We start from the raw sequence: 121028 nt of genomic DNA on the forward strand, positions 1-121028 counted from the left end.
TTATTTTACTTAACAAGAAGTCCGCTTCTTGCGGTTGACAAAATGCAAGTGTTAATTTATGCAAGTGTTAATTTATTTTAAATTACTAGATCATCAAAACCAACGATGATATGTTTTTCTACCTGACTTCAATTTCAATTGTACATTCCAATGTATTGATATACATAACTATGTACGTACGTTCTCTTGTACTTTATGTAAAAAGATCAGTTAGGTTTAGTTTAATAATTTAGTAAACAAATTATGAGTTAAAAGAAAATAAAGAATTTGATACATTTTTGTGTAGACTTTTTTTGTAGGGTTCACAGCGCAGCTTATTATTTTTAAACAAATAATAGTTTGGGTAAAAATCCCAAACATTCTCCCCCACAATGAACGGTCGTTCTTAGATAGTAGAAACTTTCTCGTCGTTATGCATATCATTAGATGGTAGAAAGCAAATTTTTGATATAGGACGCTTTATGTGCTTGCCGTTGCAATATAGTGTAACTACTCGTACCAATCCATCTGAACCAGGGTGCAATTCTTCAACTTTGGCAAGTGGCCATTGACCTGCAGTACTTCGTTCATGTAGAAGAAGAACAATATCACCAACTTTTATGTTTCTTTCGACCTTATTCCACTTTGGTCGAGCTTGAAGTCGACATAAATATTCTTTATTCCAGCGATCCCAGAAATTTTGTTTGAGATGTTCAATTAATTTCCAACGGCTCAAACGATCAATATTAGCATCAAGTAAGTCATCATCGGGGATGCAAATTGAAGGTTCTCCAATGAGAAAATGTGCTGGTGTAAGGACATCGGCGTCTGTAGGATCGGTAGATAATGGACACAATGGCCTGGAGTTTAAGCAGCTTTCAATCTGTGCCAAGAGGGTACTGAGTTCTTCATATGTTAGTATACGATCTTTCATAATGCGGCGCAAATGGTGCTTAGTGGATTTCACGCCGGCTTCCCATAGTCCGCCAAAATGGGGTGAAGCAGGAGGGATGAAGTGCCACTTTGTACCTTGATTCGCAAGAGTTTCTGCGAGATGCTCAGGAAGTGATGCCTTGTTTCGGTGATACAGGACTTGAAGTTCTTTGTTGGCACCTACAAAATTTGTACCACAGTCGGAGTATAAATCAGTGCATAAGCCTCTACGTGCGGTAAAGCGTCGGAATGCAGCCAAGAAAGCATCCACGTTTAGACTAGTGACTGCTTCTAAATGTATAGCCTTCGTACACATACAGATAAACAAGGATATGTAGCCCTTAGATGTAGATGCTGTTCGTAACGAAGAGGTTTTTATATTAATGGGTCCAGCATAATCTAATCCGCTATGCTTGAAAGCTCGAGTAGGTTGCAGACGCACAGATGGCAGGTTGCCCATAAGTTGTTGGCAGGATTGCGCTTTGTACTTAAAGCATACTGTACATCTACGTTGTACGCGTTTTGCTATGTTTCGGGCTGAAACTATCCAGTAGTAACGAGAAACGTAGGACTGCATAAGCTGGAGACTTCCATGAAATGTTTTTACATGAGCATCTAAAAATATAAGAAAAGACAGTGGATTTTGTTTTGATAACAAAATGGGATGTTTAGCGTTGTAGGAAATAGTAGAATTTGAGATTCTACCACCAACTCGAAGAATTCCTTTTTCGTCAAGAAATGGGGATAATTTTACAATATTACTTTGATTGGGAACCCTATTTCCCAATTTCAGTGTTTTGATTTCGTCATGAAATGACACCGCTTGTGTTAGTTTGATGAGTAAGTGCAGCGCTTGTTTTAGTTCATATGTTTTGAGAAATCCAACTTCTCTGTTGTTTTGATTTAATTTAATGTTGTTGTAAAATCGAAGTATATAAGACGTCACACGTACCAATGAAGATAGCTTTGAAAATCTTTGTGTTATTTCTGGATAAGTTGCAATTGTTGTCTTTGTTTTAGTTAAGTGAACAGCAAGGTTGTTACATATAATTTCTTCGCGAAATATTTGATTAGGGGAAGTAGGCCATGAATCAGATGTATTCTGGAGCCATGATGGACCTTTCCACCACAGATAATGGTGAATCAATTGTTCAGGCATTAAGCCTCTAGACGCGCAGTCTGCAGGGTTGTCCTTTGTTGGAACGTACCTCCAATCATGAACATTTGATAAGCGTTGAATTTTCGCGACTCGATTTGCCACGTAGACTTCCAACCGTGTTGAGTTATTTTTCAGCCACGCAAGAACGATAGTGCTATCTGTCCAATAAATGACGTTGCCGATATTTAAATCTACGCTGGCTTTTATTTTAGCAACTAATTCAGCCATTAGTGTTGCTGCATTTAATTCTAACCGTGGAATTGTTTCACCTTTCAAAGGGACCACTTTTGTTTTAGCTTGCAGTAAGTTTACTAATATCTCACCAGATTCGGTTGTGACGCGAGCATAGACGACTGCAGCATAGGCTACTTTCGAAGCATCGCTGAAGGCGTGGAGATCAATTGGAGCTTTATGAGGCCTGTAACCAATCCATCGTGGAATTTTTACCTCTTCAAGAGACTTTAATTTGTTCCGAAAATTAACCCATTGATTTCGAACATGATCTGGTAGAGTATCATTCCAATCTAGTTTCAGTTTCCATAGTTGTTGGAATATTATTTTCGCTATTATGGTGGTAGCGGATAGCCATCCTAAAGGATCAAATAATTTAGATGCCTCTGAAAGTAAACTGCTTTTAGTTATTTGTTCAGAAAATCTAAAATTTATAGAAAAATAGAAATAATCGTTATTCGTATTCCAATTTATACCAAGTGCTTTTGACATTTTGGGTTGATAAATAGAAAATGATTGTTGAATTTCTCGATCTTCTTCAGGAATGTTCTTCATGAGCTCAAACGAATTAGAATTCCATTTCCTTAAATGAAATCCGCCAGATTTTAAAAGATTAGACAGTTGTTGTTGTAGTTCTAAAGACTCTTCTAGGGTATCCGCTCCTGATATGACATCATCCACATAAGTGTCTGTTCGAAGAATATGACTAGCTTCTGGAAAGTTAGTTTCTTCATCCTCTGATAGTTGCTGTAGTACTCTAATTGCAAGATAAGGAGCAGAAGTTGTGCCATATGTCACTGTACGAAGTGCATATACACATATTTTGTTTGTGGCATTTCTCCAAAGAATGCATTGATAGGGTTGGTGTTCAGGGGACACATTTATTTGCCTAAACATTTTTTCCAGGTCTGCAGTAAAACCAATATAGTGTTTTCTCCAGCGAGTGATGATTGTTGACAAATCATTTTGTAACGCAGGACCTGCTGATAATTCTTCGTTTATAGAAGTTTGAGGGGGTCTACGGTTTCCACCATCAAAAACAACACGTAGTTTTGTTGTTGAACTGTTCTCTTTTAGTACACCATGGTGAGGAAAAAAGTACGCATTTTGAGGTATAGCATGAGGGTACTCACCAAGGTTACTCATATGATTAAGCAATTCATATTCTATCATAAACTTTTTGTATGCATTAGCAAATTGTGGCTTTTGCTTAAAAGACAATTCTAATTGTTTTAATCTTTTAATCGCATTGTAGTCCGTGTGGGAGAACGATGGTAGCTCTTTACCTTGAAGGAGTCTTTTGAATGGCAGATGGACACTGTATCGTCCATTTTCATCACGAATATGAGTTTCGTTAAACAACTTTTCGCAAAGTTCATCTTCAGTGGACCATGATTTCTTGTCTAGCAATTCCTCTTGTTCCCAAAACATTCGAAGTTGTTCATCCAAAGAACAGAGATTTGCAGAAATTGTATTTGTTGTCATATGGGTTCTCGGAGAACCTGATATCATCCAGCCCAAATGAGTTTCTTGCAGAAGAAGACTATTTTCAAACTTTTTCATTCTAGGGAGTAGTAAATCACCATAGACATCGTTTCCAAGTAGGAGGTCAATCTTTTGTGGGGTTAGAAAATCTGGATCTGCAAGAAAGAATGCTGAGAGGTCTGGAATAAAATTAGAAGTAATTTTGTTGGGAACGTATGATGTGACGTTAGGGACTACAAGGGCAGTAATAGGGAGTGCAAATTCTTGTTCGTATCTAGAATGAATAGTAAATCGTATAGATTTTTTAACAGTAACTGCCTGATTTCCTCCAATACCAGAAACATTAACTCGAGTTTTGTATTTTTCCACAGGTAATATTTGAGAAAGTTCTTCCGAAATAAATGAAAGTTGTGATCCTTGATCAACTAAAGCTTTTAAGCAGTAGGTTTTATTTAGCGTTTTTATTAAAACTTTTACGGTGGGCAATAAAGCAGGGTTTAGATTTTTCGCACTTAGATTGGAGACATTAGTACTTACAGTAGCAGAGTTAGGTGTTGACGTAGTAGCAGGTGGCTGGAAAGTCTGGTTTTCAATAGGGATGTTAGGCAGAGGTGAAGTTGTTTGATCAGCATTGTTTCTGCCGAATTCGTTATGAATAATAGTATGATGAGGTTCACGACAGATGTGGCATCTGGTATTCAGTCTACAAGACGATTGTAAATGCCCAGTGTTCAGGCAGTTTCGACAAAGGCGATGTTGATTTACGAAACTTTTCTTCTCCGCTGAAGACAAGGTTGTAAATCGAAAACATTTGTAAAGAGGATGACGTTTGTTGCAGCAAAGGCAGTTGTTATCATTTACAGTTGACGCAGTGTGAGCTCGTATAACTCTAGTAGGTTTCTTACGATTTTCCTTACCGTAGACATGTGTTGTTGAAACAGCTTCTTCCTCTAAAGATTCCATAGTGCGGAAGGTAGTTTCAAGAAAATTAAGCATATCCGACATGGGTGGAATGGATGTACTAGCTTTAAGTGATTGTTCCCATTCTTTGCGAGTCTGCATTTCAAGCTTTTGAGTAATTAAATACACTAGAATTGAATCCCAAGTAGAAATATCTATTTTCAATGATTTTAATTGTGAGAGACAGGTTCGCGTTGTGTCTAATAACCCTTTGATATTTTTTAGAGTTCCATCAGATGGCGGTATTGAAAACAACCTTTTCAATATTTGCTCAACAAGTTTTCGTTCATTATGAAATCTCTTCTCGAGAGCATCCCATGCTAAATCATAACTGGATTCTGCTGCCGGATATTCGTTGACCAAGCTGAGTGGTGTTCCAGTGCAAGAAGACTTCAAATAAAAATATTTTTGCACCTTTGTAAGGGAATTGTTTTGATGCACAAGTGTTTTAAACATGTCACGATATGAAATCCATTCTAGATAATCTCCAGAAAAAGTTGGCAAATCTATTTTCGGAAGTCTTGCTCCAGCGCAGAAGGATTCGTTGCGGCTAGTGGCGGCGAAGGTGCTTGCGTGGACGGTTGGAGTCTGTGGAGAATCTAATTCAAACAGCAAATCTAAAATATTAGTTTTTAAAGAAATGTAGACATCATAGCACTTATAAAAAGTGTTGGTACTTAAATATGGAACGTCTTTCTCAGCGATAGAACTTTCCCGAACCATGTCATTTAGTTGGTCATGTCCATCCTTGAAGGACTTAAAACTGGATTCCAAATCCTCCAAAATAGTTTGAAGGTATCCTCTTGAGAAGGCATCTTTGGGTTTTGCTTGAAAAGTTGTAGAAACACGTTCAATATGCTCCACGATTTTCTTTTGGTCTTCCACTGCTTGAAGAGTTGAAGTCATCTTTTCCTGAATTTAGCTCGAAATTCGTGGGGAAATAATTGTACAGCCCGTACGTAATTTTATGATACCGTAGGCACGACGGCAGTATTTAATTATATTTCAGAAATTATTGAAATATTAATAAGAACATGGACAGTGTTCCCGGGTTTCGGCACCATTTAAATGTAGGAGAATTTTATTGTTTATTAAATTATCAGAACATGTAGAAAAAAAAACGTTTATTTTAATTTTAATAATTTTATTTTACTTAACAAGAAGTCCGCTTCTTGCGGTTGACAAAATGCAAGTGTTAATTTATGCAAGTGTTAATTTATTTTAAATTACTAGATCATCAAAACCAACGATGATATGTTTTTCTACCTGACTTCAATTTCAATTGTACATTCCAATGTATTGATATACATAACTATGTACGTACGTTCTCTTGTACTTTATGTAAAAAGATCAGTTAGGTTTAGTTTAATAATTTAGTAAACAAATTATGAGTTAAAAGAAAATAAAGAATTTGATACATTTTTGTGTAGACTTTTTTTGTAGGGTTCACAGCGCAGCTTATTATTTTTAAACAAATAATAGTTTGGGTAAAAATCCCAAACAGCCCCCTATTATAACATTGTGTCTGTCTTTAATATCTAGGCCTTACAATAAGTAATTAAATCTTATAACTAAAATAATTATTTTAGTAAGAATTGTGCTAAATTGCCAATTACACTCTGCTACAAAATGGCACTTTTTGTCAGAACTTGAAAAGAGACCTAATGGGGGTTATAGGCCTAGGTGAGGACATACTAAAACCGTTTTCAAAGATTTTGAAACACCCTCAGAATTTTGAGATATTTTGAAAAAACTGTTTTAGGGTAGGTCGTAGTACTTTAGTACCTCTAACTCACACATTTTTAGACCGATTTCAAAATTTTAAACAATTATGAATAGACAAAGAATTAAAAAATGTATGCATAAAATGTTTATCGAAAAAATTGCGTAAGTTTTTATAAAAAGTTTCGCTTTATTTTTTTTTATAATTTTTCAAATTCAACAATAGTTATTTTAATTTTTTTCTATAAAAACCTATTTTTTTTGCACAGTGTTTTAAATGGGAAAAAATGAGATATTACTTGTTAAAATCAGTTTATATTTGCAATAGTTATTAAACTTTTTTGAAAAAAGTTCGAACAAATTTACCTTGTAAATTCAAAATTTTACAAATATTTTTTTTCTACAGTTTTTTGTTTTTTTTATACCCTCCACCACCATAAGTGGTGAATGAGGGTATATATAAGTTTGTCATTCCGTGTGTAACATTGAGAAATATTCATCTGAGACCCAACAAAGTATATATTAGAGTGACAGCCGATTTTTTTTTTTTAGATTTCAAAGAGTGCCGGGTGGAATATTGTGACACTAGGCCTAAATGTTAAGTGCTGAAAATTTGAGCCAAATCGGGCAACGATTTCTGGACGCGCATCGAGGTCAAAGTTCAGATATATGCAAAATTTTACTGTTAATATGGAATAAATAGGTGAAACTCGTTAACTTTCTGCATTGTTTTCTAGAAATATGTAGATTTATTTATATTAATGAATATTACATAAAAAAAAAAAATTTGGAAATTAACCCTGTATCTCCTTTGGTTCAAAATGACCCAAAAACTGTATTATCGCCAAAATTAGAGAAAAATTTAGGAAAAAAATTAAGATATTTCGAGAAAAATTAAAATAAAAACCCATTTTTACTTAAAATATGTCCAAATTTACTTGTATATGAGTTTTTGTCTTCGTAGGATACCGTTAACCTATTCGCAGGTATAGCCAAAAAAAATATTTTTTTTAACGGCTGTTTCAAAACTCCATTTTCAAATTTTTAAAAATTTTGTTAAACAAATTTCAGATTTTTGCGATCATCACATTGGGGTTTATTGAGATCAAAATAGGGAATAAAAATATGAAAAAATTATGTCAATACCTCTTACAGTTTTTCCGTACCTGCGATTTAAATTTTGCGTTTTTCAAGAAAAACTAATTTTTTGTCCATATTTAGGCGAATGAGTCCAATTTCCTTACTGTTATAAATTTTAACTAAAACCTATTCATAATATTATAGTCCTTGTAATTTTAAATATGTTCTGAAAGTTTTACTAAAATCGGAAAACGATAACCTTTGAATCGTGAAGGTCAAAGGTCAAATTTTTCAATATTTGGAATTTCTAATGAAAATATAGCGAAATGTTATATATTTTTGTGCCGATTTTCATGAAACTTGAGAAAAATATATATTGGGGTCTAGCATTTACAACAACAGTGAAAAAATGGATTTTAACCTTTAAGAGGACTTGGGGTCAAAATGGTTGTGTTTTTCGTGATTTTAAAAGTTGAGGGTAATTTGGACCCCAAGTGCTGCTAAGGGTTAATTTCCATTTTTGTGCTGTTATTTTAAATTTTGGACTTTATGTTATATTTTCCTTAAGTTGCATTAAAATCGTCCCAAAAATATATAACATTTCGCTATCTTTTCATTAGAAATTCCAAATATTGAAAAATTTGACCTTTGACCTTCACGATTCAAAGGTTATCGTTTTCCGATTTTAGTAAAACTTTCAGAACATATTTAAAATTACAAGGACTATAATATTATGAATAGGTTTTAGTTAAAATTTATAACAGTAAGGAAATTGGACTCATTCGCCTAAATATGGACAAAAAATTAGTTTTTCTTGAAAAACGCAAAATTTAAATCGCAGGTACGGAAAAACTGTAAGAGGTATTGACATAATTTTTTCATATTTTTATTCCCTATTTTGATCTCAATAAACCCCAATGTGATGATCGCAAAAATCTGAAATTTGTTTAACAAAATTTTTAAAAATTTGAAAATGGAGTTTTGAAACAGCCGTTAAAAAAAAAATATTTTTTTTGGCCATACCTGCGAATAGGTTAACGGTATCCTACGAAGACAAAAACTCATATACAAGTAAATTTGGACATATTTTAAGTAAAAATGGGTTTTTATTTTAATTTTTCTCGAAATATCTTAATTTTTTTCCTAAATTTTTTGTTCAAGTGGCCTGAAACACGTTAATGGTCTGGCAAATTTGTAATAACTTTAAAATTTTTTAATCAAATTTTGTCATTTATATCTCATTACAACGATAATTACGTACATATTTCGATTCTTTTGCATTCAATTGCAAAAGTATTTATTTAGTAGTAAAATTTTTTCAAAAACTGAAAAATTTGCATTTTTCTCTAATTTTGGCGATAATACAGTTTTTGGGTCATTTTGAACCAAAGGAGATACAGGGTTAATTTCCAAAATTTTTTTTTAATGTAATATTCATTAATATAAATAAATCTACATATTTCTAGAAAAAAAAGCAGAAAGTTAACGAGTTTCACCTATTTATTCCATATTAACAGTAAAATTTTGCATATATCTGAACTTTGACCTCGATGCGCGTCCAGAATTCGTTGCCCGATTTGGCTGAAATTTTCAGCACTTAACATTTAGGCCTAGTGTCACAATATTCCACCCGGCACTCTTCAAAATTTTAACAAAAAATTTTTTCCATACAACTGATTGTCACTCTAGTATATATATTATTGATCCTTATGAAATTCTAAGTCGATTGAGCCATGTCCGTCTGTATGTGAAAACACGCTCACGTCCAAAATAGGCAAACAAAATTGGTAGACTTGCAAAAAAATGTTTATTGTTCTCCTAAGCAGTTTGGTATTGAAAATCAGCAAAATCGGTTCAGTGGAACCAGAGTTATGAACCAAAATGTGACACAACCTAAAAAAAACTTGATAATTTTAACATAGTTTTCCTTATTTGTGCAAATATATTGCAGATAATACCATAAAATTGCATACACGTTATTTTTATGTTAAAGGGACTAACTCTGGCGAAAATTATAAGAATCGGTCCATGATTTCTCCTAGCCCCCATACAAATTTCTTCCCGAAATATGGTTATTAGGTCTATAAATGCCTACAAAATTGCAGTATCCACACAAAATTCAGGAGAAATAAGTTTTGTGCTTAAAAAAATTACAACCCCAAATTTTTTGTGGATCGGCCCATATTTGACCGTAGCCCTCATATAAAGTTCATTTCCGAAAATCACTTAAATAAGCATAAATGTCTTATAAATATCGCTATTAAGTTGAAATTAGTCATAAATAGTCCCCATATATACCAAAATCGCTGTACCTAATTCTATGAAGATCGGCCGATAATTGGTTATAGCTCCCATATAAGGACCACTTCCGAAAAACACAATAATTTATGTAAAATATCTAAAAAATATCAATATCAAAACAAAATTTTACATAGATCCATAATTTATACTTAGAAATCATACTACAGGATTTTGTGAATATCGGTCCATATTTGACCTAGCTCCCATATAAGGTCCACTTCCGAAAATCAGTTAAGTACTCATAAATCTCTTATAAATATCTTTATTATGCTAAAATTCAACAAAAATAATACTCATATACATAGAGATCACTGTACTAAATTGAGGGTATTTGAGATTCGGCACGGCCGAATATAGTACTCTTACTTGTTTAAAAATTTTCCAAAAAATTAAAAAAACAATTTTGTAAAAAAAATAAATTTTGTTTACCTAAAAACATTTAAAATTTGTATTTTGAAGTATAATTTGGTGAAGGATATATAAGATTCGGCACAGCCGAATATAGCTCTCTTACTTGTTTGATATCAGAGGGTCCAAATATTTCCCGAATTTCTCCATTTTTATTTTATTAGACCAGAATGCCAGTAGAGCATACTGGTCTTCACTTGTTATCGAAAAGTGTACAAAGATGATATGCTCAGGCTGTAACAACACTTTTTGTTCCAAGTGTTTTGGAACATTCCACAAATTAAATCCCTAATTACGTTTATAAAATAATATTGTGATGTTTTATTAATTTTTCAATTTCGAATCACCCATCAAGAACACTGATTGGGATTATATGTCCAACGAAAAATGCTTATTGGGATTATATGTCCCAGGATATAAGCATGATTTCAGGATTTCTGAGTATGCAGAACATAATATTTTTTCATCTTTTAGAATATGAAAAATTTCTACTATATATATTTTGGTTCTCAAAATAAAACTCCGTCCCGAAAGGGTTAAGATTGTCTGTTTTGATTTTCTGACCATTGACATTGATAGTACAAATAGCAAGCTGAAATAATACTTTAATTCTGGTCATCTTCTTAAATGATATCTCAAGTTTTGTACAGTTTAATTCAACTGTTTTGCTATTCTAAATTCATTGCCATTTAATTAGCTTTTTTATAAACGAAACGACAAACATTTCGATTTATAAAATTAGCTTATAAGGAAATTTTTCAATAACAAAATTTTCCGTCGGTAAATTCCATTTTAAAGAATCTATCTTGTGAATTGATTTTGCTTTAAAATACAAAAGTACAACACACTTTTGTATTCTTATTAAATTCCCCTTTTCCGATTGTGTTAAAGAATTGACAACACTTGAAAGAAATGTGTATATTTTTCAGTTGTTATTGTTGTTTTGCTATTCCTATTTATTGTTCTATTCCTTTGCTCTCTCTCTCATTTTGCTAGGATTAAAGGAAAATTCTTTAACACAAATGTTGGAATAAATTTTACAAAATCACTTTCACTTTTGTAGGTAAAATATGTCTGCACTAGTTTGCTGTTGTTGTTGTTGTTTTTGTGGCTGATAAATTATATATGGATGTATATGTAAATATTTAGGTCAATATTTTGTATTTTATAGCAGAAAGAATGAAAGAAAACTTAAAAATATTAAATTTATTTCAATTTATTAAAGGATTAAAAGCCTACTTTTATTAACATTATTGATAAATTTCACATTTTATTAGCACTTTTATTAAGGTTTTACTAGTTTGAGTAAAACTCATAATTTTGAATAAATTTTAGACACTGTTTTGTTGTTGCTTGTTTTTTTTAATGAAATTAACAAAGATGGCAGTTTATTTATTATTATTATTATTTTAGTTTAAAAAAAAATAGTCTTAGAGATTTTATTAATAATTTAGACCGTTAGACCGTTTAGTTATTAACTGAGCGAGTTTTAAATATAAACTAAAAATTTTTGTAAAAACTTGATACATCCTTTGAAAAAAATCAAACCATTTCAACGCAGGCGTAGGAGTAACTTTTATTTACCAACAAACAGTTATTAAGAGCTAGTTTAAATTCATGCTCTTTAAAAACTCAGCATCTTTTGTATGCTCTTTTATAAACTCTCAATTTATTGGCTCTTTGCTTTTTCTTTTTTTGTTTTTCGTTTGTTTATTTATATGCCAGAGTATTTGCCAAGTCCACGTGTTTTAAATTCAACCTTAGTTTCTTCTTTATTGACTTTTCGTCTTTATTTGCGTTACAAATATTTCTGTGAGTATGAGTGCTAAAGTTTTGTTTTTTTTTGTCAATTTTGTTGAAAATCCCACGCACTCTCTAGCTGCATAGTTGTCCTTAATACAACAAACACGTGTACAAAATCACTCGTTTCTCGGAAATGAAAACCACTAACCAAAATATCATAAACAAATTAGAAACATTTTCTTTATTTTGTAGGTATTTTCACTCGTATGCTGCTGCTTGTGATAAAAATATTATTGTAATTTGAAACTATTTTGTTGAAATGCACAAAATGTTTGTAATAAATCGTCATATATTTTGAAAATAATCAAATTTATCAAAATTAATAACTAATTTTTATACATGTCTGCAGGTTTTTGTCCATCTTTAGGAAAAGTGACCAACTGTTATAAAGATTGATTTTTTAAGCCTTTAAGAGCTTATGAAAGGTTTAACTGTCAAACGAACTGTCACACTGCGCTCACTTTTTGACATTTATAACACAATCGATAAAATTTTAGAGGCTTTTTAAACCACTACACAATTTTGATGTATTGTGGTTCCAGTAGTACAAATATGGTCCAAATTTTAAATTCTATGGAGAAGTTTTTTTAAAATTTTTTTTTTCTAAAATTGTGAATTTTGTTAGATGTTTCTCCACATAATTATTGATAACTCAAAAATGATTAGACCAATATTATTGAAGTAAACATAGAAAAGTACAAATTTACACAATCTTTAATCTTTAAACAAATTGAAGCAATAAATATATTTCTTACGTGATATCAAATTTTTGTTTTTTAAAAAAACTCATGAAAAATCGAAAACCACAGAAATTGTTCAGGTATATTGCTTAATCTCAAAGCCACATTCAATAGGAATAAAATGAAATATCGATCATAAAAATCGATTGACTCTTTACGAATTTAATCACAATTAAGTGAATTCGCTCATTTTTACAAAAATTTAACTTTTTTGTTTGATATACACAAAATTGAGTAGTTAATGTTCTTCTTTCGATTGATTGAATGTTGAAAACATTTTCCCCATGCTATGTACAAATGTTCACATATATATTGCGTTTTAATCGGCTCAGTAGTTTCGGAGCTATAATAACAACTTCAGGCAAAAAAAATATTTTTTATAGGAAAATAACAAATTTTTTTGTTTTAAAAAAATCATTAAAAATCGAAATTGACATGTAATAGGAACAAAATGAGTTATCGATCATAAAAATCGATGGATTACTATCGAATTTATTTACAACTAGTTGATCGCCCCGGCTTCGCCAACCCACGCACACCAGCCAGTTCTTATTTATTTGCAAATAAAATATCTAAATTTGTACTGCATACTTTAGGGAGCTTTTTTATTACAGTTAACTGGACTCACAAAAAAAAAGGAATTTCCGAGTTTTACCCGGAATTTTTGAATTTTTTTTCTTTACAAACCATCTCCTGAAAATTTCGAATCGAATACAACATTTACATGTGTTTTGTTTTTGTTAAAATTTTTGTTACAATAACAAAACACATGTAAAATTTACATTCAAAGTACACGCTTGTACGCACATACAATTTTCTGAAAATAAGCGAATTCACTTAATTGTGAATAAATTCCAAAATAATTCATCGATTTTTATGATCGATATTTCATTTTGTTCCTATTATATGTTGCTTTGCAATAAAGCAATAAATCTAAACGATTTCTGACATTTTCGATTTTTCATGATTTTTTTAAAAAAAAAAATTAGCTATTTTCACATAAAAAATATATTTTTTGCTTGAATTTGTTATTATAATTCCGAAACTACTGAGCCGATTAAAACACAATGTATATGTGAAAATTTGCAAATAGCATGGGGAAAATGTTTTCAAAATTCCATCAATCGGAAGAAGAACATTAATACTCAATTTTATGTATATCAAACAAAAAAGTAAAATTTTGTGAAAATGAGCGAAGTCACTTAATTCTTAATAAATTCGAAAAGAATCAATCGATTTGTATGATCGATATCTCATTTTGTTGCTATTATATGCGGCTTTGCGACAAAGTAATAAACCTGAACAATTTCTGCCGCTTTCGATTTTTCATGAGTTTTTTAAAACACAAAAATTTGCTATTTTCACATAAAAAATATAGTTTTTTCTTAAATTTGGTACTATAACTCCGAAACTACTGAGCCGATTAAAATGCAATATATCAACAGATTAAAGGCTATGTAAATTTGAACTTTTCTAAGTTTACTTCAATAATATGGGACTAACCGTTTTTGAGTTATCATAAATTATGTGGAGAAACATTTGAAAAAATTCACAATTTTAGAAAAAAAAAAATTTTAAAGAAAAATCTATAGAATTAAAAAATTTTACCATTATGCATCAAATCTATATAGTGGTTAGTGAAGCCTTTTTTGCTGTTGACCTTTGTAATCAGTGTACTCAGGTAAATCATAATGAATAGATTGACGCTTGAACAACGCTACCAAACTATCCAAATTTACTTTGAAAATCAGTTTGACTGTTTTATTGCAAAATATTGTTCAGCGATGATGCTCATTTTTTGCTATGGAGTGAGACAAATTCATAACAGAGCCTACAGAATCCATTACATCCAGAAAACTTCACCGCTTGGTGCGGTTTATACGCTGGTGGCATCATCGGTCCTTATTTCTTCAAAAATGAAGCCGGAGCTCGCATTACGATCAATGGAGATCATTACCACACTATGATCCATAATTTTTTGTTTGAAAATATGGCTGACATTGATCCGAGCGAGTTGTGGTTTCAACAGGATGGTGCTACATTTCATACAGTGACCGTATGATAACTTGATTTCGAAAAATGGACCTATTAATTGGCCTCCAAGGTCGTGCGATTTGACTCTACTCGATTATTTCCTGTGGGGCCACGTAAAGTCACTAGTTTATGCTGATAAATCATCAACAATTGACGCCTTGGAGGCCGACATTGTTCGTGTTATTCGTGACATACGGCAAGCAATGCTAGAAAAAATTGGACGTCCTGAATATATCCCTCATTGTGTAAAGAGGAAATGACACTTATTTATTAACTTTAATTCAATTTTGTGTCCAAATGAATAAGAATTCACTTTAGTGTGTCGCAGCGAAGGCAGTGAAATTTGATGACGAGGAATTTTCGCTGCCTTCTTCTCTCCCAAAAATTCTTCGTAATCAAATTGTCGCTACCTTAATTTCAGAAAATGCTCTTCAATATTCCTTATAAAAATTGTCGCTGCCTTCTTCTCTGCCATTTGGGAGGAAAAAATTACTCCAAAACACGCCAGAATTCCTATAAATATACTACTGGGCTCCGTTGTCAAAAATTCCAATTCAATACTTATCTGCTACGCATATATAAATATGAATGTCAATCAGCTTTAAATCAAAACTTTTTTTAGAGCCAATGCTCTTTCTGACCTTCTATTCTAGGAAAATCTATGCTCTACCTTCTAAAATATTCACTACACATTCTAAAAAGTTGTTTTTCTCAGTCTTATACACTCTCCTAAATTTGATTTTTATCCATGACAACATTTGTCATTTCGTTTTACAAAATAAATGAACCCACATAGTATTTGGATTAAATTTTTAAAATCTATAACTTATTGTTACATTTCCATTATAACAAATGAACATATAAGTAAATATGTATTCATACATGTATATTAGGGTGAACTCAAAAAAGAAATTGTGGATATTCCCAATTAACCTGAAAATATCAGGCAATGGAAGTAATGTGTACTGTGGAATACTGCATAGCATAGCAGGAAAAACTCCGTCGGACCCGGTGATTTAAACGGGTAAAAAGTATTTACCGCCTATACTAATTTTTACCCTTAGACTATTTCTTCAATACAACTAGAAATGTGACTCAGACTCATAGGTGCAGTGTCCCCCTGATCGTCGTCCCTAAGTTTCTATGCTACTAGGAAAGAGTGTTTCCATAAGATGGGAGAGTGTATCTGAGCTAGACTACGTCCCTAAGTTGTCCTCCCTTTGAATGGGATGGTTAAGAGAGAATCGTCCACTTTTGCTTAAGATTTAATATTGTTACGTTTAAACCTTTTCAAAACGTTAGTTTATTTCCTTTAAATAAACCGGATACTTTTGATTGCAAATAAAAGCCGTTTAGTAGTTTGAAAATTGTAACAACTCTTTATTTATTTAAAATGTACAACAACAGAATTAAATAGTCACTCAATGTTTTTTTTATACACGTTTATAAATTCTCAGAAATACAGACACTTTATAATGTATACGAATTCACATGAAAAATACAGCACACTTTAAGGCACTCAGTTGATGTTTATTCAAATAGCGTCTCTGATAAACTCACTCACGACAGCAACCTCTGCCACTATTTATAACACTGCCATCTGCACTCTAGATTGCTCTTTAACTGTCTAGAGCTTTCTAATACATACGCCATCTGTGGTGTAGTTTCTACAATGTTCTTTAACTGAATATTCGAATTCGAATATACGGTCGCAGCAAACCGCGTTACCATACTTACGATCAATAGTCAACTGAAAGCTTTTATTCAATGTTAATAATGCCCACAGATATGTTACAGTTTGCTATTACAGCACTGCTATTTGAAAGCATTATGCTACTTTTAAATCAGCCGTTAAAATCGTTATATTTGATTTATAATAAGTAATAATGTTATTGTAATAATATATTATTTGTTAAAACGTTGGGTATATATTTTTTAAAGTTATAAAAAGACCCGGTATTTTGAAAATTTAGAAAAGAAATGGGAAAAATATTCTGTTCTAAATACGTTTACTATAAATTTATTAACTTGACTTATTTAGTTCTTAACAAGTAAGAGAGCTGTTTTCGGCTGTGCCGAATCTATATACCCTTCACCAAATTATACTTCAAAACACAAATTTTAAATATTTTTAGGTAAAAAAAATTTTTTCGTTTTTTAATTTTTTGGAAAAAAAAATATTTCGAATTGTTATTCAAATTTTTTTTTTTTAATTTAAAAAAAAAAATTTTTTTGGTTAAAAAAAAAATCGTATTAAAATTTTTTTCCGATTTTAACCCAGTAATCCAGATATAGGTCAAAAATTGGTTGTCCTGGTTTTTTTCCTCATATCTCAGCCTTTTGCTGATTTTAAATAGGAAAATTCTCGAAAGCATGTCTGACAGAATTATGGAAGATTTGGATCCCGAAGATATCTGGGCTCTTCAGAAAATTGATTTCAACAGACAGACAGACGGACATGGCTTAATCGACTCCGCTATCTATAAGTATCCAGATTATATATACTTTATATTGTGGAAATTACAAACGGAATGACAAACTTTATATACCCTTCTCACGAAGGTGAAGGGTATAAAACATTGGTAGGCGTTCATATTGTTGAGATTACGAACATTTTCGTGAATTTACACGTACACAACCCGACAGTAAACAAAACACACAGCAAGAGCGTAAAAAATACAAATATCTCATTTAGTTGCAAACAATAGAGCGTAAAAATACAAATATTTCATTCTGTTGCTTGATGTTGTTGCGGATTTTTTATTTTTAACCCATACATGCACACAAACTACAATTTCTCTTTTTGCGCTTCCCTGGTATAAAAATTTATACACCAAAATATTATCTCTCTTTCTTAAAATTTTAATTTTTCTACGTACCACTTTTTGGCTTCTACAACATTTTGTTAAAAGGTTTGTGTCGAAGATAAAAAACAACGTTTTAATGGTTTGTGTCCACAATACTTATAGACAGGCTGACTCATTAAAAATATTTTTTTAGGAACAGGTAAAAATGGGTAGTTAAATTAATTTTTTACTAACTACCATTACCGAAACAGATAAAACTACCTTTACCATAATAATTTTATTACCGATATAATGGAAATTAATGTTACGACATATTATCCGTACAGCTGCATATTTCCTTACAGTATCAAGTCATCGTCATCTAGGGGAAATATCCAACTCGCTACCCACTCAAGAAGAAGTTCTTAAAATCCTCAATATTCTGAAGAACGGAAAGTCCGCCGACAACAACCCCGCCGAACTATTAAAGTACGGAGCCGCGCCAATAGCACAATCCATTACACTGATAATGCGAAGGGAATGGAACACCAACACGATACCCAAGACGTGAAAAGAAGGTGGCCAAAAAAGCTAGCCTATCCCAATGTAAAAACTGGAAGGGTGTAACACTGTTAAATGTTATTTGTAAGGTTATGTCGCTATTAATACTTGAGAGGATTAACCCAGTTATTGAACCAATATTGCGTAAGGAGCAGGCCGGTTTTAGACTGAACCGTGCATGCGTTGATCACATTAACACACTGCTCATAATTATCGAACAATCCATTGAGTACAACTCGCAGCTATGTATATCTTCTCTTTGTTAATTTCGAACAAGCGAACGGTGTCTCATTGCTCTATTTTGAGAGCACTTGCTATTCAGAGTCCGTAGTCCGTTTTAATGGACATGAGAGTCAAACTGTGGTGTAATATTAAGCTGACTTCTCTCACCTATACTTTTCTTGCTTTAAAATGGAAAAATAAAAACAAATTTTGAAATTTGTTATCAAGTATTCCGCAATTCCCAAAAAAAGTCTTGAAAAATCCCAAAAATGGGATTTTTTCGTTTTTTGCCTATAATATCCATACCAGGGGCGGGGTTATCGGAACTCTTTACAAAATAATTAAGATCATATTGAGCCATCTAAAATAGGTTACTATATTTTGGTATCGACTATGCGATTAGAGAATTTTTGCCCTAAAATTGAATTTTATATAAAAAATAGGCGTTTTGTGAGTGGACCTGGTCCCTTCGATATCAATAATTATAAATTTTTTTTCATTTAAAATATTTTATGTAAAATTAGCTTTTCAAACAGTACAAATTCATTATACATCCTCTTAGAAATTTTTTAGATAACTTAAAAAGAATAAAAGTACTTTTTTCCCAAAAAAAATAGCGATAAATCGGCTTTTTTAAATTTTTTAAATTCAAATGCATGTAACTTTGGATTCAGTCATGATTTTTAAACAATCTTTTCTTTATTTGATATATACATCTGTCGTTAATCCTACAAAAGAAAATCGGTAAATATTTGGAGCCGCGGTCATCAAAAAACTGGAGTAGGGTGGTTAAAAACTTAATTTTCAAATGCGAATATATCCTAATATAAGAGATAATTGATAGCTACGACGAAGTTTTATGTAGTGTTCGGCAAAAAGATACTATATGTGTAATTATTTTGAAATCGGAACACAAACGAACAAATAGGATCATTTGTAAAATTGAACATACCCGAGGTGTCGTACTTTGGGGACCCCTGAACTAGCTCATGAGGTCCGAATTGAAAACTTAAACTCGACTATACTTCCTCTTTGCGAATGTGAAATTTCATTCAAATCGGACTAAGGGTTTAGAAGTTACAGATTTATTTCCCTCCTTTTTTTCTCATTCTACTGTGTGACGGTCTGAATGATTCATCATCGCATAACCCAAACGAATGAAGGTTCCTCCCTCCCCATATAGATCCACTAAGAAGGAATTTTTGGAAATTCTAACGTTTTAAAAAGGGTAAATACGGGTAAATTTGGTAACCTTATATCTTAGAAACTAATGCAGATACAAAAAAACTTTGGTACTTTTTCGAAATTCTAACCATTTAGGGTAAAACACGTGTAAAAACTGTACTTTGTAAAATATGCAACTTTTAAAACTTATCAAGACCTAACCGAGCGCTTTCCAAAAATATAAAAATCTTTGCAATCGGATGGGAAACAAAAAAATGGCACGTGTTTAAAAATTTTACATGTCGAAGGTATCCCACTTTGAGCTCCCATAGCACCGCCCCTGGAGCAATTGTAGTGCATATTTTAATAACTTAAACTCGAATACTCCTTGGCTACGACCACGTCAGATTTTATTCTGATCGGACCAGTCGTTTAGAAATACCAGATTTATTTCCAAAAAATTTCGATTCTGCCCAACTATGCATCGCGATGCACCGGTTCGCTACACTATAGACAGTAATAGTCCCCATAGTTTGACTCCGTTCGTCAAAAGTGTTCCTATGGAAAAGAAAAAAAAATATATACTTACTTATCCTGGATTTTTTTTTGGTCTTCAAATAAAACTACAAAAATCTATACTTTGAATTTAATTTTTATTTCATTCATCATTTTTTGGTTTTTCTCATTTAAGTTTTCAATAAATTATCAATTTTAAATTCATGATTAAATTTGTAAGTAAGTTTATGATTAATTTAAAATTTTCCATTCGTTTCATTGTAGGTGTGTTGGATATTGTGTGAGAGTAGGTGTATAAATCCCATTAACAATAAAAACTTAACTTACAGTTAGCAATAACTTTAGGTCATAATTTTAAAAATAATGAATTGAAAATTTAACTAAGATTAACTTTTGAGGTTTAATTTAACTACAACTTAGTGTTAGTAAAAATAATGTGACATATTTCAGTTAAAAACTGTCAACATTAAAGCCTATAGTTACAGCTAACTTTAAGTTAAGTTTTTATAGTTAATGGGCCTAAGTCTGTTAGTGTTTTGTATGTATGTATGTCTTTAATTGATTAAAGTTTTGTTTGTTAATTTGATATCAATATTTAATTATTGTTATTGTTATTAACATTAACATTCAATCATAATTTAATAGTTTTTTTTTATTTATTTCTTAATTCGTTTAATGCCATTTTTTGTATGATCAATCTTCATCATTTATTCATTTCTTTTTTAATGAATTTTCATTATTTTGTGTATTTGATACTAGACTAGATACAATGAGTTTGCTTTGTATTGTTTTAAACGGATTTTTTAATCGCTTTAATTTTTAATTAAGGTGAATAGTACATACATATATATATTTTAGGTCTTTTGTTGATTTTGTTTGGTTTTTGGGATTTCATATAAATTTTATGGTTATCTTTTGGTTTTATTTGTTGCCTACTTTCAATATTTCGATATTTACTCTTTGGTTTTTATTAATATGTTTGCAATTTTGCTTTTAATTTGTGTTAAAAGCTGGTATTCTAAAGTTCTAGTTGCTTAGATGAGAGTTTTAATATGTTGTTTGTGTGTAAATACGATCAAATTTGAAAGGAGAGAAAAATAATAAGAAAGAGTAGGTTAAGGTAAGCTTAAATTTAGATACTAAGTTCATCTCCGAGTTTAGTTTAAAGAAAGTTTAAACCAGTAAATAGTTTAACCATTTTTAACCCTATAAAATTTGTTACTTAAAAATATTAAATAGAAGTCGAAGTAGTCCATAATATTTCTCTTAAAGATCTTTTTAATATTATTTTTATTTCGAATATCCCGATTTGCAAAGCAACCTTTCATTTGTAAGTTATTTGCAGTTTCGGAAAGTTAATTTAAACAGACACAAAGTGGGAGAACTGCAATAAAAATTTAACTAAATCTAGAACTTCTAAAAGAACTAAATTTACCATGGCCAAGAGGTTTAGTTCGATCCGCAATTAGCAATTTATCAGACTAAGGTATGTAAAAAACAAGTAAGAGAGCTATATTCGGCTGTACCGAATCTTATATACCCTTCACCAAATTTTACTTCAAAATAGAAATTTCAAATATTCTTAGTTAAAAAAAAAATTTTTTTTCCAAAGTTGTTTTTTTTTTTCATTTTTTGGAGAAATTTTTTTTCGAATTTTTTAAATTTGAAAAAAAAATTTTTTTGTTTTTTAAATTTTTTTTTTTTGGCGAAAAAAAAATTCGGTTTAAAAAATATTTTTTACGATTTTGACCCATTGTAGGTCCAACTTCTATGGTCTTATATACGTCATTGCATAGGTCTTTGAAATATCTATCATTAGATATCCGCATTGTCTATATTAATGACTTAGTAATCCAGATATAGTTCAAAAATCGAGGCTGTCCTGGTTTTTTCATCATATCTCAGCCATTTGTGGACTGATTTTGCTGATTTTTAAATAGGAAACTTCTCGAAAGCATGTCTAACAGAATTATTGAAGATTTCTATCCCGAAGATATCTGGGTTCTTGAGAAAATTGATTTCAACAGACAGACGGGCATGGCTTAATCGACTCCGCCATCTATAAGGATCCAGAATATATATACTTTATAGGGTCGGAAAATTATATTGTGGAAATTACAAACGGAATGACAAACTTATATATACCCTTCTCACGAAGGTGAAGGGTATAAAAAGGAAATTTTATTTTTCATATGAGAATATCTCGTAAACTGTGTAGCATGCTAAATGCGATTAAATAAACTATATTAAACTGTAGTTTAAGCTTTACAACCGCAACTGATCCCTACGGTTTTAATTTGATCATTAATTAAAGCCAGATTAAACTTGGTTTAACCAAGGTTTAGGTTAAGTAAAATTATGCCAAAAACTTTAACAAATAATTTCTCTTTCATTTTAAGCACCTGGAACTTTACAACATTTTAACATTTTAAACTTTAGTTAATCATATAACTACTTTAAAATTTATAATTTTGTCTCTCTAAATTTTTAGTAGCTTTAACCAAATCTTTATATAATTTTTTTTTTTTATTTCTAAAATCTCTATCCTAATTTCTGTTTTATTTTGTTTTAGTTTATTTAAACCTGGTTTAACTATAAGTTCTCTAGAATATATTCATGTTGTTTTGTTTTGTTTAAGTGTATGTATAATTTTGTTAAAGTTAATATATCTTTCATAGTTTTTTTTAAATTAAAAAACTAAAAAGTTTTAGCTAAAATTTGTTTAAACAAATTCACAGTTTCAAACATGTGTAAAGCATATTTTAGTTAAATTTCATTTAGTTTTCCTTTACAAATTTCAAATCTTCTTAATCTAAATAAATTTTTGTTTAAAAGTTTAATTCGTTTTTGTTAAGTTTCTAAATAATTTAAGTAAATTTAATTAATAATTATAATAATATAACACAAATAAAGCTTCAAATTATAATAGAATTATATCCAGCGAGGACGGTGAAATGTTTGTAAGTAAGAAATTAGTTTTATTTAATTATATTTCTTTTTTAAAAAAAAAAAAACAACAATCTATTATAATAATTAACTACAAATATAAATATATTTAAAATTAATTTATCACAATACATACAACATAAATTTCACTTTTAAAATATTTAATTTAATAATAAATAAATAATATTTACTTAAACAATACACAATTCAATTTATCCTAAAAGTATGTTAGTATTATAAAATATTGCATATTTGTGTTTTTTGCCTACCCCTTAAAGTAGGCTAATTATTTAGTTATAAATTGAATTGTGTTTTGTTTATTACATTCATACATATTCATACATATATATTTTAGTAATAATATCTATTTATTGCTATTTTGTTTTTAAAACACATACAAATTTTAACAAATTATAGATTTGTTATATCTTTATGATGTTCTCTATGTTATTAGTTTTACAGATTTTATTACTAGTATTAAGCTGATAAGGTTTTCTTTGGTAAGTGTAATGAAATTATAATTAAACCCAGTCTATGTGAATTTTTAAATCGATCGCTAAAATGATGAAATTATATGGATGTTTTCAGCATACCGAAATATTGATCATGGAAACTATAAAGTAAATGTAAGCACTGAAAACGTTTTGCTTTCTTTTCAAAAATTCTTCCATGAATTTTCTAATTAATAAAAATGTTAAATATTTTTGAAAAGAAGATATTATTTCCTATCTTAACTTTATCACTCTTTAAATTAATGGCTTTAAAATAAGCAACTCTTAGACCCATTTTCTCATACAAAAATTATATTAATTGCTTGTATAGAGAAATAATTTTGGTAATAACATAATCGGTAATACAGTGAAACAAATGAATATAAATATTTGCGATTTTTCAAAAATAGCGGATTTCGGTGAAATTTCAAATGAATATTCCAGGAAACACTGAACACTGTTTCAAATGTTTGGAAATCGAACTAAATAATAAATTCAAAATTAATCGTGTCTATTTGGTTGCAAGTTTAATTTCCATTTATTGTCTTCCAATCTTCCAAGGCTTAACTAATCACTATATAGATTTGATGTATCATGGTTACCTAAGTACAAAAATGGTAAAATTTTTTTAATTCTATGGATAGATATTTTTTAAATTTTTTTTTTCTAAAATTGAGAATTTTGTTATATGTTTCTCCACATAATTTATGATAACTCAAAAAGGGTTAGACCAATATTATTGAAGTAAACTTAATTTCCAATTTCCATAGACTTTAATCTGTTTATATATTGCGTTTTAATCGGCTCAGTAGTTTCGGAGTTACAATAACAAATTCAAGCAAAAATAATTTTTTTACGTGAAAATAGCAAATTTTTGTGTTAAAAAACTTATGAAAAATCGAAAACGGCAAAAACGGTTCAGGTTTATTACTTTTTTGTAAAGCCACATATAATAGCAACTAAATGAGATATCGATCATAAAGATCGATTAATTATTTTCGAATTTATTCACAATAAAGTGAATTCGCTCATTTTCACAAAATTTTACTTTTTTGTTTGATATACATAAAATTGAGTAGTTAATGTTCTTCTTTCGATTGATTGAATTTTGAAAACATTTTCGACATGCTATGTTTAAATTTTCACATATATATTGCGTTTCAATCGGTTCAGAAGTTTCGGAGTTATAATAACAAATTGAAGCAAAAAATATTTTTTTTATGTAAAAATATCCAATTTTTTTGTTTTATAAAAATCATGAAAAATCGAAATCGTTAGAAATTGTTCAGATTTATTGCATTATCGAAAAGCCACATGTAATAGGAACATAGTGAGATATCCATGGATTATTTTCGAATTTATTCACAATTAAGTGAATTCGCTTATTTTCAGAAAATTGTATGTGCGTACAAGTGTGAACTTTGAGTGTACATTTTACTTGTGTTTTGTTTTTGTTAAAATTTTTTTTACAGTAAAAAAACACATGCAAAATTTACACTCAAAGAACACACTTCATGTTTCAATTTATAAAATAAGTCGATATATAAATGTTCAAGGCCTCATCATTTAATTTGTGTTTAAATAATCAAAAACATTTCCTATTCATTCTTCAACTCAAATGTTTTACAACTAGCTTCTGGGTCCAAGAAATTATTCACGTAACTACTTCTGTATTATTTTCATAACCTCTAAAAATATTAACGAAAATATAAAGGTTTATTTATAAGGTATATTAGCGAATTTCAGGGCTTTATCCACTTATGGTTAATATTTGTAACAAAACGCAAAAAGTAGTTATAAGAAACATATCGAAATTCAGAATTTCTTGCTTCTATTTTCATGGTATGAATCAAGTTTTTCATTAAACAATAGCGGTATTCGCAATGTAGAGTACTTTCTCTAGCAAAGTAGCAAAAGAGCAGTTTAGCAAAAACCAAAAACAAAATACATTAGAACTACTTTTTTACTTCTTTCTTTACACTTTTGCTTTCTAAACTATTTGAGGTCATTTTGTTTTTGATTTTTCATCACATTTTATTTTTGTTTTGGAAATAAATTCAATATTATTTCTAAATAAATTTTATAGAATAAAATATAATACAAAATAATGTGGACAAATCCGAAGAAAGAAATCGAAAAGTGCTTTACAAATGCAATCTATGGTTCGAGAATAAAATTTATCGACAGCAAATTTTAAAGGTACATTCACAATGTGTAAAATTTTGTGTCACTAATTGCCCTTTTACACTTTTACCAGGCCAAGAGCTCTTCATCATGAATACCGCTAATATTTAATTTTAATTAGAAATTTTTAAATTATTTTTATATTCATTTTTAGCCAAGGCGTATTAACAAAATCAGCTGTTTCTTAATTCGCCGTTGTTTAATAAAGGTCTTCTGTCAAACTTTGTTTATATTTACATTTGTTATTATAAATAACAATAAGTATTTCAATTCGTCTTGATTTTGACATATGTATCTTCTACATTTAAATAAAATGCGTGTTATTTTTGCATTGTTGCCTTGTTAATAAGCCTTGATTATAGCGAATTGAATTTATAAATGTCAATCAATCTACCTATATTAAATTTAAGTAGCCGGTAGTATTTATCATATTAAACATAGACTGGTTTATATAACTAAAATATAAGAATATTATAACTTAAAAACATTATGTATTGCTAAAATATTTACTGAGATTTCTTTTAGTTTATCTAGACACTAGAGGGATAAAAAGTCCTGATTAATGACTTAGTTTATGATATAAGTACATAGATACTATATTCTTAATTAGATATTTAGTGAAAGCATTTTGTTCTAGGCCCCACAATTATTTATTTTTTTTATTTTTAACAGAGTTTAATTAATTTGTATTGTATTTTTTTAAATAATATTTGTTAAATACCCTACACCATAATCAATTTAATATAAAATATGATAACAATTAAATAAAAAAAATTTATAAAAAACGTTTCTTAATATAGTGAAACGAATATCTAAAAAATAGCATAATTAAACTTATGCAGATTTTATTAGGATTTTTTAATAAATAAAACCCAGGAACATTTTTAGAACTTAATCCAAAAAATTGTTTAATAACATCCAGGGAACTACTTCCTCAACTCATTCTGAAGTACAATATTGTGATTCTTAAGAAATTTTCTAGAGTTGAATAGGAACTAGAACTAGTTACACATTGGTTCTAGACTAAGTAGCTCTATAGAATACAAACTTGTTCAGAAAGAACTTCGTGGAAACATTAAAAAATATTGAATTTTGTTTTCGAAAATATTAAAATTTATTTGTAGAATAATATTGCTAAAAAGCAACATATTACACATACCAATAAGCATTTTTACAGGAATTCAAGCTGAAAGCAAGTGTAATTCAAGCCTTGAATTATAGTCAAGCAATTGAATTACAGTTGTATTACACTTTATTTCAATAGTATTCTCCAGTAAAAACAAAACATTTGAAAAATATTTAATTATTCAAATATTTTTAAAGTTTAAAACATAATTACATTTGAATTCAAGTCAAATTCCAATAAAATGTTCAAGTGCTTGAATTTTTGGGGCTTTGGTGCTTATTGGGTTATTTATAGTGCAATGAAAGAAACTAATATTTCCTTATCTGGTTTCGAGAACTAGTTCCAAGTATTACAATTTCGAATAATAAACAATGATGGACGAACTAGTTCTAGAACAGTTCTTAAGAAGGTGTTTTAGTTATATACCGCTGCCGCAGAACTAGTAAACAATGATGGACGAGTTAGTTCTGGAACCGTTCGCTTCCATATAACTAGTTCCGAGAGTCAATATTTTAAGCAAAAATTAGAGAACCGTTTCTAGAATCGTAACAAGGAAGGCGTACTGGCTTCGCAACGATTGCAAAGAATTTGTTCCGATGGTGGCGATTTCAAACAGTACTGCATGCGTTCTAGAACTAATTGTGAAACTAATACGCCAAATTAGAAAGCATGCGTCCTAGAACTAGTTGTGGAACTAATACAGTTTTTCCTGGGAATGAAAGAATTATTTAACTAACACTTAAAATGTTTGTCAATTTCATAAGATTTTTATGGTGTAAAGTATTTAACATAAAATTGGCCATATACTTTTAATATCTTTGTTCAAAGATTTTTCTGTTTTTTTTAAATATGTATTTAATTTTAGAAATAATTTAACTTAGTTCTTAAATAATTAAAAATCAATTAGGGGTTTATACAAAAAAAAAACAAAAACACACAATTTAATGCCTTATAAAAAGTGCAATCAGTCTAACGTGTACCAGTAATTTTTTTCCATTTGATTAGAAACCACAAAACATTTATACGAAAACTATCAAGAACTTAACAAATCATTTTAAACTCCAAATCCTAAAACTATACATTTATAAGTTTAGCAACAAACTCCCAAAAGTATGCATTACATTCTTTAGATAATAAAATGATTTGTTAATTCATTTATAACTATTATTACTATTAGTTATATTGTATATATAAAATATAAACATTATAATTTGTTTGTTTCAAAAAACAAAAAATAAAAGGAGGGGTTTTAAAGTCTTTCCATTAGAGCTCAAACAGTTAAAATTTCTTTAATAAAATTTAAAGAAAATACTGTTTGCTTTAAATTTCTTTAATATTTAAATAAAAAAATTAAGAGAACAGGGATAGAGAGAGAGATATTCTGTTAGAGAGTAATTGTTTTAAATTGTTGTATGTTGTTAGTAGTTAATAAGATATTTTGTATTTCTTTAATTATATTTCCTATTATAAATCTACTATAATTATATTTAATATGTATAAAGGTTTATTTTTGTGTTCATTTTGTTTTACCCTTGATTTCATTTTAGTTACTTACGCTTGCAATTTAACATTTATTTAATTTATTAATTTAATAGATTTATTTAAAAACATTTTCTTTAAAACTTTTAGCAACAACTCTTATTAATTCTCTCTATTAACTTTGGCACCATTAACACATTCTTCTTTCTCATTTGCTATTATAAAATATTTGAATAAACAACCATTAACCATTTCTGTGGAAAACGAGTAGGTATAATTTTAGGCCAGTGTGGCCTGTTTACGCCAACAACAGAACACCATACCGGGCGTTTTTCTTGCGTCCTGATCTTCTAATTATAGATTCGTTTGTGGACCACCCCCACCGCCGGCACCGCTGCCACTAGCACCCATTGCAGTATTAGCTGTCAATTGGGCACTAGGATGTACACCGGTCATGACACCTAGTGTCATGCTGCTTAATAGTTCATGCTCGTTTTTGGCCTGCCTCAACCAGTTGCGCAAGTCTCTGGTACGCTCCACCAAACTGGTGGTGTAACTAACAGCTCGAGGATTTTGAGAGACAATAGTGTTGGCTGCTATCATGGAGTTTTGCATGCGTCCCGTAGCCAGTTGTCGATAGGTTTCCAAACGATCTGCTAAAGTTGGAATAGAATGAGCTGTATGTAGTGTGGAAGGTATATTGCTAGCCGCATTAAATTGTTGTTGCAGATTAATATGGTTGTTACCTGATGGGGGATTGTTAGCAGCTACTGGGCCAGAACTTAACATATGCGACCAATTCAATTCGGATGGAGAAATCATGGGAGCGCTTAAAGCTATTTCAAAAGAAAAGTATTAAATGTATAGTTTCATTATGTCAATTAAATCAAGAGATGGAAGGAAACAGAAATGTAAGCTTTCATAGTAAATTAGAAAATGCTGTGGTTCTGTGGTTGTAATTATACTTTGCGAATCCACTATTATCAAGTCTCCTGACCAGTCATGTCCTGAAATCTTAAATAATCTTGAATACTCATTGGTATTTGGTATTTATTCAATATTTATTCAAAACTACTCTCCTCTTCAGTCATGTCCCATAATCTTAACGTGAGGTTAAAGTGGTCTTAACACCAAAGGTCCTACATCCTAAACGATGGAGACTATTACAGGGCAGTTACATTAGGGAAGTATATCTTTCGATGAATCAAATAGATTGCTTTCAGTTGGCTTATCAACTCGATGACTGTATTTCTCCCTTACTTATTTTGGAAATGGTGGATATAAGAGTCCATTCAGACTGCCAGGTATAGAAATTTGTTAGACTTGGCATGTCTTGGGATCTTTAAGTTCGACTATAGTATTCGTCCGATTCTGGTATTGAACATAAATTATGTAGTCCTTATACACATGAGGGACGACTGGCCAGATTAAGCTTGGTGGCATGGTTCTAAATTGCTCAATGGTTCTGCAGTTTATAGGCCAACTTTCACAGGGGTAATCTTAAGGAACATCCTCATCTGTGCTGTTGAACGTTTGAGGACAACGATGAGCTTGAGGATTTTTGTGATGTCGAATAGCCTGGCTACACTTAAGGTCTTATATTTTTATTAAATAAATTCGGCAGTGGACATGGACATGGCGTTACATCTCTGAACAAACGAATCAGAAAGCGCCCGATAGTTTATCTGGGCTAAGGTAGACCAAACTAGTCAAGACTCTTTCCATAGCAAAATCTCAAAAGTCTCTATCGCTAGGTAAGTGTGACACTTACGGGACTATTTACCGAATATTTGGACTTAGATACCACCAATTTCTTCTGGACAATGTACCAACAAAACAATGCAGATTTTTTGAGGAGACCTCTGTTCTTCAAGGGATTTGTGACTGTCTAATGTTTGGGTACAGGAAAGTGACTCGAAAGGGCCCGGTTGATGCTTTTGGTCTATCAATAAATAGACTAATTGTTGCACAAAAGATCCTATCCTAAAGCACTAATTGGAGTTGACAAAAAATTTTGTTAAATTCCCTGAAAATATTCCCAAACCAATGAAAAGTGTCCTTTCACACTTTCTGATACAAATTTACAAGTTAATTTTTAAGCACATTTCAGTTTCCTTCCCCCTCTTCTTATCAACACTTACCTCCATGCTGTCCAGTTTTGCCCAACAAATCTAAAATCTCTCGTATTTCCGCATTCAAAATTTCCAAATTCTTAATGCAATCATTCGATTCCAATTGATAAAGATCTTTGCGTTTATTTAAATTCTGTGTATCACCACTGGCAAAATCAGTGCTGCTAAAACCTGAGCTCGAGTGCGATGATAAATCGCTTAAAGTAGCATCTTCTTTCGGTTCCACACCCAAAAGATCCATAGTCGGCTTTTCTTTTTCGTAAATACGCAATAAGCTCTGCTCCAAGTGGCGCAAACGTATGACTTTTTCGCCCAATAAAGCTCTTGTACGATGCAAGTTCACCTCCATTTCAGTAAGCTCTTTTTCCTCCTGTATCAATTGATCCAAACTATGGCGACTGACCATAGCCTTGTGTCTTTGTTTGATCTCTCGTTGTCTAGCTCGGAAGTTGGTTCTTTGAGTGCGCAAAGATTCTTTGGCTCGCCTTACGGAATCACGTTCGAGATGTATGCGGTGCTTGAAAAACTCCAACTCAGAGCTGGCCGCACCGGCAGCTGCATAATCGGCATTGGAAATGTCCGAGAAAGGATAACGTAAATGATAGGTAGCATCCAGAGTATTTTCGGGGAACTGATCTTCTAGATCTTCTAGTTTTTGCAATTGATGGCGTAGATTCTCGACAGGCGTGCAAGGACGTTCAGTTTTGAAGTTTTCGGAATTGTTTAGACGAGAAGTGGAGGCTGATTTTTGGCGAGAAAACTGTTTCTTACGTTGCACACCACCACCACCACCACGAGAATTATTATTGTTCTCTTGATTACTTTGAAACGCTTCGGAATCGGAATTACCATTATCACTTAATATAGGCTGCGGAGCTGGTAAGTAACGCCCTTTGGAATAGTTATTTGAAATAGTAGTATCCGATTGACTCATCGAAGTAGTATCGTCCTGAGCTTGCAAGTGTTTAATATATTTTGAGGCTATACCAGGTTTACGTGTAGCAGGAGCAGCACCCTTTTCTGTGCTACGATCACTGTGATGCTGCTGCTGCTGATGTAGCTGATCTTTGCTGGGAGGATGCAAGTGTGTTTTGGGTGGCAAAGGAGGTTTGATATTCTTGCCGGCTGTGTTGGTAGAAACACCAACACTATTTTGACAGGAAGTAGAGTAAGATAAAGAACGATTGTCACTGTTGCCTATGGAAGGCTTATTCGATATGGATCGTTCTGTTTCTGAACCCGTGGTACAAGTGTGTAAACTTTGTTGCTGTAAGGCTTGGGCTTCGCGGCGACGATTTCGTCTTTCTAGTGATAGTTTAACATCGGTCTTAAGTCTTATGTACTTCTCCTTGAGGCATCTATATTTGTCTTCCAACAGACGTTTTTCACAGCGCACTTTCTCATAGAGTCTATCTTCTCCATTGTCCCGCATACGTTGCCGCTCCAGTTCCAGTTCGTCATTGAGTTTAGCTTTCATTTCGTTTAATTTCAAGGCATGTTCCTTTTTCAATATCTCCTCTTCGCTCTTTAAGTCTCTCTCGAGATCCTCCAAAATCTCGGCATGATTCTTTTGCAAAGTACACATTTGAGCCTTGTGTTCATCTACAACGGCTTTGCGTTTGTTATCCAGTTCTTCTTCTAATTGATGGCGAATCTCCTCAAACTGCAGCTCTATAGCTTCCTCCATTTGATGGCGGTGAGAGGTTAAACGCAGATCATATTCATGGCGTATATTTTTCAGTTTCTGTTCATGTTCCTTCTTAATCAAATCAATTTCGTTTTGCAATTGTTCTTCTAAACGCTCACGTTCTTCTTTTAACCATAATTGTTTTTCATTCTCCATCTTTTCCTGTATGATGTCTGGTGTTTTTTCTGCAGGCTCATCTTTAGGTTTTTCTGAAATTTTATCATTGTCTTTCTTGAGGAAACTCACTAATTTGGAAGCTACTTTTAGGGATCTGGCACACGATTTCTCACTATTTACTGACTGCAATTTCATTTCTAATTGTTCCACTTCACGACTATGTTTACGTCCCAGCTCGTCTAGATCGAAAGGATTGTTGGATGGTCCCGCTGAATGTAAAGAGTCTTGTTCGGATTTGTTAATGATGAAACTTCTTACTGAACTACCTTTGGAATCGGAATCAGTGTCCTCGTACAGAGGTTTAACCGTGGGCGTTTCTTTCAGTTTGTCCAAATATTGTACGGCCGATGCATTGGAGGTTTGAGTATGTTCTACACTTTGGGATCTTGTCAAATCAGTCACCTTGGCTTTCTCTCGATCGGGCAAATCCATGGAAAAGCTTTGAGCTTTAAGCATTTGTATGGTTTGAGTCTTGGATACTGGTATTATCTTAACTTCTTTTAGATGTTTTTCGTCGTTGATGAGGAAAGGATTGAGACTACGTTGATAGGCGGCGCCATCTAGAGGTAGACTGCCAATTCCCACACAATCATTTAACTCCTCACCATCTTCGTCGTCATCATCCCAGGGATCATCGTCTTCGGCGTCATCATCAGAATTGGCGGAAACTTCAGGACTTTGAGTCAATTTCCTGGAACTACTAGGATCCTCCTCGGGTGAATGACGCAATTTCGAACAGTCCTCTAAATTAAAATGTACCCGCTTTTTATCCTCTACCGTGTCTTCATGATGATTATCCTTGTCCAGGCGTCTACGCATGTCAGTCAAACTGGAATCACGTAAAATACCCTTAACCCCCGGAGGAGTACCAGCTATGCCCTCTACTATAACACTGGAACTGTTGCACATGATATTGTGAGGATTGGTAATGATGGCAGAGGCCTGATTTAGGCCAACCTCCAGCTGACGGCGTGATTTCAGAAACATGGCTCCCGTGCCCGACAGCGTAAAACCTTTCTTTTCCAAGTGGTTTTGGGCTTCTGTTTCTGGTCTATTGGCAAGAGGAAACTTTTGCAAGAGATTATCATTGGCCAAACGCATATTGAAACCTAATTGTGGATTAGTTTTGGTCACTTCAAATCGGGTGTTTTTCACTGGCATAAACGTGGAACCAAAGTTTTTCGTTCTCGATTCCAAGAAACGATTAACGCCACCACTAAAGCCACTGGGTGTGGTAGAGGACGATGAAGAATTGTTTGTAGTTAAACTACCGCCTCCGCCACCACCACCACAGCCACTACCATTGCCACCCATACTGTTACTCTGTTTGGGAATGGCTCCCTGGCTCATTTGGGTTGTACTGGGCGAAGACATTTCCAAAGTGTTGGTTGTATTATCACATTCATCGGTGCCCTGTAAACTACGTATACCGGAATCTAATTGTGAGGCATCATCAGAATTATCCACCACATTCGTAGTAGGGGCTATTGAGGTTGTAGTATTTATGATGGCGCTGATGATGACATTCGTGGCGTTTGTATTTTGTGTTTGTAGAGCATTGTGATGATGCTTTTGTCTTGCTTGTTCTACTAAATTACGATAAACATCGTCGAGTGGATGTTCCCATTGTGAGGTTTTTGTTTTAAGATTATAATAATAATGACCAGATTTCTCCTCTGAATAACTAGAAATATAATGGATACATAGTTTAGTTTTTTCTGTTTTTGTTTTTTTATTATTTCTATATGAGTTGCATGTGTCCTTGCATAAAACTCACCATATTTTCCAATCGTCAGGCAGTGCCTGCATCAAACCTTCTTTGGCCAAATACAGCAAATGTGTTTCTTTAACTGGATCAATGCCAACCAATAAAGCATAATCGTTGATTTCTAAAATGAGACAAACAAACAAACACACATAAATAAATAAATATTAAATGTTAAAAGATTGTCTATCACTGAACAGATAAATATTTATAGTATCTAGAGAAAATAAGTGAAAATTGGTTGGTTTTATGGTTTTTTAGTAAATATTATTAAATTTTGTTTCTTCATTATGATAATTGCATTAAATTGTATTGAACAACTTTTTTCATACAGTTTCCTTTTTTATTTTGCAGCTAAAGGTCACCAGTAATGCTTTGAAATTGTTATTATGCTGGTAATTTTATAAATTTTAAATTGAGTTTCACATATAAACTAAAGTATTGTATTATATAATCATTAATAAAATAAAATAAAAAAAAAAAATAAACTAAAGTAGAGTAAAAAGTTTACGAATTTTTAATTTTGCAAATTGACATCATATTTTAGTCCCTATTACCTTTTCCTTTGCTCAAATTAAATTTTAAACGTTCATTGGCTTGTGCTAGGGGAGACAAGAAATAAATTTGTGGAAACTAAACGATTTTTTGTAATATTGGTCGAAAAGAAAAAATATAAAATTGCTGTGTATCTATCTATGTATGTATATAAATAAATAGAAACAATATACATACATATGAGGACAATCAATTTATTTCAGAATTTTATCTCAAATATAGCTGATATTTAAACAAATATTCGAACCACCGTACCCCAGCATATTTAAGACAAGTAAGAGAGCTATATTCGGCTGTGCCGAATCTTATATACCCGTCAACAAATTATACATCAAAATTAGAGTGGTCAAACCGGTTTTCGAATTATTCCAAATACCGGTTATTTTCCAATTTTCCGGTTTTTTTAAACCGATTTTTACAAAAGGACGGTTTTTGAGTTATTCGACAAAACGGTTTTTTTGTCTCGCATTATTCGACAAAATCGAATATTTTTTTAGTTTTTTTTAAGATTCTGCGATTACTTTTAATAATTAGCGATTACTTTAAACAACACTTTTCTTCTAAATGTGTGTTATGATTTAATGTTGAATGCCATTAACAAGTTATACATCAAGAACTAGGCGCAGTCGAGCGTCATTGTCATTACGCGTGTTTAATTTAGCTTCGTATAACGGAACAGTTGATCCGAAGAACCCTGCGTAAGTTACAAAGCGGACTAGTTAGCCCGAAGACTACTAAGGGAACAGTCAACCCGAAGACTACTGAGGCAACACTCTATCCGAAGACCCCTGCGTGATTAGCTAGTCCGAAGACTACTAAGGGAACAGTCGGTCCGAAGACCCCTGTAGGATTAGTTAGTCCGAAGACTACTAAGGGAACAGTCGGTCCGGAGACCCCTGCGGGATTAGTTAGTCCGAAGACTACTAAGGGAACAGTCGGTCCGAAGACACCTGCGGGATTAGTTAGTCCGAAGACTACTAAGGGAACAGCCGGTCCGAAGACCCCTGATTAATTAGTTAGTCCGAAGACTACTAAGGGAACAGTCGGTCCGAAGACACCTGCGGGATTAGTTAGTCCGAAGACTACTAAGGGAACAGTCGGTCCGAAAACACCTGCGGGATTAGTTAGTCCGAAGACTACTAAGGGAACAGTCGATCCAAAGACCCCTGCGGGATTAGTTAGTCCGAAGACTACTAAGGGAACAGTCGGTCCGAAGACACCTGCGGGATTAGTTAGTCCGAAGACTACTAAGGGAACAGTCGATCCAAAGACCCCTGCGGGATTAGTTAGTCCGAAGACTACTAAGGGAACAGTCGGTCCGAAAACACCTGCGGGATTAGTTAGTCCGAAGACTACTAAGGGAACAGTCGATCCAAAGACCCCTGCGGGATTAGTTAGTCCGAAGACTACTAAGGGAACAGTCGGTCCGAAGACACCTGCGGGATTAGTTAGTCCGAAGACTACTAAGGGAACAGTCGATCCAAAGACCCCTGCGGGATTAGTTAGTCCGAAGACTACTAAGGGAACAGTCGGTCCGAAGACACCTGCGGGATTAGTTAGTCCGAAGACACCTGCGGGAACGAAGACTACTTAGGGAACAGTCGATCCAAAGACCCCTGCAGGATTAGTTAGTCCGAAGACTACTAAGGGAACAGTCGGTCCGAAAACACCTGCGGGATTAGTTAGTCCGAAGACTACTAAGGGAACAGTCGATCCAAAGACCCCTGCGGGATTAGTTAGTCCGAAGACTACTAAGGGAACAGTCGGTCCGAAGACACCTGCGGGATTAGTTAGTCCGAAGACTACTAAGGGAACAGTCGGTCCGAAGACACCTGCGGGATTAGTTAGTCCGAAGACTACTAAGGGAACATTCGATCCAAAGACCCCTGCGGGATTAGTTAGTCCGAAGACTACTAAGGGAACAGTCGGTCCGAAAACCCCTGCGTAAAAATTTATTAAGGTGAAATGGTTTCACACCTACTTACGTAGATATGAATCGTAGTTTCAGTTTAACAATGTACCCGAACTTCGATAGCTGGCCAGCCTGCTTGCTTGTTCCAACTTAAATCATATATATAATAATTTGTATAGACTAGTTGAGAATTACAAAGAAGAAAATAACTTACAACGAGTAAAACAAACAATCGACATGTAATATACATGTGTGTGTGTGTGTGAGATATTAATGGGTATTTATATATTTAGAAATTTATGTATGTAGCAACAAGTAATGTTCGCTACGTTACAAATTCCCTGGAAATTTAAATTTTTTCCCGGGAAAAACGGGAAATTTAAAATTAATTAATTTATTTATTTAAATATAACATCTCTGTTTGTTGAATGGCTTGTTCCAAATATTAGTGGAGGTTTTAAACCCTATTAACGATACAGTAGAAGCATTAAGCCGAAGTGAAACCATTTTTCTGATGCTGTAATGAACACTCTTTATGAACAGCTGGTATCTAAAAATTCTACGAATTCTCAAAAAATGGTTCATGCTATTAAATTAATCCTAAAAACTTCAACATTATAAGATAAATTATAATAGTGTTACGAAATTGTACTTGAATTCAAATATAACGATTTTAACGGCTGATTTAAAAGTAGATTAATGCTTTCAAATAACAGTATTGTAATAGCAAACTGTAACATATCTGTGGGCATTATTAACATTGAAATAAAAGCTTTCAGTTGACCATTGATCGTAAGTTGGCAACGCTGTTTGCTGCGAATTCGAATATTCAGTTAAAGAACATTGTAGAAAGTACACCACAGATGGCGTATGTATTAGAAACCTCTAGACAGTTAAAGAGAAATCTAGAGTGCAGATGACAGTGTTAGAAATAGTGGCAGAGGTTGCAGTCATTAGAGAGATTATCAGAGACGCTTTTCGAATAAACATCAAGTGTGTTGTATTTTTCAAGTGAATTCGTGTACATTATAAAGTGTGTCTGTATTTCTGCGAATTTAATTAATTCTGCTGTTGTACATTTTAAATAAATAAAGAGTTGTTACAATTTTTAAACTACTAAACGGCTTTCATTTGCAATCAAAAGTATCCGGTTTATTTAAAGGAAATAAACCAACGTTTTGAAAAGGTTAAAACGTAACAATATAAAAACACAATGTTAAAAATTTATGGACAGCAAATGTTTGAACACCTATTTGACCACAATGTTCGCTCATCTGTTCAAAGCGATGATGATGAGGTTTCCTAAATACAAATGGAACAACATTTTAAAAACCAATTAGAATATTCAATCAGTATTGAAAAAGAGAATCCTAAACAATGAAAATCAAATGCTAAATGTTTTAAGCGGAAATTAGATTTATTTGAAGCAGGTAGCAATCGGAATTTGACCTATTTTTTTATCAAAATTTCAACTTTGGGTCACATGTTGGGATAAGAAAACGGAAAGCAGCGTTGGAAACCTTGATGTGTTCTCTACTGCATTGAATATTTAAAAACAAGGATTTTAGAAAGTTTTTCTCTCTCCTGTAAAATTTGCGAAAAAAGACTTATTAAGCTAACGATATGTATATTTTGAAAACTAGCACAATGTGAAAAGTCTACACCCTCAGCTATTTATTCAAATAAGTGACCTATTTATGACGTTTTGTCGGCAGTGCGTGAGAAATAAAACAAAATAATGTTTTAAATATGTAGTTATAAGGTGGTGCTAACAAGGAAGTCAAATTCTTTGATGATGAAATTTCTATGAAAAACACATAGTTTTAAAAATACAATATATTCAAATTTGTTTGACTCACTTTTCAGTTAATCTCCTAACCATACAATAATAAAAAAACTATTCATAATGGAAGTAATACTTATGATCAAAAGATTACTGGCTAGTAACTCCCAAACAACTTAACAAAGAAAATCGTAAAATAACCCAAATATTTAATAGACACTTTTCTACTTTTCAACAGGTTGGGTAAACACTTTAAAAGAAAAATGTGTATTCAGTAGACAAAGCATTTTTATACTTGTGTAAATATTCACACTTCTCCAAAACATCATCTCATCATCTAAGTAGCATAAAACTAACAAGAATTGACCGAGTTTTTACTTTTTTTTATTTTTCATTCACAAATTTGTCACTTTCCCTGCTTAAATATTAATGGACACGCAACTTATGTATGCATATGTCAATTTTAATTATCCAAAGTAACCTAGATCTAAGTTTTTTTTTGTTTCTTGTTTTTTAGATTTTACTTACAGTCACAAATACAGACCATACATTTTAGTTTTTACATATTTTCTTTTAGTTTTAATTCAAAACAACTAAGCATTTTATTAAAAATATTTAAACAGTTATTAAAAAGTTTTTTTTTTTAACTTATTACCACAAATTCTTAACAATAACTGGACAGGTATTAATGAAATTTAAAAGTTAAAACACAGACTTTCATATCGATCCTTTTTAAATGTTACCAGATGAATTTTGTTTGCTTGTTTATTTGAAACCAAAATTAAAAATTCCCAAAATGTATTAAAAATTCTTAATGTTTTTCAATATTCTGATTTCTGGCAAAAACTATACGAGAGACTAGTAATGAAAGAAACCAAGGTTGAGCTTGATGAAGTTGGGAAAGAAAGAAATAGGAAAGGAATATTAATATAAAGTCCTGAAGCTTTCGGAATTTTATTTCATCTATCACTGGAACTAAATTTCTTCTTTTATTAATCACTTCCAAGTATTAAGAAAGACTCTCTAAAAGAAAGATGGATCCTTGAAATAACAAAGTTTTATCCTTTGGACGTGCTGCTCGTGCTATCTAATAAACTGTCATCTTGTTCGCATCTTGTTTGGCAAGCTGCTGTCACACTTTTTCCATTGATTTGTCTACTCGAATTGGGCTCCTGCCTTATGTCTTAAAAGACTAATTAAAGGGGAAGGAAAATATCAGATTATACAAATTCCACTGAAATACTTGTGGACTGCAGAATGTCCTGGAAGAGTGTGGCATGACTGACAATATCGAAGGCCTTCAACAGGTCAGGTGCCACTAGGATAGACCATTCACAACACCTCTGCTGATTTAAGCCTTATGCGATCTGAGTGACTATGGCGGATAATGCTGTTATGGTGCTCTGCATCTTACGGAATCCATGCTGGTGAAGAGCTGCTGGTAGTTGATGGGTCAGCTGGAGGAGGAGAAGAGCTTCGAGTGTCTTCGCTACAGGTGACAGGAGGGAAATCGGCCTGTACGATTGTCCCTCACTCGCCAATTTCCCAGGTTTTAACTCATCCGTTTTTCCATACATTGGGTATTATTAAGCTCCTTTCTGACAGGTTAAAAACCATTGTCAGTAACTCGACTCCCCGATCGCCTAGGTGTTTTAGCATCAGCATGGATATTCCATCAGATCATATTGCCTTTGAGGGCTTAGCAATGTTGATGTCTTCTGCAACTTCAGTTGGCATGTAAAGTTGTGGTGTGTCCGAGACTGGAAGATCATGTAGTTTGCGAACAACACTTCTTTTCGCCTTGTCTCTCTCGGAGTGCTCAATAAATAGTCACCGTTTAAAGTAGGATATGGTGGTATCTGCAAATATAATCGCGATTCTATTATCCTTCTTTGTCGGGTTGGAGAGAGACCGAACTGTAGACCACAACTTGCCTACTCCAGAACTTAAGTTGCAGTTCTTCAATTGATTCAACCATTTGTTTTGATTGTCCTCATTTACCAACCTGCTGTCAGGGTTAGTACTTCGGATGTCATCACGCTCATCTGCGAGTCCCGATGCTTCTGGGAAGTGCGGTCGCACTACGGATATTCTTCCAGCGCGAATGAAGCGAGTGGCTACTGCGGTGACGGTTTCGCGAAACTTCCTATCTGCTTTGTGTACGTTGGAGGAAATCGGTAGACCATTGAAGATGCGGTCGGTAAATTCTCTGAAGCCGTGCCAGTCTGCGTTCTTTTGGTTGATGTAAGTTCGGCTATCAGAGACGATGAAATCGTTGGGTCTATCCAGACAAACGATTATAGGTAAAAAGATCCTATGGTGATATCTGACAAACTAGCGTATTTACCCATAATCCGCATCAGCATTCCGACTTCCGCCAGCTCTGTCTTCCCCAAGACTTGAGTGCCAGAGCTGATGATGAGCGTTGACGTTGGCTAATCACAAACATAAGCCAAAGTATAAACCAATCAACCAATGGCGATGATGAGTGAGGAGGCGAACGACCTCTTTTCCGGTATTTCCCTTGTTAAATGCAAGATGGCTGTTCAACAGAAACTATATGAGACTGCACAAAACAGGTGGACTAATTGGCCCGTATATGAGCCAGCAGGATGAATCTACTTATAGAATGCCGTCGTGAGCAAATAAGGCACATGCTAGAAGATTGGGCCTAAGGTACAATGATTTTTGTAGAAGCTGTCATAATGATGAAGAGGAAGAGACTGTGTATTACCTTTTCTGCCAATGCCCGGCTTTTACAAACCTGAGGGAAAGCATCCTCGGATTTACATTCCTAACGTGCTTGGACGAGCTATCAAGGATGAATCTTAGACGAATCTACTTCTTCATCCGAAAATCTGGCTGGTTTAATTTGGAGGCAACGGAAGTATTGTAAATACTCTGCTGTCTACCCCTTGGGTTAGCTGCTTGAAGAGCAGCAGCCCATGAAACCTAAGCTACCATAAACCAATCATTATCAATGTTCTAGTTAATGCTGGTATAGCCGAATATTCAGCATCCTAATCCAGAGTATTCAACATAAATGAAGAGGTACTAATTTTTGCATAAAATTTCGCCATATAATTATCAATACTAAAAAAGAAGCGGTATTTAAAGTCATTCTAAACATCATAGTAACAGGATAGACCATTTCAACGACGGCTTAATAAAACAAATTCAACAAATTAAGCTGTTTTTTTCTTACATCTACCAAAATTCCTGTCATTGAGATTCAAGGAGTTTCCATATCGAAATTTGAATGATGAAACGAATCTATAGTAAATGATGTCGGTACAAATATTTTGAGAGATTTCCAAAATAGTATTATTTGAAAACAATATAACATTGGACAAAGTATTTTGCGTCAATAAAGTCCAGTTTTTACTAAGTTTGCTTGGAAATTTTCAATAACAAAAAGTTGGAAAATACTAAACCTAGGAAACGAATACACTGAAAATTTAAATTCCTTTCCGACAAGATCTGTGTTTCCACATCGAAATCTGAATGATGAAACTAATCTATAGAAAATGATTTTCGATCAACTATGAGGTCGTCTCTGAAACAACGACTAATTTAAGAGATTTCAAAAATAGTATTATTTGAAAAGAATCAATATAACATTGGCCAAAGTGTTGCGAGTCAATAGAGCCCAGTTTTTTACTAACTTTGCTATTTTTGGAAATTTTCAATACCAAAAATTGGAAAATTTTAAAATTTTAAAACTCGAATGGAAACGAACAGACTGAAAATTTAAATTCCTTTCCCTCAACATCTGGCCACACTGTTCTTCCCCAATTTTTTTGTTAGTAGACACTTGTTATTCAAATTACATTTACAAAAAATAACAACAATGTCCACAAATATAAAGTACATGTTAGGATATGTATGTGAATATAGTATGTAAGTACCCGGCAGCTTTATAGATACGAATTGCTGACTTCGATCTGGTAATATCTCAAGTTACATTTCTAATGGAAACTTATGCAGAGGGTATCAATTGGGCTTTTTTGCATTACCTTTCACCAATCGAATCGCTAGTTCGGCATACAAAACTACAAATAGTGCAAAGTTCAAATTAGTCATCTGTAGCTAAGAGATTAAAGAGTTTGACTTCGAAACATGAGGTGTTCAGTTCGAGTCGAGCGAAATTAGAAAATATTTAAAAATCGTTCAGGCACAATATCTGTTTTAAAAATATTTTACTAGCAAATGGGCTGGGTGTCAATGACATTCCCATTTTTATAACCTTCACCTTCGTGAGAAGGGTATATATAAGTTTTTCATTCCGTTTGTAATTTCCACAATATAATTTTCCGACCCTATAAAGTATATATATTCTGGATCCTTATAGATAGCGGAGTTGATTAAGCTATGTCTGTCCGTCCGTCCGTCTGTCTGTTGAAATCAATTTTCTGAAGACCCCAGATATCTTCGGGATACAAATCTTCTATAATACTGTCAGACATGCTTTCCAGAAGTTTCCTATTTAAAATCAGCAAAATTGGTCCACAAATGGCTGAGATATGAGGAAAAAACCAGGACAACCTCGATTTTGACCTACATATATCTGGATTACTAAGTCATTAGTATAGACAATATGGATATCTAATGATAGATATTTCAAACACCTAATGAAAGATATTTCAAAGATTCGGCACAGCCAAATATAGCTCTCTTACTTGTTAACTCACCAATCAAAATCCTTGCAAGTAGTTTAGTGGTTAACTACTAATGACAAATGCCTTCGTCAATGTGGTACTAGTAGCATGATCTGCAGGGTATGTTTATTCGTTTATAGTTTAGTTTCGTGTAACTAACCACCACTTCTAATGAAACTTTAACATGCCATCAACACCAGTCAGAAGTTTTTTTATAATTTTCTTTTTTATCTTTCAATGTTTTTGCAAATATATTTACACAGAAATCTTTTGTAGTGGTTTTATAAAAAACTTTACTTTACTACTATATTATATATTTTTTTAATACAATATTACTTTGAATAGTCCTTGTTCTAATGTTATTTTATTCCAAGTACTACCAGTATAATACACATTTTAATAAGATCCCGCTACTAAAAAAAAACTGACTCATGTTTGACTGGCTAATAAATGTATGTACGTGCTGCAGTTGCCATAACAATTATTTCCCACACAACATCTGGGAAATGGGGGGTTGAATTCACATATAATGCTTTTAATATTATTTTTAAGGTTTGTCAAATAAAGTCCTTAACAGAAATAAAGGACAAAACAAGCTAAATAACAAAAATGTTACCAATTAAACATTTTGCTTAATATTTAGATAACTGTCTATCTTCATATTTTTGAGGTAAAATGGGCTTGGAGAATTATGACAGTTGGTAATACTTTTGACGTTTTAAAGCGTGAAATGTCAACTAATAGACTGTCATATGTTAAGTTTTTAAATCAAAATATGAGTTGGTATAATTTTTTGATATCTTAATATCAACCTCAGCGACATAAAGGTTGGCCGGTATCTATGATATGAAACACCCTGTATATTTTATATCTATGTCAGTAAGAGACTAGGAAATACCATCAGTCATAATGGAAACCTAGACCCAGGAATCTACTGGCGAAATGCAGAAGGCTTTTGAAAACTGGTAAAGAAAGGGAGAATAAACCTTATTAAAATCACACTTTAAATACATTCAAGAATGAAACTAGAAATCTTATGAATATTTCTGCAGAGAATATCTATTCTAACAAACGGACTGTCAAAGATTCTTCTATACCAGGTTTCCAATTAATATCAGAAGATGTCACTATTCAAAGTAACGCAGATAATTTGGAACTGTTTATGGGAACTCACTTTTCGGTCTCAATGTAAAATGCAGGATGACTCTCAGATTCTTCACGTACCGGATAGGATCAATTAAGACGTGGTAATGAAAATATGGGGATGCTGTACATTCCTGAGAAGATCAGTGGGACACACCACTCTTGATGCTCCAGGCAGAGAGTAAGCGGAGTGTCATTTCTATTATTTCCAACGGAGACATTATCCGTAACCCATGGAGTTGAGCTCCATGAGCAGTGAATTTGTTACAAGATTCCATAGTATGGGTGTTAAAACTTCACCTTGGGAAGTCCTGCGGTTTGCCATCCTGTGGATGGTAGTTGCATAGTCTCTCTATAAAGCGATAAAGAACTGATCGATGTGAAGTCCATATAGAGCATGTATTATATATATATATATACTCCCGGATTAATATTGTTGAAAGCCCCCTATATATTTGGGTGCCCCGATAGACTAGACGATTGAACGCTGGACTATCAATCTGAGGGTTGTGGATTCGATTCCCGCCAGAGATTCTGGGTGTATCTGTTAAAAAAAATAAAAATATTCAAGAAGACCAAAAATCTATATTCAGAGTCCGTGAATTACATGCGATTAAAGCAATGTCTCAACAGATTTGTCCTTCATGTTGGTATGTTGAGGAATAGGTTTAGGAATAGGGTCGGGCACTATCGATATTCTCAGATGAAAATCAGTCAGCCTTTCCAAAAGGAAGAGATGTCTTCCCATCTTGGAAATTGACGGACTGACAATCAATCATAACTATAAACTTCAGTCTGGTCAAGACAAAGAAGGTTTCCACTCTTGTTTCCACCAATATGTTCGCATAAAAATGTCGTTATGAACTCATGAAATTTGTTATAAGTAAAGTAATTAGTTGGAACAAAAAACGAATCGATGAACTTGTTTCAAACAGTTTTGCTGAGATAAATTAGTTTGAGTAACAGGAAACGAATGTAATCAACAACACTAGCATGCTAATGAGTGTACCAGAAATGTTTCATCGGTTATAACGTCAAATGTGAAGGGGAAATGGATACTTGTAGTGTGGATACAAAGATGGTACCCGATTATCACGTATAGGATGTAGATTCCTTGGACCAACATAAATGATTAACTGGACAAAGACGTTTGTGTATTGAACCTATATGGCTTCCACAATGCATCTACATCGTACATGATTTGTGGCAGTTGTTTTTGTGTGATATTGGCTGACCACGGCTTCTCGAACCTTGAGGGTTCCACTCTAGCGCCATCCTTATTATACTATCATGATTCTTTCTGTAGCATAATGTTATCGGCGCTAATGTTGTTGAATCTCATAGCTTTGATTTTCTTGATATTTATCTCAAGTCAAACATTGCTAATCTTTTCAAATCTTCTATTTTTGCTTGCATGTTGGATATCTTGTGCGAGAGTAGACAAATATAATCCGCATAATCCCAATCCTCGAGTTGACGTGAGAAGCTCCGTGTTATTCCTCTTCTCTCTGAACAGACTTCGCTCATGTTGGCATCCAGCACCATAGTGGTGATAGTAGACGTCCTTGTTTTACTCCAGCGTTTGTGTGAAATGGATGACTTATATTCCCGTTGTGATGAACTGATAGTTCTGCATCCTTGTACAGAGCTCTCATGATTCGAATTATTTTCTGGGGTACTACTTTTCTTCTCAATGCTTTCCAAATGGCAGTCCTTCTGATGGTATTGAGGGCTTTCTTCAGATCTACGGGCAGTAGGTACGGAGGAGTACGCCATTCTAGAGATTGTTCTATTATAATGCGTAGAGTGTTGGCCTGGTCTATGCTGCCCCTGTTTGGCCGGAAACATTCCTGTTCATCACGTAGAATGTTGTCTATTTTAATTTGAAGCCTTCCTGACTGCTAGTATCTTGTATATGGTATTAAGCAGAGTAATTCCTCTCCAGTTGTTGCAATATTTAAACTTATTGGGTCAATTTAATGAAGATTTGGAAAAAAAACGACCGCATTTTGCCCTAGAAAAAAATTATTTTTCACTAGGTCATTGCAAGGGTTCACATAAGTGTAATTTCTATGGCAAAAATCCATGAATAAGGCTCCCTCATACGCCATATTCTGCGGAGTTAGCGCCGTGGGACTATTTCTTGTATCCAAACCTGAAGAAATGGCTCGGCGGAAAGAGATTTTACTCTAGCGATGAAATCATCTCACAAACAAATACTTATTTTTAAGACCTTGACAAATCTTATTTTTTGAAAGGGATAAAACGATTGGAAAAACGTTGGACAAACTGTGTAGAGTTCAAACAAGACTATGTTTAAAAATTTGTTATACAAAAATCTGTGTTTCATTCATAAAGTCACGGACTTAATGACCCGCCCTGTTAACAATAATTTCGGTCTGACTAAGCTTAAAGGGTAGTTTAGGTAGCATGGCGATAACGGTTGTAACCTTGAGTAGTATTATTTTCCTATATTCATTTAAACTACTTCACCTTCGTGGGAAGGGTATATATAACTTTGTCATTCCGTTTGTAATTACCACAATATAAGTTTCCGACCCTATAAAGTATATATATACTGGATCTTATAGATAGCTGAGTCGATTAAGCCATGTCCGTCTGTTGAAATCAACTTTCCGAAGCCCCCAAATAACTTACATACACGATTCATACATCAATATCTCCGGAATTCTTCCGGCTCGGTTGCTATTTAAAATCAAGAAAATCAGTCCACAAATGCCTAAGATATGAGGAAAAAGCAGGACAACCTCGATTTTTGACCTATATCTGCATTACTAAGTTATTAATATAGACAATATGGATATCTAATGATAGATATTTCAAAGACCTTTGCAATGACGTATATAAGACCATAGTAAGTTGGACATACAATGGGTCAAAATCGGAAAAAATATTTGTTAACCTTTTAAATTTAAAAAAAAAAATAAAATTTAAAAAAAAAAAATTTAAAATTTAAAAAAAAATCAAAAAAAAAATTTTTCAAAAAAATTAAAAAACAACTTTGGAAAAAAAAATGTTTGTTTACCTAAAAATATTTAAAATTTGTATTTTGAAGTATAATTTGGTGAAGGGTATCTAAGATTCGGCACAGCCGAATTTAGCTCTCTTACTTGTTTTTAATTAAATTTAATATTATATTTAAATGTTTCAACCTAGAAATTTACTGGTAGGGTCAGCAATTTTCTTTCGAATTATGAAAAATAAAAAATTTAAGTAATTAACCTTGTTAAGCAAACAAATAATATATGCGTTTTTAATAAATTCTTCCTTGTACACATTATTTTATTGTAAATGTATAAAATTATATGCTTTTACATGCATATCCACATATCCTTATCATTCATTATACTTGGACACCATAGCAATTTGTAACCTGACACTATAATAAATATAGTCAATAACAATCCACATTAAAATAGTGTATCATTTTCAATTTTTTTTTTGTTCTATATAAATAAAACATATGTATATTTCATATGAGATGGGACAGACATACAGACAATTTAAAAATATATTTATATTTTTCCGTTTATTATTTCCCAAGCTGCCAATGCGGTTTTTTTTCTCGATACGCTATTTACTCGTCTCTATGCTGAGTACATAGGATTAAATATATTCATGTGTTTGTTTGGTTTTTTCCGATACTTTTCTTGTTTTTAAATTATTTTCCATAAAATACAAACAATATGAGATGCAAGTACCAGCCATCGTATAACATGGATTAATATGGCTTGACAACTAAAAAAGAATTATTAAATTGAAATCATGTCACAAGGAATGTAATATTTTATTTAAAAAAAAAAAAAATGAATGATAGACAACAGGAATGGAAAATTTAGTAGCATTATTCTATTTAGTAGTATTTTAAATTCAGTGTTATTTAAAATAAGTAAGAGAGCTATATTCGGCTTCACCAAATTATACTTCAAAATAAAAATTTTAAATATTTTTAGTTAAACAAATTTTATTTTTATACACTTCACCTTCGTGAGAAGGTTCTATATAAGTTTGTCATTCCGTTTGTAATTTCCACAATATAATTTTCCGACCCTATAAAGTATATATATTCTGGATCCTTATAGATAGCGGAGTCAATTAAGCCATGTCCGTCTGTCTGTTTGTTGAAATCAATTTTCTGAAAACCCCAGATATCTTCGGGATCCAAATCTTTAATAATTCTGTCAGACATGCTTTCGAGAAGTTTCCTATTTAAAATCAGCAAAATCGGTCCACAAATGGCTGAGATATGAGGAAAAAACCTGGACAACCTCAATTATATCTGGATTACTAAGTCATTAATATAGACAATATGGATATCTAATGATAGATAAAAAAAATATTTTTCAACCCGAATTTTTTTTTTAAATTAAAAAAATTATAAAATTTAAAAAAAAAAAAATTTTAAATTTAAAAAAACAAAAATTTTTTTTAAATATTTATAAAATTTAAAAAAAAAATTTTAAAATTCGAAAAAAAATTTTTCTAAAGAATGACAAAAAACAACTTTGGAAAAAAGAAATAAATTTTGTTTACCTAAAAATATTTAAAATTTGTATTTTATTTGGATTTTGAAGGTCTTATATATGACATTGCAAAGGTCTTTGAAATGTCTATCATTAGATATCCATATTGTCTATATTAATGACTTAGTAATCCAGATATAGGTCAAAAATCTAAGTTGTCCAGTTTTTTTTCCTTATATTTCAGATATTTGTGGACCGATTTTAAATAGCAACCGAGCCGGAGATATTGAGGTATGAATCGTGTATGTAAGTGTATGTATAAGGATCCAGAATATATATACTTTTTAGGGTCGGAAATGAAAAATAAAGAAATTACAAACGGAATGACAAACTCATAATCTTCTCACGAAGGTGAAGGGTATAAAAAGAAATTAACTTTTCAAACCATTAGATTCAAATTTGTTCCCCCAATGTACTTACATCTAATGTTAACTAACCCATACAATTTGTAAAACGACTACCTCAACAACAGTCTACAGCTCCATAAACAAACAACACGCAACATGATCCTTTTTATAGTTTTATTTTTTTTAAGAACAAAGCTATAGAAAAATATAAATTGTATGTCTGTGTTTCCACGCCCTCGTTCCTAACTTACATAAAATAAATATGTACTTACATTTGTTTTCTGTTTACACTATATAAATAACTATTTATTTTTACATTCATATGCGAATATATACGAGTATAAACTTATGTAATACAATCCATTACATATGTATAAATCCCAGCAGTACTGGGTGAATGCTCCGAACTAATGATTTATGGTGACCACTACTTGGAACTATTTATTTCAACATGATATTTTCCTAATTATGGGGTCAATTGACCCTACATAGATTACAAAGAGACTGTCTAATAGCTGGCCCGTAGTAGTCAATGATTTGGATTCACATACCAGCTACATACTAGCTACCTAACTGGCTATTTTAACATGTACGAGTGCTAAGCGGAAGCTAATTGACCTCAAATAGTTTAAAAAGACTATTTGACAGTCAAATAACCGGTTACTAGTAAACAAACCTTCTTCCAACTACTCTCCAATAGATTACTTCTGGTGGGTAAAATAACTATTTTCTAAAGTGCAGTGCGAAAAAAACCTTTAAAGTGACTACAATCTACATTACTTAGAGACACTTAAGTGACAATTGACTTCACGCTAGATTACCTGGGATGGAAATATACTTAATCAAAAAGAAAATAAACTGTATGAGAATTATATCAACTCAATTTGTATAAAAACACTTTTGTCTATCAAGCAGTCAATTGTCACTCAAGTCTCTCTATGTCACTTTAAACGTTTTTTTGTACTGTACTCACAAATAAGTGCAGTACAAAATAAACATTTAAAGTGACTACATTCTAGTTTACTTAGAGACACTTAAGTGGTAATTAACTTCACGCTATATTACCTGGGATGTATAAAGTAACCAGCCTACACTAGTCAAATTACCCAAAATATATAAATAAGAGACAAGCAAGTGAATAGACATAAGTGACATTTACTGTCTATAAGGGATAAATTGACTACTTGTAAAACTGCTGGGCTATAATAAGGAAAACCAAATATGTAAATTTATGTAAAAAAGTTGTTACCAACCATGAGACAACTATCATCTATTCAACATGTGTTTCTTGTTAGTTTTCCAAGGGAAATTCTTTTGAAAACTGATGAGTTAACTACGATACAGTGCAGTGAATGTTATTGTCCGAAGTATTTGTTTATCATGGGAATCGCAAGAAGACTTCCTAATCTAAACAGATTGTAGCTGAACGTTTTTGGGAATTTTTTGTTTTTGAACTTAAATGAAATGAATCAGCTAAATTCAAAAATATGCTAGTCATAGATGTGGTCCGCGATTACCACTAAAATTCTTTGATCCTCAACAATGAGAGTAACAGGACTGTTGTGGAATTTAGTATTAAATTTATTGGATGTATCAAATACCTATTCCATATATACTATTATTCAAAATGTGTAATGATGGTCGTAAACTAACAGTTAACTAACTAATAAGGACAGAAGCACATGTTCGAGAAAGCTAGATTTGAACAGTTCTTCAGACTAAGAAATGCTGAAGATATTTATAATGCTGAAAATCATTCTAACCGAGGAGACTGTTGACAGCTTTTAGTAGTATAGTCCAACAAACCTGAATAGTTAACTCACAAAACCTAACTGAACTTGGAATTGGAAACCTTCACTTCCAAGTTCAGTTAGGTTGGAAGCGGAAGGATTATTGCCAGCAGCAAAAACAGAGTTGAGTCTAAATCCTATTTAATTGAAGGCTTGGTTATAGGGCCCATACATAACACCATAATGATTGTGCAATCAAATGATTGTGCCAGCTGATTGATCGTGCATGAGCGTATGGTGTGATTGTACCAGCTGCTGGTGCTTTATCAAAAATAGTTTGATATTTTTTGATTGAACCAGCATGATTGAATCGTGTGTTGTAAAATTAGATCATAAAATTTAAATCAAGAGTCAAGACATAAACATTAAAAAATAAAAAAAAATAAATATGAATGTCAAAGAACAAAATATTTTGGGGAGAATTTTTCGAAGTTTATAAAACAATGCCTTGCATATGAATTAAAAAACCAATGCTACAATAAAATGGTAGAAAGAGGTGTGCCAAGAGCAAGAATAGTAAAAAAAATCAACGTTTTTCGAATACTGCAGGAACATATGATGTTTTGGAGTCTTCGTTGTGGTATTACGATAAACTCCATTTTTGGAAGATCAGGAATGTTCCAGAGAAGAAAAATGTACCATCTTCTTTTAGAAGTTTAGTGTGTCCTAGTTCTCCTTTATTTTCTAGCATTTTCTTCATGCAAACACGTTTTTGTTTTGATCATTTTTCGTTTTTGTTTATCATTATTCATTACAAACTTTTCCGCACAATTTTTGGTAAAAAATTAATTTTGTACCAGCATGCTGGAGTAATGTGTACTTCTAGCTTAATTGCACAATCACTTCATTGCTCAATAATGATGGTGTTGTGTATGGGCCCTATTAGTTGCTATGCTGGATGTTGTTAGTCTGAACTTGTATATTATAAAATTTCCTTTCAATTAAATTGAAAAAAAAATATCCCTTACGTTAAAGACTAAGACAATCCGAGCCCTTTAACAGTTAGCGAAGACAGATCTAAGTCTAAATCCAACCTAATTGGTGACGGAATGAAATATTTGATCGTTTTTATACCCTACACCTTCGTGAGAAGGGTATACATAAGTTTGTCATTCCGTTTGTAATTTCTACATTTTTCATTTCAGACCCTATAAAGTATATATATTCTGGATCCTTATAGATAGTGGAGTCGATTAAGCCATATCCGTCCGTCTGTTGAATTCAATTTTCTGAAGACCCCAGATATCTTCGGGACCCAAATCTTTTATAATTTTGTCAGACTTACTTTCGAGAAGTTTCCTATTTAAAATCAGCAAAATCGGTCCACAAATGGCTGAAATATGAGGAAAAAATCAGGACAACCTGGATTTTTACCAAAAAAAAATTAAATTAAAAAAAAAAAAAAATTTAAATTTAAATTTAAAAAAAAAATTTAAATTTAAACAAGTAAGAGTACTATATTCGGCCGTGCCGAATCTTAAATACCCTCCACCTAAATATGATGGTATAAAAGCTGAAATAATATAACAATTGTTAGAAAGACTAGTTTACGCAGAAGATATTTTATTTCAAATGTACAAAAAATTATATTTAATTCAGCAATTTATAACTGAAATTCCTATTAGAACGTTTGACACAGTTAATTATTGTCTTTTAATTGAGAAATTGTCGTCTAAATTTAATTGTTCTAAATCTTCGTGTAAATTATTATTTTCTTACATAGGTAACCGTAAACAGTTTGTTGGAACTGGGTTAAACGATCTACAATATCTGAGTGTCAAAGTGGCGCACAGTGGTATGAGAAAAAAAGAGGGAAATAAATCTGTAACTTCTAAACCCTTAGTCCGATTTTAATGAAATTTCACATGCGCAAAGGGGAAGTGTTGTCGAGTTTAAGTCTGGACCTCATGAAATGAAATTTAACAATTTATATACTTAATAATTAGTTAATACGTTTGGATCAACATTTTTCCCTTTTAACCTCAAGTGAAGAAACAGAGTATAAAAAAAGGGTTTACAAATATATTTAGACAAATTTCAAAATATTTGGTTGTGGGACTTTTGCGGGAGCTATGACCTATTATGATTCGATTGTCATAAAATATTTTTACGTGATTTTTATGTATTTATATGAGAGCTGTGGCCAATTATGGACCAATATTCACAAAATTCAGTATTATGATTTTTGAATACAAATTACTGATCTGTGTACAATTTTGGTTAAATATATGGATGCTATGACCTATTATGATCCTAAGTATTTAAGGGCTTTTTTTGTAGAATTTCATTTAAAAAATCTTGTAGTACGATTCTTGGATACAAATTACTGATCGGTGTAAAATTTTGGTTGAGTGTAGATTTTTATGGATATTTGTGCAGGGTAATGTGTTTTCCTGAAGTAGTTCTTATATGGAGGTTATGACCAATTATGGGCCTATCATCATAAAATTTGGTACATCGATTTTTGTATATATTGAATAAATTTGTTTTGAATTTCAACCTGATAACTATATTTGTAAGAAATTTGTGAGGATATTAGTGATTTTCGGGAGTGGACCTTATATGGGAGCTATGGTTAAATATGGACCGATATTCACAAAATTCAGAAGTATGATTACTGGATACAAATTACTGGATCTGTGCGTAATTTCATTTTGATATCGATATGTTTTTAATACTTTTTAAGGTTAATATCTTTTTTCGGAGATGGGCCTTATAGGGGAGCTATGACCAATTATCGGCCAATCTGCATAAAATTTGGAACAGTGATATCTATATATTTGAGTATAATTTGTGTGGAATTTTAGCATGATAAATGTATTTATAAGAGATTTATGAGTACTTAACTGATTTTTGGTAGTGGACCTTATATGGGGGCTATGGTCAAATATTGACCGATATTCACAAAATCCAGTAGTATGATTTCTAAATATAAACTATGGATGTGTGTGAAATTTTGTTTTGATATTGATATTTTTTAGATATTTATGTAGGTTATTGTGTTTTTCGGAAGTGGTCTTTATATGGGAGCTATAACCAATTATCGGCCGATCTTCATAGAATTAGGTACAGCGATTTTGGGATATATGGGGATTATTCATGTCGAATTTCAACTTGATAGCGATATTTATAAGACATTTATGCTTATTTAAGAGATTTTCGGAAGTGTACTTTATATGGGGGCTATGGTCAAATATGGGCCGATCCACGAAAAATTTAGTAATATAATTTCTTTTACCACGAAACTTATTTTTGCTGAATTTCATGTGGATATTCCTATTTTGTAGGCATTTATAGACCATAGAACCATATTTCGGGAAGAAATTTGTATGGGGGCTAGGAGAAATCATTGACCGATTCTTATAATTTTCACCGGAGTTACTCCTTCTATCATAAAAGTAACGAGTGCAAAATTTTATGATATTAGCTGCAATATATTTACAAAAAATGTCCAAAAATATGTGAAAATTATCAATTTTTTTTTGAGGTTGTCCCACATTTTCATTCATAACTTTGGTTCCACTGTACCGATTTCGCTGATTTTCAATACCAAACTGCTTAGGACAATAATAAACATATTTCTTGCAACTCTACTAAGTTTGTTTGCGTATTTTGGACGTGAGCGTGTTTTACACAGACGGACAGACAGACGGACATGGCTCAATCGACTTAGAATTTCATAAGGATCAATAATATATATACTTTGTTGGGTCTCAGATGAATATTTCTCAATGTTACACGCGGAATGACAAACTTATATATACCCTCATTCACCACTTATGGTGGTGGAGGGTATAAAAATAAAATTTTAAAATAACAATTTGAAAAAAAAAAATTTCCACAAAATTAAAAAAAAACACTTTGGAAAAAAAAATGTATTTTGAAGTATAATTTGGTGAAGGATATATAAAATTCGGCACAGGCGAATATAGCTCTCTTACTTGTTTTAATTATTATTGTTAACTGAATCCTTGGAAACATCAAAAGTAGGGGCTGGTCCAAGGTCCATTCATAACGTCTATGCAACAATACAAAAACAAACAAAAAAAACAGGCATTTTGATTGTTGGCTGGCTACAATACTAAGCCAAACGTACATATTGTTACGAAGTTGCATTAACGATTTGAACTTAACAGTCTGTAACGGCTGCTTCCAACATTTATCAACTTCTACTTATCAACAATGTTGATTAAACGCTGCTATTAACATTGTTTATGGGTATGGAAACATTAACTGTTAAAGCTGCTAATATTAATATTAAAGCTGCTAAAATCTCTAGTAATAGAGCATTCTAGTTTTTAGTAAAAACAAAAAAACAATTATTTGATTAGTTGCACAGACCTTGTCTAAATCTGTTTTCGGTAACCAAGAATTGCCAGAAATCTTGTTTATATTTTTGCAGTTGTCTCCATAAAATTAGCGTGAGCAGATGGGTCTGTGGTCGCAACATTCCTATTAATGAAATAAAGAGGTATTGATTTGGCCTTTCTGAGTTCCAGCAAGTTTTATATGGGCAATTCCATATCATCGTACGTAACATTTATACGCCTATAGAGTGGAATAGATTTTGCAAAAATAAGAGTATCTGAAAAATAATTCGGTCTTTATATTCCATTCAGATGGTACTATATTTAAAAAAAACAAGTAAGAGAGCTATATTCGGCTGTGCCGAATCTTATATACCTTCACTAAATTATACTTAAAAATATATATTTTTTTTTAATATTTTTATTTAAACAAAATCAAAATGTTTTTTTTAATGTTTTAACATTTTTTTAAAAAAATTTTTTTTTTTCAAATTGTTTTTTAATTTTTTTTAAAAAAAGTTTTTTCAAAATTTTTTTTTTTAAATTTCTTTAATTAATTTTTTTGGAAAACGAATTTATGACAAAAAAAAAATTTTTGATGAAAAAAAAAAATCGGGTTAAAAAATATTTTTTTCCGATTTTGACCCATTGTATGTCCAACTTACTATGGTCTTATATACGTCGTTGCAAAGGTCTTTGAAATATCTATCATTAGATATCCATATTGTCTATATTAATGACTTAGTAATCCAGATATAGATAAAAAATAGGTCAAAAATCGAGGTTGTCCTAGTTTTTTCCTTATATCTCAGCCTTTTGTGGACCGATTTTCTCGATTTTAAATAGTGACCGAGCCGGAAGAATTTCGGAAATATTGATGTATGAATCGTGTTTTTTCCTTATATCTCAGCCTTTGGTTAACCGTTTTTCTCGATTTTAAATAGCGACCGAGCCGGAAGAATTTCGGAAATATTGATGTATGAATCGTGTATGTAAGTTATTTGGGGGATTCGGAAAGATGATTTCAACACACAGACGGACATGGCTATATCGATTCCGCTATCTATAACGACCCAGAATATATATACTTTATGGGGTCGCAAATGAAAATGTGGAAATTACAAACAGAATGACAAACTTATATATACCCTTGCCACTCATGGTGAAGGGTATAATAATAAGTTCTTTCGAAACATTGTTGTCCAAAATATCGAGTGAAATAAGGGTATATCGAACGTGACATAAAACAGAAGTATGTTTGAGGTATGTTTTCTTTTAATTTCTTAAACTAAACCAAATATTTTTCCTTTACTATCCATCATATTTAAATAAAAACAATTTTTGGATGCTTTTATAATAAATAAAATTTAATATCGTACGTGACATACCGTACATGACAGATTTTTCTCTTATAGTAAAACAATATATATTCTGTAAATAGATGTACACAAAAACTAAAAACATAAATAAAAAAATATATTCGGTTTCAATAAACAATTTGATAATAGCAAAAAACAATCAGAGACAAAAGTTTCAAGGGTTTTTTTCCAGTCGTATGACAACCACGATCTATTGGAATTACGCATATGTATTCCGAAATATATATGACTTCAGTTCCTCAATTTTCTAGGTAATGACCATTAAAGCTTTTAAAAATACAAAAACTAAATCATTAGTTATTATTTAAATAGTATACAAATTAAAATTTCACAAAATTCTTTTGATTTACCGTTGCAATCTAAATTATATAGCAAATATTCTCATTAGGGTTAAAATAAAAAAGACTCTTGAAATATTTCTTATTTTTTTTTGTTTTGTTATATAGAAAATATATTTATATTTCTTTTATTTTTTTTTTGTCCCTATTGTAAATAGTTTTGAAGAGTTTTTCTTTTGTTATTCTCTGAGTTACATCAGCAAACTATCCATAAAATATGTATCTATGTATACTATTGTATGTAATAAATGTATCTGAATAGTTATATCCACTTACAAGTACTTTTACATAGTTCTTAGTTTTATTTTATTTTTTGTTTGTATTTATTTACAAAGGTATGTAAATGAGTGCTGCAAATTTAAAAAAAAAAACAAAGCAAATTGCAACTGACAGTTTTTGAGATTTGCTGCTGTTGGTTTGTAATATGCAATTAAACAATGGCACTATACAATAATGTAGATCAATAGAATTGGAATTGAGTTAAAAGGAATATTCAGAGAATTTCATAATTATACCCATCATCTTAGTGAGAAGGGTATATATAAGTTTGTCATTCCGTTTATAATTTCCACAATATAATTTTCCGACCCTATAAACTATATATATTGTGGAGTCGATTAAGCCATGTCCGTCTGTCTGTCTGTTAAAATCAATTTTCTGAAGACCCCAATTATCTTCGGGATCCAAATCTTCAAAATTCTGTTAGACATGCTTTCGAGAAGTTTCCTATTTAAAATCATCAAAATCGGTCCACAAATGGCTGAGATATGAGGACAAAACCAGGACAACCTAGATTGTTTACCTATATCTGGATTACTAAGTCATTAATTTTTTTTTTTTTTTTTAAAAACAAACACAAACTGCGAAGCGTTTTGCTTGTCTGCAGAAACACCCAGAGTCTCTGGCAGGAATCGAACACGCAACCCTTGGATTGATAGTCTAGTACACTATCGTCTAGTCTATCGGGGCACCCGATAGACAATATGGATATCTAATGATAGATATTTCAAAGACCTTTGCAACGACGTATATAAGACCATAGTAAGTTGGACCTACAAAAATTTAAAATAAGAATTCGAAATTTTTTTTTCCAAAAAATTAAAAAAACAACTTTGGAAAAAAAACATACATTTTGTTTACCTAAAAATATTTAAAATTTGTATTTTGAAGTATAATTTGGTGAAGGGTATATAAGATTCGGCATAGCCGAATATAGCAGTGATCCAGGCAGTGAAGTCAGTGGAGATCCAGGCAGTGACGACATACAACTCCAAATGGAAATTTATAGTTTTTATATTTATTTTATATTTATGTTTTATATGTATTGTATTGTATTGTATTAAAAAAATGTAAAAAATAAAGAAATTGTTATTTATATTAATTACCAAAAAAATAGAAAGGAAAAATTGTCAGGTGTCAAATCGTACACAAACGGTATCAAGTCGATAATTTTTGGTGTCAAATTGACAACGATCTGGTGTCAAATCGTGCACAAACGGTGACAAATTGTCAACGGTCTGTTATAAAATCGTACACGAACGTTGTCTAATCGACAACGGATGGTGTCAAATCGGCTACGGAATGGTGTAATTTTTTCGTTGTCAAATTGACACCGTTCGTTTACAATTTGTACACATACGGGGTTGATACACTATTGACACCGAATGGTGTCAAATTGTACACCGATGTGTTCATTTTTTCGCTGGGTGTAGCTATTTTTAAAGCCAACTGCCACGGTGGTTAGTAAACTAACCACTTCACTCTACAAAAAACCAAGGAATGTGGTGTTTTTTCATGTTATGATTTATTTTTTTTTTACTTTTTATAATAAACTAACCTTGATTAAAGTAAAAATGTAATTGTTTTGATTTTAAACTTATACACAAAAAAGCGTGGCTGAAAGACTTAACAAATCCTTCTGAGTTTAAATTTTTCTCATTTTACCATAAACTTAACAAATTCTTTATTAAATTTGATTTATTGCCTGATGCTAGGACATTGTTACTATCCACGTGTAAAAACTATTTTAACTTTATCTTTAAAATAGTATATTTTTTATACATGTTTAAATAAATCCATAAATTATAATTTTTTCATCATATATGTAGTTTAAAAATTTCTTCAAAAAACTTTGCATGCCGGAAAAACATTTACCTTTTGCAAGAATGAATCGCATGAAAAAGACCACCTCAACTAAATGATAATGACTTTGAAAAACGTAAAACCTTAATAGGGATACATATTTTACTTAAGTAAATTGTTATTATATACTAATTTCCGAGTGTACTAAGTAATTTGATAGTTTTTGTAAATGCAGGGCAACCAAGAAACTTTTGTACAGATTGAGACAATTGAACTCTTATAGGAATTAATTTGATAACATGTTGACATCGTATGAAATAACGAATTCAAACAACATCCGCATGAGAGAGTAATCGTTTGACATCATTATTTCGGGTTGAAAAAATATCAATTTTGAATGCAATCATATAGTTATATATTCATTACCCCCTGTCTATACTACGTTTGTTGTCAAGACAAAATTGTCTAAGCAAAAGCACTAACAATTTTGTCATAACGAAGCAATAACACTAATAAATGGTGGCTATACCTATCAATTTGTTATCTTGATAACCATTTTAACATTTATCATGACACAAATGTATCAAGTATAGACATAGGGTTATGGATTGCAAAAACTTGTCCAGTATTTAATTGCAAGTTATCCTCGGTTTGTTTGTTGAGAATTACATGAATCAAATTAATGTATTAAATCCAAATCCATACTCAAACTATATTTAAGTCTGAAATCTAGAGCATTTCCAGTACAACCTTCAACATTTTTAGAAATGAATTATATTCATATCCAGCAAATCTTTAACAAAACTTCAAACCCAAATATCCAAAAATTAATTTTACTCCAATTCAAATGTGGAATCTAGAGACTAGGGGATGGAAGATGTAGTCGGCAGGAATCTACAGTAGAAACACTTCTTGAATCGATTATTAATTTCACGAACTATATTAGCAACATGCTGCAAGAAAAGCTTAAAGCGTATGAACTAGAATAACCCAAACCTCAGGGACTGGAAGCTATAGTAACTCATGTGCACTTGATTAATCGTTCCACAAAATCTATTAATAATATAGAGCTTGAAATGCCTGAAGGTCATGAAGTGTTTCAAAATGTGTTTCTGGAATGTAGGCGTCATTCACCAACATAAAAACTAACGCAAATATATATACGAAATCAGCAAATCGATGTGATGCTGATATCCGAAACACACTTTAACAGAACGCAGACTTCAAGTTTTAAAGTTTATCTATTATAAATGATAATTTAAATAAAAACTCGAATTAAACACTACTTAATGTGTGATCTTTATGAAAATTGTATTGTTACGAAATTATGCTTGAAGGCTGATTTAAAAGTAACAAGGGCTGATTCAAATAACAGTGCTGTAATAGCAAACTGTAACATATCTATGGGCATTATTAAATAAAAGCTTTCAGTTGATTTGATCGTAAGTTGGAAACGCTGTATTCGAATTCGAATATTCAGTTAAAGAACATTGTAGAAAGTACACCACAGATGGCGTATGTATTAGTAAGATCTAGAATATTCGAAACGTAAAAAAAACGTTTAAAAAGGTTAAAACGTAACAGTATTTATGCTACTGCTACTTACATATATCTGCCTTGAAGATTTTTATCTAAACTTAATAATTTCATCGATATATTTATTCAATACCACAGATTCAAATCCAATATCATAGGGCATACCAAGGGAGTGTGAACATCCCTTTGCGCGAGAGTTACGTCTAGGGACGATCCGTTGGTTGTGCATTCATCAGATACTTCATTTCCCCGGATGCCCTCATGTCCTGGAACTAATATCAACTCGACGTGATATTGTGTCAGTTGTGCAAGTGATTTGATACAATTGAGAAGACATTTCGACCTAATAACGTTGGAGTTAAGAGCCTTGATTGATGCAAGGCTGTCCAAGTAGATATGTATAGTCGAATTTTCGAGATTATGTTCCTGGATTCTTCTCGCGTCTGTATCGGTGGCATAGATTTCTGGCTGGAAAACCGTGCCAGTGCATCTGAAAAAAATTCCAGAGCCCGAGCCCGAGCATCTTTCTGTCTTTGAACCATCAGTGCAGATTAAGATCATGTCGTCCCTTAGTACAGAGTTTGAGGCCCAATCATGCCTTGTCGGTATGGTTTACGTGGTAGTTCACTACGTGCGAACAATCAAGTAGAGTCGAAGGGACCCCGTTTATACCTTGTCGGTATACTGAACCTAAATGTTCTATCAAAAGTCGGTGTAGGTACTAAGTAGTTCATTTCTTGCCCCATGATTGGCCTGCCTATCTTTTGTAGGATGGTGCCGTGACCAATAGGATCATGCTTCAGTCCGCTCGACTGTTTAAGTCGTACATCAGATTTGGCAGAAATGCATTTAGCATCATCTCTAGACTGGCATGAGGAGTGGAATTTATAGAGCCAGTAATTGCAAGACATGATAGTCTTTGTACCTTGTTTAGAATAGAAAGGTGAGTCTTAATGTCCACCGCTCTCCATCAAACAAGAGCCCCATAGGTCAAAATTGGTCTTATGACCGCGGTGTACATCCAGACATGATAGTCTTTGTACCTTGTTTAGAATAGAAAGGTGAGTCGTAAAGTCCACCGCTCTCCACCAAACAAGAGCCCCATAGGTCAAAATAGGTCTTATGACCGCGGTGTACATCCAGTGTGCAATATATGGTTTAAGACCCCATCACTTCCCAAAGGATTTCTTACATATATAGAAGACACATAATGCCTTCTTCATTCGACTCTCAGCATTACGTTTCCATGAGAGCTTTGATGAAGGGGTAGATTTGTCTAAAATTCATCCTTGATAGCTCATCCAAGCATTATGACAGTTTCTACAGTAGTCGTTGTACCGTAGGCCCAGCCTTATAGCATGTATCCAAATTATACAGTGTTCTGTAATAATGGAGACTATTAGCCTTATTTGCTCTTGACGGAATTCCATACGTAGATTCGTCCTACTGGCATCATATGTATACGGGGAAAGTCGACCTCGTTGTAACATAGGAATGTTCATTGGTCCACCTATTTTGTGCAGTCTCATATAGTTTCTTGAATGATGAAAGTAGATTAAAACTTTCGCTTAATAAGGCTTATTCCTTATGACGTTGAAACGTAGGAAAGTTGAATGATTAAACAATTATCTGGACCCAACTTAGCAATCGGAGAGTTAAGCCACTATGGCTAGCCACAAAAACTGATTTGGGAAAGAAATGATACTGAATAAGGAAAGATTAACACATGAAATGAAAGAATTAAGTAGTATAGTATTTTAGAGCAGCTGAACTCCTATGTTTTGAGATTAGAGACACCTGGTATTGATAAAATCAGTAACAAGGTGCTCGAGAACTAATAACAATATGTTTTTTATTTCATTATCCTCTAGAATGGAAGGTTTCACTCGTGACTGTGGTACGAGGCCGGATAAATAAGTCCGTGACTTTTAGAATGAAAAACAGTTCTTTTTGCAAAACTAAAATTTATTTTTCAACATAATCTCCTTTTAACTCAATACACTTAGTCCAACGTTTCTCCAGTTTTTGTATCCCTTCCAAAAAATAGGACTTTTTGAGGTCCGTAATATAGGCATTTTTTCGTCAATAATTTCATAGTTGGAGCTGAATATATAATATAATATAATATATCAAAGCTATTTGAACAAGTTGTACCCGATTTTAATTGTTAGCAGAGATCAACAAAGTAACACAGGATTTAGACCAGTGAAAGGCACTCATAACCACCAGTGGTCGGAATTCAGCTATGGGGCACGGTATCAGCTGAATCAAATTTAGACAGATTTCAAAGAGTGTTTTTGAACTTCCGAATTTGGTAATTTTTGTTTCTTTGGAAGTTGTTTTTTGATGAGCTCTTCTTATAATGCCCTAAAGAGAATCATGTCCCACATAGATTCAAACTGACAAAAAACGTCATTTAACTTTAACAAATCTTAGGCGGAATTACCGCATTCGTGTTCGATATCGAAATTATAATAAAGTGTACTAAATTTCTTGTTCGATATCGAATGTCATGATCTCAAAAAATATCGAATGCGGTAGTTCGGCCCCTGATTAACAGATTTCTATAATTGCGTATAGAAATCTGAATTGTCACCTGACATTTTACATTATTTTATACTTATTAATACCATAATCTCAAATAAGATAAATACGATCAATTTCACTCGATATCATAGGCTGTGGTTCGGCAGCTGATAAACATTTCTAGAATTACGTAACTGCAAAACAGAGAATGGATTACCAACTGCCATTTTAAATTATTTAAACCGCTTTAATACCGAATGGATGGATTAAGTATCAACATAAGGAACGTTAATATGTAGTTACAATATATTCAATTATATTTAATCAATTGTGCATAAAAAGTAAGAAATTTAACCTAGTATTACACATAAAGAAACATTTTCAATAAATTTGTTTTAATATTGGTGGCCCTGGTAATAAATATTTCATAGATTCTTCTTAAAATATAAATAAATATTTTCAAATACATAACAGTCAGTAACAAATAATAATAAGAGTGAGAAAAACTTACCATCTTCAGAGGGTTGACAAGAATCATCGAATACTTCTTGACATATAACCGAAGTTGAAGGAGAAGCACTACCCAAACGACTTGATGAAGATGTTGAAGAGGATGATGTGGCCATATTGGTTTAATAAAGTTTACTTCAATGTATTTTTAGATGAGTGGGATTTATTTTGCAAATATTTTTTTTATTTTTTTTTCTTTGTTTTTCTATGATTAATTTTAAAGCATTTTATTACTTAGAATTGTAAAAAGTTTTCTTTTTGTTTTTGGTTTATTTTTACCGTAATTCGCACACACACACATACACACACTTATGAGTAGACTAAGTTGATTTAAAATGGTTGCAGAGAAAAAATTGATTTTCCCTTATTCTTGCTTTATTTTTGTATTTCTATTTTTTTTTGTTTGTATTATTTTTTGTGTATTTTCTTTTTTATTTTCTTTTCAAATTTCCTTTTTTATTTTTGTGCAATGTTGACCTAAAAATAACAACAACAAAATATTCGTATGAAAATAATTACGACAACGACTGCCATGATGATGATGATGATGAGAAGAGGAAGAGAAGAGTCAAAAACAGTAGAGAATATCTAACGGTATTTTCAATACAACTCATATGAAATTGTGGTGTATGCTGCACACAAACAACTACACACATTCATACATACAACAACAACAAAGAGAAATATTAGAAGAATAACAAAAAAAACAGGAATGAAAATAATATGATTTTATAGAAATATACAAGAACAACAAACAACTGGCAGCCAGCAGCAGCGCAAAAAAAAGCAATATTTTTTCGAAGTTATCAAAAAGGATACGACGAAAAGCTTTGCTAATGTAATGTATGTACCCGCATGTATTTACAGTGGGATGGGAGCAGGTTTTTGCTGTTAAGTATTTTTCTATCAAATGACACCCGTCCTTTTTGGATACAAACTGCAATCAATCTTTTATGATTTATTAAAATAAATATAATTTTTTTTAATTTAAAAACAATCGTGTAATATTTAAAGTTCAAGATTATTTTAAGGACATTTGCAAAAAAAAAATTTCGTGTTTTATGTTTTTACTCTTATAAATTGTACGTCATTATGCAAAGGCAATCTGAGAAGTTATTTCCAGGATTCAAACAACACGTGCAAATGATGAAATTGTTTTATCGAAAATCATCTTCAGCGATGAGACCCATTTTTTGATTAGGGTTCTATATCTGAAACAAAAAGTCGACTTTTCGACTTTTTCTCTTTTTAAAAAGTCGACTTTTCGAAAGTTCGACTTTTTAGTTATTATTTACATATATTAGCATACAGTACAAAAAATACAAGTGTACCAAATTGCAATAGTTTTAGTATAATGTTGCAATTAAATATTTTTTTTAACAATCTAAAAAGTCGACTTTTATCGACTTTTCGACTTTTATCGACTATTTTCGATTCCAATCGACTATTCGACTTTTGAGAAAACATAATCGATTGTTCGACTTTTTTCCGACCAAAAAGTCGATTTCGACTTTTCGATTTTATTCAGGAAAAAGTCGATTAATCGAACAATCGACTTATAGAACCCTACTCCACATGAGATCCCTGAGTGCGGAGTCCAATGAATCCTGCGGTGGACATTTCCACGATGTAATATTCCATACATAATGGCATCTATAGGCATTTGAAACGAATAACAAAATGGAAGTGCACATTTCACTATATACGAATAAGGGATTATAATTACGATGGTTAATGTCTTCAGATCAAATTGTGCCATTCGATTACCTATCCATTCGAACAAACTTTAATAATCCAAAATGCGAGTGCAAATTTCACTATATATAATATGGGATTATTATTACGGTAGTTGATATCCAATTGACTTCTTTTTGTATTTATTCTTCAAAATGAGATGAAACAAATCAAGTCAACTTATAGGTAATTCTGAATAAAGCTCTGGAAATAGGTATATGAATGACAAGTCCAATTTATATATATATTTTCCCATAGTTCCCTTTAGGAGCATAGGGCCTCAACAAAGGTTTTCCATCTGGGTTTGTCTTCAGCAATATATTTGATTTCGTTCCAGGATACACCAGCCTCCGCTGCTTGCATTTACACTAGGATGGACGACCTCTCCTTTGGCTTCCTTGAAGTGTCCACTCGATACCTTGTCTTGTGGTTTGCGTAAGGTATGTCCAAGCCACGACCATTTACGTCATTTAAAGAATCGGTGTCTGCCGAGTCCGTTCCCACAACTCATTGTTTGTGATGATGTTAGGCCAGTATATTCGCCGAATTCTACGCAGACAACTATTCACAAAAGTTTGGATTGTTTGCAGTTCACGGTTGTATGGGTTCCACGTTTCACATTTTGGTATCTCTGGATATAGTTGTAGATTTCCAAACAGAAGAGAGCACGCCGAATACAAATTTCTGCACGGTATTAATCACATCATACATACAAAAATAAATAATTAGTTTTAGTCGTATTTCAGCTCTGTATGGAGAAAGACTTGCGCGTCAGAGCCATTTTTCGCGTCTCACTCACGCGTTAATGTTTGGCGTAAACTAACGGTACCGTTTTACGGTTTCTCGAAGTTTACTTTAGCCTCATGCTTTCGTTTTAGTTAACCTACAACTTATACTTTGATACATATGGTGGAGTACCTAACAAAATTCGATTTGGAAATTGGTGGGGCCATAAAAGTTCTAAGTTAGATGTTACATAAGCCATAAGTCGATTGGCAGTTTTTGGACGAGGCTCTTCTTAGGCTTACGCCGTAAATGAAGATGGTGGAGGCCATACAACTTAGAAGGAAGAAGAAGAAGCTCTTCTTAGGCGTATGCTGTAATTGGTGATGGTGTTAGGAATATATCAGTGGCAAATTATTATTCTGTTAAGTTAGCAACTTAAAACTTAACGAACAAATCAATTCGTCTGAATTCGCCGTATTTATACGCCTTGATCAATGAGTAAGGTTGTCATCCTATTTAATATTTATAAACCGACCATGCAGCCATATGCTCCAGGAGGTCGTCGTCCATGAATTACAACCGATCGTCAAAACCGATAAAAATTAACCCAATTAAGATATCAGGAGATTTCAATGAAGAACTTAGTGTTCCCACTGCTAGCTGCAGATTAATTGAATCATATTTGTTAGCCAGACGCATGCAAACCATTAATACCAAAATTCAACAAAAAGAAACGAATTGACTTTACAAAGCGTTTCCTTCATTGGTCAATTGAACAATGGGCTAAGGAGCAGTGAAGTAATGAAAGCAGATTAAATTTGTTCGGCTCCGGCGGCTTAGATTCTGTTCAACGGCCACCAAATCAGAAATATTAGTTGCTACACAGAAAACAGATTAGATATAGAATATGAAGTCTACATAAACATTCATTATGTTGCTAGAATCGTAAAAATATATGAATATAATCGAATCATTCGATTAACAACTACTTTGTCTTTCACAACAAATCTGTTTTCTCTGTGCAGAAAACATATATAGAATTTTCCTTATAAAAAATGGACCTACCAACTAATCCTTTAAATGGACGGAAAGAAAACATGGTGCATGGGTTACAACTTTTCAAATCGAGAGGATTTTCCCAATAACTCACACTTAATAACACGTCAAGATTAGAAACCGATGATGAAATCAAAAAGAAACAGTTCTTGAACGTTGTTATAGCGTATAGCAGAGATTTCTGGAGTCATAAATGCACTGCGAATACCAAAGTAAGGTGCCTCTTGAACCCTAGTATGTTCTCTACTGAATAGAGAAGAATTGGGAATGAAAATTCGGCGTCAAAGTCGTGGAACGTTTAAATAGCGACTCTGTCACAGAGACCTGCGCCGAACGGCTGTAAGCCGGCTGAGCCGACCCGCCGATAAATTTTCAAAGTCGGCTGGAACATAGCCGCCGTTTATGATAAAAGTTCCTTAGTAATTTCATAAAATTTTCAGAATTTCACTTTTTCAATTTTAAATATTTTAGAATTTGAGTAGTTACTCTTTAGTCGGCTGACAGTCGAAGTGAAATAACAAAAAATCAATAGGAATGGAAACTATAAGTAGATATTTGAATCCACTAAACTAAGCCCCTAACAAAATGTTTCAATAGTTTCGGTGAACTTGACTTTTTGTACGATTTTGTACCATAAACAAGTAAGAGTGCTATTTTCGGCTGTGCCGAATCTTATATGCCCTTTACCAAATTATCATTCAAAATACAAATTTTAATATTTTTAGGTAAACAAAATTTTTTATTTTTTTCCTAAATTGTTTTTTTCCTTTTTTGGAAAAAAAAATTTGTTTGGTTAAAAAAATATTCGGTTTAAAAAATATTTTTTCCGATGTTGACCCATTGTAGGTCCAACTTACTATGGCCTTATATACGTCGTTGCAAAGGTCTTTGAAATATCTATCATTAGATATCCATATTGTCTATATTAATGACTTAGTAATCCAAAAATAGGTAAAAAAAATCGAGGTTGTCGATTTTGCTGATTTTAAATAGGAAACTTCTCGAAAGCATGCCTGACAGAATTATTGAATATTTAAATATCTGAGGTCTTCAGAAAATATATTTCAACAGACAGATAGGCGGACATGGCTTAATCGACTCCGCTATCTATAAGGATCCAGAATATATATACTTTATAGGGTCGGAAAATTATATTGTGGAAATTACAAACGGAATGACAAACTTATATATACCCTTCTCACGAAGGTGAATGGTATAATAATGGGAATGTCAACTATAAGTAGACGTGTGATTCCACTGAATCAAACCCATAATAAAATGCTTCAATCGTTCCGGTGAACTAGACCCTTTTAAGAGATGAATTATGATGGTACGAATTCAAACGATCTCAAACGCAATCGTGAATAAAAAAATTCAACAGCTAATATTAATGCATGATAGATAGACTTATTGCTTCTCGCTCATCCAAACACAAGCCAGAGGTCTTACACAGATGAGTTACGATGGTATACAACTCAAATGAAAGATTTTAGAAATATTTATTCCCAATCGTTCAGAGTTTTTGTGTCGTTTTGCAACCTTGTACCGAACATAAATCTTCCGTAATAACCCACAGCTTAAGAAGTAGAGATTTACCACAAATAATCAACATTGATGTCCTTAAAAAATCACGAAATAGGTTTCACTGATGTAGTCATCCTTAACATTTGTTTTACAGACAATTATTTTCTTCCTCCCACTGTGCAACGGGTGTAGAATTGTAAAATACTTGTGTGCGTGTGTACGTTGCTGTATGTATTTGTCTGTATGTAATAAGTATTAGAAAACACACAGCGCATTGACACCAGGATATAACACAACTACTGGTAAAAAACAGGCTACAAAGGATACAGATTTTTTCTTGTTTTTAGGAAAACTTTTTCTTTTTTTTTTTCATTTAATTTTAGAAAATTATTTCCAGTTAAGTTTTCATACGGTTTCTTTATTAAATTTGCAGTTTTTTTTTTGTATAAATTTAATTGATTATAATAATTTATTGGTGAAATTAATAGAATTTAAGGTTTTATTTAAACATTTTATTGATTTTTCCAAAAAAAATATTTCTTTTTGCTTATGACAAGTCAAAATAGTTTAATTTTCTTTAGGGTTTCTTTTAACCTTAACTTGGATGTTTAATATTTTTTTCCTTTAAAATAAACTTTTCTTAAAAAAAGAAATTTGTTTAAAATACATAATTAATTTCAATTTAATTATGCCTCACTTTTAATTTTATTATATATTTTTTCACTATGATGCATTTACTTTTGTTTTTTAATATTAATTTCCGACCAGCTGGTAGCTTTGCTAAAACCGTACTGATTTCATTTTGTGTAAGGCCTGTTTTGTTATACAGGACATTTATTATTTCGTCGTTTTCGTAATTGTGAGAAAGCTTTTTCCTGCATTGTCAGTTAGTTGTCAGTATGAAGAATAGAGCTAAAGCTTTAACGGAAGTAGTCAGATTTTCGAAAACATGTGTTTTTTGTTTATGCCTTATGATTACCTAATTTTTGTTTTTGTTTTGTTGTTTTCTTTTTCAGTTTCTCCATTAACTTAGCAACTGTTATGTGAATATACACAGACATTCAGACAATTACATATAATGAAGAATAGAATGAAAGATTTTTATTTAACACCCACACATCCGAAATCAACCCCCATTTACAAATAACGCCACAAATTGGGCAAGGGTTGTTTTAGTTGTTTCATTAAAATAATAATAATAATAATAACAATGTTGAAGCCTTTGAAAAGTAAACAAACTGTTTAACAATAATTTAATGTAATAGTTACATTGTTATAACTAATTACAACTTATTTGACCATCATTTTTTTTAATTACTTAAAATGACTCTGTCAATTTTTAGCGGTACAAAAATAACGAATTTAAATTATTCAAAAATATGGTAACATTTTATAGAAGAATAACAAACTGTTTTTTGTAATTGGTAGTACAAACAGTTTGGTTTGTTCCCATTGAATTATATTCGGCTGTGCCGAATCTTATATATCCTTCACAAAATTATACTTCAAAATACAAATTTTAAATATTTTTAGGTAAACAAAATTTTTTTTATTAAAGTAGTTCTTATCATTTTTTAGAAATTTTTTTTTTCAAATTGTAATTTTAATTTTTTTTAAAATTAAAAAAAAAAATTTTTGTTTAAAATTTTTTTTTTTTTGTAAAAAAAAAATTCTTTTTAAAAAATATTTTTTCCGATTTTGACCCATTGACATATATATGTCGTTGCAAAGTTCTTTGAAATATCTATCATTAGATATCCATATTGTCTATATTAATGAATTAGTAATCCAGATATAGGTCAAAAATCGAGGTTGTCCTGGTTTTTTCCTCTTATCTCAGCCATTTGTGGACCGATTTTGCTGATTTTAAATAGGAAACTTCTCGAAAGCATGCCTGACAGAATTATTGTAGATTTGGATCCCGAAGATATCTGGGGTCTTCAGAAAATTGATTTCAACAGAGAGACGACGGACATGGCTTAATCGACTCCGCTATCTATAAGGATCCAGAATATATGTATAACTTTATAGGGTCGGAAAATTTTATTGTGGAAATTACATACGGAATGACAAACTTATATGTATATACCCTTCTCACGAAGGTGAAGGGTATAAAAATGGGAAAAGGGAAAAAAACTCCCGGGGAATTTTTATTCATAATTGGGCTGATAGTACATAACCCACTGTCTATATTTTTATCACGGTAAACGTCGAAATGGTTATCATGTATAGCCTCCATTTATTAGTATTATTACTTCGTTACGGTAAAATTGTTAGTGCTTTTGCTTAGACAACTTTGTCTTGACAACAAATGTCATTTATTGTTATGATAAATATTTGTCAAGTATAGACAGTAGGGTTCCTAATTTCCCGGACTTTTTTCATTCCCGGGAGGAAATTAAAAAATCGTTTCATTCCCGGGAATTCCCGGGAATTTTTAAACACTAAATTAAACCTAAAAGCAGACAATTTTTTTTCGAATAAATTGACTTATAGTTTTACCAGGGTTTTAAAAGATGTATAAAATAACTGTATTTGGTTGTTGGTCCAGCCTTTATAAGGGTTTCTGATTTAATATTGACATTTGATCGGTATTGCCACAGACGTAGTTTTCATCAGTTTGAAATCAATAAATTCATTGTTTAATTAAAAAACTTAAGAATTTCGACCATGTTAAATCTACAAAACATGCGTAGTTACAGAAATTTTTCAAATCTGATTGTAGATAAAGAAATTTGAACCACTATTATTGTTATTATTTTCTCTAAATATGAATAATGATCATTGAATATCCCTAAAATATGTAGTTAATTCGTTTAAAAGCATAAACATTAAATTTGATTCATTCTTAATAACCAAATTTTTCTGCTGTGGCTTGAGTTGAGTGAACAAAATTCGGTTATTTCAATAGTAATACTTCTTTGCCATCTGACTATCTGTTGTTAGAACTGAAAAAATCTATCGATATAATAGAACAATTCAATTAGCAACAAATTTGGCCATCAAAACGTATCTGAATATAGTAACTTTTAGAAGAAAACTTATGAAGAAATTCCCGAAAATTCCCGACAAACATTTCCCGAAAATTAACAAAAAAATATTCCCGGGAATACCCGGGAAATTTTTCCCGAGTAGGAACCCTAATAGACAGGGATTAACAATTTATAATCAACAAATCATACTTCCATAATTATACACTTCACCTTCGTGAGAAGGGTATATATAAGTTTGTCATTCCGTTTGTAATTTCTACATTTTTCATTTCCGACCCTATAAAGTATATATTCTGGATCCTTATAGATAGCGGAGTCGATTAAGCCATGTCCGTCTGTCTGTTGAAATCAATTTTCTGAAGACCCCAGATATCTTCGGGATCCAAATCTTCAATAATTCTGTCAGACATGCTTTCGAGAAGTTTGCTATTTAAAATCAGCAAAATCGGTCCATAAATAACGGAGATATGAGCAAAAAACCTGGACAACCTCGATTTTTGACCTATTTTTGATCTATATCTGGATTACTAAGTCATTAATATAGACAATATGGATATCTAATGATAGATATTTCAAAGTCCATTGCAACGATGTAGATAAGGCTTACTATATATAGTAAGTTGGACCTACAATGGGTCAAAATCGGAAAAAATATTTTTTAACCCGAATTTTTTTTTCATCAAAAAATTTTTTTGTCATACATTTTTTTTCAAAAAAAAAAATTTAATAAAAAAATTTTTTAAAAAAATTTGGAAAAAACTTTTTTTAAAAAAAATTAAAAAACAATTTCAAAAAAAAAAATTAAAAAAAATTAAATTTTGTTTACTTAAAAATATTTAAAAAAATTTATTTTAAAGTATAATTTGGTAAAGGGTATATAAGATTCGGCACAGCCGAATATAGCTCTCTTACTTGTTTTATTTAAATATTACTGGCAATATTGCAAGCTCAAATTTGACATCTTAGAATAACTAGAATGGCGACCCACTCATTCACCCTCACAATCAGTAGATTTTTTTTGGTATTGAAAACATAAATGAAACCTGCCCAGCAGTTGTAGGAGAATATCCCCTACTAGGGATTTACCCTATTATTTAGGGTGACAACTAGTTACATAACTATCTACGTGACTAGTTATTTTAACACCTGCATTTTTGATTACAATGAAAGCTGCTCAGTGATTTAAAAACTTTTTTTTGGAAATAATTCGGTCTTGGGAACTATTGGAGATATTGTTACGAAATTTCACATGGTTTGAGCTGGGGTGTTTTTACGTTTGTTCAGCTTCTTAGCGCTAATGGGGGCAAGTACGTAGCCCCTCAAAGTTGGTCACCTCGGGTCAAAAATCCATTTATGATCCGAATGAACTGAAACTTTGAATATAAATAGTCCTTGAGAAGATCTACAAAAAATGCGCTTACAAGTGTAGGTTATTTCTATTAGTTGAAGAGATATTCAAGTTTATTGAATTATATTTTATATTTTGAATATATGTATATAAAAAAACTTACAAACTTGTCAAATGGGGCAAGGTTTGTGGAACTTCTGAGGAGTAAATAAAGGCTTTTTATATAAGTATTTGATATTGTTGAAAACATTATGACTTGAGGATTGATATTTTAGTAAAATTAAATAATTTTATAAAATGCTAGATTACATGGGATGTACTGCAAAGAGCACAAACATGTGAAATAAACCAAAATATATAAATTGGAGTCAGCCAATTTATATATGTCACTAATCAGAGATTAGTGACATTCACCTACTATAAGGAATACATTGACTACTTGCTAAATGCTGGGTATTTATCCTAAAAATCAGATAAATATATGGTAACACTTAGTGGTAAATACAATAATTAATGATAATACAGTGCATGTAATTCACCACGGCATCATCTAAGGCTACCAGGCATGGAAAATTGAGATTTTGAAATGGTAATTAACTTTAATCTAATGATTTTTTTATGTTGAGATTAAAAGAAAATCCAGTCGCTGATATACTCTTCAACATCTATGTTAAAAAGGGCTTGTTGAATTGCAAGAGTAGTTACATTATTGAAACCCTCTATGCCCAGGGAACCTGCATTGTGTATTGTTTAATTTCGAGATATATCTTTATAACTCTTAGATGAAAGTATAATTGGTAGGCGTGCTGGCTGCTTGAGAGCCGTGTTGTGCCTTCTAATCGTTGCCTTATATGAGTGTCGATGAGTCTTTCCAAAGTTTTAAGTTGGGAAGATGAAAGTATAATTGGACGAAAGTCCTTCGCATTCTTTTGCCAATTTTGACAAGTCATGAAGACTACTATGGCAATGAACAGGCAGACCAATTAGCCAGACTGGGATCTATTTTGTATATCTTTAATGAGGTTTCAGTTTCAATTTCACTGGGGACTATTAAAAGTATTATCTTTAGACACTTTCTTAGAAAGGCTGAGAACAGATGGCGCAACTTAGATACATGTAGGAAGTTAATATGGCCCTCTTTTAACGAAAAACTAACTATGAAACTGATAACCCGTTATAGGTTGCTGGCAGTACTGGACGCTAGGCAAGCATGCAAATCGCCTTTGACGCAATTTTTACGACCATTGTGGCAGCTGTAAGGATAGGGAAAAAGAAGAATCGATTTTCCACCTTCCTGAGTGTAAAAAGGCATAAATTTCTGGGCATCTACATACTGAACAACATTGATAAGATAGCTGGGTCTAAACTTAATGACATATTGTGATATCTCACGGCTATAGGTTGGATCTAACTATTTCAACGTTCTAATATACTGTTACGTTTTAACCTTTGCAAAACGTTGGTTTATTTCCTTTAAATAAACCGGATACTTTTGATTGCAAATAAATGCCGTTTAGTAGTTTAAAAATTGCAACAACTTTTTATTTATTTAAAATGTACAACAACAGAATTAAATAGTCACTCAATGTTGTATTTTATACACGTTTATAAATTCTCAGAAATACAGACACACTTTATAATGTACACGAATTCACTTGAAAAACACGGCACTCTTTAAGGCACTCAGTTGATGTTTATTCGAAAAGCGTCTCTGATAAACTCACTAACGACTGCAACCTCTGCCACTATTTATAACACTGCCATCTGCACTCTAGATTGCTCTTTAACTGTCAAAGTTCGAATATTCCAGATCTTACTAATACATACGCCATCTGTGGTGTACTTTCTACAATGTTCTTTAACTGAATATTCGAATTCGAATATACGGTCGCAGCTAACAGCGTTGCCAACTTACGATCAATGGTCAACTGAAAGCTTTTATTTAATAATGCCCACAGATATGTTACAGTTTGCTATTACAGCACTGTTATTTAAAAGCATTATGCTACTTTTAAATCAGCCCATAAAATCGTTATATATGAATTCAAGTTCAATTTCGTAATAATACATTACGATGTAAATGACACTACATCTGACGATTTAAAAAAACTTGAAAATAATAGCATGTTTGGAAAATGTTTGATATTGTTGTTAAAATATGCAACTCATAATTCTAGAATAAATTGCAAAAGTAACACAGTAGTGAAGTGCCAGAATTTAGCATTTTAACTCATTCCTTGGTAATGAAAGTTTTTGCAGGGTATGTAATTTCAAACTTAATTCAATTTGTAGTAGATTAAAATTTACAAAACAATTCACTGGATAAATTCTGTTATGAATTAATTCATTTACAAAAAAGCTATGGGAATGGATTTATAGAATGCAATGCTGACATTTTTAATTACGTATGTAATAAGATTTCAGTGAATAAGACTCAAATTGAATTACAAGAATTCATTCGATGATTATAGAACTAAGTTTTTATATGAAATTTGGCTATAATATTCCTAATTTACATTATCATTATTTATTTCGAGAATAGCCGGGAATTTACAAATACAATTTCCCGGGAATCAAAAATGGCCGGGAAATTAAAAACCCAGAAAATATTTTATTGTCAATAAATAATAATAAAATACCAACATATTGATTCGGCACAGTCGAATATTACACTCTTCTCAATCCCTGGTTATTTTTTATCGTGACGATATACTAACAGTTCTCATACAAAAATTATATTAATTGGAAGATTGAGAAAATGGGGCTTGGCTTTCTTGTACATTTTCTTTTTTATTTAAAATATATCCGTATTTACTTGTGTATGAGTTTTTGTCTTCGTAGGATACCGTTAACCTATTCGCAGGTATAACCAAAAAAATATATTTTTTTTAAAGGCTTTTTCGAATCTCCATTTTCAATTTTTTAAAAATTTTGTTAAACAAATTTCAGAATTTTCAAGATTTTTTTTGTCCATATATCGGCGAATGAGCCCAATTTCCTTACTGTTATAAATTTTAAGTAAAACCTATTCACAATATTATAGTCCTGGTAATTTTAAATATGGTCTGAAAGATTTACTAAAATCGGAAAACGTTAACCTTTAAATCGTGAAGGTCAAAGGTAAAATTTTTCAATATTTGGAATTTCTAATGAAAAGATAGCGAAATGTTATATATAACAGCACAAAAATGGAAATTAAAAAAATCGGCTGTCACTCTAATGGTCATACATAAATGTTAAATTTGTTTTTTAAAAAACACGACCGTTCACATATTTATTTATTGTATTTAGTTCTTTGATAAGTTTTTCTTTCAATTTAAATACATATGTAAATGACGGGTGCTTTATAAATAACGATTGATTTTAACACAATTATTATATTTATTAGAAATTTAATGTAAATGAAATAATAGGTCTGTTCATTTACTTTTCCAGTAAAAACTTGCAACGAGAGAATAAAATCAAAATTTACAAAATTACTCTCTTAAATTCTCAAAAATAGTAAAAAGTAAATGAATGCTTTTCCAGTAACAATTGTTTTATACACACAATTTTCTTATTTTAATCCTTTTAAAATGTATAAATACTCACATTTTCTTCAATTTTATTGAAAATTCTTTTTTTAAAATTTTTCACCACAGAAATAAAATTGTAAATAAATAAACAATAACACAAAACATATGAAATATAATAAAATAGAACTTGTAATAGTTTGCAACGAGAGAACACGTTCTAAAATTTATACGCTCTTGATTTTTTCTCTACTTGCAAGTTTTTTGAGTTAATGAACGCTTTTCCAGTAACAATTGTTACTAACTAGTAACAACTTTCAGTTACTGAACATAGCTAATAATTCACAAGATTTGTTTTTTTGTATTATAATTTTTTTATATTGCTGTTCGTTCATGGTTGCGTTCATTAAAAAGTAAATACATCAAAATTATCCCAGTTTCAAAAAACTTTTAATTTTAGCACAATTGTATTTCAGAAATTTTACATCATTATTACACCTTGTTTGTTCTACCAATTAAAATATTTACTCTTTATAATTAAAACCCCAGTGCTTTTCATTTTTGTTGCATACATATTTTAAAATTTCCAACAATCGACCAACATAAATAGGTCAGAAAGTTATAAAACATGTACAAAACTTGAATATAAATATCAAAATTTCATTTCATTTTCATTAAAAATAATTATATTGCCCAATAGTTTTATAATATTTACATCAATCTCTTTTTATAAAACTAATTTAAGAAGTTTCACATTTTGCTGTTTTTATTTGTTTTTTATAAAAAAAAAATGTAAAAAAGTTTTGAATATTTTTAAAATTGAGACATAAAAGCGTGCTACAAACAATAACGCATCACACAAGAAAACCAATTTGGAACACAAATAGTACGACTTTCTCTCTATTTTTGAATATTACTCTCTCACCTATACAGGTGCCGTCTGAATTCAACAACCTTCAATGTACTCGAAACGTAAGAACCGACATTTATCTTTAAATTTTCGATTAAATAAAGATTTTTACACATTAACATACTACATTATTTTATAATTGTTTTGGAACACTTTTAGCACACTTTCATTTTCAACACACTTCCACATTTTGTTCGAATAAAATATTTATTTTTTTATTATTTTTTTTTTATTTTTTTATAACACAACATTCTTATTTTTTGCGAATCAAATAAAATTAATATAAATTCAAATTCAAATTATTTTTATAGACTCTGTGTGTCGGGTGAAAATTAAAAACGCACCAACATATATCGCTTCCAAAAATAAAAACGTCCCTAACTAACAAGAATTCAAAATTTTTATATTAATAGAAAATTGAAATACAAATAAATTAAATTAATTTGTCAATGCTGTTTTAGTTATAAAGAAATGAAATCGTGCTCATTGGTGTATTTTTTATTTTAGCAAGATTTTTAACTCTATATGTTGTTGTTGTAACAGTTCCACTCTTGTCTGTACTTTTTTTCCTGGGAAAAAAACTTTCGGTTGCCACAGCTGTCGCTAAGTTGAAACTCATTCGCCGTGTGACATTTATATTTTCGAATCGAGTTGCGAAATAAATCTCCTGCTAAATATTGTATAGAGCGCTTTGCATTTTAGCTGACGACACTTATGTATATTTACCAATGTTGCCAGTTATTTTGTATCTTTCCCCTAAAGAATTTTTCAAATCTCCAAAATTTAGGTGTTACAAATATCCTAAAGAAAAAATATATTACCGTATTTACCATAAGGGCACTCCCCACGAGGTCCTCCTACTAAGAATTAATATAATTTTGAAATTGAAATGTCAATTGATAATTTTTATATATAATTCATTTTTCCAATTTCCAAACAAAAATTATTATTAATAAAAATCAAAATATTAACAAATATTTATGTATTTGCTATTTTTAGCTCAGTTTTTATACCCTTCACCTTCGTGAGAAGGGTATATATAAGTTTGTCATTCCGTTTGTAATTTCTACATTTTTCATTTCCGACCCTATAAAGTATATATATTCTGGATCCTTATAGATAGCGGAGTCGATTAAGCCATGTCCGTCTGTCTGTCTGTTGAAATCAATTTTCTGAAAACCCCAGATATCTTCGGAATCCAAATCTTCAATAATTCTGTCAGACATGCTTTCGTTTGCTATTTAAAATCAGCAAGATCGGTCCATAAATAACGGAGATATGAGCAAAAAAACCGGGACAACCTCGATTTTTGACCTATTTTTGATATATATTTGGATTACTAAGTCATTAATATAGACAATATGGATATCTAATGATAGTCCATTGCAACGATGTAGATAAGGCTATAGTAAGTTGGACCTACAATGGGTTAAAATCGGGAAAAATATTTTTTAACCCGAATTTTTTTTCATCAAAAATTTTTTTTTTTCATACATTTTTTTTCCAAAAAAAAAAAAATTTGGAAAAAAACTTTTTTTAAAAAAAAATTAAAAAACAATTTCAAAAACAAAAAATTTTATTTTGTTTACCTAAAAATATTTAAAAAAATTTATTTTAAAGTATAATTTGGTGAAGGGTATATAAGATTCGGCACAACCGAATATAGTTCTCTTACTTGTTTTTTTGTTTAGTACGCATCTTAAGCATTAAAAGCTAATCAAGGGTTGGAAAGAATTAATTCTTTATTCCATTTTCGAAATCAAAATAAATTTTATCTCTTAACCATTCCGTTAATGAATTCATTATGAATTAATTCCTTTGTATTGAATGTTTAAAAAATGTTTTTTTAATTCTAATGAGGTCCCCGTCATACCCAAAGATATCCTTGAATATTAATTAATTAACATTTTGAGAACTATTGATAATTGAATATATGTATAATGAATAAGACTCTCAAATGTCAAATTGAATTTAAATTTCACAAAAGGCTGGACCTACAATGGGTTAAAATCGGGAAAAATATTTTTTAACCCGAATTTTTTTTCATCAAAAATTTTTTTTTTTCATACATTTTTTTTCCAAAAAAAAAAAAATTTGGAAAAAAACTTTTTTTAAAAAAAAATTAAAAAACAATTTCAAAAACAAAAAATTTTATTTTGTTTACCTAAAAATATTTAAAAAAATTTATTTTAAAGTATAATTTGGTGAAGGGTATATAAGATTCGGCACAACCGAATATAGTTCTCTTACTTGTTTTTTTGTTTAGTACGCATCTTAAGCATTAAAAGCTAATCAAGGGTTGGAAAGAATTAATTCTTTATTCCATTTTCGAAATCAAAATAAATTTTATCTCTTAACCATTCCGTTAATGAATTCATTATGAATTAATTCCTTTGTATTGAATGTTTAAAAAATGTTTTTTTAATTCTAATGAGGTCCCCGTCATACCCAAAGAGGTCCTTGAATATTAATTATTTAAAATTTTGAGAACTATTGATAATTGAATATATGTATAATGAATAAGACTCTCAAATGTGAAATTGAATTTAAATTTCACAAAAGGCTTTTTACAGGCCATATAATGATGTAAAAATAAATTAAAAATAAATCTAATAAAACTGAAATTTAACAGATTTTCAGTGGAAATCCACAAAAAAGTATTAAGTTATTAAAATTTCAATGTGTTAATACTAAATGAATTTTTCTTCCTAAATAAATGTTTCTGCAATATATGGAAGTATGAAAATTATTTAGCCAAAGTCTTCTAAAATTATCCTAAATAATAAATAAAAATTGTTGAACCCCTAAAAAATATTTACCCCCTCAAATTTTCCCTTCATGTAGGGGAAAAATCCCCTAAACTGGGAACACTGTTTTTTTACTAACACATGTTTATAGTTAGATACTTTTGCCAAAGAGTCCGACTAATTATACTTATAGAAAACATTTTAGTAGAATCGTTCTCTTTTATAGAAATATTTTTTGAATTAAATTTGTTTTTTTGTTTGAATGTGTGCCAAACGGTAGCAAAGTGCTTGATAGGTAAATTATAAGTTTTCTAAGGTGAGAAAATTTTATAATTATGCTGTGACAAATAAAATCTCTTTTGATTGTTACAAATTTTGACAATTGTCTTAATTAGACACAAAAAAATAGAAATGTTTTAAAAAATATATGTATGACCGTAAAACATTAAACATTATTTATTTTTTAATTATATTTACATTCGTATTTTTTTTATAGCTAAAAACAAATTGTATGTTTAATGCATTTATGCAAAAGCATGTGGATTTAAATCGATTAATTTGTCAAACGTTTAAATAGCCCCATGAGTTAGTGAAATTTTATTCACCTCATATCTCTCAATAATTTACTTTCGCACTTATTTTGCTGTCGAAGACAGTCGGCTAAAAGAAGACAGTCGGCTGCACCATCGACTTATACTTTGAGATCCGTAAATTATTTGTTTCAGTTTTCATTAATCAATTTAACCATTTCAATTCAATAATGAGGGCCAAGTCCCATGTCAAGATAAATAAGACATTACAAGGTTTTTATTGGATTTTGGAAAACAAAAATTTGGTGTGCCTAATCAATATGGGCATCTGAAGTTGAAACGCAAATTTTATCATATCTTTGATATATGTTATCGGATCATAACATTTCTTATTGCGCACAGTGCTATAGAAAAAAAGTAAGAGGGCTATATTCGGCTGTGCCGAATCTTATATGCACTTCACCAAATTATACTTCAAAATAAAAATTTTAAATATTTTTAGGTAAAAAAAATGTTTTTTTTTCCAAAGTTGTTTTTTCATTTTTTGGAAAAAAAAATTTTTGAATTGTTATTTTAAATTTTTTAAATTAAAATTTATATTTTTTTTTTAAATTTTAAAATTTTTTTTTTGGTTTTTTAATTTTTTCCGGTTTTGACCCATTGTAGGTCCAACTACTATGGTCTTGGACCTACAAAAATAGGTCAACAATCGAGGTTGTACAGGTTTTTTCCTCATATCTCAGCCATTTGTGAACCGATTGTGGCCAGCGGTCCCCAAAGTAAGAATCATTGGGTATGTTACATTTTTTAAATGATCCTATTTCTTCGTTTGCGTACCGATTTTAAAAAAATTACACATAGAATCTCCTTGTCGAGCACTATCAATTATCTCTTATAGCTTAGGATATAATCGCAATTGAAAACTACATTTTCACAAGTTTTACCCACCCTACTTCAGTTTTTTTCATAACAGTGGGTCGAAATATTTCCTGATTTTCTCTATGTTTCTTTTATTTGACTTCCAACAAATTTATATGTCAAATTAAAAAAGATTGATGATTCAAAATCATGACTGAGTCCAAAGTTATATTCATATGAATTTAAAAAATTAAAAAAATCTGATTTTTCGATAGTTTTTTATTAAAAAAAAATACACGTTTTCTTCTAAAGTTATCTAAAAAATTTATAAAAAGATTTGTAAAGAATTTATAGTTCTTGAAAAGCTAACTTTAAATTAAATATTTTAAATGAAAAAAAAAATTTGAACGCCTATTTTGTATGTAAAATTCATCTTTAGGCCAAAAATATTCAAATCGCTTAGTCGATATCAAACATGTACCAACATGTTCTCAATTATTTTGTAAAGGTTTCCGATAACACCGACCCTGTATGGATATTATATACTACGTTTATACGTAGCCTATTCGCAAATAAAAATAATTTGCAATTAATTAACTCTGTTTATATGTCACTTGGTTATGGAAAATTTTTATTTTTTAAATGCAAAAATTAAAGAATTAAAAATTCTTGTTTGTCTTGCAATCCAATTAATGCAAAAACGCAATGAAATATTTAAAAAACGAAAGAAAAATTAAACACGTTAAAAAATATGTATAAAATTTTATTTGCAAAGTGTCGTTAGTTAATCGGGAATTGTTTTCGTGAGTTAGCTATTTGCAAATAAAAAATTAATTCACTGTTTATACGGCTAATTTTTCTATTTCCAAAATATTTATTGCGAATAAGTCGTGCGTATAAACGTAGTAATAGTCAAAAAACTAAAAAAATCCCATTTTTGGGATTTTCAAAACTTTTTGCCGAATTGCTGGATTCCTGATAACAAATTTCAAAATTTGTTTTTACTTCAGCATTTTCAAATACATATATAACTGTTGAATTTCATTGAAAAATATTCATAAATAAAAATTTAATTTCAATTTTAAAAATTTGTATCTTTGAAAAAACTCAATAAAAAGCAAGTTTTGTTATATTTTTCAAAAAAGTATTCCATGAGATTTATAATTTTCAAACGTTTGAAAAGTATATAAAATCCCCTATCCATTGATATATGTATATCTGTTTTTAACCTGGCAAATTAATTAGAGAAAACTTAACATCTCGTAAAGAATTTACCTGTTACTTACTACACATATTCAGTAACAGTTGTTACCAGTGAATGTTGAAAAATTTTAAAGAACGACTTTTAACAGTATGTTGAAAATAATGAAATAACGACTTAAATGTACATGTTACTTGCTATGTTCAGTAACAGTTGTTAACAGTGATTTTTCAATAACGGTGATTAAATCACAAATTACTTCTTCATACCGAACAGTTATGCATTAAACACATTGAAGACAGCAGGCTTCACGACTTCACGAACACAAATGCTGCTGGCTGAAGTTGCAGCCGTGCGGCAGCCGGTGAATTCTTTTAAAGACGACAGCTTCAAAGTAAACAGCTGATTTATAATTCAGTGATGTCACTTTAATTTTTTATTTTAATAAAAAATAACCGTACAAAATTCCAAAGTAATTAAACGTTAAACAATTATTTTGAGTAAATATATATATGTGGTAATAATTTATGTACCTGTTATTAATTCATTTCAATATGGTTATCAGAAACTTCTCTTAATTAAGTAAAAAAAAATATATTTTTTTAAGCACTAATTTGATTTACATTTTTTATTATATTAGCAACACTATTTCTGTTTTGAAGTTGACAAAAATAGAAATTAGCCTAATTGGGCAGCAGCAGCAAACGAAGTCGTGTCGTCGTGAAGTTGTGCTGTCGTCAAAAGAATCGTCTTCATATAAACGTGTGTATTCTATTTTTGACAGATTGAAGTCGGAAGCCTGCTGTCTTCAATGTGTTTAATGCATTAAACCGGTAATTATGTGACAGTTCCCAATCCTTTACCTAAGATGCGACCAAACAAATAAAATCTGTAGAAATTAAGTAGAGGGCTACACATATAAATTTAAATTACACATGAAGTGGCAACACTGCAAACTAGTCATTCAACACTGTATTACCCCCAATGTTGAGTAAATTGAAAGTGATGCCCAATCTATTAAAAATACGATGAAGTAAGGAAAAAGAAAACTTGGCATTACTTATGGTTTATGACATTTAATCACAACAAACCACAGCTGTTCATTTTAGCGCTTTTATTTTGCATTGAAATGAATTTACATTTATACTAATAAAATTTAAAACAAAATAGTATTGCTATCATGAATTCACAAAGTTACTTTCCAAATTACTATGCCGTGGAAGATATATTTGTCACTCAGGAAAAAGTAGAGTGTAAAGTTAATGCAAAGCTTTTAAAAATGGGTAAAATAGAAGAAACTGAAGTTAAAATAGGTACCATTACTAATTTAAATTTTATACTTAAGGTTTCCTGGATGCTGGAGCTGAAACAGAAGATCTTAATCCGGGCCGCAATATCAATTTACCTCTATGGTACATTAAAGAATTGAAAGTAAATAATCCGTATTTCACCGTAAATGTTCCAGATATATATAAAAATGTACACAAAGCCGTGTGTGAGGCAGAAACTACACACATAGAATTGGGCAAATTACATCCATACTTCTATGAATATGGGCGCTATTTAACTCCCTATGATCGCAATCATGTGGTGGGCAAAATTGTATTTGAAACAATGCGCCAACGAGTAAGACATTTACTGGATATTTCCAAAAATTCTACTGATTGTGGTAAACCTGAACACCGTTTAGATGATATAGAAAATAAACTGTATGATGCCGGCATGAAAACAAGTACTTTGGTGAGTTACCTACATTATGTTAATGAAATTTGTTGTATGTAACTAGTAAATTATTTTCAGTTCACCAATTGGCTGCAAATGAAATCCAATAACATCGCTGTATCGGAAATGGTGCAAGAACATACCAAGAAACGTAAGCGTGAACGTACCAGCGATGCTAATGATGATTCGCCCGAACAAGATCGTAAACGTCAAACACTGTAGCTTTTCGTTATTAACAATAAATTTTATTCAAACAAAAAACTTTTTTAAACATTTTAAATAAATCTACTTGCTATGGCCAGCACTTTGGTGTAATCAGCACCCTTTGCTTGGGTTTTCTCCTTAAGCACTGTACGCAATATGGTGGGCACTGGTACATGTATTCTAGTGCCTAGCGGTGTGCCGTTATCATCGATCAGCACCAAGTTATTGCTATCGAATTTGGGAATTTTAGGCCTTTGTTTTTGCTTTAAGCCCACCAGTATGCCCTTCTTCATCTGACCCTTAATGGCTACCAACACCTTGTCGCCTATAAGGCCAATGCCACGTTTATTATACACATGTATGCAGCGTGGAGGGCGTCCCTCGGCCATGGCTCTTTTGCCCAAATCACTATTGTCCACCACACGCAAACGGGCCAACTTTCGTATTTCATTGCACACCGGTGTCGTGTGTAAAAGCTGAGACTGTTGTGTTTGATTATAGCTGATGGCTTTAACAGCTTGTAGCACACTGGATGTCTTAATATTTTGCAGTAAGTAAGACATTTCGAAGTTGGTTTTTTATTTCGCAATTTTTGTGGTTTAATTTATAAAAACTATATTTTTTATGATAATTTTCAGGGAATTAAATAACAAGTGCTCTTAGTTAGATCTATTATAAAACGTCAAAATCAACGCGAATTTATACAAGGTGGTGTTGATAGCACATGTCAATATTTATATTACTTGTTTAGAGGCTAGAGCTGTCAAATTCACTAGTGTTTGTTGTTGCTAATATTACAGCAAACTTAAATGGAATGCAAACTTTGACAGTTCCAGCCATCATAAACAATAACAAATTACATGTGTTTTTTGTAATTGTTGTTGTAGTGGTAGAATCGCCCACACCTAATAATGAATTCAGCTTTGTAAAAATAGTGCGTGAAACATATGGTTGCATTTTGGTGTTATCAATATGCTGTGAATAGTAGTGTTCCATAGCTGATACAAAAGGTCGTCTTAACGACTTTCAATACATTGACTATTCGACTTTTATAAATTTTTAATAGTAGACTTGCTAATATTTGAAAATTCGACTTTTTAACGTATTTTATATAAAAATACGACTTTTCCAACCGAAACATTTTTATTTTCATAAATATAAATATGTATCTATCGCAACTGAAATTTAAAAATATCTATTATGATAAATATCAGAAAACTATATTACTTGTTTAGATGATTGTTTTATTTTAATCTTTTGTTGGAACTTGAAAAACTGCAAATAATTTTATACAAGTGTGTTAAGAGTGAATTAAATCAAGATAATAACATCTAGAGGGTATTTTTCTGTTCTAACATGGGAGACATGGGCAAAAAAAAATCGGTCAACATATAGCATGTCATTTGGAAAGATTATTTATTAGAGATTTATGGTCGTTAAAGTGATTTTGGGAAGTAAACTTTTATTAAAATCAGTCCATACGTTTAGAAGTTACAGATTTATTTTTACTTGTTTTGCAATTCCCACACTGTGCATTGTACTTTACTGTACGTTACTTTTCAAAATGGTAGTAGATTTCGTAATTAAAATATATTTAATGAAAGTTGTGAATGGTAGTAGATTTCGTAATTAAAATATATTTAATGAAAGTTGTGAATTACTATATTATTTCTTCAAAATTAGTATATTACCTTATTTATAATGTAATTTACACCAATTCCTTTTGTAGATTCTGTTTTATTTGTTCTTTCTGTTCTTCCAGAGAAGTGAATTTTTTTACCCTTTGCGTTGGCGGTGTTTCTTGTATGCCATGCTCCTGTAATTTATGTTGACGTATTTGATAGCCTTGCAGAAATGCAGCATTACAAATTTCACAGCGAAAGCGTTCACCGGTATGACGACGTATATGAGCCTTTAAATCATTACTTTGGGCAAATGCTTGTGGACAATGTGGACATTTGTGAGGTTTTTCACCCGTATGGACACGTAAATGAATTCGTAGATTATATTTGCGAAAAAATCCCTTACCGCACGTCTCACAAAAATGAGATTTTTCACCCGTGTGGTATCTGCAATTAATACGGTGTAATTTTATTATCAGAAACAAAAAAAACTGTGTTTTCTAATTACTTTTCATGTATCTTTAAATCATCTATGCGGGGAAATCCTTTGCTACAAAATTTACATTTAAATGGTTTCTCACCATTGTGCCTTCTCAAATGTACCGTCAAAATATTACTACTTTTACAACGCAAACCACATTCCGGACATAGTAGTGGTTTATCATGTCCTTCGGCCTTAGCATGACTATTTAATTCTTCCTTGCTCGAAAAATCTTGAAGACATTCTTTGCAAACGAAACGTTTTCTATCATGGTTTTCTGTGTGCCTTTGTAAGGAGTTTTTTGTACTAAAATTCTTTTCACACTTTGTACAATAAAATAATTTATCCATATCCTTGGTATTTGTTTGTTCACTATCTTTGTGATAGTTGGAGAAGTGATTATTTAATGCCTTTTTATAACTAAAATTCATGCTGCAAATTTTACAAGAAAGTCGTTGTTTGCCTTGTGCGTGATCTTCTGTTATATGTTGTTGTAATACTAAATTAGTTTCGAAGTATTTCGAGCAATATTTGCATCTTAGAGGTTTTTTCGAATGCCTTCCACCAATTTGCTTTCTTTTTTGTATAGTATTTGTAAAGTTCTTTGAGAAATTGTGAGTAGAATCCTTATCAAATAATTTTTGCTTAGAGGTACCTAAAAATATATTTATTAAGGTTAAAGTGTTTGGTTATTCAAAATATTGTTGAACTATCAAGCAATATTTACATTTTTTCGGTGGATTAGCTCTGCCTTGTTTAGTTGGCAGTAAATTGTCATCTGTACTATTATTTTCTTCAATTTCTATAGAATTCTGAGAATCTTCTGATGTTTCTGTATTTTCATCAAATGATTTATTTAAAACGTCTGTAATATAAGTCAGTAAATAATTAAATTATAAATATGTAGTTTACATTTCAAAATTAACCTTCTATTATTTGTGTTGTAGCGGTCGATTCTATTAACAAGTTTAAAGGGATTTCATCTTCATCATCTGCTAAATGTCCAAAATTTTCCAAATCAAATAAATTGAACATTTCTTTCTCATCCTCACTTATTTCTGAGCTAATTTTCGTTGTATTAGACTCCTCGGAAATAAGCAAGACGTCCTCATTAATGTCTACTTGCCGATCCTTAGGTGATTTGATTTCAACTTCCAGAAACTTGTGCATATTTTCAATATGTTGTTTCAAATGTGCTTTCTTTATAAATTGGCGTTTGCAGATACGACACTCATTATAATATTTGTAACCAGATTGGGGATGAAAAACAGATATATGTGTTTTCAAATCATCCATACGTTCAAAGGAACGTGAACAAAAGCGACAAGTTATCGAACTATCAATGTGTTTATTTTGACGATGCAGCTGAATGGAATTTAAATTTTTATTAATCATAATATTATTTTATAAATTATATATTTACTCACCTTCAAGGCATGGGCAGTAATAAATGTTTCATCACAATATTCACAATGATACATAAATGTGTCTTCCGTTTGGGTTTGGGTTCCCTTTTCCAATGTATCCTTTGTGAAACTAGCACAAGTTACATTTGCAGATAAGCCATTTTGTTGATTATCGAGCATACCAATTAAAGTTCTGTGAGATTTCTCACATTTTTCTTTTAATCTATATGCACTAATTACTAAACTTAAACAATCTGAACATATCAAATGCGGCAATTCATTAAAGTGTTGTATCTGAAAAAATATTTTATAAATATTTATGTATACTAGGATCGCCTGGTGGTCAAAATTCGACCACTAATAACGAAAATATACGAAAATAGATGTGTATAAACATGTTGTTGTTGTTTTTCAAGCAAATTTAAAACGCTTTTTACCACTTTTAAGAAAAGATTTTTTTTTAGAAAAAAAATTATATTGTGCACATCTAGAGAAAATAACCTTTTAAACCATATGTGTTTCATCAATATTCGTGGACAATAACATACTTAAAAGTGTACCACAAAAAAACGTGTGGCCTATTTATATATAAGAAGATTAATAGTAATGGTAAATGTCGGAATAATGGTATTAAATGGAAGAATCAGTGCTTAACAAAGAATTCAATTTATACCAGATAAATTTGCATAAAACTACGATAATATGGACTTTTGGGAGTGTTCTCGTAACTGGACTGCTCGAAGTTCATATTATTAGTGGCACAGTAAATGTGATCTGGTGAAGATCCACAATATTTTTTAATCTCATAGCAACAACTTATCACCATGGGGTCAGTTTTTATCACAATGCGATCAGTTTTGAATGGACAAAAGTGAGCTACTTGAAGAGTGGCTACCCATGTAACCTAAACTTGTCCTTAAAGTATAAATGGTGTTCCCAATATTTCGACTTACCTTGTAAATTGTTAGCTCGCTTAACATTTGTGCAATTGTTGGATTTTCTTGTCGTTCAAATATAAATTTCATATCTAATTCACAGCGCAAACACACACGGCATATATTGTTCACATCCATTATAGCTACAGCAGACATTTTTATTTTAATTATCTTATTTTCTTAATAAAATTTAATTTTTCATTATAAAACAGCTCCAAATAGACAAAAACAAAAAATAAATAAACAAAAATTTGTTGACATTTACCAAGGCGAATTTATATTCCAGGTGGTGTCGATTCTACAACAAGTACAACATTTACAAAAACCACTTGCAATTTGTTTTTGTTTATGTGGCTTAAGCTGTCAAAGTTTGCCTGTTGTTTTTGTTACTTTTACGTTTGTTGTAGCATTCGCCGCAACAAACACAAGATAATTTGACAGCTCAAACATCTAAACAACATTAATCAGCTGGTATATAAATTCGCCTTGATATTCACCAAGTTGTGTTTAGTTTGTACAGTTAATGTTATCAGTTGGCGGTGATTAATTTTTCCGCCGCATAAAAAGAAGTGGCATTTTTTTACAAAGCTATTTTTCGTAAACAAAATCAATAATTTTTCTTAATTTTGCAACAAAAAAATGTTTTAAATAATAATAAAAAGTTATAATTAAATCTAAAAGTATGGAAATAAATAAAAGTTTGCCAAGCTACAATAAAAATACAATTTGCCGTATATGCATGCAGGATGATGCCAATTTATTTCCCATATTTAATGAAATATTCTTTGGCGACGACACCATCACTATAGCTAAGATTATTACAGAGTGTACAAAATATCCAGTGGCTCACAATGATCAGCTACCAGCACAAATATGCAATGCCTGCATGGAAGCAGCCCGCAACGCCCATCAATTTAAAAGACAAACAGAAGAGGCTTACTGCCATCTAAAGGCGTTGTATGATATAACATGGGTTCCCAAACAGGAGAAGGGTAGCGGTAGTAGTAGAAGTGGTGCAGCAGCTGTGAGGGTGAGTGCCCTCACCACAGACAAGTATACACAAACCGAAAAAAGCTCTGTGTTTCAGTGTGAGATTTGCCCGAAAAAGTTTTTTGTCGAAACTGAATTAAGGCAACATCGTGCCACTAGCCACATAAATGATGGCAAAAAATGTCGTGTATGTGGTGAAACATTTAATCATTTGGGCCAGTTGAAGGTCCATTTGTCCACTGAACATCCCAGTGAAGGTATACGATGCGATTTCAAGTGTAATGTATGCTCAAGAGAATTTACCCGTAAGGACCATTTGAAAAGACATTTAATACGGGTACACAAGATCAAGGATGACAAATTGAATATGTAAGTGTACAAATTATGTTGTTGAATATATCCAGCTTTAGTGTTAAACCATAAAATTGCGAAAACTATAAATTTGTATACCAATTGCTTAGTTTTCCCGCTCGTATGAGATTTATGAATTGTAAATGATGCGAGGAAGATTTGGCAAATTCTAAATGTGAACCATATTAGAGTTTAGAGTGTCTTTATAAGTTGTATTGATTAGACTATTTTTTAGACATCAACATGCAACATCTTGCTGTTGAGATGTAAATCTAAATTCAGGATGTATGTAGGTTTTCATATATGTATGTAAAATCTTTCGCCATGTGAACTCGGGTGCTCCCTGAGTCCTTGTAATCAAAATATTAGTGTATAAGTACATTCTTATAGGCATGACCATCTTATTCTGTTTTAAATATAGGTATAGATTATTAAATATAATATGATGTCTTTTGATATACAAGTATAATTGATTTGTTGTTTATTTTATTTTTACACTTTTAAGTTCTAAAGTATCGCTTGATGAACCTGAAATTGAAAATCCTCCAGCTTGTTTAAATAACTACAGCAGTCATTGGCCGGATTACCAAGAGGATGATGACAACGAACCCATAGCCAATAATGAAACTATGGCCGCTACAAATCCTTTCTCTAGTGAAGACGAAGGACTGGATCATCATAATTTCAATGATATGGACGAAGAAGATGTTAAACAATTTGTCGAGACTATAGCCCATCCAGAAATATCCATAAAAGGTAAGTACTTACATTATTAATACAAATATAAAATTAAACTACTAATAGGCATGTAACTAATAATTCTAATTGGGGGTATTAAAGAACATCTTTCGTAACAGAAACTTTAAATTTTTTTTAACAATTAAGTGCAAATTTCCAAAAACCAAAAAAAATATTAAAAAACAAATATGCAAACAAAATATAAATAAAACAAAAGAAGAAAAAATTTATTGGTTCGTATAATCTTTGTTGAATAAATCTCAATTAAAGTTCATTATTTTTCTAAAATATTCATTGTTTACAGTTGAAAACCCCGACTTCAGTTACAATCTTTCAAGCGATAAAAATGAAAAACTAAATAAATCCACTAATAGTTCATTTGAGGCAATAAAATCACAAGAGTTTGATTTAAAACCGGAAAAATCCGAGGATAATATAGAAATAAAAGAAAATATTGAGGACGATGAAGAAGAGGGCGGGGGAGATAATCTTAACAATTCATTTCATGAGCATCATAGCATCAATACAAGTGAGGAGGATGATTCAGATGAGGTTTATCAAGATGACAGTGAAGATGAGGATGGTGATGGTGACAATTTCGAACCGAGTAAAAAGACCAACAAGTCTGACGTGTTGACTTCAATTAAAGAAGAGCAGCAAACTATGGTACAAACTGAAAATCCTACAAGTTCCACCGCCAACATCAAAACTAAAATTAAAGCCTCAACGAAACCACCAAGACGACGTCATGGTTCCTCTAAAAACGAAGATAATCGTTGTAAAGAATGTAATCGCACGTTTACCCGCTACAATCATCTACTGCGCCATATGCTGACCCACAGTGATGAAAAGCCCCATGTGTGTAATTTTTGTGGCAAAGGCTTTTCACGTTCGGATCATTTGCAAAAGCATATACAGAGTATACATTGTGAAAAGAACTACAAATGTGATCAGTGTTCTAGTGCTTATGGTCGCAAAGATCATTTGCAACGACACATAGAGACGAGACACAATAAAGACCCCACCGTCCAAAAGCCCCAATTCGATTGTGATATGTGTGAGAAAAAGTTTACCACCAAGGCCTATTTGGCAAAACACAAATTGTTGCATACAGATCGCCTGTATGCTTGCAAACATTGTTCGGAAACGTTCCCCGAAAAAGAACAAATGAAAGAACATCAAAAGAAAAAACATGCGCAGCCCCGCAACTTTCTGTGCAATATTTGCGGAGATTCCTTTCAACGCAATGAATATCTTAAAATTCATATGCGTCGTCATACGGGTGAGAAGCCCTACAAATGCCGATTTTGTGAAAAAGGTTTTCCACGTAGCACAGATTTGAAAATGCATGAAAGGTTAGTGATTTCTATTAATTTAGATTTTTTTATTTCAATTCATTAACTCTTTTATATTCAGATATCATATTGGACATAAACCAAATCTATGTAATTTATGCGGCAAAGGTTTTCATCGTCCCTACAATCTTACTATACACATGCGCACCCATACGGGAGAGAAACCCTATAAATGCAATCAATGCCCACAAGCGTTTGCTCAAAGTAATGACTTGAAAGCTCATATACGACGCCATACGGGAGAACGTTTTCGTTGTGATATGTGCAGTGCCGCTTTTTTGCAACGTTATGGTTTAAACGCTCACTTAAGGACGGTGCATGGTATTATAGTTACTTCATTTACCGGACGTTTGCGTAAAACTGATCAGCCTGTTGAGGGTGCAGAGCAACTTGATCCACAACCACCAACGGCTGACCTAACACCACTGCAAACAGCCCCTGCACAAGAGCAGACGCAAACCTCGCTGCCTTCGCCTCACATAGATAGTAATGTAACACCTCCGCCTTTGTATTTAGGTCATCATTTCATAAATCCAATACTACCAGTTGTTGTTGCCACCAACACCACCAATACACCAACATCCCCCATTGATATTTCATCTTCAAGTGCTTCGTTGCCTCTACCCTTAGCACATCCCTCAACGCAACAAATGTAAAGTTAATTTAACTATTTTGTTTGTTTTTATTATTATGATTATTATTCAAAGTAATCCTTAGGATTTAGTATATTATTTTTTTTTATTTAAAATAAAAAATTTACTCAATAAAAAAAAAACATAAAACTAAATAATTGTAAACTATTTAAAATAAAATGTGGTTTTATTTATTAGAAGGTAATAAATAGAGACAGGTTGATAAGCATGAACAAATATATGTATACAAATTTGTATTTTTTCCAGATGTATTATTGTATGACTATTTTTCTAAACATTAATTTGCACTTTTCGCGAATATTCGAAATGGTGTAGTTACTAGATACTAGTAACTTCGTAGCTCGATTGTAAGATAAACATTTTCGACATTTATAGTGTTTGATAGAGTTTTCTTTCGAATCGAATTACAGAGTTACTCCCCTGGGAAATATAATTATTTTAATTATTGCACTGTTTCAGGTTTAATCTACAAAAATTGTTTTCTGTTACGAAAGTGTTTAATATTTAAGTTAATTGTATAATACATACTTTGTTAAATTGGTTAATCTGTGTAATTCTCTAAATTTCGACTGAGACTTCAAAAATTTCGAGGTCACATTTGACAGTATAATTACATCTTCAGCTCATGCCACTGGAACCACGCACAAATTGCAAAGTAACAAGAGAGCTATATTCGGCTGTGCCGAACCTTATATACCCTTCACCAAATTATACTTCAAAATAAAAATTTTAAATATTTTTCGGTAAACAACATTTTTTTTTCCAAAGTATTTTTTTTTCATTTTTTGGAAAAAAAATATTTTCGAATTGTTTTTTTAATTTTTTTTTGATTTTCTATTTTTTTTTAATATTTACCGAAAAAAAACTTTTGGTGAAAAAAAATATTAGGGTTAAAAAATATTTTTTTCCGATTTTGAGTTATTTGGGGGCTACGGAAAGTTGATTTCAACATACAGACGGATAGACGGACATGGCTATATCGACTTCGCTATTTATAACGATCTAGAATATATATACTTTTTGGGGTCGCAAATGAAAAATGTAGAATGATAAACTTATATGTATACACCCTTGCCACTCATGGATATAATAAATATATACTTTGGTGATTCGGCATATCCGAATATATCTCTCTTACTTGTTAAATTAAGGTTTCTCTATATTACTCTATGTTTTGATAATACAAAGTTTTCAACACCATCATTTTCTACAATAATATATGTATGTATGTATATTGAAAATATTCCTTTATTCTTTCCTTTAAATATTTATTTCAGAGGAACCAAATGACATAATCGATGCCTATAGCTATGATGATATACATGATCCGAAAATTGAGCCGGAAACAATAATTCAAGAAGAAGAAGATGATGACGATGACGAGTATATGATGAATACTGAGGACTATGATCGCCAGTACTTTTTTCAGCCCACAAAAATGCCCAAAATTGATACAACTCCTAATACAAGTTTCAATAACAAATATCAACGTAATCCCGAAACAAATATGTTCCATTGTGTCGAATGTTTATTGGAATTTAAACTGCAACGTAATTTGGTACGTCATATGTTGACGCACACAGACGACAGGCCCTTCACTTGCGAATTATGCTTGAAATCGTTTAAGCGCAAAGATAATCTACAAAAGCATATACGAGATGTTCATGCTGAGAAACATTTTGCTTGCATTAAATGCGATAAAAGATTTGCAACGCATCGACAACTATGTAGGCACAAACAAACCAGCCGTCATACCAAAATTAAATAATTACATATTTAAAAGTATCTATAAAAGGATGTTTACTCGGTAATTCGATTTGAAAGATATCATTTTCGAATCGAATTGTGATGTAACTGGTCAGCGGAGGGTTACTCTGGAACTCGATTCAAAAATGTAAATATCGAATTACCATGTAATCTTCCCAATTTTAACTAAAAAGTATTTTATTTGTTTAATTCCCATACACAATGCAAATGATAATGCATTAACTTTTTTCATTCTCATACATAGTATTACAACTCGATAATCTCGAATAATTTTAATTTTTTGTTTTTAAACCTTAAAGTATTTAGTATATACATATGTATGTATATAAATTTGTATGTCTCTAAACGATTTTAAAATTATTTAAATACAATAATTCATTGTATTGAAATTATATTGCAAATGATAATGCATTAATTTTACTCTTTCTCATACATAGTATTACTCGAATAATTTTAATTTATTTCTTTTTTCTACTTTCTACTTTAAAGTATTAATTATATATATTTGTGTGTCTCTAAACGATTTTATGATAATTTAAATACAATAATTCATTGTTCAGCATAATTTTTTATATTTATATTTTCCATAGCAATTATGAATGTTAAAGTCATTTTCCGAGGCGGGCCTTGTATGGGACTACGGACAAATGAAGCCCGATTTTCGCCATACTTTACAGTATAAGTTCAGAGTACTTAGAACAAATTTTTTTTTTTTTATGATTGCTCAAACAGTATTCCGGTGGGACATTTGTATTGAGACTAGTTGAAATCATGGACCGATATTACCCATTTTCAATGCCAAACAAGCCATATCAACGGAGAGTATTGTGGAGCAAGCACCGTTCGTTTGGGCCCTATATTGTTTTCAACAGACTGACGAGCATAACTAGATCGTCTTAGAATCTTATGAAGACCCAGAATATATATGGGGGATTTCATGTCAAGTGAACCAACTTTTGAAATCGATGTCTTCCGATCGGGCATAAATATCCAACTCGCATCCCACTAAGCGACCAAATAGGTCTTCAATGAAAATCTAAGCTTTCTTTTGAGAAAAAAAGGCCGATTTTGAAAAAATAATCAAAAAAATTTTTGATTTCGGTTTTTTTTTTTGTCGAAAGATTGAAGAAATAGCTTTCTAAACTATTTGGGACACATTTTGCTAAGATCAATAGGTAGTAAGTTACATGGATGAGAAAAAACACCTGCTTGGCCAAAATGTCATATTTTGACCCCTTATTATTCAGAGAGTTCTCCACCTATCTGAATTACTATCCAATAGAACTAACCTTGATGTAAATTTTATCCCGATCGGAAGACATCGATTTCAAAAGTTGGTTCACTTGACATGAAATTCCTCATGTGAGTATGCGACAGATATTTTGATGTGGAATAACAAAATGGTGGGTAGATAAATAGTATGAATTAAAAAAGTTCAATTCGCCAAGTATTTTTAGAGTACATCGATCCAGGGTAACGTTGTTTTTAGACCTTTAGGTTACTTATAGTCTTTTAAATCGGATCAAGTTAATTTTTAAATCGTTCGGTTTACGGAGCAGAAATGATTTGTTGGTAAGTATATTTCGAGAATTTTAATTCTTTATAAAATTTAATTTTTAAATGTTACATACACTACACAGATATGAATCAGCTGGTCCCGGGGGGCAATTTCATATTGTTTCATTCCTATTTCTCTCCATTCGAACGATGAAGTTGTATGAAGTTGTTTCGGAACTGCTCAGCAACTACTTAGATTACTTAAGAAATATATACAATTAAATCATTCGAATGGAGAGCTGTATATTCGTCATCACTTGAACCCCTGCTTAAACTACCTCTTTGTCACGTATTTTTTTTGTTTTTTTTTTTTGTTTTTAACTGGGATTGAACTAATGATTGAGTGGTGTGTAGTGATTTATGTAAATCAGGCAATTTTTTTACATTAGCGATATCATGTGTTCATGCGATTATTTAAATTATGGCTCTTTATTCGAATTAGTGAGTAGAACCAGTGCAAGTTCGATGAATAGACTCTGTTTGATTTTATTGATACAAGATATTCGTTTATATGCATTGTGAGAGATATTTAATTGTTTTTAATTTCATATAGTATATTTCTTAATTAGTCTTTAATCTAATTAGTTTTTACATTCAGGAAAATTTATTCGAATTTAGTAAGTCATTTAGAATTAAATGTATTGTATTATTACTAGGGATGTCGGATTAATCTAACATCCTGATTAATCAAATTTTAGATTAATCAATTATGCGATTAATCAAATTTTGATTATTCATATTGATAATTAATTGAATAATTTAGATTTTGATTGTTTTGATTGTTCAAAGCAAAGAATAACACAGTGATACAAAAAAGAACTAAGTAGAAATACTTGGGAAGTAATACTAGTTTTCTGGTAGATTTTGCCGAGTAAACAGTAATCTTTTTTTAAAAAAAAATTTATGTATATATGCTGTTTAAGTATTATTTTTAATTTTTCTCCATTTTTCCGAATTTTGATATGTTTTCACATAGTATTTCATAAAAAATTAAGAAAAAGTTTGCAGATTTCTCGAGGTTACTTAAATATATTATATACCATTCGAAAGGCGATTTTAATAAATAAGAAAATTACAAAAATTTTAAAACTATGTATTATTTATAAATAAATTAACTATTAATTTTATGTCTACTACATATTTTTACTACTATCTAAAATTTGTTGTAATAAATTTTGCATTTGTTTAATAACTTGCATCTTTTCTTTATGGCGCCTTTCTTTAGCTTTTTCTTTATTGTCAGATATCTGCAACAAGGCTTCCGGTATGGTAAGAATTCTCTTCTCTGGATGAAATTTCTTCTCCGTATTTATTTGCGGTATAGTTTTATCTCTTCTTTTTTCCTTTTTATGTATTCGATTGATTTCAAACGTATTTTGAGCACAATCTATAGTTTTTCTTCTTGCCTCCGATATATAGACCTTTGTAAGACCTTTTTTCTTTCTTTTAAGAACAGTATTGTAGCGCTGTTCACATTGCTTAGGACCCTTATTTGGAAAGTATGTAGAAATTTCAGCCCACATTTCTTTTTTTATGGTAAATCTTTTTTCTGGCCCAACATCACATATTAAACGTTTATAAAGATCCATTAACTGTTTTGTTTCACTATTGGACCATACTGAAATTGTGTTTTCGAAATTTTTAGTAAAATGTATTGTGTTTGTATTAATAAGTTTGTACCTTGAATTCTCTTGAAAGGTGTTAGTAAATCAACAGTTTCGTATTCCATTTCATTTTGAACTTCATCGAAGAAAATTTGACTTTCGTCATCTTCATATTCCATTTTAATATCCCTTGTTTAAAATATCCGATACTATCATAAGTGAAGGTTGAAACGCTCAAAAATATTCTAAATAAGAATTATAATGAATATTTATGTATTTTTCTAAAAATATTAATAAATCTTACTAGCTAAGGTCATATCAAAAATATACATACACATTCTCACCACATATTTTGACAATTGAGTTATATCTTTGACAGGAGAGTTTCCGATCTATGTGTATTTCTCTATGGAAACACGACTAAAATACAATTTTAAAAATTTTGAAATTATTTGAAAGCAGTGATTTTCATACAAAAATTCGAAAATTGTTTTCCGATCGAATTTATGAGTCGGTGCCTCAGATTTTTTAATTTATTAACTTTTAATAGTATTTCTGATTCAAAAATCAAAAGTGCAAGAAGTTGGAGATTATGAACCAAGTCCAAATATGTATAATCAATTCATGTTTGCATACAATTTATGTATATGCGATCAGTTTTGTCTTAAAATTTAAGGGCTTATAAGTAACATTTTCTGATTGCATGTGTTGAATAAATCATTCAAAAATTGCCGGGTTTTTAAGAAAAGTATTTTTTTATATAGCTAAATGTTCATATCGTATTCAAATTTTGTAGACACTAGCAATACAAATTTAACTTAATGTTGGGTCTAAATATTAAAATTTTGAATGAAATATGTCACTATATTTTTGCTAACACTAATTTGTAGTTAAATTAAACCACAAAATTTATTTTGGTTAAATTTCTAAGATTATAATCTGTAGTTACTGCTATCTTTATGTTTTTATTATTATTGGCACATAATCGCAAAATTTAGCAAAAAAAATCCTGAGAAATGCTGATTTCTCTGGATTTGTTGAAATTTTGTAGTTTAAAAATGTATAGTTTTATCACATTCGAGAAGATAATTAGAAAATTTAATAAATTTTTATTCACTATTTTAGTGAAATTAGTCTAATCCTGAAATATCCAGGTACAGTGAATTTTAAAATAACGAATTCAAAATATGTACCACAAATATGGCTTTCATTGGACAAATACAAAATTTATTAAAATTACACATAGACCTTTTTGCTGGCAAGACAAATATATTTCACATCTTTAATCATTAAAGCCTTACATCGTCCTACAATTGCATGGAATATAGGCCGCGGAAACAAAATTTTAAAAACTTTTTAAGGAAGAAATAAGGGTGATCAAGAGTTACTTCATAAATCTTAATAAACATACTGGTTTTCACATCAAATACATGTTTTCAAAAAAAATCACCTACTTGTTTATGTTGCAATTTTATTCTTCTTGCTAAAAAAAACAATTTTTTTATTTCTTATTAGAGGTTGTATTACAGTAAAATTGCAAAATTGTAAGAATACAAAAGCTATTGCAAAATTTCGTCCAAAAGTTGCAATAAATATACAACATATGTTTAGGGCAATAGCGCTGTCATCTTTCACAAACCATAGTACTTAAAAATACAACTCTAAATCACAAATGCATTGTTGTAAAACCTATTATTTTGAAGGGCAAAATAACAATATTTAGAAATTTCATTTTTATGAATACAAAATGTTGGTCAAAGTTGATTAAATATCTACAAATATTTTTATTCATAGAATCTTTAGGCAGATTTTGAGAGGTCTTTAGAAGTTAGGATAAATGGAAAAGTTCAATAGCTAAGATTAACCGACTAATTTTATTTATTATATAAAATACTTTTTTCAATTTAAAACTAAACTTCATACAATAATATGCTTTTATTTCAGCTAGCATTTATCATCTTCATACAACACACGGGTACAAAATGTTGCCCACAAATGTAAAATATCGCATTTTCAAACAGCTGACTCTTCAGTTTTTGCTACTAACTTTGCTTTTGTAGATTTTCTTGAACATTACTCTTAAAAACCAGTTCAATATGAAAAAAATTACCATTTTATATGCTCAAAAACTAATGGAGGACTTGATGGAATCCTCATCATCATCGGATGAAGATGATGAAGTGTTTGCTGTGCTAAAGGCAATAGATCAGCAACGATCCCAAGACAAATCTAATGAAGATATAGAAAATGATGTTATAAATGGAATGAATCAGCTACCACGGGCAGAAAACACAAATGAAGATAAATATATTGAGCAGTCATCAGAAGAAAGGAACAATAAAGATAATGAAATCGATGAGTTAAATGAAATAAATCTGCAACTAGATGCAGAAAACTCGAATGAAGGCAAAGATGCTGTTGCAGCATTGGCAGGACAAATTCAGGAAGGGAAATATGTAACATTTGAGGACAAACTAATGAATATGATCTCTGAAAGAAATGTAAGGAAGGAAAAGCTCTTAACACTTACCTAAGTTTTGTAATTAAAATATAAATTCTCTATTTTAGTTTAAGCATAATGTTCATGTCAGTAGAGCAACTGCTATTTATCTAATGGAGAAATATTCCCTATGGTATTGTAAAAGTCCTTATAAAAGTAGCAAAGAGAAATCAGCGGTGGAAACAGATATACTGTGTTATTTATGGTAACTATATGTATACTTTAAGGTCATCTTTATTTTATATAATTTTAATATTGATACTTTTTAGCTTTTGTGGCAACGAAATCAGTTTTCAATCTGTTGCACAACGGTTTAACATATCATTAGCACATATGAACAAGTCCTTTAAGAATGTCTTACAATTTATAATAGACGAATTGGCTCCTGATATTATAAAGCTTCCAAATTCAAATAATGATAAAGAAAAGATTGCCAATGAGTTTGAGAAGGTTAGGTATAGCAACTTACTATTCAACTTATTGACAATATTTTATTTATTTTCAGGTTGCTGGTTTTCCAAATGTCCTGGGTTGTGTGGCCGAAAGCTATTTTCCAGTAAAATTCAACAAATTAGCTCAATTCTGTGGAGGTTCCTATATATACCTGCGAGGAGTATGTGATTCAAAGGCAAAATTTATAAATGTAAAAACTGGCATTCCTAGAGAAATAACTGACTCATTCTTGGAAAAGGATATGCCAGAATTGTGCTCTCCGAATTATCATTTGCTGGGAGACTTGAAATGTCCTATAAGGGAATACCTTATGATACCTTTTGACAATGATGGTAATTTAAGTGATTCAGAAAAAAATTTCAACATTAAACTTATTCGTACTCATGTTAAAGTTAAGAATGCATTTGGTATCTTAAGAAGTCGTTTACAACAATTAAAGTATTTAGACTTCGATACTGTGGAAACAGTGTCTGAATTTATTGTTAGCTGTTGTGTTCTTCACAATATCTGTATTGATAGGGATGACTTTCATAATGAAGAAATTTATACCGATGTATCCGATCGACTTTATAGTAGTTCTTTGGCCTCTATTAAAAATGACGAATTTCTGTCAGATTTAGGACTAATGAAAAGATTCGAACTTAAACATGTAATGTTTAGCGCTAAAACTTAAAAACGATTTTATTTGTACATTTTTCTTTGTAATAAAACACTTGTATTTATTTAATATTAGTTATTTTGACTGCTCAGAATTTGTTGCAATATATTTTGTAACTGTTTAGTAGCTTCCATCTTTTCTCTATGACGCCTTTCCTTTGCTTCTTCCTTCTTTGCAGCTATTTGCAACAAAATCTCGTGTAAGGTAAGCTCCTTCTTCTCTTGTCTAGTATGAGGCTCCTTATAATCCTGCGTAATAGATTCATCATTATTCACTATCGTTGCTTCATCGTTCTCCTGTGTGATAGTATCCTCTTTCTTCTCTGTGATAAGCACTTTAATTTCCTTATTCTCCACACTTTCAACACAATCCCTGGCTTTAATATCCACAGGTTTCCTTTTTGCCTTCGTTATAAAGCCTTTTGTCTTTCTTCTAAGTACTGTCTTGTATCGCTGTTCACATTGATTAGCAGTCTTTTCTGGAAAGTGTGTTGCAATTTCGGCCCACATTTCTTTTTGATATACGAATCTTTTTCCAACTTCCCATATTAAGGTTCTATAAAGACTCATTAGCAGCTTCGTTTCACTGTTTGTCCAAACTACAATTGTTTTTCAAAAGTAAAGTATATGTATATTAAATTTCCTTATAATTACTCACTAAAAACTCGTTTGAAGGGTGCTGAGTTATCATCCATTTCAGAATCAATTGGATGCTTCCTAACGATTTCGAATGTATTTTCGACGCAATATTTAGCTTCTAAATCGATGGTTTTCCTTCTTGCCTCTGATAAGTAGACTTTTTCTTTGCCCTTTTTCTTTCTTTTAAGAACAGTCTTATATCGCTCTTCACATTGCTTAGGGGTCTTATTTGGAATCTTTGAAGAAATTTCGAGCCACATATCTTTTTTATGCAGAAACCTTTTCTTCGGACCAACCTCTTTTAATAAGTTTTTATGAAAATCCATTAGCAACCTCGTGTCAGTGTTTGACCATTTCGCAATTTTCTTGGAAGAACTCGGAATATCAACTGTTTCAAATACCATTTCAGTTGGACCAAATTCCGGTTCATATTCAGTCTTAATTTCCATTGTTTAATTCAAAATAATTTTACTTTGGATGTTCAAAATCACCTTTGCACACAAAATGCGAAATTGTTAAATGCACCACGGTGAGCGTATGCAAATTGTGTGTTCTAAAATACTTTTTTTGGTTTATTCAATAAAGTTGTGTGATACAGAACTGAAAGCTGTAAGTATTATATTAAATTATTTGCTTTCTAAATGGTTTGTTAATCTTTTATAGATATTTAATTCTTTTTTCTAAACAAAAAATATTTGTTATGCAAAAAATGTAAATGCAAGGGGTTGCAAAATGTACTTTAATCATATACAGTTGTAATTTTCAGTACTTTTAGTATAATTTTGTAATTTTAAAAAGAGTGGCAACACAAATTTAGTTAAATGTTTTTTGATAATTTAATACAATTTATTAACCAAGATTAGATTTTAGTTAGATTTAAATTTATATAAAAAAAATTTAAATGAATACCCTTAATATTTTATACAAATTTATTTATTACATAGGTATTTATTTTAGCATACACTAGAAAAATGCAAGTGTACCAATTTGCAGGCTATTATTTTATTTATATTATTGTGTGCATATTTGGTTTTAGTATACAGTTTCAATTATTTGTTCAACAATCTAAAAAATTTCGAGCTTTACCGACTATTCTACATTTTAATTTTTGTCGACCAAAAAGTCGATTTAGACTTTTTTCAGCAAAAATAACATTATTATTTACCTACATATATTTATATAACAAATCTTAATTATTCTTACTATCTAAAAATTGTTGTAATATCTGAATTTATTGTTAGCTGTTGTGTTCTCCACAATATCTGTATTGATAGGGAATGAATGAAGAAATTTATACCGATGTATCCGATCGACTTTATAGTAGTTCTTTGGCCTCTATTAAAAATGACGAATTTCTGTCAGATTTAGGACTAATGAAAAGATTCGAACTTAAACATGTTACGTTTAGCGCTAAAACTTAAAATCGATTTTATTTGTACTTATTTTTTTTAATAAAACACTTGTATTTATTTAATGTTAATTATTTTGACTGCTCAGAATTTGTTGCAATATATTTTGTAACTGTTTAGTAGCTTCCATTTTTTCTCTATGACGCCTTTCCTTTGCTTCTTCCTTCTTTGCAGCTATTTGCAACAAAATTTCGTGTAAGGTAAGCTCCTTCTTCTCTTGTCTAGTATGAGGCTCCTTATACTCCGGTGTAATGGGTTCATCATTATTCACTATCGTTGCTTCATCGTTCTCCTGTGTGATAGTCTCCTCTTTATTCTCTGTGATAAGCACTTTAATTTCCTTATTCTCCACTCTATTGATTTTAAATATATTTTCAACACAATCCCTGGCTTTAAAATCCACATGTTTCCTTTTTGCATTCGTTATAAAGCCTTTTTTCTTTCTTTTAAGTACTGTCTTGTATCGCTGTTCACATTGATAAGGAGTCTTATCTGGAAAGTGTGTTGCAATTTCGGCCCACATTTCCTTTTGATATACGAATCGTTTTCCAACTTCCCATATTAAGGTTTTATAAAGACTTATTAGCAGCTTCGTTTCACTGTTTGTCCAAACTGCAATTGTTTTTGAAAAGTAAAGTATATGTATATACAATTTTCTTTATAATTACTCACTAAAAATCCGTTTGAAGGGTGCTGAGTTATCATCCATTTCAGAATCAATTGGATGCTTCCTAACGATTTCGAATGTATTTTCGACGCAATATTTTGCTTCTAAATCTATGGTTTTCCTTCTTGCCTCTGATAAGTAGACTTTTTCTTTGCCCTTTTTCTTTCTTTTAAGAACAGTCTTATATCGCTCTTCACATTGCTTAGGGGTCATATTTGGAAACTGTGAGGAAATTTCGAGCCACATATCTTTTTTATGCAGAAACCTTTTGTCCGGACCAACCTCTTTTAATAAGTTTTTATGAAAATCCATTAGCAGCCTCGTGTCAGTGTTTGACCATATGGCAATTTTCTTGGAAGAACTCGGAATATCAACTGCTTTAAATACTATTTCAGTTGGACCAAATTCCGGTTCATATTCAGTCTTAATTTCCATTGTTTAATTCAAAATAATTTTACTTTGGATGTTCAAAAACACCTTTGCACACAAAATGCGAAATTGTTAAATGCACCACGGCGAGCGTATGCAAATTGTGTGTTTTAAAATACTTTTTTTGGTTTATTCAATAAAGTTGTGGGACACAGAACTGAAAGCTGTAAATATTATATTAAATTATTTGCTTTCTAAATGGTTTGTTAATCTTTTATAGATATTTAATTCTATGTTCTAAACACAAAATATTTGTTATGCAAAAAATGTAAATGCAAGGGGTTGCAAAATGTACTTTAATCATTTACAGTTGTAATTTTCAGTACTTTTAGTAGAATTTTGTAATTTTAAAAAGAGTGGCAACACAAATTTAGTTTAATGTTTTTTGATAATTTAATACCATTTATTAACCAAGATTAGATTTTAGTTAGATTTAAATTTATAAAAAAAAAATTTAAATGAATACCCTTAATATTTTATACAAATTTATTTTAGCATACACTAGAAAAAATGCAAGTGTACCAATTTGCAGGCTATTATTGTGTGCATATTTGGTTTTATATACTGTTTCAATTATTTTTTCAATAATCTTAAAAATTTCGAGCTTTACCGACTATTCGACATTTTAATTTTTGTCGACCAAAAAGTCGATTTTGACTTTTTTTTTAACAAAAATAACTATTATTTACCCATATTTATATAACAAATCTTAATTATTCTTACTATCTAAAAGTTGTTGTAATATATTTTGCACTTGTTTAAAAACTTCCATTTTCTCTTTATGGCGCCTTTCTTTTGTTTCTTCCTTCCTGGCAGCTATATCCATCAAAGTTTCCTGTATGGTTTTTTCTTTTTTTGCGGAATCGACCAGCTCATTCTTCTTCTGTATGTTGGGTTCACTGTGCTCCGGTATGTCAAGTTCATTCTGATCCATATCATCTGTTATTCGTTCTTTTTTTATTGTATGTTTTCTATTTATTTGAAAAGAAGATTTATCTTTAGCTTTATCGTTTCTTTTTCTTCTGGTCTCCGATGGATTGTATCTAACGTATTTTACAACGCGGTTTTTCTGTTTATTAAGAAGGCGCATGAATCGAGTTTCACATTGTTTAGGTTCCTTATTTGGAAAGTGGGCGGAAATTTCGGCCCACATTTCCTTTTTTTGTGTAAATCTTTTATCAGGACCAACATCGCCTATAAAACGTTTGTAAAGATCGACTAGTTGCTTTGTTTCACTATTTGACCACACTGCAAGTGTATTGGGACATATTACAGTACATATTATATTTATTTTTTCGCATTATTACTTACACTGAAAGTTTCTGATGGGAGTCAGGAGATTATCGTCTGGTTCCACATTATGTAATTTAATAATTCGAAATGCATTTGTATCATCTTTTGAAACTAAATCAGTTGTATTTTTGCCAGCCCCTGATATATTATAGACTTTGCCAGCGCCTCTTTTCTTTTTTCGAAACATAGTCGTTAATCGTGATTGGCATTGCTGAGGAGTCTTATCGGGAAAATGTAAAGAAATTTCGTCAAACATTTGTTTTTGATATGTGAACCTTTGTCCAACCTCGGGTAATAAACTTTTATAGAGACTCAATAATTGTTTCGTTTCACTGTTTGACCATACTGCAAATGTATAAGTTGTTAATCATCAGAAGATTATAAATTTTTAGACTTTATTACTTACTTTTAAGTTGTTTGACATAGGCCACTGGAATATCAATTTCCATTTCTTTTAAACTATCGTCCGTAACGTTGTCCATTTCATTTGTTCAAAAAAAATATTTTGAATTAGATTGAAAAATTAACTTAAATACAACAAAAATATACTGAAAATTACTTTGTAGTGGCAATAATTTTGATTTTTTTACTGAATTTTACTCAGTGCGTAATAAACACGAGTAGGATTTTGCCGAATTCTGTGATGCCACTCTTTTTAATAATAAGTACTAAAAATTACAACCGCTAAAAATAATAGGTCATTTCTATATAATTATTGCATGGTTTAAAAAATTAAAATAGCTATTTTTAATTACCGTGAATACAAAATCACAGTATCACAAAGTATACTTTGTGACAGTATGGCGGATAATGCTGTGGTGGTGCTGTGCATCTTACGAGTCCATGCTGGTGACGAGCTGCAGGGAGTTGACGGGTCAGCGATGTCAGGGCGGATATCAGCCTGTACGATTGTCCATCGCTCTCGATTATCCCAGGTTTTATCAACCGCACCCATTTCCAGGCATCGACAATAAGCTCCTTACTGACAGGTTAAAAACCTTTGTCAGGTACTCGACTCTAGGTGTTTTAGCATCAGCATGGATATTCCGTTAGGTCCTATTGCCTTTAAAAGCTTAGCTGTGTTTATCGCTTCTACAACTTCAGTTGGCTACCCTATTATCCTTCTTTGTCGGGTTAGAGAGAGACTGAACTGTAGACCACAACTTGTCAACTCCAGAACTAAAGTTGCAGCTCTTCAAATAATCCAATAATTTGTTTCGCTCGTCCTAATTAACCAACCTGCTGATATCGCGGTTCAGCTGGGCGATCCTAGAGTCGTCTGGGTTGGTACTTCGGATGTCAACACGCTCATCCCGCGTTCGGTAGACAATTGAATATTCTCTGAAGTCGTGGCAGTCTGCTTTCTTTTGGATGATGAAAGTTCAGAGACGATAAAATGGTTGGGTCTATCCAGATCCCGGAGAAATAACTGCACGCCAGTTGTGTAGTTAATCAGACCAAAACTCGCCAGATCAGTATGCCCGTGTGGGGCATCATTTAGTATGCAGAAAGTGGATTCGTCAACCTGTACCTTCAGCGAAGCTCATCACTGGTCTTCCCCAAGACTTGAATGCCAAAACTAATGATGAGCGTTGAAGTCCCCTAGGACCAAACGTGTATCACCATCCAATAAGGTCCTAATGTCGGGATGGTAGCCTGTTGGTACTGGCGTAATGTAGACATTATAGAGCTAATTTTATGTTTAATATGATTTCAAATACTATATTCAATTAGTTTTTTGTTATAAATATTATTAGTCCGATTAAAACATTTTTTGTATTTAAATTATTATTTACACAAAAATACGTTGCAAAATAACCTATTATTTTAAACAGTTGTAATTTTTGGTAGCAGTTTAAAAATAATGGCAAAATTTACTCTGGGCAAAATTAAGGCAAATTTTGTTTACCTTTTATCAAGGTAAAAGAACTGACGGGAATACTTTTTATATTTTATGGACTGCTTGTTAGTGGCGAACAATTTAAAATAAAAAATAATGTAAAACTATATGAAAAGGATTTTTTGGGCAAACTAATTGAATTAAGCTAAAAATTATATTATTTGGAAACTAAATATTTATACTCTGTGCTGAATATACTTGAAGTAGTTCCCACTTGAAGTGCTATAACTCTGATTAATGTAATGGAAAATAAAGCAGATAATATTGATCCAACTGAAATGGAATCCCATATGCCAAGTACCTCCGTCAAACAAATTAAAAGTAAGTGTTTAATATGAAATTTTATACCTATGAAGTTTACTAATAAAACAATTGCAGTATGGTCAAACACCGAAACGAACCAACTGTTGAGTCTTTATAAAAGTTTAATAAGCGAAGTTGGTAAAAGATTTGCAAATCAAAAAGAAATGTGGTTCGAAATTTCGACTCACTTTCCAAACATGACTACTCAACAATGTCTCTCAAGATTAAGGACTGTATTTAAAAGAAAGAAAAAAGGAATTAAAAAAGTCTATATAACGAAGGCTAAAAGAAATACGAACCATTTGGAAACTAAAGGTGATGAATTCGGTATCGTCAGAATACATAATATGGAATTTAAACCAGACGATATTCCAAGTCATGTCAAAAACATCCAAGGTATGTATGCACTTAAACCAAGACAATTTAAGATATTTTACTTAATTTTTCTTGCAGTATGGTCGAGCAGTGAAACTAAGCAATTAATGGAACTTTACAAAAGTTTAATTTGTGATGTTGGTCCACAAAAAAGGTTTTCGCAAAAAAAGGAGATGTGGTCGGAAATCTCTACACACTTTGCAAATAAGGATCCTAAGCAATGCGAAACACGATTCACGCATATTCTAAATAAACAAAGAAAAGGATACAATGCCTTTTCTATACAATACATCAGAGGCAATACTGTGAGGTCAAAAAATAGAAAAACCTACAAAAGCATTACCAATGATAGAGAGGTGAATGAATATGAAAATAATGAACGTAACACACAAGAGAAAAAACTGCTTGCTGCCACAGAACTGAAAGAGAAACCCATTCAGGAGACTTTGCTGGAGCTAGCTGCTAAGAAAGAAGAAGCTAATGAAAGACGTCATAGAGAAAACATGGAGGTTTATAAAAATATGAAACATGTATTGCAACAAATTTTAGTTAGTAAAAAATAAACTATGTATATTTCTCTATATTAAATATGGACTTTTTAATTTAATTATTTTGTATAATTTTGACTGCAAAATATGTTTTGTTACTAATTTGGTCATGCTGATCACGAATCGAACCATTTCAAGAAGTCATTGAGAAAATATGGAACTGCAATTTAACTTCAGCGATATCGATTTTCATACATCAATATATTCGCAATAGTCCCAGTTCTGTCGCTATTTAAATTTGTTAAAATCGGCCAATATGTTTATAAAAATATATACAACCTTTCCAATTTTCCTTTTCCAATTTTTAACATTGAATTTGTATAGGAACAAGTAAGAGAGCTATATTCGGCTGTGCCGAATCTTATATACCCTTCACCAAATTATACTTCAAAATACAAATTTTAAATATTTTTAGGTAAACATTATTTTTTTTTTCCAAAGTTGTTTTTAATTTTTTGAACAATTTTTTTTCGAATTGTTATTTTAATCAAGTAATAAAGATATAGGGCAAAAATCGAGGTTGTCCTGGTTTTTTCCTCATATCTCAGCCATTTGTGGTCCGATTTTGCTGACTTTAAATAGGAAACTTCTCGAAAGCATTGATTTCAACAGACAGACAGACGGACATGGCTTAATCGACTACGCTATCTATAAGGATCCAGAATATATGTATATACTTTATAGGTTCGGTAAATTATATTGTGGAAATTACAAACGGAATGACAAACTTATATATACCCTTCTCACGAAGGTGAAGTGTATACAAATTAGAAAAGGGAAAACACTCCCGCGGATTTTTGATTCATGATTGGCTGTAATGTTTATTGCCAGGGAAACCAAAATATGCAAATGCACGTTTTTTCTGGTTAGTCTGATGAGCACATGGATAAGATATTTACACGTTTCAGAACTATTTAAGAATTTTGGCATCGATTTGTTAATGCATATTTTATCCTTAAATGCATATGTTTGCATATATTTGTTTTAAGAGCATATTTATGTCATATTTTTGCGTTTTTAGAGAATATATTACTGTTTAATAGCATATTTTGACTTTATCAAAAACAAATTTTGCCTTACTTATTTTTCGCTGTTGTGTTACAAGTTTTTACTTCCTTCGTTTAAAATTGAAAAATAGATGGCTTTTCACGAAAAAAAAAATTTAAAAAACAAAAAAAAAAAATTTTAAATTTAAAAAAACAATTCGAAAGTTTTTTATCCAAAAAATTAAAAAACTGAAAAAAAATTTTTATTCACCTAAAAATATTTAAATTTTTTATTTTGAAGTATAATTTGGTGAAGGGTATATAAGATTCGGCACAGCCGAATATAGCTCTATTACTTGTTTTAATATAAAATAAGACCCCTTTCACACTAGGCAATTTAGTTGCGCAAGTCTCTTGCCCAACAACAAAACAGCATGCAAAATTTTCGTCTCCTTAACCCGACATTACCTCTGGCATCTACAAATACAAGAGACTTGCGCAACTAAATTGCCTAGTGTGAAAGGGGTCTAAGCACTATTTTAATAATAGCGCCATCTAAATATCAAATTTTAGTTCTAATTTAAACTTAACCGTTTTAAGTGTTAAAGAAATATTGTCTTTTAAATTTGCTCCTATAACATCAATTGATGTCAAAAGAACATTTTCTATGTATAAAAATGTTTTCAGATCCAATAGACAACGATTTTTATTAAATTTATGTTGTATTTATTTTTTGTTATACTTGTTTTAGTTCGTGTTATTTTTGTTTATTTTATGTTACTTTACCTTTTTAGATTGATTTTTTTCAACAAAAGTATATTTTTTTGTTTAAAAATATGTAAAAGTTTGTTTTTTTAAGAGCATAGGTATTTTTTAAATTTTAAGAGCATATTTTAAAGTTTTTACTGCATATTTAAAGCGCTTAAAACGCTTTTTTAGAGCATATTTCCGGTTTCACTGTTTATTACTTTTTTCCAAAAGGTAAAATTTTAATATTTTGTGCGAGGACAAGAACCTTTCCAAATAGACCTGTTTATGTAAATTTCAACTTTAAACTAAAATTTTTCTAATCAAATAGATGCTTTTAAAAAAATTAGAACCAGTTTTGTGAGCACCAATGGTTTGAATTATTTTGCAAAGGGAATTTGTTGCTCCGGCCTAGGTTTTTAAACTAGGCCTCACCTGTAATTTGACTTCATATTCTTAATTAGCAGCCTCAGCCTTCAGACATTAAAGTGAAATAGTTGAGATAGAAAACTGAAAATTTCAACGTTAGCTTACACAGAAATTTTCATTAAAAAATATTTAAAAAAAATATTTTTAAAATCTGTTTCCTTATTTTTCAAAAAATAAAAATAAACAATACATTTTGTAATTATTAAAAATTGTAATCATTTTTGAAAAGAAGACACAATTTCCTACCCAACACCAATTAAAAATGCCAACCAATTACAATACAAAAGGTGATTTATTAAAAAAAAAATTATTAGCAGTAATCACACTTTTCATAATTTTTGAGCGGTAAAAGAAGCTTTTGTTAAAAGTTTTTTAATTTGTTCCGTTTGGTTAATTATAAAAATAAAAAACGCTAAAGAAGTTATTAATAAAAGGGATTTCAAACGACTCTTTTAGCTTAGAAAACTTTGAATTGATTTTAAAAAATGTCAGATATTTTTTTAATAAAAGTTATTTTAATTAAATTTCCAATAAAAGAAATAACATAATTTTATTAAAACATAAGGGGAATGATTTCCGAATGCATTTTTGAAATTTATGTTGAATAAAAATAAATGAAATTTCTAAATATATTTAGAAATGTCAATATTTTTCGGAATAAATTAATAAAATTTTAAATAAATAAAATTTATAATTACAAATAAATTGTTCAAAAAAAAAAAAAAAATTCATAAAAATTTCTAAATATTTTAGAAATTTCACAATTTTTTTAGGTTAGATTTTAATCAATTCAGAGTTTTGTTTTATTGGTTTTTTAAAAGTCAATAAATGAGTATTATAAAGAGTAAATAAGTTGGTGAAAAAATTTCGCTTGAAAGCCCTTAGTTTTTTAAAGTTTTGCGTTAAGTACATTTTTTTAAATTATTATAAATTAAAATTAGTAAAAAATACATACATATAATAATTAAAAACAAAAATTGCAATAAAATAAAGTTTTTTGTAGAAAATATTGTTTTTAACAACAGAAAAAATTATTGTATAAGAATAGAAAACAAAAAATAATAACTTATTTGGAAGTATATAAAAAAATGGTTAAATAAATATTAAAAATTTTAACCTGAACTCATTTTAAACGAAATTTATTAAGTGTTAATAAACAAATATTTGGACGGTTTTATTTCAATTTTGCATTACTTTTAAATATGTTAAAAAAAGCTTGTTTTTATAATTTCAATACATGAAAATTTTGTTTTATTTTCGAAAAGTTGTTGGAGATCCTGAAAATTTAGTTTCTTTTAAATAAAATAGAAGCCATTTTTGAGTAGTTGGTTTTTAATGCTAATTTCGAAAATGTAACCATTTTCTTAATGAAAGCATCCAAAATAAGTATCAAAACAAAATTACAATTAAAATAAAAGAAAAACACTAGCAAAGCCTAACACCAATAAACACATATTTTAAATATCTATATATATATAAAAATTAAATCATAAAAATAATAATAATTAAATAATAATGGGCAAGTTTTTCGTGGTCAATTTACGTCCAGTAGTGGCGCAAGAGGCTGGCGAATGATGATTGTTATGGGTGGGAGTGCGTTGAAGATTCGAGAAGCTGGCGTGTTGTTTGGACGGAGTGCGATTTACAATTCTAGGTCTGGGTAGTTTGGCCAATCTGGTATTTTCATCGTCTACAATTCTTTGCATGCGCTTTGTGCGCGAAGAATCACTGCTGAGAGTAACATTTTGTATGAGTGATGAACGTGAGGCAGGTTCTATGCTCTTTTGAAACGATTCATAAGTATCGTCGGCATTATAATCTGTACTATAGCCATCCGACTGGCAGCTGTTTATAACAATTTTAGGTAAAGGCTTGGCCGAAGAGGGAGTCTTACTCATGGAACGACGTTTTTTCAAATTGCCACTATGTCTTCCACTGCGCCGACGTATGGTGGTGGCTATAAGTTTACTTTTTTTCATAGGCGATTTAAAACTTGATCCCGACTTATTGAGTTTGTTAGATTTACTGCTAGAGTAGGCTGAGCTGGTAGTATGTTGTATATTATTTTTACTTGTGGATGGTTTTAAAAAAACACTGGGACTATTCAGGGCATTCATTAGAGAACGCTTGGCCATGGGTGTGTTACGGTCTGTGGGATTTAGTTTGCGTTTTTGGGAAGATGCTGCCGCATTAGAGGCCAGAGAACTAGTGGAGGGAGTTTTTCTTAGAGAACTTACTGAGGATGCATTTTTCATCGACAAAGGCGTTCTCATAGTGGAGTTTGTTTTGGTCGCTGATTTCTGTTTACCCGCATTTTTTCTAGCCGACTGCAACATTTCTTTATCACGGCGTTTTTGATCCCATTGCGCCGCCATAACATCGATTATATTTTCGCCAAACACCAAAAAGGGAGCATGTTCTATTTCTTCGTATTGCCTTACCAGCTCACAGATTTGTTGTTCAATTTTTGGCAACTTGGTAGCTATGGTTTTCCGTTCCTTTTCCTCTTTCAACAGCTGGCCTCCTCTATTGTTATATCGACCCGGTTCTGAGGCTTTACTTTCTAAAGCATTCATACGATCCCATAAAATATTGCGGTCAGCATATAAGTCAAATATTTGCTTGTTGGTCTCATAGTACAACTTCAGATCCTCCAATTCCATTTCGTGCAACACCAATAAATCATCCGTGTAACACGTGGAGGTGAAATTTGAAAAACGGCTTTTTTGTACTTCTGATTTTAAGGTCTTTTCCCACCATTTTGATATTTCATCGCGTATCTGCTGCACAAATAGTTTAATATTTTGGCTTTTTAAAGTTTCGCAGCGCTGTAATTCGTCGTAGAATAATTCATAGGTGTGTTGATTGAAATCATTATAGCGATTAAACTTATGGCGCGTATTGGGTGAAGTTTTTAAACGATCCCACAAAGTGTCCAATTTGTTGCGCATGCCCTGTATGGTGTCACGTAACTCTTTCACTTGGGAACCATACAAATCATGCATACGTTTGAGTCCTTCAAATGTTTCCTTATTCATTTTAATTTGTCGATGATTCAGTAGGCCATCCTCATGTTCGGTATTTACCTTCAAGTCCAAAATTTGTAGGAAATTTTTAATTTCTCTTCTCATAGTGGACACTTTGTTCATGCGTTCTACTCGTTCATCTCTTAGGGACTCCAAGTGTGTGCGGAAATTTTCGATTTCTTCAGCTGTCGGCAAAGGATCGGCCAATAAAGCACGTGGGGGCTCTCCCAGTTCCTCACATAAAGCATCTTGTTCTAACAACAGCTCACAGATTTGTTCTTTGCGCAGTCGCAACTGTTCTCTGAGGTCCTCTAGACTTTTGTCCAGTTCCGATTGCACTATTAGTAAAGGCACTTCATTGCTTTCGTAACAGGGCAATTGTACGTCGGTCTTTAGCAACCGTTTTAAATTTTCCGCCTCTTTTTTCAAATCATTGATTTCGTTCTCTATAAATGTTTTACGTGACAACGATTCGTCCACCAATTCACCATAGAAATAGGTGGCATGATCTACAAGCTTGCGTAGATTTTCCCTGCATGTATCAGGATGAAATATTTGTTCCCAAATGCCGGTTAATTTATCCACATATTTTTGGGTTAGCAATTGCATGGCTTGTTTTTCATCATCGTATTGCGACATTTTCTTTTTTTTTTAAAGGAATGCAATATTTTCTTTTAACTATTTATATTTTATTTGAATAAATAATTTTAAATGTGAAGTTTTTTTTAAATAATTATACTTTGTATTCTTTTTTCCAAGTATAAATTTCCGAATTTGTAATGATTTTATTTATCACTTATTTTTCTTGCAAACACTTTTTATTTTTTTTGTCCGCGTTCGTTGTTAGAAAAACAAAATTTCAGTTGAAAATAATTTTTGAAAGCGGGTAATTTGCTGAATTGCCAGACTTGTATTTAAGGGTAGTAAAACATGCTTACATAGTTATAATTTAATAGCATTGCCAGACTAAAAAAATTTAGAAAAATGTTAGAACCAAGTGGTATTGAAACAAAATCCATTTTTTATGTATTTGGTTTTCGAAAAAGCATAATTTCATCAAATTTGTTTTCTTAACTTGTAAAAATACTTATTAATCGCATAAATTATTTGTTTTCTTCACAAACATGAAAGAAATTTTTATAAAGAAATTTTACATCATTTTTTTCTTCTAATATTGTTACGAACCTTTTTTATCAATGCCAGCACTTACCCTGCCAACTCTGCGGCATCATCCCATAGGAGGAGTTCTCAACCCTCTGGCTAGGTCGCAACAAGAAAAATTCTAAAATGAAATACTAAAAAAAAATAAACACTTACACATTATTGACAATACCACTTAATAGGGAGGTAGGTATTGACCTCCAATCGCCCTTATTCCCAACCATAACTGTGGTAGATCCCTGTCTCTTTTTCCACAGTCCCATAAACCCGCCTTTCGTCGCCCTGTCTGACTCAACAATCCCCCAAAAGATTATTTACTCAAAATTTTTCATTTTTCTTAAAACATATAAATATAACAGTTTTATTGATAATTCTCTATCTTATTTATATTACTGATATTTCTTAATATTTCTAACACATACATACTAATACTTAATAATAACATTCACTAATTTTAATTTATATCAGATTCCTAAATTTTTATTATATTTTTTTTTTTATTTGGCCGTTACTTTTTGTTTTTAAACATTTTTCGTACCATACCGCAGAAAAATGTAATTATTTTTTTCTACAATTACTTTATTTTTTTCATATATTCTATATTTTTTTCTTTTAGCTTCTTTAAACACTCAAATTGATATCCTCACTTTCGGATTTACGATTTACTACCTACGCCTGAAGGAGCTCCCTAATAACGTTATATCGTTTCGGCTGTTTTGTTTTTCCGCGCCTAATTTGAGCACTTAAGGTAACTAACTTTATATTTTTTTTCTGGATTCTTTTCTTTTCTTTTAAGATATGTTTTAATAAGATTATATTTTTTTTCTTCTTAGATGTTTTTTTTTTCTGGCCTTAAAGGAATCACTTACAACTAAACACAAAACATACAACACTACAATCTCGAAGGACACAATATTTTCTTCACAATGCACAACTTAAAAATACTTTAAATAATTGTTAACTTAATCTCTTCTTTTCTCTTTCTTAATCAGTCTCAGTTAGTATGTTAACTAATAGTTTAATTTTTTCTTTTAATAAATGTATTGTCTTTTTTTTATATTGCCTAATGGCTTAGTTTTTTTCCATACATATAATTAGGATTTTTTTTTTTTTATAAATTGTTATTTGGTTTTTTTTTTTTTTTTGTCTCAGTGCGAAATTTTTTCCAGCCTCTACTTATTTGATGTTATTTCGGTTGGATATGTTGATAATAAATAAAAAAAATATAGGTATATGACTTACCTGGCTATTTCTCCTGTGATTTATTGGTCATCCATCACTAGTTCTGAGATAATAGCCAGCTATATGGAAAACACAGAATGTTTAATATTTTTTTCTTTACACATCTATATCAATCCATATTCACAAACTTATGAGACGAATTCATACAAAGATTTTTCAAATTTGTTAGTCTATTACACAATAAAATGTATTCAAACAAAATTTTTAAAGCTGTTACAAATTTGATAATAACTTGCATGAATTCGACACGGATACAATTGTTTAAGAATATAAATTTTATTTTTGTGTTTCTGTATATATTTTTTTGTTTCTACTTAACAACACTTACGTTTTATATATTTTCTTATTTTAGCCACACAAAATATAATTATTTATATCCTAGTGTTTCTCACTAGCACTTTCTTTGCGGTTTGATGGTTTATTTTTGTTCATAAAAAATATTCAAATTTTCCTTTAGATTTTTAGTTTTCACTTGAGCACTGTTTTACACTATCTCATGTTGTCTTCCTAATTACTACTCCTTTTATACCATTGACATCTTATATACAGTCAATATTTTTACCGGGCTTATTTCCCGCCGATTCTTATATATTTTACATATGTATGACCATATTAGGAAATTTTCTTGTAATTCATGTGCGAGTTTTCCCGCTTACATATTTTTTTTTATATATGTCATACATATCACCCTTTTGGTTTGTATGGTTGTAGGCCCTTAACTACCTTTCCCGCGAATAGTAACGTATTCTGTATACATTAAAAAAAATACATTATACAAAATTTATTTATATGCACAAAAAAATTACATACACTTTTCGCGGTATTTCTTTGTCTAAACAAAATTAATTATTAAATATATGTTCCTGCCCTACATCCTCCCCCTACAATACCAGGCGTTCAGTAATTTTAGCAACTTACAAAATTTCATTCATAATTAACTAATTTTAAATTTTACTTTTTTCAAAATTAATTATTTTGAATGAAAAATGCAACCCTGCATACATTTTCTACTATAGACTATGCTTACTAAACACAGCTTTTATACGAGTAATACTCACACAGCTGTTATTTACTCACACATGGAGTACATTTCAATGGACGATGGTAAGTATTCTTAAAATGTCTTAATATTTCTTTTCTTTTTCTATTTTCAGGAATCTTGGACAATCATTTGGACATGGGAATGGGTAATTATGTATTGTTCCAATTGTTTTTAAATAATTTATTAATAAGTTTTTTCTTTCTTTTCAGATTATCAGACATATATACATGAAAACAAGACAAAACATTCAAACAAAAAAAAACAATCAAACAAAAAAAAAACAATCAAACAAAAACAATCACCCAAAAAAAACAAAAGAAAATAAAATCCACTGAGATTGGGCAGGAGTAGTGGCTCCAATCCTAGTTAGTAGCCCGTCTCCATAAAGAATTTATTAAATCCACCGGGATTGAGCTGGAGTGGTGGCTCCATGCACATATATTTGCCAATCCCTAAAATACAAAACTAAATCCACCGGGAATGGGCTGGAGTGGTGGCTCTAATCGCATGTAGTAGCCCATTCCTTTTAAAAATAATATTTTGGGATAAAAAAAATACGAGGCATTAGGAGTGTAGCCTCTTCCCAACAGCAAATCTCCCGTCCCCCCACGCAAAATTTTTTTTCAACCCAGTGGCGTATCTAGGGGTGCGTAGCTCAGTGGCGTGGATCCCTAGGTGATTTTTCTCAGTTCCAACTGGCGTGCAACAAAACTCCGATGTCTAAGAACGCAGTTGAAGAGAGCGGTGTGCGGGTCAGTTTCTTTAGAAACCCAACGTGGGGAACTCCCACACCCTGAAGATTCTCTAGCCGGGCACTACTAAATCAGCTGATAGACATATGTTCCTTGATAACAGGTGAGTTTATTATTGAATAAAAATGTATCTATGGTAACAACGCATCTATAATTTACTGAACAGACGTAATTATTGATAATGTGATTATTGTTTTTATAAAATTTATTATTATCACTGAGGTTATTTGAAAAAAGTTCAATGTCAATTAGTATCTTTGTCGTATTGTAGAATAATATTCTTTTGGTCATGATAATATATTTTAAAAGTGGTCAGAATTAGGACGAAAACAAACATTAATAAAAAAAATAATAATTGAATCAAATAATTACAAAGTTTTCTAAACCTAATATTGCATTTCTAAAACTAATATCACAGATGACCTAAGACTATTATTGCACTTAAAACGACACAGATTGCACATTGGATTTTGAGATAGTTACTTCCCATTATCGGAATTTAGGATTTGAACACCATGTTCAAGGAAAAAAAATCGCCGACTGTTGCCTTTTTCGTTCTGAAAATGCATAGTGGCTTCCCATAGTTGGTATAGATTCTCGTCAGTTTCATGTAATTGGTCCCCGACCAATTGTAGCACATATAGCGCAAATAAAAATATCAAAATAAAATTTAATTTTATCAAATTTGTCTTTTAAAATCATATTATTATCATTCTTATTAAAATATTTATAATTCAATTTTTAGAATCATCACAACTTTATTGGAAATACCTCTACACTCTTTGTTACCTCTACGAGTTTTCTTTCCTATTGTACATGGCCATTGTCTTCGAAGGACTTTCTTAAAGAAAGAATTCGAGAATTTTTCGTATCCTTTTCCAGGAAATCAATTACGGGAAGTAACATAAACAATAGTAATAATAATTATTTTACTTTGTTAAAATTTTTGTTTCTTTTCTTTACAATGTAGATGCATGTTAACATTGACTCGACGTGGACTTGTATATAAAAGGATTTAACGTAATTTATCTAATACATTTTTGGACAACAATAAACACTCAGTTTATCACAGACGCATTTTCTATCACTCCAGTAAAAATAATTTAAGGTAAGTCAAATTGTTTTGTCTTAGTTAAACATGAATTATAACATATATAAGGTATATTTTGAAATGGAATTATGTAAATATTGCACGATTTTAGTTTGTTTACATTTTTATATCCTTGACATGATAGATACCAATCGATTTCCCCTGTAAAGTCTCAAGTTCATACATATTGTTTCCTACGGGTTTAAGTACCCTACATTTCAGAAACTTTTTACAAAATTTGGCGTTTATATTTTTACCAAAATTACTCAGAACTGTATTTCTACGGTAGACTTCTTGACCGGGTGTTAATCTAATAATACGTGCGCCTCTATTGTATCTTTCAGCGCTCCTCTCCTGCGCTTTTTTTATATTATTTTTCATTTTCTCTCTTATAATTTCCAATTTGTCATTCTGATTAATTTCTAAAATTTCATGATCGCTTAGAGATTGTAATTTCCTACCTAATTTATAATCTGCTCCACTAGTGTACAGGTGGTAACCAAAGAGAGCAAAAAATGGGGTTACACCAGTGGCTGTGTGTACTGACGTTCTGATTGCACACTCAATTTCGGAAAGGTACATATCCCAATCGCGATGGTCTTTTTCCAAATATGCTCTTATAGCAGACAACACGGATTGATTTACTCTTTCACTCGCATTGCTCTGAGGTGAATACACAGCGGTTCTTAAATGTTGTATTTTATATGTTTTTAATAAATTTTCAAAACTTTTGGCAACAAACTGACTGCCATTATCGCTATGTATTACCTCAGGCACTCCGAACTTATGAAAGATTTCGTGTACGAGGAAATCAATCACATTATTGGTTGTTGCTTCTTTCATCGCTTTTAAGAACATGAATTTGGTGAAATGATCAACGACAATGAAAATGTAGCAATTTCCCTTTTTAGAGCGAGGATATTTACCCAAAAAGTCGATATATAACTTTTGGAATGGTCTTTCCGTTACTACTGGTTTCCCTATTTCAGGCCTTAGATTTAGGTTGCAAGGCTTTGATTCCTTACAAACTCTACAATTACCTACAAAGTTTTTGACTTGTATTGCCATTTTTGGCCAATAAAAAGATCGTCTCAATCGTTCGAGTGTCTTTGCTACACCTCCGTGTGCTGAAGTTAATGTGGAGTGAGCGTTTTCGATTAATTGATGTGTGATCAGTGCCGGAATCCATAATTTCCAAGGTGAATCTTCACCTATTTGATCAAAACCAATTTTTTTGAAAATAAAGCCGTTTTCGACTTTTAAATCAGGCAATTTATCTTTATTTTCCTGTATATGTTTCATCAAATCTACATACTCTTCGCTTTCGAATTCATTAGTTTCGAAACCTAACATTTCTGTTACATTCAGTTCGTCC

The 121028-nt window shown here is 31.3% G+C and overlaps 12 protein-coding genes and 1 long non-coding RNA gene across 15 annotated transcripts; 5 read left to right on the forward strand and 8 right to left on the reverse strand.

The window, feature by feature from the left end:
* Positions 1-385: 385 nt before the first annotated feature.
* On the reverse strand, positions 386-5653 carry LOC135958635 (uncharacterized). Its single transcript, XM_065509527.1, has one exon. It carries the CDS (start codon positions 5651-5653, stop codon positions 386-388), a length of 5268 nt encoding a protein of 1755 aa, XP_065365599.1.
* Positions 5654-28401: 22748 nt separating this feature from the next.
* Cep164 (centrosomal protein 164) lies at positions 28402-63950 on the reverse strand. 3 transcript variants are annotated; one of them, XM_065509730.1, is made up of 5 exons: positions 63483-63950; positions 34084-34195; positions 30452-33990; positions 29057-29146; positions 28402-28966 (listed from the first exon to the last, which is right to left on the reverse strand). In XM_065509730.1, the coding sequence occupies exons 1-5, from the start codon at positions 63595-63597 to the stop codon at positions 28665-28667; spliced, it is 4158 nt and encodes a 1385-aa protein (XP_065365802.1). In that variant the 5' UTR covers positions 63598-63950; the 3' UTR covers positions 28402-28664. The 3 variants fall into 3 exon arrangements, with proteins under 3 accessions (XP_065365802.1, XP_065365800.1, XP_065365799.1); XM_065509728.1 differs by having other exon boundaries at positions 28402-28987; XM_065509727.1 differs by having other exon boundaries at positions 28402-29146.
* Positions 63951-83731: 19781 nt separating this feature from the next.
* On the forward strand, positions 83732-84663 carry Psf3 (DNA replication complex GINS protein Psf3). Its single transcript, XM_065508115.1, has 3 exons — positions 83732-83903; positions 83966-84360; positions 84421-84663. Exons 1-3 carry the CDS (start codon positions 83801-83803, stop codon positions 84562-84564), a joined length of 642 nt encoding a protein of 213 aa, XP_065364187.1. The 5' UTR covers positions 83732-83800; the 3' UTR covers positions 84565-84663.
* Positions 84566-85192, reverse strand: mRpL14 (mitochondrial ribosomal protein L14). The gene has a single exon (XM_065508116.1). It carries the CDS (start codon positions 85107-85109, stop codon positions 84618-84620), a length of 492 nt encoding a protein of 163 aa, XP_065364188.1. The 5' UTR covers positions 85110-85192; the 3' UTR covers positions 84566-84617.
* Positions 85193-86163: 971 nt separating this feature from the next.
* Positions 86164-89200, reverse strand: LOC135957379 (zinc finger protein 658B-like). Its single transcript, XM_065508114.1, has 6 exons — positions 89009-89200; positions 88077-88349; positions 87576-88014; positions 87377-87514; positions 86677-87304; positions 86164-86615 (listed from the first exon to the last, which is right to left on the reverse strand). Exons 1-6 carry the CDS (start codon positions 89144-89146, stop codon positions 86255-86257), a joined length of 1977 nt encoding a protein of 658 aa, XP_065364186.1. The 5' UTR covers positions 89147-89200; the 3' UTR covers positions 86164-86254.
* A 350-nt stretch (positions 89201-89550) lies between these two features.
* Positions 89551-93236, forward strand: LOC135957797 (zinc finger protein 782-like). Its single transcript, XM_065508603.1, has 4 exons — positions 89551-90349; positions 90837-91087; positions 91374-92424; positions 92486-93236. The coding sequence occupies exons 1-4, from the start codon at positions 89673-89675 to the stop codon at positions 93078-93080; spliced, it is 2574 nt and encodes an 857-aa protein (XP_065364675.1). The 5' UTR covers positions 89551-89672; the 3' UTR covers positions 93081-93236.
* Positions 93236-94845, forward strand: LOC135958636 (oocyte zinc finger protein XlCOF26-like). The gene is made up of 2 exons (XM_065509528.1): positions 93236-93257; positions 94355-94845. Exons 1-2 carry the CDS (start codon positions 93236-93238, stop codon positions 94843-94845), a joined length of 513 nt encoding a protein of 170 aa, XP_065365600.1.
* A 2565-nt stretch (positions 94846-97410) lies between these two features.
* Positions 97411-98116, reverse strand: LOC135957730 (uncharacterized). Its single transcript, XR_010576423.1, has 2 exons — positions 98082-98116; positions 97411-98019 (listed from the first exon to the last, which is right to left on the reverse strand). It is a non-coding gene; the product is annotated as an uncharacterized LOC135957730 (long non-coding RNA).
* A 1926-nt stretch (positions 98117-100042) lies between these two features.
* On the forward strand, positions 100043-101685 carry LOC135958797 (uncharacterized). The gene is made up of 4 exons (XM_065509696.1): positions 100043-100506; positions 100574-100710; positions 100775-100955; positions 101011-101685. The coding sequence occupies exons 1-4, from the start codon at positions 100102-100104 to the stop codon at positions 101629-101631; spliced, it is 1344 nt and encodes a 447-aa protein (XP_065365768.1). The 5' UTR covers positions 100043-100101; the 3' UTR covers positions 101632-101685.
* Positions 101614-102896, reverse strand: LOC135958798 (myb-related protein B-like). The gene is made up of 2 exons (XM_065509697.1): positions 102274-102896; positions 101614-102214 (listed from the first exon to the last, which is right to left on the reverse strand). The coding sequence occupies exons 1-2, from the start codon at positions 102701-102703 to the stop codon at positions 101688-101690; spliced, it is 957 nt and encodes a 318-aa protein (XP_065365769.1). The 5' UTR covers positions 102704-102896; the 3' UTR covers positions 101614-101687.
* A 2524-nt stretch (positions 102897-105420) lies between these two features.
* Positions 105421-106607, reverse strand: LOC135957399 (uncharacterized). The gene is made up of 3 exons (XM_065508137.1): positions 106459-106607; positions 106071-106397; positions 105421-106007 (listed from the first exon to the last, which is right to left on the reverse strand). The coding sequence occupies exons 1-3, from the start codon at positions 106532-106534 to the stop codon at positions 105469-105471; spliced, it is 942 nt and encodes a 313-aa protein (XP_065364209.1). The 5' UTR covers positions 106535-106607; the 3' UTR covers positions 105421-105468.
* Positions 106608-108118: 1511 nt separating this feature from the next.
* On the forward strand, positions 108119-109218 carry LOC135957552 (uncharacterized). The gene is made up of 3 exons (XM_065508326.1): positions 108119-108273; positions 108331-108651; positions 108709-109218. Exons 1-3 carry the CDS (start codon positions 108195-108197, stop codon positions 109191-109193), a joined length of 885 nt encoding a protein of 294 aa, XP_065364398.1. The 5' UTR covers positions 108119-108194; the 3' UTR covers positions 109194-109218.
* A 3453-nt stretch (positions 109219-112671) lies between these two features.
* LOC135958974 (protein regulator of cytokinesis 1-like) lies at positions 112672-115234 on the reverse strand. The gene has a single exon (XM_065509926.1). It carries the CDS (start codon positions 115003-115005, stop codon positions 112846-112848), a length of 2160 nt encoding a protein of 719 aa, XP_065365998.1. The 5' UTR covers positions 115006-115234; the 3' UTR covers positions 112672-112845.
* Between the last annotated feature and the right edge of the window lie 5794 nt (positions 115235-121028).

This window comes from Calliphora vicina, chromosome 4 (assembly GCF_958450345.1).
Source record: "Calliphora vicina chromosome 4, idCalVici1.1, whole genome shotgun sequence".
In the NCBI taxonomy this organism is placed as follows: domain Eukaryota; kingdom Metazoa; phylum Arthropoda; class Insecta; order Diptera; family Calliphoridae; genus Calliphora; species Calliphora vicina.

Bases quoted from the DNA above. Each gene is read 5' to 3' on its own strand.
- LOC135958635 (XM_065509527.1), bottom strand. From the start codon at position 5,653: ATGACTTCAACTCTTCAAGCAGTGGAAGACCAAAAGAAAATCGTGGAG.
- Cep164 (XM_065509727.1), bottom strand. From the start codon at position 63,597: ATGGCCACATCATCCTCTTCAACATCTTCATCAAGTCGTTTGGGTAGT. The intron at 33,991-34,083 runs GTGAGTTTTATG...TTATATTTCTAG, and splicing joins CCTGACGATTGGAAAATATG to TTATTCAGAGGAGAAATCTG. The intron at 29,147-30,451 runs GTAAGTGTTGAT...CTTTTGAAATAG, and splicing joins CAAAACTGGACAGCATGGAG to CTTTAAGCGCTCCCATGATT.
- Psf3 (XM_065508115.1), top strand. From the start codon at position 83,801: ATGAATTCACAAAGTTACTTTCCAAATTACTATGCCGTGGAAGATATA. The intron at 83,904-83,965 runs GTAAAATAGAAG...TTTATACTTAAG, and splicing joins TGCAAAGCTTTTAAAAATGG to GTTTCCTGGATGCTGGAGCT. The intron at 84,361-84,420 runs GTGAGTTACCTA...AATTATTTTCAG, and splicing joins GCATGAAAACAAGTACTTTG to TTCACCAATTGGCTGCAAAT.
- mRpL14 (XM_065508116.1), bottom strand. From the start codon at position 85,109: ATGTCTTACTTACTGCAAAATATTAAGACATCCAGTGTGCTACAAGCT.
- LOC135957379 (XM_065508114.1), bottom strand. From the start codon at position 89,146: ATGTCTGCTGTAGCTATAATGGATGTGAACAATATATGCCGTGTGTGT. The intron at 88,015-88,076 runs GTGAGTAAATAT...AATTCCATTCAG, and splicing joins TTACTGCCCATGCCTTGAAG to CTGCATCGTCAAAATAAACA. The intron at 86,616-86,676 runs GTAATTAGAAAA...TATTAATTGCAG, and splicing joins GATTTAAAGATACATGAAAA to ATACCACACGGGTGAAAAAT.
- LOC135957797 (XM_065508603.1), top strand. From the start codon at position 89,673: ATGGAAATAAATAAAAGTTTGCCAAGCTACAATAAAAATACAATTTGC. The intron at 90,350-90,836 runs GTAAGTGTACAA...TACACTTTTAAG, and splicing joins AAGGATGACAAATTGAATAT to TTCTAAAGTATCGCTTGATG. The intron at 91,088-91,373 runs GTAAGTACTTAC...CATTGTTTACAG, and splicing joins TCCAGAAATATCCATAAAAG to TTGAAAACCCCGACTTCAGT.
- LOC135958636 (XM_065509528.1), top strand. From the start codon at position 93,236: ATGTGGTTTTATTTATTAGAAG. The intron at 93,258-94,354 runs GTAATAAATAGA...TATTTATTTCAG, and splicing joins GTGGTTTTATTTATTAGAAG to AGGAACCAAATGACATAATC.
- LOC135958797 (XM_065509696.1), top strand. From the start codon at position 100,102: ATGAAAAAAATTACCATTTTATATGCTCAAAAACTAATGGAGGACTTG. The intron at 100,711-100,774 runs GTAACTATATGT...GATACTTTTTAG, and splicing joins GATATACTGTGTTATTTATG to CTTTTGTGGCAACGAAATCA. The intron at 100,956-101,010 runs GTTAGGTATAGC...ATTTATTTTCAG, and splicing joins TTGCCAATGAGTTTGAGAAG to GTTGCTGGTTTTCCAAATGT.
- LOC135958798 (XM_065509697.1), bottom strand. From the start codon at position 102,703: ATGGAAATTAAGACTGAATATGAACCGGAATTTGGTCCAACTGAAATG. The intron at 102,215-102,273 runs GTGAGTAATTAT...AAACAATTGTAG, and splicing joins ACCCTTCAAACGAGTTTTTA to TTTGGACAAACAGTGAAACG.
- LOC135957399 (XM_065508137.1), bottom strand. From the start codon at position 106,534: ATGGACAACGTTACGGACGATAGTTTAAAAGAAATGGAAATTGATATT. The intron at 106,398-106,458 runs GTAAGTAATAAA...ATACATTTGCAG, and splicing joins CTATGTCAAACAACTTAAAA to TATGGTCAAACAGTGAAACG. The intron at 106,008-106,070 runs GTAAGTAATAAT...ATACACTTGCAG, and splicing joins TCCCATCAGAAACTTTCAGT to TGTGGTCAAATAGTGAAACA.
- LOC135957552 (XM_065508326.1), top strand. From the start codon at position 108,195: ATGGAAAATAAAGCAGATAATATTGATCCAACTGAAATGGAATCCCAT. The intron at 108,274-108,330 runs GTAAGTGTTTAA...AAACAATTGCAG, and splicing joins CTCCGTCAAACAAATTAAAA to TATGGTCAAACACCGAAACG. The intron at 108,652-108,708 runs GTATGTATGCAC...TTTTTCTTGCAG, and splicing joins TCATGTCAAAAACATCCAAG to TATGGTCGAGCAGTGAAACT.
- LOC135958974 (XM_065509926.1), bottom strand. From the start codon at position 115,005: ATGTCGCAATACGATGATGAAAAACAAGCCATGCAATTGCTAACCCAA.